The sequence below is a fragment of the Muscardinus avellanarius genome (assembly GCF_963383645.1).
Source record: "Muscardinus avellanarius genome assembly, chromosome: 9".
Lineage (NCBI taxonomy): Eukaryota > Metazoa > Chordata > Mammalia > Rodentia > Gliridae > Muscardinus > Muscardinus avellanarius.
The window spans coordinates 10993612-11116231 of record NC_137795.1 but is presented as its reverse complement, the minus strand read 5'-3'; the positions used below and the strand labels follow the sequence as shown (position 1 = coordinate 11116231).

General features: G+C 50.5%; 5 protein-coding genes across 10 annotated transcripts; 3 read left to right on the top strand and 2 right to left on the bottom strand.

Annotated features, from left to right (window-relative positions):
* Positions 1-18504: 18504 nt before the first annotated feature.
* Positions 18505-27034, top strand: POLM (DNA polymerase mu; the record flags this gene model as incomplete). Its single annotated transcript, XM_080701305.1, has 11 exons — positions 18505-18692; positions 20093-20273; positions 20817-20915; positions 21019-21189; positions 22066-22137; positions 24366-24486; positions 25906-26038; positions 26192-26294; positions 26371-26607; positions 26682-26765; positions 26948-27034. The coding sequence occupies 11 exons, from the start codon at positions 18505-18507 to the stop codon at positions 27032-27034; spliced, it is 1476 nt and encodes a 491-aa protein (XP_080557431.1).
* Positions 27035-34165: 7131 nt separating this feature from the next.
* PGAM2 (phosphoglycerate mutase 2) lies at positions 34166-36058 on the top strand (the record flags this gene model as incomplete). The annotated part of the gene is made up of 3 exons (XM_080700929.1): positions 34166-34579; positions 34674-34854; positions 35892-36058. The coding sequence occupies 3 exons, from the start codon at positions 34166-34168 to the stop codon at positions 36056-36058; spliced, it is 762 nt and encodes a 253-aa protein (XP_080557055.1).
* A 1544-nt stretch (positions 36059-37602) lies between these two features.
* Positions 37603-49358, bottom strand: DBNL (drebrin like; the record flags this gene model as incomplete). 4 transcript variants are annotated; one of them, XM_080701089.1, is made up of 13 exons in its annotated part: positions 37603-37742; positions 38207-38312; positions 38588-38700; positions 38801-38896; positions 39241-39316; positions 39574-39631; positions 39716-39867; positions 40075-40152; positions 40791-40937; positions 42545-42619; positions 43386-43498; positions 45450-45505; positions 49276-49358. In XM_080701089.1, the coding sequence occupies 13 exons, from the start codon at positions 49356-49358 to the stop codon at positions 37603-37605; spliced, it is 1293 nt and encodes a 430-aa protein (XP_080557215.1). The 4 variants fall into 4 exon arrangements, with proteins under 4 accessions (XP_080557215.1, XP_080557213.1, XP_080557214.1 ...); XM_080701087.1 differs by having other exon boundaries at positions 39241-39334; positions 39580-39631; XM_080701088.1 differs by having other exon boundaries at positions 39241-39334; positions 39580-39628.
* Positions 49359-53439: 4081 nt separating this feature from the next.
* UBE2D4 (ubiquitin conjugating enzyme E2 D4) lies at positions 53440-69650 on the bottom strand (the record flags this gene model as incomplete). 3 transcript variants are annotated; one of them, XM_080700853.1, is made up of 7 exons in its annotated part: positions 53440-53535; positions 55491-55584; positions 57384-57489; positions 60977-61054; positions 61147-61178; positions 66229-66292; positions 69627-69650. In XM_080700853.1, 7 exons carry the CDS (start codon positions 69648-69650, stop codon positions 53490-53492), a joined length of 444 nt encoding a protein of 147 aa, XP_080556979.1. In that variant the 3' UTR covers positions 53440-53489. The 3 variants fall into 3 exon arrangements, with proteins under 3 accessions (XP_080556979.1, XP_080556980.1, XP_080556978.1); XM_080700854.1 differs by lacking the exon at positions 60977-61054; XM_080700852.1 differs by lacking the exon at positions 61147-61178 and having other exon boundaries at positions 60977-61086.
* Positions 69651-69670: 20 nt separating this feature from the next.
* On the top strand, positions 69671-115994 carry URGCP (upregulator of cell proliferation; the record flags this gene model as incomplete). Its single annotated transcript, XM_080700851.1, has 6 exons — positions 69671-69747; positions 101867-101893; positions 102619-102689; positions 110633-110683; positions 110914-110952; positions 113398-115994. Exons 4-6 carry the CDS (start codon positions 110650-110652, stop codon positions 115992-115994), a joined length of 2670 nt encoding a protein of 889 aa, XP_080556977.1. The 5' UTR covers positions 69671-69747; positions 101867-101893; positions 102619-102689; positions 110633-110649.
* Positions 115995-122620: the final 6626 nt, after the last annotated feature.

Genomic DNA, 122620 nt, shown 5'->3' with positions numbered 1-122620 from the left:
AGGACTCTGGGACAGCAGGACAGAGCACGCCCCTCAACCACCTGACCCAGCCTGAGCCCCCTTGGCTTCGGCCCAGTGGCCCCGGCAACTCCACCCAGCCCTCATACGGTCCCTGTCTGCGGTTCCTTGGTTCACACAGCAGAATCTAGACCTGGCACCTGGGAGTGAACAATCCTCTGAAGAGCTGTGGCTGGAGGGGGCTGGGGGCACAGGGAGCCCCCAACTGGAACCGCAGGGCCAAGTGCACAGGTGAGGGCCCCGAACTCCTCAGGGGGAGGGGGGCGGTGGTACACTCAGGACCCCAGGGCACGGCAGGCAGCACGGTGGCTGTCGAATGAATGTTTGCAGTGTGTGCTCCCCGCTTCTGGGTGAGGGAACTGAGGCCAGGAGGAAGTGGGAGCAATGGAGAAGGTTGGAGCGGAGCCCTCTGGGGCCCGACCTGACACTCCTTCTGCGTGGCTCTGCTCCATCTAGCTAGAGGCCGCGGCCAAGACAGACCCATGGTGAGATCCAGCCTCCCTCCCCAGGGCCTGAGGCAGCTCCTGAGAGCCTTGTGAGCCTTGCTCAGGGCTCAGCCTGGTGGGGTCTGGAGATGGACATCTACCTGCAGGCAGGCCCCGGAGGGCCTGAGTTCTGCATCGAGGATCAGGGGACACAGGGACAGGAGGCTGCCAGGGTGCCAGGACCTGGGGCTCAGGGGCAGGTCCTCCCAACCTAGGGGCTCTGGGTGTGCAGATCCTCCTAATCTGGGGGTGGAGGGGCAGGTCCTCCCAACCTGGGGACCCTGGATGAGCAGACCTTGCCAACCTGGGGTTTGGGAGAGCGGGGGGTAGGTCCTCTCAACCTGGGTCTGAAGTCTCCAGACCCCTCTGGCAATAGTGCAGAAGGGAAATAAACCTAGGAAGAGTGAAGCCATGTATATGAGGGCCCAGTGCACCCTTTCTGCAGGAACTTTCTCCACCGCCCACCACCAGCATGTACGTCTGTGTGGGGATGAGATACACAGAGAGTGTGGGAAGCCTGCCATTGGCCGGCAGAACACCGTGACCCCGGGCACCGTCCCCCCTGGAGCTGGATCTGTGGGGTGGAGGGTCTTGTTCCTCCCGAGGGAAGGCTCCTAGAGATGCTCCCTTCTCCATGGCCCAGGAGGCTGGATGTCCCAGCAGGGCCAGCTGCTCCAGCCCACGAGAAGCTGTGGCTCCCCGAGTTCCAAGGACCTGGGGTCTTCCAGACAGTGTCTAGCCATGTTCATGACTGGCAGAACAATTTCCTTGGTTTCCAACAACTTGAAAACCACATGTGATTTTCCACAGGCCAGGCTCCTCAGCCCGACTGCTGAGCGAGCAGAGTTCAAATTGAATTCCTTCCATCACCGCAGGGCAGTCAGCGGGGCCAGCTGTGGGGAGACTTGCTGGGATGGGGGTCACCGCAGCGAGGCGGGCAGGTTTCCAATGCCGATGAGTAATTCTGCAGTCCCTAGATCTGGGAAGAGGGCACATGACACTAGTGTAACAAACGGCCCCATGTTGAGTTAGAGAGGAGGAGATCCTGCAAGATGGAGTCCAGTGGCAAAAGTACTGTTTGACCCCCAACCCCTTCTCATCTTCAATACGAACTCCAAACAGACAGGAGGTAAAGGTTAGAAAAGAAACCATGAACCTATTAAAAGAAAATATTCATTTGTGTTTATGTTCCTGGTGGGGAAGTCTTCCAAGGAAGGATGGAGAACTTTGGTTACATAAAAGTTTCTGCCTTCTGGATAATAAAATATATAGAAGATGAAATCAGAAAGCACACAAAACCCTGGGAAAGAAGCTACAGGAAACCAGCATTAGAAATCCGCTCTGGCCTCAGACCAACCTGCTGCGACGCCCGCTCATCACTCAATACACTCTCTCTCTGAGCCTCAGTTCCTTCCTCTGCAATGATGACACTATTACATCTCATAAAAACAATGCAAAAAAGCCGGGCGTGGTGGCGCACGCTTGTAATCCCAGGACTTGGGAGGCTGAGACAAGAGAATCGTATGTTCGCGGCCAGCCTCAACTACTTAGTGAGACCCTTCACAACTTAGTGAGACCCTATTTCAAAATAAAAAATAAAATTTAGGGCTAGGGTGTGCCTCGAAGGTAGAATACCCCTAGGTTCAATCCTTAGTACCGCAAAAGGAAAAAAGAAAAAAAAAGATTCAAGGATTCATAGAGATAAATCCAGACACTTATTCCTGAAAATAGTAAATTTTTGCTAAATAAACACATTTTAAACCTAATCTGACTGTTATTTATTTATTGGCACTTGGGATTGAACCCAGGGGCATTCTATCTTCAAACTACATCCCAAATACTTTCCTTCCTTTCTTTCTTTCTTTCTTTCTTTCTTTCTTTCTTTCTTCCTTTTTCTCTCTTTTTTGTGGTGTACTAAGGATTGAATCCAGGGGCATTCTACCTCTGAGCTTCATCCCCAGCCCGATTTTTCATTATTTTGAGACAGGATCTCACTAAGTTGCAGAGAGCCTCACTAAGTAGCTGGGGCTGGCTGCAAACCTGGGATCCTCCTGTCTCAGCCTCCTGAGTATTGGGATCACAAGAATGCGCTACTACACCCGGCTCCAAATGCTGCTCTTTCTATATGAAATTATTCAAATTTTTAAAAGCCCTACAGTGTAGGCAGTACTGGGAGACTGCTGTGTCCCAGTAAGCCTTCCTGCTGTGAGTTATAAAAACTCCAGTGTAGTAAGGATTGAAATAAGATAAAAAGCCAGGCGTGGTGGCACACGCTTGTCATCCCAGCACTTGGGAGGCTGAGACAGGAGGATCACAATTCGTGGACAGCTTCGGCTACTTAGTGAGGCCATTTGCAACTCAGTGAGACCTTGTTTCAAAATAAAAAATAAAAACAAGGCTGGGAGTGTAGCTTGGAGGTAGGATGACCCTGGGTTCCATTCCTAGTGCCACAAAAATAAATAAATAAATAAATAAATAAATAGATAGATAGATAGATAAAAATAGGGCAGGGGGTGTAACTCAGAGGTAAATGCCTCTGAGTTCAATCTCTAGTACTTAAAAAAATAATAATAATAATAAACCATAGCTGGGAAGGGATGTAGCTCAGAGGTAGAAGCCCCTGGTGTAATCTTCAGTAACCCTCCCCCCAAAATAAACACTTTTTAGAATTTTGCACAAAGCTTCATGTTAATTCGTTTGGTTTGACCTCAATTCAATCACAGGCCATGCCTAGCTACAAAGGAAACTGGCAAGTGTGGTCTTTTTCTGAAGTCCTGGTAGGCTAAATGCCAGGTGTTCCATTCTAAAGGAGATAATAGATACTAAGTAATAATTAACAGTCTTTGCTACACCTAGTATTCTTTTTGTTTTGGTGTCTGGTGAGATCACTAAAACCTCAGGAAGGTGTTAAAAAAAGAAAGAAGAGAAAGTCAATAACTGAAAAGGAAGATGTAAACGCCAAAATCCCAGGACAGCGTAAGAAGTCCCAGGAGGCATGAGCATCTTGGTAGACAGCTTCTGGGCAAGGCCTCCTCCTTGCCCCTGTTTGCAGACTCAGCCAGAGCTCAGCCAAGGAAAGCAGGAAGCAGGCAGCCTGCTGCAGGAAGGGAGGGGATCCCGGCGGCACCCGGCTCCACAGCTCCCGCAGCAAGCTAGGGGCCAGAGTGCCTGAGGCCCTGGGGCCCTGTGTCCGTGGTGCTAGATCCCGTGGCTGCCTGGTCAGCATCTCTGGCCTCCTCTAATGGCCATGCTTCCCCTGATCACTGGGAAGGGTCCACTTCTTAGCCACAGGCAGTTGTTCTTGCCCCGGGCACTAGGACCAGGATGCAGGACCACCCAGGCCACAGGCCTGGCCAGCCACTGCAGGCTCCCTTCAAACAGGTTAGGGCTGAGGCTTCCCGTACTTCTTTCTCCCTTCCAAGGTGGGGTTTGAGGGTTCCATCAGCCCCTCTGAGCCCTCACCTCTTTTTTTCTGCGAGCCTGATATACTCCTGCTGCGGAGAGCTGCACCTACCCACCACTTTATTTATTGATTGATTGATTGATTGATTGCAGTACTGGGGATGGAACCCAGGAGCATTCTACCTCCAAGCGACACCCCCAGCCCTATTTATTTATTTATTTATTTATTTATTTATTTATTTATTTTTTGCGGGTTTGGGGATGAAACTCAGGGGCATTCGACCTCAGAGCTACACCCTCTGCCCTATTTTTTTATTCTTTATTTTTGAAACAGGGTCTCACTAAGTTGCAGAGGGCCTCACTAAGTAGCTGAGGCTGTCCGCGAACCGCGATTCTCCGGTCTCAGCCTCCCGAATGCTGGGATTACAAGCGTGCGTCACCACGCCCGGCATCCTATTTATTTTCTTTAATATTTTTTATTTTGAAATAGGGTCTTACTGAGTTGCAAAGGGCCTCACTAAGTAGCTGAGGCTGTCCACAAACGGTGATCCTCCTGTCTCAGCCTCCCAAATGCTGGGATTACAGGCATGTGCCACCTCGCCCAGCTGCCCACACTCTTGAGTCTTCATCCAGCCTGGACCACTTCCTGACTCACCAGATTCTTCTGCTCTCTATCAGGAAGCATCGAGAAGCCTGGGCCACAGTCCCCAGATCCACGGCCTCCGCCACGAGCTTTAGTGTGTTTCCTGCAAAACTCAGCATGGCTGACCCCCATGCTTGATCCAGGCCTGTCCTCACACCCCCTACTTGCCACCCACAGACCATTGCAGAGGCCTAGGGTCTCCTGTGTCCCTTGAGAAGGAGTCCCCATCTCGGTTTGGCCCCTAGAACTGTACCTCATCTGATCTTCCTCCTCTCAGACCCTGGAATGAATCTGGAACTCCGAGGAGCAGGTGCCTCGTTCCCATCACTCCCAGGCCTGTACGCCCTCCAGGCTGTCACAGCAGGCCCTCACCCCTGGCAGGCCTGGCCCCTCGCCCCCTTGGCCCCCTTTTAAACACCTCCTCACAGTCCTGCAGGTGAACACCTTCCCAAGGGCAAGGAAATCAGGCTTGTTCACTCTGTGGCCACTAGCTTGGCGCTCACACTTGAGGGCCGAAAAAGAACTGGAATTTTGGGAGGTCACCATTGGCTCAAGGTGTGGGGTGCCGGTGGGACGGGCGTCTCTCAGGAGGAAGGGGTTCATGCGTGAGCATCAGTCAGAAAACCTAGGCTCAGTCAGAAACAGGTTATAGCTGAGCTTGGTGGTACGTGCTTGTAATCCCAGTACTTGGGAGGCCGAGACAAAAGGATTACAGGCTCAAGGCCAGCCTCAGCTACTTTAGTGAAGCGTTCAAAACTTAGTGAGACCCTGCTTCAAAATAAAATAGGGTTGGGAGTGTAGCTTGGAGGTAGAATGCCCCTGGGCTCAATCCCAGGTACACACACACCAAAAAAAAAAAAAAAAAAAGGAGAGAAAGAAAGAAATAAAACATAAGTATGCAAGCATGGTGGGGCATGCCTATAATCCCAGTACTGGGGAGTCTGAGCCAGAGGGATTGCAGGTTTGAGGTCAATCTGAGCAATTTAGCAAGGCCTTAAGTAATTTAGTAAGGCACTATTTCAAACTAAACAAAAAATAAAATAAAATAGAGCTGAGGTGTAGCTCAGAGGCATAATGCCCCTGGGTTCAATCCCCAGTGCCACCAATAAAATAAAATATAATCCAAAGGTTGAGTGTATGTAGCCAGACACCAAGCCCACAAAGGGCCTGCCCTGCAGCGTCCTCTGTAGTAGACATGCTGGGTGAGAAATGGCTGGAGACTGGCACGGGCTTCCAGGAGGAAGGGTGAGGGGGTGAACCAGGCGCCCCCTGGAGCCCTGGATGCCTTCACCAAGGCCCAGGCCAGGTGGGAGGAACCTGCTGTGGGGCGAAGGAGCTGCTGGGGTGGCCAGAGCACAGTGGAAGACCAAAGCCACTGTGCTGGGTGGAGCCAAGGAACAAGCAGGGACAGGAAGGTGGAGAAGGGCGGAAGGGAGCTGTGCTGAGCCAGGGAAGAACAGGCAGCTGGTGGTGGAGGAGGACCACAAGCCCACCCCAGCCAGACGTGGCAGAAGAACTGAATGGCAGGCCGCTTCATTCATGAATGAGCGCGTGGTATGGGGCTGCAGGGTGACAGGCATGCACACCCGTGGGCTGGACGCTGAGCCTCTGCTGGCCTCCCTGCCGGGACTGGACTCCCGCTAGCTGTGCCCCATCAGAGAGAAGCTCTGGCAGCCGGGTGTGGTGGTGCGTGCCTCTAAACCCAATACTTGGGAGGCTAACTGGAGGATTGAAGGTTTGAGGCCAGCCTCAGGCATTTAGCGAGCCCCCAGCAACTTAGTGAGGCCCCTGTTCCAAAGTAAAAAATAAAATAGGGCTGAGAGTATTTAGCTCAGAGATAGAACGCCCCTGGGTTCAAGCCCCAGTACTACAAATAAATATATATTAATTTATTTGTGGCCAGTGCCTTTTCCCACTCCAGCTAGCAGACCAGGCAGTCTCCACACATTCTGCCAGTTCCTTGCTCAGCTGCCGCCTTTAGCCAGCAGGAGCCGGGGCTCAGCGCCCCGCAGCAGAGCCAGTCCCCTCCGGTGCTGCTCACACTGGCTAGGGCTCTGTGACTAATCTGCTTCCTTTTAAAAAGTCTTATATTAGCCAGGCGTGGTGATGCATGCTTGTAATCCCAGCATTCGGGAGGCTGAGACAGGAGGATCATGGTTCACAGACAGCCTCAGCTACTTAGTGAGGCCCTTTGCAACTCAGTGAGACCCTGTTTTAAAATAAAGAATAAAAAGTAGGGCTGGGGGTGTAGCTCGGAGGTAGAATGCCCCTGGGTTCCATCCCCAGTACTGCAAAATAAATAAATAAATAGTAAGTAAGTAAGTAAATAAATAAATAAACAAATAAATAAATAGGGCTGGGGTGTAGCTCCAAGGTAGAATGCCCCTGTTTTCCACCCCCAGTACCACAAAAAAATTCCTTTATTATGCAAGCATCATGTGCCTTGTTGCAGAAAAAATTCAAAAAGACAAAAGGCCAAATAACGAAATCATCATGAGTTTTATTAAGTTCCAGACCATCCCGCCTCCCAGAGAGAACAACTATCTATCGGTTTGTTACATCATCTTCCAGAGGCTTTTGGAAGAGTGGAGACCTGGAGGAGCCCCAGGGAGCCCGGCAGCCAGGTTCACACCCCAACGCTGCTGGCCACCAGCTGTGCAGGCCGACTCCTCCCAGCAAGATGGGGACCCGGAAGTCACCCCGCAGCGTTCTGGGCGCTAAGGTGTTGCCACGCGTCCCGCGTTACAGCAGTCTGGCACCCGGCGCTGGGCAAGGCTTGGCCTTGCACACGCTTAGAAACCTTCTATTGTGGAAAGTTTCGGTCATCTGATGGACTGAGAGCCCGACCTGGCGCCGGCTCCTGCGCTGCAGCTCACCGCCCTGTCCTTTCATCCGGGTCCTCATCCGGGTCCACCCTCTCCTCCACCCTGACTGACACTGTATGATTTCACCAAAAAATACTCTGCTCTGCTTTTTTCCTTTTTTTTCAGGCCTAAGGCCTCATACATGCTTGGCAAACACTCTACCACTCAACTATACCCCGGCTCTTCTTATTTTACTTTATTGATTGATTGATTGATTGATTGTTATTGGGGATGGAACCCAATAGCAATCAATCAGGGGAGTTCTACTTCTGAGCTCCACTCCCAACCCTATTTTTATTCTTTCTTTCTTTCTTTCTTTCTTTCTTTCTTTCTTTCTTTCTTTCTGTACTGGGGATAGAACCCAGGGGCATTCTACCTCCAAGCTACACCCCCAGCCCGAATTTTTATTCTTCATTTTGAAACAGGGTCTCAGCCGGGCGTGGTGGCGCACGCTTGTAATCCCCGTACTTGGGAGGCAGAGACAGGAGGATTGCGCAGGTTCGAAGCCAGCCTTAAGAGACCCTGTTTCCACTAATAAAATAGGTCTGGGAGTGTAGCCCGGAGGTAGAAGGGCTTCCAGGAACCCCAGTACAACCAAATAAATAAGTAAATAAATAAATAAATAAATAATAAAATAAATGAAACAGGGTCTCACCGAGTTGTGAAGGGCCTCACTAAGTAGTAGCTGAGGCTGTCCTCGAACTTGGATCCTCCTGTCTCAGCTTCCCAAATGCTGGGATTACAAGAGTGCGCCAACCACACCCGGCTTATTCTGTGTGTGTGTGTGTGTGTGTGTGTGTGTGTGTGTGTGTGTGCGCGCGCTACTGGGGATGAAACCCAGGGCCTTCTATCTCCAGGCTACACTCCCAGACCTATTTTATATTTTTTATTTGGAAACAGGGTCTCTTAAACTAGCTGAGGCTGGCTTCGAACTTGCGTGATCCTCCTGTCTCCGCCTCCCAAGCACGGGGATTACAAGCGTGCGCCACCACGCCCTGCTGATCTGTATGTATCCCCAGCCCCAAAAAGTCAGTGTCAAATAATAGTTCTGAAGCTGAGTGTGGTGGTGCACACTTGTAACCCCAGCATTTGGGAGACTGAGACAGGAGGATCACAGTTCAAGGACAGCCAAAGCTACTTAGTGAGGCCCTCTGCAACTCAGTGAGACCCTGTTTCAAAATAAAGAATAAAAAATAGGGCTGGGGGTGCAGCTCAGAGGTAGAATGCCCCTGGGTTTCTCCCCCAGGACCCCTCCCACAAAATAATAATAATAATAATAATAATAATAATAATAAAAAATAAAATAGTTCTGCCTCTTACTCTTACAAATCTGGTAAGCTTGGAAACATTAGTTTAGCTCTAAACCTCAGTTTTCTTGCCTATAAGAAGGGGACTAAGCCAGGCGTGGTGGCGCACACTTGTAATCCCAGCATTTGGGAGGCTGAGAAAGGAGGATCGCAGTTCAAGGACAGCCAAAGCTACTTAGTGAGGCCCTCTGCAACTCAGTGAGACCCTGTTTCAAGATAAAAAATAAAAAAAAAAAATAGGACTAGGGGTGTAGCTTGGAGATAGAATGCCCCTGGGTTTCATTCCCAGTATGGGGGGACTAAGACAGCACTGACGACCCTCAGCTTGGTTTGTCTTACAATTTTTCAGCCATGTTATGGTGTGAAAACTGTGTGCATCGGTAGGAACCGTACTTTGAATCTTGCATTTGCATCTTTCCTGGGCTGGTGATCTGTGTTGCTTATCACAGCAGCAGCGGATCACAGTCACTCTGAGCTGGGGCAGAGGGCACAACAGAGTCTAGGTGTGCGGCTGCTCAGCTACAGTTGCTAGGACAGAGGTAGCCAATGAATTTCCCACTCACTATTTCCAATGTACCATGGATTTATTGGGCTGTAACCCCACCTTAAGTCGAAGAGCCTCTTTAGTGACAATTCCATATATTCAGAATAAAAATGTAACCAGTGGCCAGGTATGGTGACACATACCTGCAATTCCAGTACTTGGAAGCCTACATAGGGGACTGCAGGTTCAAGGCCAGCCTCAAAAACTTATGGAAACTCTCAGCAACCTAGCTAAGACTCTCTGTTTCAAAACAAAAAAAATTAACAGGGCTTGGGATATAACTCAGAGGTAGGACTCCCTGGGTTCAATCCCCAGTACCAAAAATGCATATATACAGCCAGGCATGGTAGCGCACGCTTGTAATCCCAGCATTTGGGAGGCTGAGATAGGAGGATCGCAGTTCGCAGAAAGCTTCAGCTACTTAGTGAGGCCCTCTGTGACTCAGTGAGACCCTGTTTCAAAATAAAGAATAAAAACTAGGGCTGGGGGCATAGCTTGGAGGTAGAATGCCCCTGTACCAAGAAAACAAGGAAAGTACCAAGAAAAAACAAGCATATATACATTGTGTGTGTGTGTGTGTGTGTGTGTGTGTGTGTGTGTGTGTGTGTAGTGATTAGCACCGTACCTGGCCTCTCTACATGCAGTAGCTATTACCTCCCACCCCTTTATTCCTTTTTTTCGGGTCACACAGCCTGACACAGGCTCTGCCCTGACAGACTTAGCATCCCTCCACAGGTCACCTCCGGGTTGCAGCCTCACCTTCTGTCCCTGTAACCTTGGTGCTGACCTGGACTTGCTCCTGTGCAGGAATGGCCCATTGCTTCTCTGTTCAGCCTCTCAGGACCCAGCACCCCACGGACCAGTATCTGGGGACTCTAAAGCTTTGCAGCCCCATGTCGATAAATGGAAACTCCCCATGCTTGTGTCTGTGTTTTTCTTTCAGGGAATAACAGGAGTCATGGAAACTAAATAAACCACTTCGGGTCTGTTTACTTGAGAAGATAATGCGATATGCTGCCCTGATATGAATGAGATAATTTGTGCTGAAAACGGAAGATGATTTTGTACCTTGCAATGGAGTTAGGGTCAGCAAGCACCCCTCTTCTCATGAGGCTCTGACCCTGAAGTCCTCCCCTTGGCCAGTCATGCTTCAAGGGCCAGCTGAACCTGAACTGGTTGGCCCCAAAGAGTCATTTATTTATTTATTTTTATTTTTATTTTTTGCGGTACTAAGGATGGAACCCAGGGATGTTCTACCTCCAAGTTATACCCCCAGCCCTATTTTTTATTCTTTTTTTTTTTTTTTTTTGGTGATACTGGGGTTCCTGGAAGCCCTTGTACCTCGGGCTACACTCCAGCATGGCTGGCTTCGAACCTGCGCGATCCTCCTGTCTCTGCCTCCCAAGCGTGGGGATTACAAGCGTGCGCCACCACGCCTGGCCTTTATTCTTTATTTTTGAAACAGGGTCTATCTGAGTTGCAAAGGGCCTCACTAAATAGTAGCTGAGGCTATCTGCGAACTGCAGTCCTCCTGTTTCAGCTTCCCAAATGCTGGGATTACAAGCCTGCGTCACCACACCCGACTATTTATTTAATTAATTAATTTATTTATTTATTTTTGGTGATGGGGCTGGAACCCAGAGCCTTGAGTTTGCTAGGCAACCGCTGTACTGCTGAGCTACAGCCCCAACTGCAAAGAGCTTTCATTTTAAGATCCCACCCTTCCTCCACAACTCTCTGCCAAATCTGCTGGTAAAAAGGAGTCGGGTTCGTTGCCCTCCAGCCCAATCCTCCTGCTTAGATCCCAGCTTGGGCCTCTGGCTCCCTCCCTATTCTTATATGGAGGCTGTCCAGGAGCAGAGAGACTCATGCCTGTCTGCCTTAAAAGGCAGTAACAGTTTCTCAAAAATAGAGCATCTACATTTGTGACATAGCTGGCCAGTCCTTAGGCAAGCCACAGCCCCGACACTAGCACATCTACAGGCCAAGATCCGAATCCTGGGGCTCCGATGGGTCTCTACACAGGTCAGGGAAAGCCGGGCAAATCTAGACCCAGAACAGCAGGTTGAAAAATGTTCCCCAAATTTGTGTCCAGTCTGACCCTCAGCATGTGATCTTACTTGGAATGAGGATATATATATATATATCCTCATTCCAATATATATATATATATATATATATATATATATATTATATATATATTATATATATATATCCTCATTCCAATATATATATATTATATATATATTACTAAGATAAGAATCTTGAGATAAGATCATTCTAAATTAGAGTGACCTAAATCCAATGACGTGTGTGTGTGTGTGTGTGTGTGTGTGTGTGTGTGTAATATACTGGGGATTGAACCCAAGTAGAACACATTCTACCTCTGAGCTACACCCCCTATTTCACTTTTTGATTTTGAAACAGGGTCTCGCTAAGTTGCTGAGCCTAGCCTTGAACCTGTGATCTTCAACCTCTGTGAACCTCAGCCGGCTCAGCCTCCTAAGTACTAGGATTATAGGTGTGCACCACCGTGCATAGAAACAAGCATCTTTATAAGAAAAGGGAGGACCACAGACAGAGGAGACAACTGCACGAGGAAGGCACAATCCTTCCCTGGAGGCTGCAAGGAGCCGGGCCCAGCTGACACCTGGATTTCTTATTTCTGGTCATGGGACCTGGGAGAGAATAAATTTCTGATGTTTTGAGCTATCAGTTTGTGGCAATTTGTTACAACAGTCATGGGACAGGAACATACCAGGTTACCCTACCCAAGGCAATGTGTGGAATAGCTCAGAGGAGGTCCGGGCCAACAGCCCTCAGTCCGGCCCATGCTTTCCAAGAGCTGCTGGCCGGCAGCCTGTAGGCAGGAGGCGACCCAGGCGGGAGGGCAGGTCCTGGCCCCTCAGGCCTCTTCATGGGCCGAGCACTGACCCACACAGCATAAAGTGAGCCCAGGGGACAGTGCACGAGGGGCTTTACAAAGGCTGGGAGTACCCCGGAGTCTCCCCCAGGGACCTCTCCGAGCTGATAGAACAGGAAATAGCCGGATGAGATTCGTCTTGGAAAAACACAAACTACTACATCTGGGCAGACATAATCCAAAGCATAAGTAGGGGGCGGCAGGAGAGCTGTGACCTGGGAGCAGAGCCAGCTGCACAGGCTCTGGCGCTGGGGCAGGGGCGGGCAGTCCAGGGAGGGGCAGGAGGCTGGGCTCACACAGAAACCAGAGCCACTTTTATGGGGATAGAGGCTGAGACCTCTATTCCCCAGGAGTCCTGACTGCAACTTGGGGGTCCCAAGAAGAGAGGAGAGGAGACCCTGCTACCCATTCATACCGTGGTCTTACCTACTGCCTGCCCAGGGGCCATCTCCCCTTCTTGTGAAAGCTCCCTGGGCCTGTGTTCCGGGGGGCCATTTGCAGGTGGAGGGGGCATCCAGGCCTCAGTCCAGGAGGCTCCTCATTCATAGAGTGAAGATGGAAACTCACTGCCTCTCTTCCCTCCCTTCCTTCCAGGTTCTGCATGCCCTTCATAGTTACGTGAGAAAAGCAGACAAAACCAAAGGCTTTTAGGTCACTCACAATCCCAGTGACCTCTGCAAGCACTATATTTCCCATGCATGTCACACATATAGAAACGTGCTTCTAGAGCTGGGCGTGGTGGCGCACGCTTGTAATCCCAGCATTTGGGAGGCTGAGACCAGAGGATCGCGGTTTGCGGACAGCCTCAGCTACTTAGTGAGGCTTTCTGCAATTTAGTGAGACCCCGTTTCAAAATAAAGAATAAAAAATTGGGCAGGGGGTGTAGCTCAGAGGTCAAATGTCTCTGGGTTCCATCCCCAGACCCACAAACAAAACAAAACAAAACAAAAACAAAAACAAGAAATGCGTTTCTAAACTGAGTGTGGTGGTGCATACTTGTAATCCCAGTACTTGGGAGACTGAGACAGGAGGATCGCAGGTTCGTGGCCAGCCTCAGCTACTTAGTGAAGCCCTCCTCAACTTAGTGAGACTCTGTTTCAACATAAAGAATAAGCTGAGCATGGTGGCACACGCTTGCAATCCCAGCAGTTGGGAGGCTGAGACAGGAGGATCACAGTTCATGGCCATCCCCAGATACTTAGTGAGGACCTTTGCAACTCAGTGAGACCCTATTTCAAAGTAAAGAATAAAAAAAAAAATAGGGCTGGGGGTGTAGCTCAGAGGTAGAATGCCCCTGGATTCCATCCCCAGTACCACAAAAAGAAAAAGAAAGAAAGAAAGAAAGAAAGAAAGAAAGAAAGAAAGAAAGAGAATAAAACAGGGCTGGGGGTGGAGCTCAGAGGTAGAACGCCTCCAGGTTCCATCCTCAGTACCACAAAAAAAAAAAAGGTTTCTTTTTCAGTGCTGGGGATTGAACCCAGAGGCATTCCACCTCTAAGAATATATATATATATATATATATATATATATATATATATATCCTAAATATATAAAATATTGATAGTATATATATACATATATATACAAATATATGTATATGTATATATTGTGTGTGTGGTGCTGGGGATTGAACCCAGGGATGTTCTACCTCCGAGATATACCCCAAGCCCTATTTTATATTTTACTTGGAAACAGGATCTCACTAAAATGCTGAGAGCCTTGCTAAGTTGCTGGGGCTCCCTTTGAACCTGTGATTTTCCTGTCTCAGTTTCCCAAGTACTGAGATTACAGGCATAGGCCACCGTGTCTTACTCTGTTGTTGACGGTCTCGCTAAGTTGCTGACGCCAGCCCCAAACCTGTGATCCTCTCGTCTCAGCCCCCCAAGTACTAGTATCACAGGCGTGTGTACCATACCCAGCTTGGTCACGTATATAGGAACACATTTCTACAAGCATAGCCCTGCAGTGAGTACCTGCTCTCTGTCATCAACAGGAACGGCTTCTGGCTGCATCTTGCGGGGAGCGCTACCTGCCAGGGAATAGTGCTGCCCGGCACCAGGTCCGCTGAGGACAGATGTCGCGCAGGGAAAACTCACCCCTTTTAGCAAATCATCAAGAGTTTGACAATACAGACCTGGACAGCCCCCGCCCCCAGCACTCCCAGATTCCCTCCTAACCCTCTGTGGACGATTCTGCTCCCACCCCCAAGCCCTGGCGGCCTTTGGTCTGTCCCATAGTTTTGCCTTTTCCAAATTGATTTTCGGAGGGATCAGAGCCTGCTGTAGGTGGCTTTTCCCACTTAGCACAAGGCACTCGAGCCTCACACAAGCTGCGGGCTGCACTCCTTCCAACTCAGACTGCCCAGTGCTCCACGGGAGTCAGACACTGCCCCCAGTCAGAACACTCGGAGGGTTTCCAGTGCAGTTCCTGGGAATTATGAGTAAAAATACACAGAATATTTTCTAATGGCTGTGTACTATTCTGTGGTGTAGACATAGCATCATTTATTCCACAAGTCCTTGTTTACTGGACATTTAAGTGGTTTTCCTGTGTGTGTGTGTGTGTGTGTGTGTGTGTGTGTGTGTGTGTGTGTACTGGGGATTGAACTCAGGGACATTCTACCCCTGAGCTACACCTCCAGCCATATTTAAAAATTTTTTTGTGTGTGGTGGTACTGGGGTTCCTGGAAACCCTTTTACCTCGGGGCTATACTCCAGACACCTATTTTTTTATATTTTTATTTGGAAACAGGGTCTCTTAAACCAGCAAGGCTGGCTTTGAACCTGCACAATCCTCCTATCTCTTTCTCCCCAGCCCGGGGATTACAAGCGTGTGCCACCACGCCCAGAGTTGCTGAAGGTCTTCACTGGCCTCGATCCTCCTGTCTCAGCCTCCCAAGTGCTAGGATTACAGGCGTGCGCCACCACGCCAAGCCCATATTTAATTTTTATTTTGAAATAGCCAGGTGTGGTGACACATGCTTGTAACAGTAGTGGGGAGGCTAGAACAGGAGGATGGGGGTTCGCAGCCAGCCTCAGCTTAGTGAGATGCTCTACAATTTAGTGAGACCGTTTCAAAATAAATAATAAAATATAGGCCTGGAGGTGTAGCTTGGAGATAGAATGCTCCTGTGTTCAATCCCCAGCACCACAAAAAAGAAAGAAAGAAAGAAAGAAAGAAAGAGAGAAAGAAAGAAAGAGGAAAAGGAAAAGAAACAGCATCTCACTAAGTTGCAAAAGGCCTCACTCAGTAGCTGAGGCTGGCTGGGAACCTGTGATCCTCCTGTCCCAGCCTCCCAAGTACTGGGATTAAAAGTGTGCACCACCACACCTGGCTCATCATTTACTTTTATACATATAAACTAGTTGTCAGTGTCTCCTTCTCCCCAAAGGGTCCTATGTTCATCAGCGTTCTGTTGTTGTAACAGAACTCTGGAGACAATCAACTTATAAAGAAAAAAGGGTTATTTTGGCTCACAGTTCCAGAGGTTTCAGTCCATGGTCATTTGGCCCCAATGCCTTTGGGTTTGTGGTGAGCAGCACATCACGGTGGAGCCCACAGAGGAGCAAGCAACCAGGAATAACAGAGCAGAAGAGACCCACGCCCCACAGTCAAGGGGACACCTGTGACCTACGACCCCTCACTGGGTCCCCAAAGGTGCCAAGCTAGAACCAAGCCTAGAATACATGGGCCTTTGAGGTGCTCCAGATCTAACTGTAGCACCCCTCCCTCCAGACAGGGGGCCTCAACTTGGCCACACATCAGAGTCAAGGGAGCTTTTAAAACACTGACCCCAGTGGGGCCTAGTGGTGCATGCCTGTAGTCCCAGTACACACTCTGTTTCCTGGCCTGCACCACCTCCTGCTCCTAATCCTGCTGCAAAAGCCACCTCCAAGCCGGGAGTGGTAACATGGCGCACACTTGCAATCCCAGTATTCAGGAGGCTGAGACCAGAGGATCGTGGTTCGTGGACAGCCTCAGCTACTTAGTAAGGCCCTCTGCAACTTAGTGAGACTCTGTTTCAAAAAAAATAAAGACGCCAGGCGTGGTGGCGCACGCTTGTAATCCCGGTGCTTGGGAGGCTGAGACAGGAGGATTGCATGGGTTTGAAGCCAGCCTCAGCTACTTAGTGAGGCTCTCAGCAACTTAGTGAGACCCTGTTTCCAAATAAAATATACAAAAGGTCTGGGAGTAGAGCCCGGAGGGAGAACGCCTCTGGGTTCCATCCCCAGTACCACCAAAAAAAAAAAAAAAAAAAAGAATAAAAAATAGGGCAGGGGGTTTGGCTCAGTTGAATACCCCTGGATTTCATCCCCAGATTTAAAAAAAAAAAAAAAAGCCACCTCCAAAGCCGGGTGTGGTAACGCACGCTTGTCATCCCAGTACTTGGGAGGCTGAGACAAGAGGATCACAGATTCGCAGCCAGCCTCAGTTACTTAGTGAGGCTCTCTGTAGCTTCATGAGACCGTGTTTCAAAATAGGGCTGGGGGTATAGCTCAGAGGTAGAATGCCCCTGGGTTTCATCCCCAGTACCAAAAAAAAAAAAAAAAAAAAAAAAGCAGCCAATCGGGGTCTCGAGTCTGGTATGTTCTCAGCTAGAGCATAGTTTTGTGCTTGTGCCAGACTGCCAGCCCTCCAGAGAAGACACCCTCCTCTCCCCAAGGAGAGCTGCAGACCAGCTCTTATTATGTATTTTAGTGGTACTAGGATTGAACACAGAGGTGTTCTACCTTTGGGAGCTACACTCCCAGCCCCTTTTAATTATTTATGTACTGGAGATTGGACCTAGGAGCATTCTACTTCCAAGCTATATCCCTTGCCCCTTTTATTTATTTATTTATTTGTTTGTTTGTTTGTTTGTTTTAATTTTGAAACAGGGTCTCGTCAAGTTGCTGAGGGTGTCACTAAGTTGCAGAGGCTGACCTGAAACCTGCAATACTGCCAGGCGGTGGCACACACTTGAAATCCCAGTGCTTGGGAGTCTGAGACAGGGGGATTGCAGGTTCAAGGCCATCCCCAGCAACTTCGTGAGACTGGAGCGTTGCAGATTTAAGACCACTCTCAGCAACTTAGCAAGCCTCTAAGTAACTTGGTGAAATACTGTCTCAAAACAAAAAAGTGAAAAGGGCCAGGGGTATAACTCAGAGGTAGAATGTCCCTTGTCCCTGGGTTAGTCCCCAGTACAAAACAAGAAAAAGGGGGAAAAAGAGGAAAAGAAAAAGAAAACAAAATGTGCACTTCTCTACTATCTACATAGGTTTGGAGATCTGGCCATGAGTGTATCTACTAGGACATCTGATAATAGCCCAGTCCTGTTTGGTAGCCAATTCTATTAGATCATTGTCTTTTTCTTATTAATCTGTGGAAAATTGTATTACTTTTCCCTTTTTGTTTTATTCTTTTTTTATTTTTCAATTTTTGAATTTTTGTGTGTTTTTGAGAGAGAGACAGACAGACAGACAGACTGACTTAGGATTAAACCCAGGGACATTCTACTACTGAGCTACAGCCTCTGCCCTGTTTTGAACCCCAACAGTGTCTTGTTAAGTTACAGTGAGCTAGCCTTGAACCTGCGATCCTCCTGTTTCAGCCTCCTAAGTGCTGGGATTACAGGCATGTAACACCGCATTTGGCTAGCAACCTGCTGGAATTAGTCTTAATTTCAAAATATGTCACACTTTCCCCCATTGTCTTTTTTAAACATATTTTAAATTTGTACCTGTCCAGTTTATGATTCATTTGCTTTAGTGTTTCCAAGTTTTATGATACTTAGATCATAAAAACATTAATCGATTTTGTTCCAGTAAGGTTTTGGTTTCTTTTTCAGATTTAAGTGTTCAATCCATCTGGAATGTATTTGGTGTTAAGCAGTGAGGGAGGGTGCCAATTTATATTTTTCCAAGTGGTTGGCCAGTTATTCCAACGCCATTTGGCTGGAAAACCTGCTGGCCTTAGAATCCGCGGCCTGAGGAGCCCAAGCGGACCCCTCGTAACCGGAGAGGACGAAGCCACGCCCCCAGGGGAGAGGCCCCGCCTTGATGGAGGACGAAGCCACGCCCCATATCCCTTGGAGTCCTTGTGGTTCGGGGATCGATCGAGTCAGGGCTTTCCGGAAGGCTAATTTAAATATGAGGCGTGCCTTAGGGGCTTGTTTGCATAGGGGCGGGGCCTCCGGAGCGAAGCCTGGGAGGTGAGTCCGAGGGAAGGGCTCATTTGCATAGGGCGGGGCCTCCTTCTTTAGGCGGCGCTTCTTTCCTCCCGGCTTCCGCCCGCCTCTCCGCCCCACTTCCTTCCGCGATCGCTTGTATTCGTGCCTAGATGCTTCCCAAACGGCGGCGATCGCGGGTGGGGCACCCCGACGGCGCTGCCGCCGGCTCCGCTCAGCCCCCGGCGCGCTTCCCCGACGTAGCTGTCTACCTGGCCGAGCCACGCATGGGCCGCAGCCGCCGGGCCTTCCTCACCCGCCTGGCGCTGTCCAAGGGCTTCCGCGTCCTTGACACCTACAGGTGTGCGACCCCGAGGGCGCGGCGAGGGCCGATGTGGGGTGCCGGCTCCCCGGGGGCTGTGCGTGGGCCCGCGTGTCCGTACCCCGGAGGCGCAGATCGCGAAAGGCGCGCAGCTGTGGGCGGCTGCACCTGCAGGCTTGGGTCCCAAGTTAGGTCGGGCACTTGGCGGTTGAGTGACCTTTCTCTCGCCCCGACTTTCTCTTCTGTAGAGGGTGCTATTAATTTAGGGACCGGAGTGTCCTACAGGATCATCAGTCAAGCCAGTGTTTTCAAAGAGCCATTCGGGCTAAGCCGGGCTGGTGGCGCACGTTTGTAATCCCAGCCCTTGGGAGGCTGAGACAGGAGGATCATGGTTTGCGGACAGCCTCAGCTACGTAGTGAGGCCCTCTGCAATTTAGGGAGACCCTGTTTCAAAATAAAGAATAAAAGATAGGGCTGGGGGTGTCAATCACCAGTACAGAAAAAAAAAAAAAGCCATTCAGGTCAGGGGTAATTACTACGGAATAGTATTTGCCTGTGCCCTCCTGCCCTGCGAGCCTCACTGAACCACCAGAGCCCCCGAACCTGAGAAGTAATTGACTGGCTCTGGGAACCAACACAACGCCCAGCAAGTAGTTGTTTTTTTTTTTTTTTTTTTTTTTTGGTGGTACTGGGGTTCCTGGAAGCCCTTCTACCTCCGGGCTACACTCCCAGACCTATTTTTACATTTTTATTTGGAAACAGGGTCTCCTAAGCCAGCGCGCGCGGCTGGCTTTGAACCTGCGCGATCCTCCTGTCTCTGCCTCCCAAGCGCGGGGATTACAGGCCTGCGCCACCACGCCCGGCATCATCAAGTAGCTTTGATTGAGGAGATCAGAGGCCACTGGATCAGAGGCCAGCACTCCCTGCAGCCTATATTTACTTCTTAAACTTAAATGCGCTCAAGGGGCGGTAGCGCACCCAGCCCACACAGGAGAGGATGGAGATAGCATCTTAGCATGCACAGGGCACTATTTTTGCAACATCCCTACACAGTAGAGATATATTATCTCTGCTTTAAGGAGGAGGAAGTAGAGACAGTTGCGCCCAAGGGCACACGGCAAGAGTAAAGACAAAAGCAGGCAGGCTCCAGCGTCTTTGTGGAAACCGCACCTGGCAGCCCTAAGGAGCGCCTTCCTCTGAGGTGGTGGGAGTTGGACCAGTCAGCACAGTCAGGCTGGCTCATGAGCGTAGCTGGTTCTGATCATGGTGGAGGTTTTCATCTACCAGGAGGCGGAGTTGGAAAGGCTTTCTGGGAGAGGAGACTCTTGGAGAATGAAGGGGTAGTCACCATGCGGAGGGCACGGCAAGAAGAGAGGCCTGGAGCCATGGGGCCAAACAGCAAGGCAATGGGCCTCACCTCCTCCTCTGCCTCCGCCCAGCTCCGCAGTGACGCACGTGGTGATGGAGAAGACCTCAGCAGAGGAGGCCGTCTGCTGGCAGGGGCGCGTGGCCGCTGCTGACCCCTGCCGCCCCTGCCCAGTACTGCTGGACATCAGCTGGTTCACAGAGAGCATGGCCGCTGGGCAGCCGGTCCCCGTGGAGCGCCGCCACCAACTGGGGGTAAGCCAGCGCGGGCAGTTCAACTGCAGCGCACCCCGAGCCTTTGTGGAGCCAGGGAAAGGGCCACGTAGGGCTGGGGGCCAGGTCCTCCCGCTCTGCCGTCCCGGCTGGACACTTAGCATCTTCAGACCTTTCTCACGGAGTGAGTAATGGGCCACCCATAGGCTGCAGGAGCCCATCCTCGGGATGCTGGGGCGCCAGGCTTCCTGCGTTCAAATCCTGGCTCTGCCTCTGAACCGTGGGGTGGGAGGCAAGCTTCCTAACCTCTGAAACCTCAGGGTCCCCTGAACCTTGACTGTGAGGATTCCGGGAGGTGGAGCAAGTGACAGGAGTCCAAGAGGGGTGGCAGACATCGCTCCTGCTCCTCTGGCCTGAAGGGCCCTGTCCTCAGCTCCTCCGTCTGCCCGTTCTCCTAGAGTTCACTGCCCCTGCTTGTGAGCCCCACAGGGCCAGGGCAAGTGCTCAGGAGAGTCGGCATGCCCATGCCGCCTGGCTCCTGCCCGCTCAGCAGCCTCCTGGTGACCTGAACATTTCCCTCTGCAGATGGCTGAGCCCAGGAGTGGGTCCCCAAGTCCAGCGCGGGTGCCCATCTATGCCTGCCAGCGCCCCACACCCCTGATGCACCATAACACCATCCTGTCGGTGAGCCCTGGAGGGTGGGGGACATGGGGACAGCTGGATGGCAGCTGGAGGGTTGGGGCAAGATGACCCCCCCCGCCCCTCAGCCAAGGGCTCCTCCCTGCAGGAGGCTCTGGAGACCCTGGCAGAGGCAGCAGGCTTTGAAGGCAGCGAGGGCCGCCTCCTCTCCTTCCGCAGAGCGGCATCTGTGCTCAGGGCCCTTCCCGGCCCCGTCATGGCCCTGAGCCAGCTGCAGGGGCTGCCCCACTTTGGAGAACACTCCCGTAGGGTTGTCCAGGTAGGCACCTGCCAGGCAGGGTGAGGTAAGTGGGAAGGGTGGGGAGGCCTGGGGCCTGGCGAGACCACAGGGGTCTTAGTGGGTCAGAGTCCAGCGTGGAGGACAGTCAGGCCTGCGGCGGATGCTGCCTCAAGGCCACAGCAAGCCACCCTGGGCACAAAGCCCTCAGGAGCCCCTCGCCCATCTCAGGAGGCTGAAAGGACTCAGCGAAGGGGCTTCTGGGCCTGGGGTCATTGTCATGGGGGGTGGCAGGAGACCAGCCAAGCCTGGACCTAGCGCATCGCCGGCCTTCTGCACACTTTCACTGCGAGAACCCATAGCGACAAAGGATGCTTTACATAAAGCCACTTTTTTTTTTTTTTTTTTTTTTTTTGCAGTACTGGAGATAGAACCCAGGGGCATTCTACCTCTGAGTTACACTCCGGCCCTATTTTATTCTTTATTTGGAAACAGTATCACACTGAGTTGCAAAGGCCTCACTAAGTAGCTGAGGCTGTCCTGAAACCTAGATCCTCCCGATTCTGGGGAATTCTGGGATTACAAGCATGCGCCACCATGCCTGGCTAAGCCACACATGTTTTGGAAAGCAAATGTTTATGTATCCTGGGACTTGTTACTTATCGGAGAGATGACCCATGCTATCTGGGACCTCAGCAGGAGGAGCTTTGGGGGCAGACCACCTCCCAGCTGTACAGCAACAGCTTTGGTTGTCCGCATGGGCACAGTCTCCATTGCCGAGCCCCACTGGATCCTGACACAGAACCCTCTCTGTGGGATGTGGAGGGGACCACTCCATCCTTGGTCCCCAGCCCTGCCCCTGACCACGTGTTCTTTTTCTGCCTGGTCCCCAGAGCTTTGCTGTGTCTCCCTTCACAGGAGCTGCTGCAGCACGGAACTTGTGAGGAGGTGGAGCGTGTGAGGCACTCAGAGAGGTACCGGACCATGCAGGTGCGCCGGTGGGAGGGACCCTGGCCAGGGTGCACAGCGCTGTCCACAGCATGTACAGGGAGGCCAGCAGGGGCGGCCAGCCCAGCCCCGGGGTCAGAGAAGGTCCCCCCTAGGAAATGGCAGCTAAGTGGGCCCTGACATATTTCTAGATCACTCAGCACGATCTGTTTTTATGGAACTGTTTTTGACCGACTGTCCTCAAGCATATTAAACAGTGCACTGGATGGAATGTTAGCTTTCTCAAAAGCACACTTGTAATCCCAGTATTTGGGAACTTGGGAGGCTGAGACAGGAGGATCTCAGGTTCACAGTCAGCCTCAGCTACTTGGTAAAGCCCTCTGCAACTTATTGAGAGCCTGTTTTGAAATAAAGAATAAAAAGCCAGGCGTGGTGGCGCACACTTGTAATCTCAGTACTTGGGAGGCTGAGACAGGAGGATCAGTCAGGTTCAAAGCCAGCCTCAGCTACTTAGTGAGGCCCTCTGCAATTTAGTGAGACCATGTTTCCAAATAAAATAAAAAATAGGTCTGGGAGTGTAGCTCAGAGGTAGAAAGCCACTGGGTTCCATCTCCAGTACCATAAAGAGAAAGAAAGAAAGAAGGAAAGAAAGAAAGAGAAAGAAAGAGAGAAAGAAAGAAAGAAAGAAAGAAAGAAAGAAAGAAAGAAGCCGGGCGTGGTGGCACACGCTTGTAATCCCCGCGCTTGGGAGGCAGAGACAGGAGGATCACGCAGGTTCGAAGCCAGCCTCAGCTACTTAGTAAGGCCCTCAGCAACTTAATGAGACCCTGTTTCCAAATAAAAAATATAAAATGGGTCTGGGAGTATAGCCCAGAGGTAGAAAGCCTCTGGGTTCCACCCCCAGTACTAAAAAAAAAAAAAAAAAGAAAGAAAGAAAGAAAGAAAGAGAGAGAGAGAAAAGGAAAGGAAAGAAAGATAGGTAGATAGGGATGGGGGTGTAGCTCAGAGGTAGAATGCTCCTGGGTTCAAACCACACACACAGAGCCTCCCAAATACTGGGATTACAAGCATATGCCACCACACCCGGCTTTTTATTCTTTATTTTCAAAATCTCACTAAGTTGTGGAGGGCCTCACTAAATAACTGAGGGTGGCCTCGAACCCAGATCCTCCTGTCTCAGCCTGTCTCAGCTTCCCAAGTACTGGGATCCCAAGCATGCGCCACCATACCCGGTGATCTCAGCATTTTATTTTTGTTTGTTTTTTTGGTGGTACTGGGGTTCCTGGAAGCCCTTCTCCCTCCGGGCTACACTCCCAGACCTATTTTTACATTCTTATTTGGAAACAGGGTCTCCTAAGCCAGCGCACGTGGCTGGCTTCGAACCTGTGCGATCCTCCTGTCTCAGCCTCCCAAGCGCGGGGATTACAAGCGTGCGCCACCACGCCCAGCGATCTCAGCATTTTTTAAGTCAAGTTCTATTGGTTGCGGTGACGGCAGGCTGCATCATGCTGTGGGCTCAGAGGATTGGGGAAAAGATGGCCCAGCGAAACCTAGAGAGGGCAGGGCTGTGGCCACTGTTCTATCCTCTCTCTGCATGGCAGCAGCTCCATCCCCTCTGGACACAGTAGCAGCCTCCTCTGCCAGGAGACGCAGCCACAGAGGGCCCAAGCCGTGTGCAGCCTCACCAGCGTGCAGCTGCCCTTGAGTCTTGGTCCAGGATTCCTGGGGAGGGCCTCTGAGTGTCTGGCCCAGGGTCTCCCTGGACTGCTCTGTACTCAGGCCTTCCCTCTCCCCATAGGGGGACTCAGTGGGAGCATCCCCCTGCCTCTGCTCTGCTGGGGCCTTGAGTAGGTCCAGCCAGCCCACCAGTGCTTCCGCTGAAGCCACCTTCTTATTTTTCGACTTCTTAATGTTTTTGCTATTTGTTGAGAAAAACTAAACAGGCTTCCTAGCGAACTAAAATCCCATTTAGCTGACACGTGAGGGCAACTCCCCATTTTTCTGATGGAAGCACAGTCTAGAGCCGGCTGTTTGGAGAAGGGAGAAGGTAGCTCGCCCTGGTCTCTCAGCAGTCAGGTGGAAGCGCACCCAGCATCTGCCCCTCCTGGGGCTGCTGCCAGGGTGTGTGGGTTCACCCCCTGGGAGAGTGGGCTGGGGGGCCAGGTTGCAGGTTTCAGTATTCTGCCTGTGGCCTGGCATGAGGCAACACCCTTAGGTGCACCCTCGGTAGGAGCTTTGCTCCAAACCCAACTGTTACTTCCTCTACACAGCTCTTCACCCAGGTCTTTGGGATTGGGGTCAAGACTGCAAACCGCTGGTACCAGGAAGGGCTGCGGACCCTGGATGAACTCCAAGAGCAACCCCAGAGGCTGACCCAGCAGCAGAAGGCAGGTGAGCCCCCGGAGCAGCTGGGCCCCCAAAGCCAGCTGATCTGGAAGCTTCCGCACACAAAAGCCCTCAGCACCAGCACAGGATATGCCGATTGCCTGAATCGCAGGGGTGGGTGGTGCAAAGGGGTCTTAGCAGCAGGCGGGTGGGTGTCGGGGTCTCCCGCCTGTAGCCCTCTCAGCGAGTCATATGGTCATAGCACTGCCTGGGGCTTCTGGGCAGTCATGGGCCCGGGCGAGGGCAGCCTGGGTCTCTGCCCACCCAGTGTGTGCCTGGTGCACTGGGCCTGCCGAGGCCTGGGCTCGCGTCCTCTCCACGGTTTCCCACATTGGTGACCTCGGCCCCAAGGCTGGCCTGCGTGCGAGTTCCCTTCCCTACAAGATGGGGGAAGGCGCTGGGGTTCCCTTGGCTTTTCTGTGAGCCAGCACGCTGCAGATGTTGAGCAGACACTCCACACGGGGCCCAGCTGGTCCTGCACTGCGCTATCTGGACACATTCTGACTCATGATGGCGCCAGAGACAGCAGCATGGCCAGCGCAGCCCCTCGCTGCACAGCTCCCTGGGGATGGACAGGCAGGGAGACCTGGGGTCCTTTACCCCCAGAACAAGGGTAGAAAGAAAGGCCAGAGCGTTTGCAAAGTCTCGCCTCGCCTGCATGCAGGAGGCTGTGATGCACCTCGACAGGGAGGCCCGAAACAGGCTAAAGGGACCCTAGTGGCAGACCCATCTTTCTCACATCTTTTTACCACCTCTGGGTCACATTTTATGAAAGGGAAATTGGAAACCTTAAAGGGGGATCTGCCAGCAGGGTGTGGTGGGCACGCTTGTAACCCCAGCATTCAGGAGGCTGAGACCGGAGGATCGTGGTTCACGGACAGCCTCAGCTACTTAGTGAGGCCCTTTGCAACTCAGTGAGACCCTGTTTCAAAATAAAGAATAAAAATAGGGATGGGGGTGTACCTTGGAGGTAGAATGCCCCTGGGTTTCATCCCTAGTACCACACACAAAAAATAAACAAGGATGTAGGAATGGGTAGGGGGTTATAGCTCAGAAGTAGAACGTGCCTTGGTTCCATCCCCAGTACCACAAAAAAGGGGGGATCTGCCTCTTGCCTGTGGAAACATTGGTACCCTTCTATTTGTGGTTTTGCAAGATGTTACCTTTGGGAGAGCTGGGTGGAGAGCACAGTAGATCTCTTTCAACTGCACATGAGTCTACAATTATCCCACAATAACGTTTCATATTTCAAAGGGGATAATGCCATGCCTGTGCAGGGACCCCCCACCGGCCCCCAACTTCGCTTCTCCCTCCCTGGAGGCCCCTTCCCATCCCGCAGCCCCAGCTGGTGACTGTCTTGTGCTGGAGGAGGGTGCTCGCTGGGGACGGCAGGCTGAGCACTTGGCGGGACCGTGCTGCCTACAGGGCTCCAGCATTTTCAGGACCTGAGCACCCCGGTTGGGCGGCCTGATGCTGAGGCTCTGCAGCGCCTGGTGGAGGAAGCTGTGGGCCAGGCCCTGCCTGGGGCCACCGTCACGCTGGCTGGAGGCTTCCGGAGGTAAAGGCCAGCTGCCCTCTGGCTCGGCTCCAGGCCCCTCCCAAGTCGTGGACACTGAGGCGGCCTTCCTGCTCACTGAAGGGGTCATGGCCCGGGGCTGGAATGGGAGCCATCTCTTGCTGTGGGGCCATAAGGTAAACTGGTTCCTCGCAGGGGCAAACTTCAGGGCCACGACGTGGACTTGCTCATCAGCCACCCCGAGGAGGGCCAGGAGGCGGGGCTGCTGCCCAGGGTGGTGCTCCACCTGCAGAACCAGGTAAGGGCCTTGTGCCCGCTGCCCGGCCTGCCCTCCCCAAGCCCTGGCGGCACCTGGACGCCCGCTCTTCCTGCAGGGCCTCGTCCTGTACCACCAGCACCAGTCTAGCCGCCTGGGGTCCCCCGCCCACCTGGCCCGGCAGAGCTGCACCATGGATGCCTTTGAGAGGAGTTTCTGCATCTTCCGTCTGCCACAACCTCCGCGAGCTGCTGCGGAGGGCCCCCCGAAGCCCTGGAGAGCCGTGAGGGTGGACCTGGTGGTGGTCCCCTGGAGCCAGTTCCCTTTTGCACTGCTCGGCTGGACTGGCTCCCAGGTAGGTTGGGTGCCCTTGGGGCTGCCCGGGCGGAGTGGGCCAGCCCTGCTGAGGACGGTCACCCCCACACACAGCTTTTTGAGCGGGAGCTGCGCCGCTTCAGTCGGAAGGAGAAGGGGCTGTGTCTGAACAGTCATGGGCTGTTTGACCCCGAGCAGGTATGTCTCAGGGAACTGGGACAAACCCACAGCGCCCAGCTCCGGGTCTGAACTCCCAGCTCCTGGCTCCCCCAAAGAGTTCCTGCCTCGGTGCTGGGCTCTGCCTCCTGGTCCACCCATCTCCAGGGGAGCACCCTGGCTGGATGCACCCCCCAGCTGCTGAAGCCTCTGCTCTGTTGCAGAAGATGGTTTTCCACGTGGCTTCTGAGGAAGACATCTTCAAACACCTGGGCCTTGAGTATCTTCCCCCAGAGCAGAGGAATGCCTGACTGTCCACCTGCCCCACTCCTGCTCAGGAAACCAGACACTGCGGCCCACTGGACCACTGAATATCTGCAGAATGTGCCTCTCCGGGTGCAGGAGTCCGCATCTATGGGGCTGCCCAGCCTCCTGGCTGCTGACCCTGGGTTGGCCAGCATCACCTCCCAGGCCTCAGGGTCCTGCCTTGGCCAGGGTCTCTGAGCAGAGCCCGCGCTGTGGCATCATGGCAGGGCCTGCAGCCCCGGGAGCTCGGGTCTGGCAGGATGCAGCTGCTGCGCATCCTTAGGGCACCCTGCTCAGAAGGGCCAGGAGAGCACCACGTGTCCCTGTCCTGCATGTGAGCCCTGAGGTGAGGCTGGAGGGCTCCCTGCGAGGAGTCCTCTGTGGGGTGCTGCTGCAGGCCCAGAGAGGGAGAGGTCAAAACCTGCCCGAGCTGGGGAATCAGCGCTGCAACCCCCAGCCAGGCTTCCTGCTTTCAAGGCCTGTGGGCATAATACTTAATATCACATTCCTTGCTGCTTCTTTATGCCCTGTGGCAGTTCCAAGATCACAGCCCTCTCTCAGAACTCTAGCATTTCTACACCATGACAGCCCCATCCCTACTCCCTCCAAACCTACCCCCATGCGTCCTCTGCGATGCTCATGCCCAGGCACGTGCTGGTTACAGGGCCTGAGCTGAGGCACATCTGCCCCTCCCCAGGTCAAGAAGTGCTTTTTATTCATTTATTTTTGGCGGACCTGGGGGTTGAACCTAGGGGCATTCTACCTCTGAGCTACACCCCCAGCCGTATTTTATTTTTTATTTGGAAACGGGATCTCACTAATTTTCTGGGAGCCTTGCCAAGTTGCTGAGGCTGGCTTCAAACTTGCAGTCCTGTCTCAGCCTCCCAAACACTCCCAATCACTAGAATCTCAGCCACTTTGGAGGCGGAGGCAGGAGGATTCCAAGTTGGAGGCCAGGTAGGCAACTTAGTAAGATTCTGCCTCTAAATAAAAAATAAAAAGGGATAGGGGTATAGCTGAGTGGTAGAATCCCGCTGGGATCAATCCCCAGTGCCAGAAAAGAGACTGGTTCCAGGGTTGAATGATTCTGAATAAAGTTGCTGTAGCCATGTGTGTACACATGTTTTGTAAAACATATGTTTTCATTTCTCTTGAGTATGTACCAAGGCATAGGATTACTGAGTATTGGATAAGAAAACCTGAGCTGGGTGTAGTGGCGCACACTTGTAATCCTAGCATTCAGGAGGCTGAGGCCGGAGGATCGCGGTTCGCAGCCAGCCTCAGCTATTCAGCGAGGCCTCTGCAACTTAGTGAAACCCTGTTTCAAATTAAAGAATAAAAAATTGGACTGGGGGTGTAGTTCGGAGGTAGAATGCCCCTGGGTTCCATCCCCAGTACCTCAAAAACAAAACAAAACAAAACACTTGGCCTGGTGGCACATGCCTGTCATTCCAGTACTTGGGAGGCTGAGACAGGAAGATCACAGGTTGGAGTCTAGCTATAGCAACCACAGCAACTTAGCAAGACTTTCAGTAACTTCTTGAGATTACTGTTTCAAAATAAAAAATAAAAAGCCAGATGTGGTGGCACACACTTGTAATCCAGCATTTGGGAGGCTGAGACTGGAGGATCGTGGTTCGCAGACAGCCTCAGCTACTTAGTGAGACCTGGTTTCAAAAATAAAGAATAAAAGATAGGGCTGGGGGTGTAGCTTGGAGGTAGAGTGCCCCTAGGTTCCATCCACAGCACCATCATACACACACACACAGACACACACACACACACAGTTATTAAAAGTAGTACCACATATAAGAAACTATTAGCCAAGTGTGGTAGTGCACATCTGTAATCCTAGTACTAGGGAGGCTGAAACAGGAGGATCGCAGGTTAAAGGACAGCCTCAGCCCCAGTAGAAGACCCTCAGTAACTTAGTGAGACCCTGTCTCAAAATAAAAAATAGAATAGGGCGCCGCGTGGTGGCACACACTTGTAATCCCCATGCTTGGGAGGCAGAGACAGGAGGATCGCGCAGGTTCGAAGCCAGCTGTGCTGGCTTGGGAGACCCTGTTTCCAAATAAAAATAAAAAAACAAATAGGTCTGGGAGCGTAACCCAGAGGTAGAAGGGCTTCCAGGTACCCTAGTACCACCAAAAATAAAATAAAATAAAAAGAATAGGGCTGTGTTGTAGCTCAGTCATGAAGTCTTCCTCCTGTTTTCTTCTAAGAGTTTTATAGTTTTTACCCTCACATTTAGGTTACTGGTCCATTTTGAATTCATATGTAGCGGTACGCAGCAGGGTTCAAATTGGCTGTTTTGCACGTGGACGTCAGCTCCCTGGCGCCACTGTAGGGAGATGATTCCTCTCCCCTTGTCGAGAATCACGGCCCGTGGAGGGTTTTCCACGCCCAGTTCTCCTCCCCTGATGTCTCCGTGTGTGTGATGGCGACCGCACTGTCTCGATTACTGTAGTCTGTACAAAACTTGAGAAAGTGGGAAGTGTGCGCCCTCCAGCTCCCTTCTTTTAAAATCTTTTGGCTATTCCCAAGTTTAGCTTGTCAATTTATGCAAAGAAGCCACCTGGTACTTCGGTAGGGACTGCATTGAGTCTGTGGATTGATTTGGAGAGTATTCGCAATTTTTTTTCTTACAATATTATTTTAAATTAATAAACAATAACAAAAACTAAAGCCCAGACACTTTATAATAAAACTCCTGAAAACTAAAGACCGAAAAAATTAGCCCAAGAAAAACGATGCATTTTCTGTATCAGAACGCGCGCGTGTGTGTGTGTGTGTGTGTGTGTGTGTGTGTTACTGGTGATTGAACCCAGAGGCATTCTGCTATTGTGATACACTCCCTTCCCTGTTTTATTTTTCATTTTGAACCAGGATCTCACTAAGTTACAGAAGGCCTTGCTAAGTTGCTGAGGTTGGCTACAAACCTGAAATCCTCCTGTCTCAGCCTCCCAAGTATTAAAATTAGAAGTGTGAGCCACCACATCTGGTTGAAACAACTTTTTTTTTTTTGGTGGTACTGGGGTTCCTGGAAACCCTTCTACCTTCGGGCTACACTCCCAGACCTATTTTATATTTTTATTTGGAAACAGGGTCTCTTAAGCCAGCGCGGCTGGCTTCAAACCTGTGCGATCCTCCTGTTTCTACCTCCCAAGCACGGAGATTACAAGCATGCGCCACCATGCACGGCTGGAACAACTCTTTAAAAGACCATAAAAAGCCAGGCATGGTGGCTCACGCTTGTAATCCCAGTACTTTGGAGGCGGAGACGGGAGGATTGAAGGTTCTTGGCCAGTCTCAGCTACTTAGTGAGACCCTCTGCAATTTAGTGAGACCCTGTTTCAAAATAAAACATAAAAAATAGCTGGGCATGGTGGTGCATGCTTGTAATCTCAGCATTTAGGAGGCTGAGACTGGAGGATCGCAGTTCATGGATAGCCTCAGCTACTTAGGCCCTCCACAATTTAGTGAGACCCTGTTTCAAAATAAAGAATAAATAGAGCAAGGGGTATAGCTCAGAGGTCAAATGCCCCTGGGTCCCATCCTCAGACCTGCAAAAAAACAAACAAACAAAAAGAATAAAAAATAAGGCGGAGGTGTAGCTCAGAGGTAGAATGCCTCTGGGTTCAATCTCCAGTACCGCATAAAAATAAATTTTAAAAGACCAGGCGTGGTGGTGCACACTTGTAATCCCAGTACTTGGAAGGATGAGACAGAATTATCACAGGCTTGAGGACAGCCTCAGCAACTTAGCTAGGCTCTCAGCAATTTGGTGAGACCCTGTTTCAAAATGAAAAATAAAATAGGGCTAGGGGTGTAGCTGAGCAGAGGTAGAATGCCCCTGGGTTCAATTCCCAATACTACAAACAAAACCAAAGACCAGAGTTTTCACCATGAACCACGAAAGCCAGAAAGAAGCAGAAAAGTTTTGTTGTTCCTCCTCCTCCTCCTCTTCCTTTTGGTAGAGGATTGAACCCAGAGGTATTTTACCTCCAAACTACACCCCTAACCCCTTTTACTTTTTATCTTGAAACAAGGTCTTGTTAAGTTTCTGAGGCTGGCCTTGAACCTGCAATCCTTTTATCTCAGCCTTCCAAGTACTGGGATACCTGGCTCATCCCCAGTTTTTTTTGTGTGTGTGTGTGGTACTGGGCTTTCTACCTCCAGGCTATACTCCCAGACCTATTTTATATTTTATTTGGAAACAGGGTCTCACTAAGTTGCTGAGAGCCTCACTAAGTATCTGAGGCTGGCTTTGAACCTGTGCAATCCTCCTGACTCAGCCTCCCAAGTACTGGTATTACAAGTGTCCACTACCAGCCCAACTCCACAGCAATTTTTATCTTTTGAGAGAGGGTCTTGCTAAGTTTCCTAGGCTAGCCTTGAATTTGCAATCCTCATATCTCAGCCTCCAGGGTCACTGGGATCACAGGTGTGAACCACCATGCCGAGCCTATGAAAGCAGTGTTTAACTTACTCATATTTTAATTTGTATTGTCCCTTGTCCCATCCCGGCCTGATGACAGCCTCAGGAGCTTGGCTAGGCTCTCCTTCAATGCTACGGTGAGGGAACTGCAGGACTGGAGCAGCCTGAGGGTCCCAGGCAAGGCCCGCACCTGCCCCAGGGAAGCATGCTGTGGGGGAGAAGCAGCTCTGCACCCTGGGCTCACTGGTGCATGGGGCAGCCTAGGGCAGAGGGAGGTCGGTGCGATGGAGTGGGCTTCTGCTCTCAGAAGAGGGGCAGAAGCTAACACAGTCCCGCCAAAGAGAGGGGGAGACTGGACACTGTCCCAGTGAGCACAAGAGTCCTGGGCCTCTCTGTGCAGTCTGGACAGGGGACAGGACCAAGAACGTCCGTTGGGACACCAGAGTGAGCAGCTTGGCTTGGGGAGATGGTGCCTTCAGAGCAGCAGGGCTTCTGGAAAGGATGGGCAGAGGTGGGTTTGCATGTTGACCTCCTGGTGAGCTGCCTGTCCAGGCGGGCTCCTCCACCACTGAGAACACCTTGCTTGAACACTGGTCAGAGGGATGAAGTCATCCCACGCTGCCCTCTCTGTCTCAGCTGCCTGCTGATCCTGCAGGGCCAGTGGCTGCCGCTCAGACAGCTGCAAATTCTCAGGAGAGACCTTGTGTCAGGACAAGAAAGCACCTCTGCCACCATCCTTACTGGTTGTCCCCGTTCACTCTGGCTCCGCAGCCTGGAGAGCCACCCCTTAGGGCTCACCGCAGCTGAGTCCTCTGCCATCTGCCAGTTCACCCAAATGTCCCCTCGGAGGGACTATCTCCTCCTTGCACCCGCCCCTCCCTCCCTCCCCATCCTACCAAGCCCTTCCTTCACAGCAGCTGGTGCTGTCTGCAGCCAGCTTGTCAGGCTGGTCGCCGCTGGTGTCCTGTGGGCCAGTGAGTGAGTCAACTCCTAGTGTGGTCAAGGGAAAAAGTAAGGCCGTGACGGAGGGAGGCTCGTCCAGAGAGATACAGAGAGCCGGGCGTGGTGGCACACGCTTGTAATCCCAACATTCGGAGGCTGCGACAGGAGGATCGCGGTTCAAGGACAGCCTCAGCTACTACTTAGTGAGGCCCTTTGCAACTCAGTGAGACCCTGTTTCAGAAAAAATAATAATCAGGCTGGGGGTATAGCTCAGAGGTAGAATGCCCCTGGGTTCCCTCCCCAGTACTGGGGGGAAAAAAAGGTACAGAGCAACAAGGCTGCCCGTAGTACTGCTGGGAACGGTGCTGCTAGTCTTAGGGGTGTCCCCAGCCCGTGGGACGTTCTCCCAACTCTGCTGTTAGGGCTCCTGGGCCAGCCTTGGGGCGCTGAGCCCCCCGCAGGATGGAGGGAGGTGCATGGAGGGCTTCCCAGGTCACCAGAAGCATGTCAGGGTGAGGGCAGGGCCACTGCTGCCCCCACCTGTGGCCCGTGGCCCCCAAACCTGAATGCAGAAGTCCTGGGCCTGGACTCAACCTTCTGCTGTCTTTGCTGCCTCTGCCTAGCCCAGGGGCTCCTGCTATGCCGAGCAAGGACCCCGTAGCGGGTACTGGTGCCGGGGTCCTATCCCAAGAAGGTGGGGGCCCCTGGGTGGTGGGAATTCCACTTTCTTTCCCAGGGTGGTTTCAGCTTGGGGAAAGGTTAAATGAGTACAAGGCCTCAGAAAGGGACCCAGAGAAGAGGCCCCTTACTCTTCTGGTGCCTCTGGAAACCAGACTGGCCGGGGCCTCGGCCCCCACTGCTGCCTGGTGCCATTTCCCACAAGGCCAGACATTTTCCCAATGCTATGTCCTGTACCCGCTCCCTGGCTCCACTCTCTGTCCACTGAGAGTCCCCCCACCCCAGTCACAGGCAGGGGAGGGCTCAGGACACCTGAGGAAGGCGGCCACTGTATGTAACTTCACTGGATTGAGCAGAGCAAAGCCACTGGGTGGGGTCCTTTTGGCAACAGATACATATGCATACATACACATGTGTGTACACACCCCACGTGTACACTAGGGACATGTGCACATAGCAGACATATGTGCTGCAGACAACACAGGTACTTAACACAGGCCTACACGCGTGGACACACACACCCTTGGCTCCCCTTGACACTGGGCCAAATTTTCCCTGAGAAGGGTCTTGCCTATGTTCAGAGTGACCAGGAAGGGGTCTGGGGCAGTGGTAGAGTGCTTGCCCAGCACACACAGGCCCTGGGGCCCATCCCAGCACAAGTGACCGGAAGGGATGGGACATGTCTGTGCCTCTCCTTGAGCAGGGAAGGGCTGGCTCCAGAGAGGCTCCCCCCAGGAGGCCCCTTGTCCTGCCAGCCTTCGCCTCCCCAGGCCTGATGTCTGCCCTTCACCCCAGCTCTGCTCAGCAGCCCCAGCCGGCCAGGAGCCCCGGGTGGTTATAGACCTGTCACCTGAGCCAGGCAGGGGCTGGGGGTTGTGCCAGGCTATTTTTAAATCCAGCAACTCGGCCCACACTCCCACCCCCAGCAGCTCTGCCACTACTGGCCACCTGCTGCCGCCCGTCCCGCTTGGAATGCTGACTGGCAGTTGGCTGGTGTGGGGGCTGGGGACAGACCGTTATAAAGGGGTGCAGAGAGGCGCTGTCCCTGCCCAGAGCCCCCGCGTCTCTTGCCACCATGCCCACCCACCGCCTTGTGATGGTCCGCCATGGCGAGAGCACATGGAACCAGGAGAACCGTTTCTGTGGCTGGTTTGACGCAGAGCTCAGTGAGAAGGGGGCTGAGGAGGCCAAGCGGGGGGCCAGCGCCATCAAGGACGCCAAGATGGAGTTCGACATCTGCTACACGTCGGTGCTGAAGCGGGCCATCCGCACGCTCTGGACCATCCTGGACGGCACGGACCAGATGTGGCTGCCCGTGGTCCGTACCTGGCGCCTCAATGAGCGGCACTACGGGGGCCTCACGGGCCTCAACAAGGCGGAGACGGCCGCCAAGCACGGGGAGGAGCAGGTGAAGATCTGGAGGCGTTCCTTCGACATCCCGCCACCCCCCATGGATGAGAAGCACCCCTACTACACCTCCATCAGCAAGGTGGGCTGCTCGGAGGGCCCGGGAGGCCAGGGCCGGGGCTTGGGCCGGGGCGTCCGTCTAGGGAGGGAGCAGCAGTGTCCCCGTGTCCCGACAGGAACGCCGGTACGCAGGCCTGAAGCAAGGAGAACTGCCCACCTGTGAGAGCCTCAAGGACACCATCGCCCGGGCCCTGCCCTTCTGGAATGATGAGATCGCGCCCCAGATCAAGGCTGGCAAGAGAGTGCTCATTGCGGCCCATGGGAACAGCCTCCGGGGCATCGTGAAGCACCTGGAAGGTGAGGCCCGGGCTCAGCGGGAGGGAGGGCTGCGGGCTGAGGTGGGCGCGCAGGAGCCCTGCCTCTCCTTCCATAGTCCCCACAGCCGGACTCAGCAGCTCAGCAGATGTGGGGGGTTCAAACGTGAACTGAGGGCTGAGGAACCCCCAACCAGCCCTGAAGCTGGGGTTTCACTGCGGTGTGCTCCAAGCCATGTGAAGTGTGCTTCCGGCCGGAGGCTGCAGCAGGCCCAGAGGGTGGGGCCTTCCCCAGGAGACCAACCTTTCTGGGGAGCCCGGAGGGTAGTGTCTTGCCCAAAGAACTCTAGCGAGGAAAAGGAAGGGCCAGGACTCAGCTCCAAATCCTGGTCTGCTGCCATTGCTGGGGTCCTTCTGCATACTGCCCGGAGCTCAGCCATGCAGGGCGCTGCTCTTAGATCCCTCTTCCCACAGCTCTCAGCCAAAGGGTGGTGCAGAGGTGAGGAGTGGCTGAGGCCCTGGGCTTGTAGAAGGCTGACAAATGGGGCTTAGGAGCCACAGGGACAAGGGGAGGCCTCCAACTCTCCATTTGGTCTTTGACATTAGGATTAAATTAGCCTCTGACTGACCTTTAAGCCTGCTGGGGCCAGAGTGGGGAGGGCACATCTGCCCCTTCCTTCTGGGGCTCCACACAGCCCCAGACCTGCTATGGGAGAAGCACCCCAGCAGGGGCAAGGCAGTAGTGGGCGAGGGGGTGCCCCCACTCCCCAGGGAATGTTCTCAGGTCCTCCCAATACCAGCGGTTCAACTGCTATTCCTGGTGGGGGCTGTAGAAGCAGGCAGGGTCGGGTTTCCACCAGTTCCTCTACTCAGAGGCCCAGCCCTTCTAGAACAACCTTCAACTTCAACTTCAATTCGGCTGGTTCACACTGGGCCGAGGCGGCTGCAGGCAACACTGCGCCACAAGGCAGCTTTTGTCTTCCCAAGGGGAGGATGAGCGCTGAGCGACTGAGCCAAGGTCTGCCCCTGCTGGGTGATGGGCTGAGGACTGAGGCTAAAGATGCTGTTCTTCCGGTCCAGGGATGTCAGACCAGGCCATCATGGAGCTGAACCTGCCCACGGGGATCCCCATCGTGTATGAGCTGGACCAGGCGCTGAAGCCCACCAAGCCCATGAGGTTCCTGGGAGACGAGGAGACGGTGCGGAAGGCCATGGAAGCCGTGGCTGCCCAGGGCAAGGCTAAATGAGGGTGGTGTGGGCAATAAAGCCACCTATGCACACGGCCTGGAGTTCACCGTGGCAGGCACGCCAGGGTCAGCTGTGGGAACCCCAGGGACTGGGGTGAGGGGCAGCTGTCCCCAAAGCCCACATAACCAGGTCCAGGCCTGGCACTCGGGCTGAGCAAGGGCCGTCTCCATTCCAGGAACCTGCACTCCAAACGCCTGTGCAGCGACTCTCCAGCTTTCAGAAAGAGCCAAGGTGACAGCCCTCCCAGCCCATGGGAAGCAAGGTCTGCAGCCAGGGCAATGCTTCCAGCAGGTTTCCTTTGGAGAAAAGTAGTTAGTCCTCTGCCGCCCCGAGCCTCACCTCGGAGGGAGGACAGATAAGCACACAGGCCTCGCAGCCTCCAACAGCCCAGCAGGGTAGGCCTAAGCAGAACAGGGGTTCTGAGTGTGGGCTCTGGCCACTTCCTTGTGCAGCCTTCACCCTGGGCCACCAGTGGGTTGAGGATATCCACCTGGCACTGCCCAGGCACAGGAGGACCCAGTTCCCAGACACCATAGGTGCTAGGTGCTTCTCTCCAGGTGTGCGGCGCCACAGGGAGAGGCTCCTGGGGCAGGAAGCCGCAGAGCCTGGGCCTTTCCCTGTGGAAACAAAGTAGGCAGCTCTGGCTTAGTCACTGCCTATTTATGCCTCTTCTAGTGGCTAACGGGCCACAGGGGTCTGAGGTGGGTGTGCACGTGTATGCACGCGCACATGTGGGTGCACACAGGCACGAAGCAGCTGCAGACCCCTTGGGGGGGCTCGCGTGGGAGGGGCAGGCAGCAGGGCAGAGCGGTGCTGGGACCCTGTGGACCCAACTGCGGTTCTCGGATTGTTTTTCAAATACACAGATGGGCTGGGACAGAAACAGAGACAGCAGGCGTAGTCACCGTGTTCCTTTCCCCAAAGCCAACATGGGGGCGCAGACAGTGAGCCACACAGCAGGCAGGACACGTCGCGTCTTTGATTTTTCACATATCCAGAGATGGGAGCGAGGGCATCCTATTCCCATGTTCCACAGCCCGGACACGGGAACGGGGCTGGAGGGGCTGGGCAGGCCCAGTAAGACACGCCCTGCCGAGGCCTGCTGTGGTCCACTGTGACTGTGGGCAAGAAGTCTGCTAAAGGCGATTCTCTACGTTCACTGACCCCAGGGCCATTCTAGATAGCTGTAGCCACCACCCCTAGAAGCCAGAAAGGAAGAAGGCAAATGCAGAAGGGGGTTTCCAGGGCTGCTCAGAGACCCCCTCGGCAGTGGCCGCTCTCGTGGGGGCTTGGCTCAGCGTCCCACTGGGGCGAGGGCCGGGCTGGTGGGCCTGATAGGTGGAAGGAGAAGCGTGTTCGGGGATCACTGGGTTATTGCTGCACCGGGGTGACGTGCTGAGCCACCCAGGCCAAAGGGAGCCCTGACGTCCCGTCCTCACAAGGAGTCTGCCTTGGAGAGTACCACACACTGACTGTGGGCCTCCTCTTCCAGCAATCAAGAGGCCACATCTGGGCAGGAGGGAAAGACAGGCCTCCGCCTGCCTCACTCAATGAGCTCCACGTAGTTGGCCGGGAACATGCCAAAGTGGCCGTCGGGCCCGTAGCCACGCCACCAGCCTTCGTCGATCACCTCGATGCCCGTAATGAGGTTCTCGGGGTCAAAGGAGATCTCCGTGTCATCGGCTGCAGGAGGCAAGCCCAGGTGCTGTGTCAGAGGCCTGCCCGCAGCCCCTCCGGCACGAGCGCCCAGGGCAGTCCTGCACCCCTTGGAAGCCCCACTGCCACGCAGCCGGCAGGGGCAGTACCACCCCAGTGCCAAACTTCTCACAGAGCACTCCTGCAAAGGCCCCTCCCCAGGCCTCCCCTCAGGGTGCCTGGGGAGCCAGGGTCTAGGCCTGGCCTGCCTCTCTGGTCAGGCATGGTGGCTCTACAAGGGTGGCAAGTGGGTTCCGGCCAGTGGGTGGTGAGCAGCTAACTCCCAGGACATTAGAGAAGATATCCACAGCAAACTCCAGGGAGGCTCCCCTCCAAACTCACCCCCCTTCCTAAGGGCACCTGGTGCCATCCCCAGAGCCCAGGTGCTCATGCACCCCTGTCGACTGTGGGGCCTGTGGGAGGCCTGGGGCAGCCCGTGGCAGGGCACCTACCTGCCTGGTAGTCGTACAGGGCACGGGCACATAGCCCTTGCCCACTGAGGCCCTGGCCCTGCATGTAGTGGTCACTGTGCTCGGGGCCAGCGCCTGGCTGCTGCACCTGCCAGGCAGAAGAAAGGACGTCACCTGCTCAGGCTCACCAGGCGGAGGGCAAGCAGCTTGGGCTAGGGCCGCCGCCATCCTTACAGAGCCGTCTCCCAGGACACAGAAGGCGGGGGACCATGTGCAAAGCCCGCCACCCCTGGACTGCACAGTGCCGTCCTCCCCAGCATTCAACCCCAGGCCACTGGCCACACAACCCACAGTGCATGGCTGCTCCCAGCTGATGAGCCCACAGAGCTTCAGCTTCAAAGGCCCCTGCTGCAGGGGACTCACCAGGAGGGGGTCGTCGTAGAGCGTCTCCTGCTCCGGGGGCACTTCGTATAAGGCTTCCTCTTCTGTCTGCACCAGGCTCGGAGGCGTGCTGGGAGCTGGCTCCTCACACATATCTGCAAAGGACAGAGCAGATTTCGACCCCTCTCCTTCCCACAGCCCCACTCCTCCACCATCCTCCCCTCCCGGGGAACCACGGGGTGACAAGAGCCTTGCCTGCCCTTGGCCTTGAGATGGAGGGAGCTGGCTCTCTGCCAAAGGAGGTCTCTGGTTGGGTGAGCTGTTTCTGCAGGAAGGGGCTCCTCAGCTTGCCTGCAAACCCCAGCAAATCCCACTCAATACTTGAGAAATACCACCTGGTGTCTAGACACCTGCCCTGGTGTGCCTGGGGCAGGCCCAGGGCTGGCCAAGTAGCGCAGGCGCACAGACCCCAGGGTGCACTGTGTGACAGGCTGTGGGGCAGCACAGTCCTGCTGGCCTCTGGGGGCCAGAGTGGTGAGCAGCCCAGTGAGCTCAGGAGCAGGAGGGGCACCTGGGCCCCAGGCCAGCCTCTGGACTCCCTGGTCCCTAGTCGCCCCTCACCACTCACCACTAGCCTTGAAGGCCTCCCTGCCCACCTTGCCGTGCTGGGGGCCAGACGCAGAGGGAGGTCCCACCTGGCTGAGGGCTGGAGACAGAGGTGGTAGACATGGCCCGCTCCTTCTGCTTGAACACCTCGCGCGAGTGTGCAGCCCACTGACCCGCAGACGCCTGGGGACACATGTTGACCCAGTAAGTAAGAAAGAGAAGCTGCTCGCCTGGCTGTGCCCCGCCCCAAGGGGTGGCCCTCAGGCTCTGGGGTGTGGAGCCAGGGGACGAGGGCCTCTCCCAGGACTAGGCAGCTGTCCAACCAGGAGCTTTTGCCCCAGCTTTCCTCCCGCCGGCACCCCTGCTGCGCCCCAGGTCAGGGGCTGTGACATGCGATGGCCCTGCGAGAGCAAAGGCCGCACGCTCACCAGCTCCTCTCTGTGCCTCGAAGCCCCTTCCTGCTGCTCTTCATGGGTCCTGCTGGGAAGGGCCGAAGCGGGGGAGAGCTGAGCCTTCCTGCCTCCCAGGGGCTGAGAGCACCCGCACCTCACACAGGCGGCTCACCTCGCAGGGCCAGCCTCGTTGTGCTGCTCCTGGTAGCGCTGCTCCCGGCGGGCCGCCTCCTGCAGCTCCCGCTCCCGGCGCTCCTGCTCCAGCCGCCGCTGCTCCTCCTCTGCCCGCCTCTTCTCCTCCAGCCGGCGGTTCTCCTCCTCCTTCTGCAAGGGGGCTTCCCACTCAGCCCAGGCTGCCCCGTGGCCCCCACACCCAGGACGGGTGCTGCAGGACGTGACGCCCCTGCTCACTGCCTTCCATCTCATCTTGGTTGACCATCTACAGCGGTCAGATAAATGCTCAGGACATGCCCGTCAGCATCTGTGATGCCCGTGAGGATGGTTGTGTGTGCGCCCACCCCTGGCACCTACCTCGGCTTTGGCCCAGAAGCTGTCTTTCCCAACCCTCTTGATCTCAGATATGGCATTAGTCTTCTGGTACACAGAGCCCTATGGAGAACAGAGCTCATGCTAGAGACCTGGCCCCAGCACAGAGGCAAGGACAGGGAGGGCGCTGAGGCTCGCCAGAGCAGGGGAGTGCTACCGGGACTGGACGTGCAGGCACAGCGGAGCCTGGCCCACCAGCCTCGAGGGGATGATACCCGGCTCCAGAAAGGGGCCCAAGAAGCTGCCAGCAGGGAAGCCAATCCCAAGAACACCGGAGGTGCCTCTGACGCCACCTGGCCCCGGTGGATGGGGCCCCAGGTAGGCAGCCTGTGTGCAGACTCCTGGGGGTTAGGTGGGGCAGAGGCATTGTGCAGCCAGGGCCAGCCCTCAGTCACTGACTGGCACCACAGAACCCACAGGAACTCCCGGAGCCCGCAGGTGTCTCCCCCTGACCTGTGGTGGGCACCCGAGTGTCCTCCACAGCAACCCCTGCAGGGCCACTGAGGTCATTCTGCACTGCGGCCCTGGGGCTGTGCCTTCCTAAGAGCCTCCACCCCCTCACACAGAGCTGGCCCCACACAGAGGCGCTAGAATGGCTGGTCCAACTACCAGGGAGGGTTACTGTCCACACATGCCAGGAGGGCCCAGCCACCTAAAGGCCAGGACGCACGTGACCCTGGCGGCGGGCAGGCGGCACTCACCACGGGGGCCTGTGGGCCTGTGTCCTGGAAGCGGCTGCTCTCCCGGTGGAAGCTGTAGTTGGCCCCAGAGGCCTTGGCCACCTTCTGCATGATGCACTCCGGCTCCACGTCCTCCTCCGCCCGGGCGTTGATGGTCACGTGCGCCCCCTGTGCAGGAACAACACTTAGAAGACAAGCTCTGCCAAACTCCTGTCTGTCTCTGTAGCCGAGGCCACCACTGCACACGGGACGAGTGTCAGGAGACAGTGTGGCGCCTGTCTGGATTTGGAAACTGAGGCACTACCTCCCTGTGCGGTACAGTCTGTGCTCAGCTCAGGAGACACCCAGGCATACGCTGCGTGAAACGACTTCCTTCTAGTCAATGAAAACTAACCTAAAGGCCACCCAGAAACAAGCACATTTTCTACAAAAAGTGAGCCACTGATTTCTTCCTGATAAGCAGACCCACAACCTCATCCATAACCATAAAGCAAATACTCCTAAAGCCTCTTTCAGCCACTTGGAGGAACATGGAGGCACATCAGAAGATGTGTCTGCAGAACCAGAAATCAAGGCTCAGGGCTAGGAGCAAAGACACAGTCACCTCACAAGGGAATGACAAAGGTTCTCAGTATACAATGCTTTTGCGCCGGTGTGGTGGCGCATACTGTAATCCCAGTAGTCGAGAGACTGAGACAGGAGGATCACAGGTTTGAGGACAGCCTCAGCAAGTAATAAGACACTCAGCAACTCAGTGAGACCCAGGTTTCAAAATACAAAATCAAGGCCGGGCGTGGTGGCGCACGCTTGTAATCCCTGCTCTTGGGAGGCTGAGACAGGAGGATCACATGGGTTCGAAGCCAGCCTCAGCTACTTAGTGAGGCTCTCAGCAACTTAGTGAGACCCTGTTTCCAAATAAAATAGAAAATAGGTCTGGGAGTATAGCCCGGAGGTAGGAGGCCTCTGGGTTCCACCCCAGTACCACCAAAAAAAAAAAAAAAAAAAAAAAAAAAACAAAAAAAACAAAAAAACAAAATCAAATCGGGCTGGGGGTGTAGCTCAGTGGTACAATGCCCCTGGGTTCAATCCACAGTACCACAAAAAAAAAAAAAAAAGAATGAATAAAAAAAATAAATGCTTTTGAAACTGAAAAAAGGTTCCACCATGGGACAACTAACATGAATACTTGCAGAAATGAACTGGAAAGTATATATCAAAAGGATTCTTGTCAGGGTGATGGGCACAAACAAAACCTTTTCCTAAGCTGGGCGTGGTGGCGCACGCTTGTAATCCCCGCGCTTGGGAGGCTGAGACAGGAGGATCGCGCAGGTTTAAAGCCAGCCTCAGCTGGTTAGTGAGGCTCTCAGCAACTTAGTGAGACCCTGTTTCAAAAATAAAATATAAAATAGGGCTGGGAGTGTAGCCCGGAGGTAGAAAGCCTCTGGGTTCCACCCCCAGTTCCACACACACAAAAAAATTTTCCTCCCTCCAGACCCTGCTGCTGCTCAGTAGCTTAAAGTGACTGTAAATAAAACAGAACCAAGGGCCCAGTTGGCTCCAGCATGGACCTCATCCTGCCCTGTGGAGACCACATCCCTGCCTCCTGCACACCTGCTGGTCCAGAGAGGGGCAGCCTCTGCTCACACCCTTGGCAGAGCATCAGCCATGGGCACGCTCCTGACTCCAGCTCCAAGCCTGGCTGACCTATTCCCAGGAACCTGGGCTGTTCGAGCCTGGGAGACCCTTAAGAGGTAGCAGGACTGGCTGAGCCTCACCTTCAGGAAGTTGGCCATGGTGCTAACATGGTTGGCGCAGGCTCCTTTCCGCACATCATTCACGCCCTCGCCCGTCTGCAACACAAGCACACTCAGCATGACCCAGGCCTCCTCCAAAGCCATCCCCCTATGTGCCCCAGGGACAGCGGCTTCCCTGCCTTTCCAAAGAGACCCCGTGCCCCAAAGCAGATGCCAACCTCCCAACTGCGCGTCACACAGATGGCGCTGGCCTCACACCTCCAAGGAGCTCAGGGGCACTGTCTGGGAAGGACGGCTGCCGGCTCCCGTGGTGAGGGCGTGTCCTGAGCTTGCTTGGTCTCACTGACAGGTTCTGCTCTGCTGAGCCTGTCCCTGAGCGCCCAGGCTCGAGTCACCCCTGGCTTTCCGATCAGTGACCACCCAGCGGGGATGGGGCAGGAACGCCTACGATAGCTGTTTTTACTCCACTTTTCAGCAATAATTCTGGGCTGTAAGAATTCTGTATATCAAGGCAAGTTATTCTTTTTTTGGGGGGGCAGTACTGGAGATTGAACCCAAAGCCTCACATATATTAGGCAAGAAAGAACTCTACCACTGAGCTATATTCCCAGCTCCTTTTAATTTTTATTTTGAGACAGGCTTTTACTAAGTTACCAAGGCTGGCCTTAAACTTAAGATCCTCCCGACAAGGCCAGTTATTCTTTGGGCCACAATCAATCCTCTACTACTCAGCTACCTTACCAGTTCTGAGTTCTGTTGATCTAAGTCATACCAGTAAAACACTGTCCCCAAAACAGTCCAACAACGCAGGAAAGAAGACAAGGGCTCTCCCCAGTCACACCAGACCACCGAGTGCACGTACCCAATTGATGAGGACAAACTTGGGCAGGCCAGAGTTGGGGTCCTTCACCCTGCAGAAGGCGTACATCACTTTCCCGCTGTTGAGCTCCTCCACCAGCTCCTCCAGGCCACCCTCTGCAGTCACAGGGAGGGTCAGAGATGGCCAGACCCCAGGCCATCCTAGTGCCTGGTCCACCAGGAAAAGCACCCACGCCACTCTACACCAAGGCTTCTCACCCGCTTGCCTCAGGATCATACTAGGAGCCCTGCTTAAAATTAGACTTGTGGGCCCTACCCCCAAAAGATGATTTAGCAGAGCTAAATTAGGCCTGGAGTCTGCACTTCTCAAAGTATCTCAGGTGGCCTTTTTACACATACGTGTGTGTGTGTGTGTGTGTGTGTGTGCGCGCGCGCACGCGTGTGTGGTCCTAGGGAATGAACCCAGGGGCATTCTACCTCTGAGCTACATCCCCAGCCCTATTTTATTTTTTTTGCAGTAACGGAGATGGAACCCAGGGGTGTTCTACCTCCGAGCTACACCCCCAGCCCTATTTTATTTTTTTGCAGTAACGGAGATGGAACCCAGGGGTGTTCTACCTCCGAGCTACACCCCCAGCCCTACTTTTTATTCTTTATTTTGAAACAGGGTCTCACTGAGTTGCAAAGGACTTCACTAAGTAGCTGAGGCTGGCTGTGAACTATGTCTCAGCTTCCCAAATGCTGAGATTACAAGAGTGTGCCACCACGCCTGGCTCCTATTTTATTTTTTATTTTGAAACAGGGTCTTGTTGAGTTGTTGAGGCCCTCACTAAGTTGCTGAGGCTGAACCTACAATCCTGTCTCAGCCTCCCAAGTTCTGGGATTATAGGCATGCGCCACCATACCCAGCAACACATATTAGTTTAAATACCACTCTTCTAAACCCAAAAGTAACTCTGGAAATAAAAATGTTATTTCCACTAGAGACCAACAACCAGATTTCCAAATGATCGCTACCTCAATTGTACTATTGCTTGAGCCCACTCACGGCCCCAGGAGGGCGGGGCTCCCTGCTGTGAGCCATGGCCACTCAGGCTCCAGGGCTGGCGTCACCTGAGGCAGGGGAGGATGGGCCACACGTCAGGCCCCAAACACTCCAGGCCAGGAGGAGGAGGAGCCGGATCAGGCCCTCGAGCCTCAGGCGCCACAGAACCTGGGGCATCGACAAGCTGCGCTCATCGCAGAGTCAGCAGCGCGATCAGACTGCTGATGCGGAGCCTCCTGCCACATGAGACCCCTATTCAGCGGCGATCCTTCTGGAAGGAGGCCGCATCAGGGAGAACAGTGTAGGAGGAAGGGCTTTCTACCAACAACAGGCACTAACACTGCTCTTGTTTGACAGAACAAAGCACATGTTCCAGGCACTCACTGCGTGACAAAGGACTGGGAACCGGGGGAGGCCAGGGCGCCAGCTGGGGGCCCGTGGTGAGCACCTACCTACCACCCGGCTCAGCCTACTTGCCAGCCTCTGCCCACAGGTGGCCCGGAGCCAGCTCTTCCTGCAGACCCCTCAGCCCCCCACTGTCATCTGGGGCAACACTGCCTCTCCCTAGTGAGGGTGGGGCCCGGGTGCACCTGCCCACAGCCCGGGTGGGGCGGAGGAAGAGGTCTGTTGTGCTCTCCACCCACAGCAGCTCTAGACTGGCATCTGCCCATGGACACAGGCTGCCCATGAACTGGAGAAGCCTGGCTATTTCCCCAGAGAGGGGGCACTGCACTGTGCCCAGGCGGAGAAAGCTGAGGAGGAATGCTTTTAGTCACAAACGTCGAAGACCCAAAGCCTGCCAGAGCGGCCCAGTTCTGCTTCCCAGGGAGTCCAGGTCCCCATCAGGGGGTCAAGGAACCCCTCAATGGAGCTGTGTGGGGAGGTCTGCAGGAGGCAGGGTCACTGCAGTTGAGCAGGAGACACCTGTGCGCCCAAGTCCCCTTCTTCCTGCTGCAATGGCTGAAATGGCAGCCAAGATGGAGCAGGATCTAAACCCTCTCCTCTGTACACCTGAGCCCCTACCTCTGGGTGGTGTGGAGGCCCAGCGAGGCTCTTACTCACCTCCTGTGCCAGCCACGCGAATATCATTGCTGTTGCCCTCATAGGTAAAGAGTGCCCTGAAAGGAAACACAAGCAGGCTCAGCGGCCAGCAGCTGGGCAAGGCCTGCCCTGACCACACCTACCACGGCGCAGGCCCCGCCCCACCCGCCCTGACCTGCCGGGCAGGTTCTCGCCTGGGGACTGGGGATGAAGGGCACGCATCCACTCAGAGGAAAGCCTTGGCGGTGGTGTTGTATGACTTTCTACACGTGTGTAAGAAACCCGGCTACCAGGTACATGGATTTAAAGAGACAGAAGGTACCTACATAGTCCCGAACCCAAAACACTTCGAAGGAGAAGCAGGAAGAAGGATGTACCAGACACCTTCTGACTCTCCTAGCAAGCAGGACCATCAATGGAATGTGTGCAGGGCATCAGAAACCACAGGGCAACACACGACACGGAGTCACAAAGAGACCGCCAACCCGCTAAGCCTCTCAGAGACGGGCACCGCAGGCAAGCCTCCATCTAGAGGAGTCTCAGCGCCACGCCTGACCCTGGGCTACGCCTTTCTTCTTTGCTAAGGCCAATTATTCATAAGACTGGAAAGGAGAGAGGCTGATAAACGTGTGCCCCGACTTTATGAACTTGGCGTATAAACATATGGTGAGGAAGCAGAGCAAATTTTAGTCAATCTGAGCCCTGACCAGGACAAAGATGACACAGGTGGTCTCTGACTGGCAGCTCTGCACAAGGTTGCCCATCGCGCGCGTGGAGCGCAGCCGCTGGCACCGACCAAGCAACGGCTTCCCTCTCCTGCCAGTGCAGGCGGGCGCAGCCTGGAGGTCCCGAGCTCTGTGAGAGCAAGCCAAGGCGAGGCCCGCCAGCTCCTCCCCAGCTCGAGGCAGGCTAGATGGAGGCACCAGGGGAAGGGCCTTGCCAATAGCACCAGGCAGAAGAAATCAGAATACCGAAGGAAGCGCTCAGAAACAAGAAGGAAGATTTGGGAGCTGGTGGAGCTCTCTGTGAAGGAAAGCCATCCCTCTTAATGACTACAAGCCCCAGCTGCTGGGGGCAGGGAGGGCAGTCTGGCTTTTCCAACAAGGGATCTGGCAGCTGATAAGGCCAAGCTCGGTGCCTGCCACCTACCCTCCAACTTCATCCTCCTCTCCCCTGGGCTCCAATTTATGCTTTTATTGTTGTGATACTGGCAATTGAACTCAGGGGCACTATACCTCTGAGCTGCATCTTTTTATTTTATTTGAAGCAGGGTCTCAGTTGCTGAGGCCTGCCTTGAACCTATGATCCTCCTGCCTCAGCCTTCCAAGTACTGGGATTACAGGTGCTTGCCACCATGCCCGGCAACCCTGGGCTCCATTTTAAACCACCGTCAAAAATTTTCCCAGTTGGAAGGCTCATTCCCACTTTTAATGGAGTTTCACCCTTTTTTTCAGATCAACAAGAAAATGCATGGTGCACTGGCCTGCGTAAAGCAAGGACGTGTTGGGTGTCAAGGATTTTATTATTTCATCATTCTTTTGAAATAACATGCACTGGAAACACACTGCTTCCAGATGATAGGAGTGCAGCTGCGAACGGTCCCTAAAAGGCTCTGCCCATGCAATCTACCTTCTAACAGGAGAAAAAGACACATACCTAATGCTACTATACTGCCAGGGAGTGACGTAGGTACAAGAAGCGACCTGTGAGCCAGACAGCCAGATGAGAGAAGTCACGTCAAGATGGGGCGTGGAGAGATGAAGCTGTGGCTCTGGCCTTGAGGCTTGGTGCAATGCCACCTGCTGGACCTACCAAGCCAGACCATGTCTTCTTCTTCCTCGAGTACTCCCTATCACTCTATCCTTCATCTGAGCATCTAGCACACAACTCTGCACCAGGCACCGGGAACAGAGGCAGGCCCATCCTATCCTGCAGGTGAAGAGACAAAGGTGACAGGCAGGCCCATGAGGCCTTCTGGAGTCTGAAGAAAGTAAAACTGGGGAGCTGGATGTGGCGACACATGCTTGTGATCCCAGTACTTGGGAGGCTGAGACAGGAGGATCACAGGTTCAAAGCCAGCTTCAGAAACTTACCAAGGCCCTTCGCAAATTAGTGAGACTCTGTCTCCAAATAAATAAAATTGGACTGGGGGTATAGCTCAGAGGTTGAATGCCTCTGGGTTCAATCTTTAGTGCCACCAAAAAGAGAGAGAGAAAGAGAAGAAGGAGAAGAAGAAGAAGTCGTTGTCGTCGATGACGACGATGGCTGGGGAAGAGGAAAAGGTGACTGTAGCCAGGGTGCTAGGAATCCAGGACGGCCTCTCTGAGAAGGCAACTTCAGAAGGGTCGTGAAGGCTTGGGAGCCACCTAGGGTGGTACGGAAGTCATGTGCTCCAGACCAAGGAAACAGCCATAGCAAGGGCTCTGAAGAGGAACCAGTTTGCGAGTTACAGGAAGAGAAAGGCAGGGCAGAGCAGCAAGGAGCAGGTGTGGTCACAGTGCGGTGAGCAAGAGGGCCAGCAGAAGCAAGGGCATGCAGGGGAAGCTGTCTGGGCAAGAGGCTGGGTTTACTCACGGTGCAACCCAAAGCCCCCGAAGAGTTAGCGCAGAGAAGTAAGGTGGTCCGGATTATTTTTTCAGCTAGTGAGCGGGGACCTGCCTCAGTCTCTGTTGAGTAACTGCCTAAATGGCTGTGACAAGCAGAGTGAAGGCCAGGGGCCAGGCAGCTGACTGGCCCAACCTGCAGTGCTGCAGGAACTTGGGTGTGGCTGAGTGGCACCAGCACGGCTGTCTGGGCGGAGGAGAGGGTGAGACGGAACAGGAGGCTCAGCATCTTTAGAAGGGACGGGGGTACATGGGGCAGGTCAGCACCAGGACAGCTCTGGTAAGAAGCCCAAGGAAGAGCCAGAGACACGGAGGCCTGTTCTGCCAGCTGTACGGCTGTAAGGCACCACTGCCAAACCAGAGATGGTTCCTTAGAAGACTGGGGCACCACGGAAGTACAGAAAAGTAAGATGAGGTGGCTGGTCACAGCAGCAGAGCCTCGCTCAGGCAAGGGAAACAGACCCCTTGAGGACCCAACACAAGGGACAGACTCGGTGTAAGGGCCTCTCAGTGCTGAGCACAGGTGGGGTGGTCCAACAGGGCTCCACCCCAAGGTCCAATTTCTAGTCCCTAAGGTTGGTTATTCTACCATACTTAGCATATTTCTGTGGCCGGCGAAACCAGTTTAAGTAAATGGGAAAGTGAAAGAAAATTACATACAGCTATGCATACTACAGACAGCTGCCCAGGGCTCCCCAGAAACTGCAGATCTAGCCTCCCAGAACTGAAAAACTCTACTAACTGAATGAAGGAACCTATACACGGCCAGCCTCCCAGAGAATGTTCTGGAGCACTGGAAGGAAGACTTTTTTTTTTTCAAATAGATGGCCAGCATCCTGAATTTCATTCTTCATCGCAAGACTTGGGCATAGGAAAGAAACGGAAGCCCTGAAATGCACGTTCACCGAGCACCAGGGACCCAAAGCCCTGACGCGCGCTCCCGGCCGGCTGTCCGACCGCTCTCAATGCCCACCCTGAGCTCGGCCTGGAAGAACCCGGGCTTCCGCTCCGAGGGGGCAGCGCGGGCGGACCCTTCCTGCAAGGAGGTCCCAGGGCTGCAGAGAACCTGGCGCCACCAGGCCGAGCCCTAAGCCGGGGGGCGAGCTGGACTCGCCGGCACCCCGGAACTGGGCTGCACCCCGCTCGCGCGCGGGGCGGGGGCGCCTCCCGGGAAGGAGGCAGGTGAGCCCCGCGCCACCCGCGGCGCTCCCCCGCCCCCGGCCCCGGCTAGCCACGCTGCCCACCAGTCTGTCGGGGACTTCTCGTTGACCACCAGCCCGTAGGCCTCCTGCAGCGCTGGCCCGTTCCGGCTCAGGTTCGCCGCCATGGTCCGCCCCGCCGTCCCCAGCCGCCGCCGCCGCAGCTTTCGGCCCGGCCTCCCCGCCTGCCGGAAGCCCCGCCCCACGACTGGCAGCCTCGCCCCGAGGCCGGAAGCGGAAGTGGCGGCTCCCCGCCTCCGGCGGTGGGAACCCGAGGAACTGCGAGGTCTGGGCTGTACGGGCACGCACCGAGGCTCGCAGCGTGCTCTGGCCCAGGCCAGCCGGCTAGGGGCTCTGGAAGCGACGAGCTCGTTCAGCTCCAGCTCTTGTCTCAGTTGATGCGCTTCTTGAGTTATTAGAATCGCGAGCCTCCCTCCAAACGTATTCCTTCATCAAAAGTTTGATCTATGTACAAAATAATGAATAGGCAGCCGGGCGTGGTGGCGCGCGCTTATAATCCCAGCATTTGGGAGGCTGAGACAGGAGGTTCGGGTTCGAGGACAGCTTCAGCTTCTTAGTGAGGCCCTTTGCAACTCAGACCCTGTTTCGAAATAATAAAAAATAGAGCTAGGGGTGTAGCTTGGAGGTAAAATGCCCCTGGTTCCAAACGTGGTGCTAAAGTTCCTCATACCTTTACTCCCCAAACCAGTTCACTTTCCCAGGCCTGTCTCTCCCAGATTCTGGGGAAATCTGTAAATCCTAACAAAAAACAAAAAAACACCTTGTGCAGTGTGTACTATTAACAAGAAAAGATGATATCTTGACAAACCTATAATTTAGGATAACTTCCAGCTTATTTATTGTTCAGTTAATGGATGACATGATCAGCCTGAGGATCTGAAGATGACCAGACCACCCCAAACCTCGTGATCACAGGACTGGGGTCGTCCCCCATACCTTCCCAAACTCACCCTTCACCCAGTTGCCTTTAAGAGTCATAGCTGAGTGTGGTAGTGCATACCTGTACTCCCAGTGCTTGGGAGGCTGAGACAGGAGGATTGCAGGTAAATTAAGGCCAGCCTCAGCAACTGGGAGAAACGGAGAAACTTAGAAGACCCTGTTTCAAAAATTTTTAGAAAGTAAAATAAAAAGGGTTGGGGGGAGCTGGGCGTGGTGGTGCACACTTGTAATCCCAATACTTGGGAGGCTGAGACAGAACAATCATGGTTCACAGGCAGCCTTAGCTACTTAGTGAGGCCCTTTGCAGCTCAGTGAGACCCCGTTTCAACAAGAAAAAGACTAAAAAATAGGGCTGAGTGTATAGCTCGAAGGTAGTAAAAAAAAAAAAAAAAAAAGGCTTGGGAGTGTAGCTCAGAAGTAGAATACCCCTGGGTCATCCCCAGTGCCACCAAAAAAAAAAAAAAAAAAAAAAAGAGAGAGAGAGAGCGAGCAGGGGGTGGTAGCTCACAAGTAGAATGCCCATGGTTTTAAAATAAAAAAATAAACAATAAAAAACCCCACCAGCCAGGTGTGGTGGTGGCTTACGCTTGCAATCCCAGCACTTGAGAGGCTGAGACAGGAGGATCTCACAGGTTCGAAGCCAGCCTTGGCTACTTGTTCTCAGCAACTCGGTGAGCCCCTGTTTCCAAATAAAGTATAAAATAGGTCTGGGAGTATAGCCTGGAGGTAGAATGCCCCTGGGTTCCACCTGCAGTACCACCAAAAAAAAAAAAAAAAAAAAAAAAAAAGCCGGGTGTGGTGGTACACACTTGTAATCCCAGCATTCAGGAGGCTGAAACCAGAGGATCACGGTGTGTGAGGGTTTAGCAGGTACAAAGCCCTCTGCAGGCTTGCAGAGAGTGAGTAAAGACACACACACACACACACACACACACACACACACACACACACATACACACAGAGTGATTTACTTTCTCTACTATCCAGCTTCAGCAGACGGAGCAGGCTTAGGGAAATTTTGACTAGACCCAGAAAAATCATGTTTTTTTGGGAGTTGTAAGCTATTATTATGACATTACTATTATTATTAGTGGTTTTAGGGAGTGAAATGAGGGACATTCCATCACTCAGCTACACCCCAACCTTTAAATAATTTTTTTTTCAATTTTGAAACAGGGTCTTGCTAAGTTACCACGCATTGGCCTCAAATCTGCAATCCTCCTGCCTCAGCCTCCCAAGTACAGGATTACAAGTGTGTGCCACAGCGTGCTTCTGAGCTTTTATGCTGGAAAGACCAAAATATGGATACTTACAGTCCTAACACCAATTTGCATCTGGATTTTCCCCTCTGATCTGCCTCTAACATGTGAAGCAGTCCCCCTTTCCCCAACTACCTGAGTAATTATTTGCACAATGTGTTTTGTGATGAAACACACAATTTCACCGTACCCCATGACACTGCTCTTAGCAGAGTCTGCACTAACAGCCTTACCAAAGAACACTTCGGCAAAGGCATCCTCCCCCCATCTATTAAGATTTCCTCTTCAAGCCAGGTGTGGTGGCGCACGCTTGTAATCCCCGCGCTTGGGAGGCTGAAACAGGAGGATCTCACAGGTTCGAAGTCAGCCTCAGCTACTGAGTGAGGCTCTCAGCAACTTAGTGAGATCCTGTTTCCAAATAAAATATATAATAAGTCTGGGAGTGTAGCCTGGAGTTATAAAGCCCCTGGGTTCTATCCCCAGTATCACACACACACACACACACACACACACACACACACACACAAGATTTCCTCTTCTTCTGATGGGCATGGTGACACATACTTGTAATCCCAGCATGTAGAAGGCTGAGACAGGAGGATTGAGGCTTTCGAACAGCCTCAGATACTTCGTGAGGCCCTTTGCAACTCAGTGAGACTGTGTTTCAAAATAAAGAATAAAAAATAGGCAAGGTGGCGCACACTTATAATCCCAGCCCTTGGGAGACTGAGGCAGAAGGATCATACCAGTTCGAAGCCAGCCTCAGCTACTTAGTGAGGCTCTCAGCAACTTAGTGAGACCGTTTCCAAATAAAATATAAAATAAGTCCGGGAGTATAGCCCAGAGGTAGGAAGCCTCTGGGTTCCACCCCCAGTACCACACACACACACACACACACACACACACACACCAAAAAAAAAAAAAAAATAGGGCTAGGGATGTAGCTCAGAGGTAGAATGCCTCTGGATTCTAGCCCCACCCAGTACTGCAAAACAAACAAAAACCAAAACCCTTTTGTGCCTTTTTCCTGGTTAAACTAATCTTAAAGCTCTTCAGCTCTAAGGGAAAATCTTGATTGTGCTCCATCAGGAAGCCAAGTGAGGAAGCTGGGCACCCAACCAGCTGTTCTAATTAAGGTCTGAAGAACCTGTTAGTTTCCGTAGCTTCTGTTCTGGCTGAAAGACAAATGGAGACTTAAATGTCAACTGTCAATTACAGTTATGAGGGAATTGCATTTTTATTTACATTTAATAGTCTCTATCCCTCCCTGTGTTCTAGTGTGCAAATGGCTACGGTTGGACTTGGAGTAGGCTCCTAGTGGTAGGCGGTGGGGGCGGGGACCTCATCACACAGAAAAGCATAACCCAAATCTCACTAGGTTTCATAATTTTGCTCTGGCTTCTACGAAAGACAGTCATCTCTCACGGGGTGTTATGTGCTTCAGACCCTGACATTTCCTACTTGCTGCTTCTTGGTGTGCGGAGAGAAACGCAGCCTGTGGCACCGCAGAGGAAGACGGCAGAAGACAGCCAGCGGTGCAGGACCAGGCGTCCACTTGCTGGCGGCACTGTCCCGACTCCCGGCGCCTCCGGGGTGCACTCAGACTCCTTGGGATGTGGCTCTGTGGCAGGCAGGTGCGAGGAAGTCCGCTCTGCCCTGGGCACCCAGGACAGCACTCGGTTCTAAAGGCAAAGTGCACGGCGAGGGCCACGTGCTGGGCCCCGCGGAGCACGTGGGCAGCAGCACCATTTGAGGCCGGCGGGGAGGCGTGCAGGGCCGGCCTGCCTGAGACAGCAGACGGGGTGGGGCGGACAGACCCATTCCAGCGTACCAGGAAGGCTGCAGATCCCAGCCATAGGCTGACTTGGCATCAAAGGTGCGGCACGGTCAAGCCACACGGCGAGAGTGGCACCACGTGCTGCAGCCGGAGCCCAGTGTGTGCGAGAAGAGCATCTGCGCCGCTGGCTCGGAGCTTCGCGGGAAGACCCCTCTGCCTGGGCAGCGTCTCTCAGACAGTCTCCCGCGGAACCTCCGAGGCACTTACATTGCATATTTCTGTGTCCACTCTCTTGCTAGTCTGTTGTACCTGGAGGAAAAAAGCAGAGGGAGTGACGCTCCGCTGGAAAAGGTCAGGCCCTCGCGTGTGGGGCAGAGCGTGAGTGCCATGGGCGCTGCTGCTCCCGACGCCCATGCTGAGGGCTGAGTGGTGGCAGGACTGCCCTTGGCGCTCCAGCTGTGCAGGACTCAAACTCCAGAACCTGGCCGCTGGCAAGTGGCTCAGCAAAACCCTGAGCTGCCGCCTCCTGTGCCCTGGCCTCTGTGGCTGATCCCGTGGGGACACTGCCTCGCGTGGCTGTGGGAGGACTGGACAAGCCCACATGCACAGCGTGGGGCAGGCCTGCACCAGGGAGGGTTAGCCAGTGTGTGCATTTATCCTCATGACTCTAAGGAGACTTGATACCAAAAGGCTGTAAACTAGAGAGAGATGTATAGTCAGAGAACACTGAAAAAAACACTGATGTCTAGCTGGGCGTGGTGGCGCACGCTTGTAACCCAGCATCCAGGAGGCTGAGACCAGAGGATCCCGGTTCACGGACAGCCTCAGCTACTCAGTGAGGCCCTCTGCAACTTAGTGAGACCCTGTTTCAAAATAGAGAATAAAAAACAGGGCAGGGGGGATAGCTCAGAGGTTGAATGCCCCTGGGTTCCATCCCCAGACCTGGGAAAAAAAAAACTTATGTCTAAAATAGATCACAATTATTCCCCCATGCTGAGGATAGAACCCAGTACCTTACAAATGCTAGGCACTCTGCCACAGAGCTACATCAGTGGGCTCATAATAAATGGCAAATAAAAACAATTTAAACCGGGTATGGTGGCTCACGCTTGTAATCCCAGCATTCAGGAGGCTGAGACGGGAGATCGTGGTTCATGGACAGCCTCAGCTATTCACTGAGGCCCTCTGCAACTCAGTGAGACCCTGTTTCAAAACAAAGAATAAAAAATAGGGCTGATGTGTAGCATGTATCATGGAGGTAGAATGCCCCTGGGTTCCATCCCCAGTACCCCCCCACACACAAATCAAAAGGGCTAGAGGTGTATCTTGGAAGTAGAATGCCCCTGGGTTAAATCTCCAGTATAGAGGGAAAAAAAAGAAGAGCCAGCAGTACTCTGCCCAGCACCACTCACAGGGCCAGTGCTCCTGGCTCGGCCATATCTGGCCCCTTCACATGTGCGGTCAATGCTGGGAGAATAACTTGTACTGGCGCTACCAGTGACCGCGCACTAGCCAGAGGGCTCTGGCTCAGTGTGTGAGGCCGGGCCAGGCCTGGCCAGTGAGGCAGGATGCTACAGTACCAGATCTGGAATGAATGAAAAAAAATATATACATATATATATATTTATATATTGGTGGTACTAGGGTTCCTGGAAACCCTTCTACCTTGGGGCTACACTCCCAGACCTATTTTTAAACATTTTTAAAATTTAGAGACAGGGTCTCTTAAGCCAGTGCGGCTGGCTTTGAACCTGCGCTATCCTCCTGTCCCCGCCTCCCAAGCGCGGGGATTACAAGCGTGCACCACCAAGCCTGGCATGAATGAATATTTAAACAGAGGGCTGGTGGGCAGGGTCTGCTGGCAAGGCAGCCACACACAGCTGACTTCTGACCTCACCAGCCACCAGCCACAGGAGCCCACCTTGCCCGACTACAGCCTCACTCTGGGTGTGTCCAGGCAGATAAACCCTCATGTTATGCCATAAATTTAGAGTCTAGTCCAGAATTCTCCTGTAATATTCTTCTGAGTCCACTTGTGGCTGACTACTTGCTTGGCTGGCCTCAGGACGGGGCTTGGCAGCCATATTTCAGGGCTCAGTAGCCAGGAGGGTGGATGACTTTTATCCCCCTTCCCTCCTCAGAGTCAAAGGACGTGCTAGTGAGCGCCAGGAGGCCGAGCCACGCACGGCCTCGACTCGGGCAGGAAGACATCCACGGGAACCCGGGCGGCCACTGCACAAAGGCAGCCCCAAGAGGACGCGTACTTCTCTCTGTCAGCCTTGTAGGTGTGGGCTATTTCTGGCACCAGAGGGTCATCAGGGTTGGGGTCGCAGAGCAGGGAGCAGATGGACAAGAGAACTAGGAAGAAGAGAAAGGGTCAGTTAGCTGCAGCCACGAGGCTGCGGGCCACCCTTGGGTCTAGTGAACCTTCTTGAACCAGCACTTTCTGCTGACCAAATGGTTCTTTCCCCCAACACTCCAATCTAATGATTCTGCTCACACCATAAAAGTACTGGCTTTGCGTATACTGCAGCTGGAGGGAGGTCTCCCTGGACTTTCATGGTGCTCGGGGATACTCCCCTCCCTCCCCTGCCTGGCCTTGGCCCTCACTGAGGTCCCTGTGCTCAGGGCCTCTGACATCGCCCAGTCCCAAGGTGTGTGCCCACACCATGCATCTCTGGTGTTTGGTCCCAGGAAACTTATTTACTGGCAAGAAAACAGGAGTTCAGCTGGACGTGGTGGCGCACACTTGTAATCCCCGCACTTGGGAGGCAGAGACAGGGGGATCGTGCTGGTTCAAAGCCATCCTCCCTGGCTTAAGAGACCCTGTTTCCAAATAAAAATATAAAATAGGTCTGGGAGTGTAGCCCGGAGGTAGAAGGGTTTCCAGGAACCCCAGTACCGAAAAAGGAAAAAGAAAATAGGAGTTCAGAACATTCAAGTAACTTTCAAGGACACAAGCTTGGAACACGCAAGAATGGGGTAAAAACTGAACCAGAGTTGGGCGCAGTGTCTGTAATCCCAGTAATTGGGAGGCTGAGATAGGAGGATCACAGTTCATGGCCAGCCTCTGCCACCTTGTGAGGCCCTCTTCAACTTAGTGAGAACTGTTTCAAAATAAAAAATAAAATAGGGCTGGGGGTGTAGTGCAGAGGTAGAATGCCTCTGGATTCAACCCCCAGTGGCAACACAAAACAAAAACAACCCAAAACAACCACCAAACCTCTGAGCCAGGTCAGTGCCTGCAAAGCCCACATGCACCATGTTCCCTTGCTCTGTCTGGGATGTGCACCCTACGGTGCTCAGAGGCCTTGAACAAGGGAATCGCCCGCCAGGGATTGGTGATCTGCAGAAGCAGCTAGGAAGACTGTGCTCCTGATTTGCCTGGGCCCAGCAGACTAAGCAAGCTGCCTTCTGTGAGCCCCTCCGAGGCCAGCCAGCTCCCCACAGCTGAGCTAGCAGCACGCAGGCACGCTTTCTCACTGCCCAGCTGCTGAGTGGAGAGGCTGCACCAAGGGCTGTGGGCTCTCCCAAGCCACTCAGGCCTGCCCTTCCTTCCCTGCCACTCTCTCCTCGGCCTGACCTCCAGCCTAAGGCCACAGCAGCCCTGGGTCTGACGGCTCAGCCTCAGGCAGACCTGGAGGCGAGCAGAAAGCCAGGGCTGCCCCTTCTGCATCTCTCCTGGGGCTTGGATAGCGGATAAGGCTATCTATCTATCCCTTGAGGTTCAGCTCAGAGGGGAGCTCTCTCAGCAGGATGCTGGGCCTCCTCCTGGCCATGCCAGCCCAGTGGAGCCCGCGCTGCCCAGCAGGGTGTGCAGCATACGACGGAGTGGTGCTCTGTCCTCCGGATTCACTGTGCCCACTGCTGTGGGCCTTCTCCACCTTCAAAGCCTATCCTGTCGCTGCCCAGGCAACTGCACCCTCAGGGGCGGCCTCAGGATCCGCTCTCTGCCTATTTTGGTGATTTTTTTCATAATCCCTGGCAGGCATGAAGGCCATAGTGGTGCACACATATAATCCCAGTACTTGGGAGCAAGACAGGAGAATCGCAGGTTCAAGACCAGCCTCAACTTTTTTTTTTTTTTTGTACTACTGGGGATTCAACCCAGTTAAACACACGTGAGCAGGACTGGGAAACATGTGATCCTTCCCTACCTTTGGACACGGTCAGTGCCGGAGACCACTGGGACCGCAGGATGTCCAGGCAGATGCTGCCATTGCTGTTGATATTGGGGTGATAGATTTTGGTCGTGAAAGCGACCTGCAGAAGTCAGAAATCTCAAGTCAGACAAGCCACAAAGATGCCTGGAAAATAAACTAAGGCAAACCAAAGTAGGGACTACCGGGATGTGCCCTGTACCCGGCCCTACACAGTCCTGGGGGAGGTAGGTGCCCCCCCAGGAGAAGTCTCCTGACCCATTTCCTGCTGGATTCCCATTCTGAACACAAGAGGGGGGATCGACACCATCTTCCCCAAAGTAGTGCACTATAAGGAGTAGCAGGGAGGGAGGCAGGAAGAGCTCCGAAACCCAGAGGACTGTGAAAAAATAGGGATTCCAATTATGGATAGAAGGAAAGGAAGCTACACAGGAAACAGCCGACCAAATCTTCTTCTCACCCTTTGCTTCACTACTTATTTTGGTCTAGCTGGCTTGGGCAAAACTTGCAATTTCAGCCACCAGTGGTTCTGGCTAGAAACGGGCACAGGTGTGCTGCTGACGCATGACACGGCACTGAGAAGCCCAGGCTGCCAACTCTCTCCCTTGCTTTGTTTGTGGGTCTGGGGATTGAACCCAGGGCTTCCTGCACGCTACACAAGCTCTATCACTGAGCCACACCCAGCCCTCCTCCGCCACTTTTATTTCACCTGGTCTAAGATCCCCCTTCTCAGAATTTAGCCTTCAAAATGCCCTTGCACCTTTCAAATATGCAGACGCACTGCTTTAGCAACGGATAACGAAAACACCCAGATGTTTCCCAAAAGATCACTGGGGAAAGTAGGGTTACATATATAGGATTGTTCTCATTTTATTTTATTTTAGGTACTGGGGATTGAACCCAGGGGCATTCTATTTCCGAGTTATATCCCAGCCCTATTTTTTCTCTCTTTCTCTCTCTCTTTTTCTTTTTCTTTCTTTCTTTCCTTCTTTCTTTTTATTTTATTTTATTTTATTTTATTTTATTTTATTTTATTTTATTGTGGTACTAGGGAAGGAATCCAGGAGCTTTCTACCTCCAGGCCATGCTCCCAGACCTATTTTATATTTTATTTGGAAACAGGGTTTCATTAAGTTGCCGAGAGCCTCACTAAGTAGCTGAGGCTGGCTTCGAATCTACGAGATCCTCCTGTCTCAGCCTCCCAAGTACTGGGATTCTAAGTGTGCTCTACCACACCAAGCTCAGCCTTAATAATTTAGAGAGAGCCCCAGCAATTTAGTAAGGTCCTGTCTCAGAGTAAAAAATAAAATAGGGCTGGGGGGTGTGGACTGGAGGCAGAACACCCCTGGATTCAATCCCCAGTACCAAAAAGAAAGAAATGATGTATAGCTTTGGTTTAAAAAGATCAAACAGAGCTGGACATGGTGGTGCACATTTGTAATACCAACATTTGGGAGGCTGAGACAGGAGGATCCGGGTTCGCGGACAGCCTCAGCTACTTAGTGAGGCCCTTTTGCAACTCAGTGAGACCCTGTTTCAAAATAAGGAATAAAAAATAGGGTTGGGTGTAGCTCAGAGGTAGAATGCTCCTGGGTTCTATCCTAGTACTGCCAAAATAATAATAGTAATAATAATAGGTCTGGAGTTGCAGTTCTGAGGTAAGATGTCCCTAGGTTCAATCCCCAGTAACACGCACACGCACGCACGCGCGCACACACACACACACAAAATAAATAAATAAATAAATAAAAACAGAATAAAAAATAGGGCTGCAGGTGTAGTTTGGATGTAGAATGTCCTGGGTTCAATCCACAGTACTACCAAAAAAAATGTTGAGGCTGGTCTTGAACGATTCTCCTGTCTTGCTCCCAAGTACTGGGATTATCTATGTGCTCCACTATGCCCACCTAGAAAATTTTAGCCAAAACATATCAGGTTTATGTAGGTCCCCTGTGGGAGAATTTTTTTTAAAATTGAGGACTGAACCCAGGGGCATTCTTCCTCTGAGCTACAACTCAGCCCTACTTTATTTTTTATTTGGAAACAGTGTCTTACTAAGTTGTAGAAGGCCTTGCTAAGTTGCTGAGGCCCTCAGTGAACCTGAAATCCTCTCAGCCTCCCAATTAACTGGATTACACCACATCTTTCTTCCTGTGGAAGATTTTTTTTTTTTTTTTTTTTTTTTTTTTTTTTTTTTTTTTGCTAGCACTGGGGATTGAACCTAGGGGCATTCTGCCTCCAATCCACATTTTTTAATTTTTATTTTGAAACAAGGTCTCACTAGGGTGATGAGACTCTCAGTAGCTGCTGAGGCAATTCTTGAATCTTGCAATCCTCCTATTTTAGCCTCCCAAGTACCGGGATTACCAGCGTGCACCACCATGCCCAACTGTGGAAGATTTTATTTATTTATTTATTATTTATTTATTTATTTATTTAATTTGCAGTACCGGAGATGGAACCCAGGGGCATTCTACCTCCGAGTGGCACCTCCAGCTCTATTTTTAATTCTTTGTTTCGAAACAGGGTCTCACTGAGTTGCAAAGGGCCTCACTAAGTAGCTGAGACTGTCCACGAATCCAGATCCTCCTGTCTCAGCCTCCCGAGTGCTGGGATTACAAGCGTGCGCCACCACGCCTGGCTGTGTGGAAGATTTTAAAAGATGGGAAATACTCTTTCCCTGAGTATCACTCTCACCTCTCAGTTCACATCTTTTCTAGTTAATTTCAACTCAGCTGGGTGTGGTGGTACATGCCTGTGATGATCCCAGGATCCCAGGATTTGGGAGGCTGAGACAGGAGGATCACAGGCTTGAAGCCACTGCTCAGCAACTTAGTGAGAAAACCGGCTTGGGAGTGCAGACTGCAGGCCATGGATTCATTCCCTAGTACCACAAAAAAAGAAAAGTAACTCACAGTGCTTACTTCTCAGTCTCTTAATAATAGCTGCTGCTTCTACTCTGTCCCTAGGCAAATAGGGAGAGAGTAAAAATACCCAACAGACATACAGGACTACCTCCTCATCTGTTTGTTTACTTTCTAGTATGGGGGCCTGAATCTGGCATCCGCTACAGTCCTCTTACACCAGACTTTCCTGGAACAAGAACATTCTAAACCACGTATGGTGGCACCTGCTTGTAACCCCAGCATTCGGGAGGCTGAGTCAGAAGGATCGTGGTTTGCAGCCAGCCTCAGATACTTAGCAAGGCCCTCCGCAACTCAGTGAGACCCTGTTTCAAAATAAAGAATAAAAAATAGGGCCGGGGGTATAGCTCAGAGGTAGAATGCCCCTGGGTTCCATCCCCAGTACCAAAAAAAAAAAAAAAAAAAAAAAAAAAAAGAACATCCTTAAAAAGAACATCCTTAAAACTGTAACTGCAGCCAAAAGCCTGTTTAGCACACTGCCCCTTTCTTAAGTGGGGATTGATCCCGAAGGCCCTGAGTTCAAAGTCATGGGGGCTGTAACCATGGAGTTGGAATGACAGGCCTGCAGAGAAGCCCACACACAGCTTTCTTTACTGTGACTTGAAAAGGGCCCTTCATCACAAGTTGTCCTCTGCCCACACATCAGGGGGTTGGAGGGAGCCTCACCTTTGGGGGCTTAAAAGGGTAATCCGTGGGGAAGTGGATGGTCAGGAAGAAGACGCCTCCTTGGTAAGGACTGTCACTCTGGAAGGATGAGACACAGGAAGAAGTCGGTACTGGTGCTAACATAAAGTACAAGAAGCAGAACTGAAGCTGAGTCTCAGGAGGCTACTTACCGGGCCCATGATAGTGGCCTGCCAGTGGAACACTGCAAGACAGAGAGAGACGGGTAAGAGACCCCAGTATGCATGCCTGCTTCACTGGGGAGGTGTCGCTGACTTCAGAGCACTGTCTCTACGAGATCCCTCTTTTTTTTTTTTTTTTTTTTGCGGTACTAGGGATTGAACCCAGGGGCATTCTACCTCTGACCTACACCCCCAGCCCAATTTTTTAATTCTTTATTTTGAAACACAGTCTCACTAAGTTGCAGAGGGCCTCACTAAGGAGCTGAGGCTGGTTATGGATCTGGATCTTCCTGTCTGTCTCAGCCTCCCAAGTACTGGGATTACAAGCATGAGCCACCATGCCTGGATTGATTGATTTATTTATTTTTTGGTGGTACTGGGGGTAGAACCCAGAGGCTTTCTACCTCCAGGCTATACTCCCAGACCTATTTTATATTTTATTTGGAAATAGGGTCTCACTAAGTTGCTGAGAGCCTCGCTAAGTAGCTGAGGCTGGCTTCAAACCTGTGCGACCCTCCTGTCTCAGCTTCCCAAGGGTGAGGATCACAAGCGTGCGCCACCACACCCGGCGTGCCTGGAATTTTTTTTTTTTTATGATACTAGAGGTTGAGCCCAGGGGCAACTATCTCTGAGCTATGAGCCCATCCCCCACCATATTTTTTTTTTCAAAACAGGGTCTCGCTAGGTTGCTGAGAGCCTCAGTACATTGCTGAGTCTGCTCCTGATCTCAGCCTCTCGAGCACTGGGACCTCAGGCCCACCACACCCAGCTACACTGCCTCACCTCTGACACCAACTGCACCTTTGGGATTTCCAAAGCCATTCTCAGGTTTATTTCACCAGCGCTCCCGAGCACTGAGAGCTCTGCTCCTGGTTGCAGTTTATCACAGGGGAGTTAAGCAGACTGACATCAGGAAGGGTCTGCATGAGGGCTTCTGCTGTTCTCAGCTCATGAGGCAGGGTGTGTTACTCTCTCGGCACTGATGTGAGATAGTGGGTGTGGTGGGCACGCTTGTAATCCCAGTGCTTGGGAGGCTGAGACAGGAGGATCCGGATTCACAGCCAGCCTCTGCAACTTAGTGAGACCCGGTTCCAAAATAAAGCATAAAAAAATGGAGCCAGGAGAATACTTAGTGAGGCCCTTTGCAACTCAATGAGACCCTATTTCAAAATAAAGAATAAAAAATAGGGCTGGGCATAGCTCGGAGGCAGAATGCCCCTGGGTTTAATCCCCAGTACTGCAAAAAAAAAAAAAAAAAAAAAAAACGGGGCTGGGGGGGATAGCTCAGAGGGCCCTAGCACCATCGCGTGCGCGCGCGCGCACACACACACACACCACATACACAGATAATGCCAATCAGCGATGCCCACCTAAGCTACAGTTCTCAGAGTTTTTGTTTGTTTTTGGTTCAATTTTTGATTGAACCGAGGGGCATTCTACCTCTGAGCTACACTCCCAGCCCTATTTTTTATTCTTTATTTTGAAACAGGGTCTTACTGAGTTGCAAAGGGCCTCACTAAGTAGCTGAGGCTGTCAGCCTCACAAATGCTGGGATTACAAGTGTGTGCCACCATACCCAGCTATTCATTTTTATTTTTATTTTGAAACAGGGTCTCGTTAGATTGGTGAGTCTCCCTACTTACTGAGGCTGTCCTCAAACCTGCGGTCCTCCCATTTCCCAAGTACTGGGATTCCAGGTGTACACCACCATGCCCGGAGTTTAATTTGGGACTCTAAGCTGGGTGTGGTGACGCACACTTGTAATCTCCGCTCTTGGGAGGTTGAGACAGGAAGATTGCGCAGGTTTGAAGCCAGCCTTAGCTACTTAGTGAGACCCTGTTTCCATATAAAAAACATAAAATAGGTCGAGGAGTGTAGCCCAGAGGTAGAAGGCCCCTGAGGTTCATCCCTAGTACCACAAAAAATAAATATAAAATAAAATAAATGAACATGTGATTGATTAAATGAATGCCATAGAGATGAGCTCAGTCTCCAGCCTCCAGCCCCTCCAAGCATGGGCCAAAGCCCCCACTTTAACCACACGATGGGTCTACCTGGCATGGCCAGTCCTCATCCTAAAACACATTGTTAGTGTGGGTCAAGTCTCCTGGTAAACAAGACACTCCTTTTACTTATTTTTATATTATTAATAATAATAATAATAATTATTATTATTATTATTATTATTTACGGGTCTGGGGCTGGAACCCAGAGGCATTTGACCTCTAAGCTACAACCCCTGCCCAATTTTTTATTCTTTATTTTGAAACCGGGTCTCACTGAGTTGCAGAGGGCCTCACTAAGTAGCTGAGGCTGCCTGCGAACCGCGATCCTCCAGTCTCAGCCTCCCGAATGCTGGGATTACAAACGTGTGCCACCACGCCCGGCCCAAGACACTCCTTTTAGAAGTGACATCTTAAGAGATCCCCTCCCAGAGGCTGAGGATGGAGGCCAGACATTCTAGGGGAAAGACATTCTGTACTTGGGAGGCTGAGGTAGGAGGCCTCCAGGTTTAAGGCCAACTTCAGCAACAGTGAGACCTGTATCAAAATAAAAAAAATAAAAAGGGATGGGAGTGTAGCTTGGAGGTAGAATGCCCCTGGGTTGAATCATAATCCCAAAAACAAAGAAAGAAAGAAAGAAAGAAAGAAAGAAAGAAAGAAAGAAAGAAAGAAAGAAAGAAAGAAAGAAAAGCAGCTGTCTCTAGACCGCCAGTGCTGAATTCCAACCGGCTCAGCCTTCCCGTGACCCTGATTTATCATACCATCTTCAGTGACGGGGTGTGGGGGGTACACTCTGGAGAGCTGGGGTGTATGCAAGGGCAACACTGGCTGGCAGAGCTGACGGGAGCCAGGGAAGAGCAGGTGCCGGGAGGCCCCGGAGCTGCTGCCCAGGTCTCGTGCTCACACACAATTGAGCCACTCCCGCTTGGCTTCAAAAATGTGACTTACACCCCTACAGAAAGCCTTCAGCCTCCACCTTCAGTAGCTCCTCCCAGAGCATGCAGGCACACATGAGACCCCATGCCTCAGAGTTTTCCTTTATTAAATGATCATGACCTAGGCATGATGGTGTGCGCTTGTAATCCCAGTGCTTGGGAGGCTGAGACAGGAGGATCGCAGGTTTGCAGACAGCCTCAGCTACTTAGTGAGATCCTCTGTAACTTAGTGAGACCCCATTTCAAAATAAATAATAAAAGATAGGGCTGGAGTGTAACTTGGAGATAGAATGCCTCTGAGTTCCATCACCAATACCAAAAATAAATAAATAAATAAATAAACAAACAAACATAGCTAGGCATGGTGGCACTCTCTTGTAATTCCAGCACTTGGCAGGCTGATATAAGAGGAATGCAGGTTCATGGCCAGCCTCAGCAACTTAGTGAGGCTCTCAACAACTTAGTGAAACCCTGTTTCCAAATAAAATATAAAATAGGGCTCGGGACATAGCTTTGAGGTAAAAGGTCCCTAGGTCCAATCCCCAGTAGCATAAAAATCATAAAATAACATAAAATATGACACATATAAATGTTGTGTATGTATGTGGTACTGAGGATTGAATCCAGGGGCATTCTACCTCTGAACTATACCCACAGCTCTATTTTCAATTTTTTTTTTGTACTAGGGGTTGAACCCAGGGGCATTCAACCTCCAAGTATACCCCCAGCCCTATTTTTTATTCTTTATTTTGAAACAAGGTCTCACTAAGTTACGGAGGGCATCACTAAGTAGCTGAGGCTGGCCGTGAACTGTGATCCTCCCATCTCAGCCTCCTAAGTACTGGGATTACAAGCATGTGCCACTACACCCCACTTATTTTCTAATTTGTTCTGAAACAGGGTCTCACTAGGTTTCTGAGAGTCTAACAACTTACTGCGGCTGTCCTTGAATCTACGATCCTCCTGTCTCAGCCTCCCAAGTACTGGATTACAGGCCTGTGCCATCATGTCTGGCTCTCCACTTATACAATTTTAAGTGTACAACCTAGTGGCAACCTATAAATTCGCAATGCTGGACAACCATCACTCCTATCCTTTTCCATTTTTAATATTCTGTGCTACTAGGGACCAAACCTGGGCACTTCTAAAGCTTTCCCATCACCCCAAACAGAAATTGTGTGGTTGGGAAACAATCGCTCCACAGACCCTCATCCCCTCAGCCTCTGGTAACCCCTCATCTACTTTCTGCCTGAGAATCTGCCTTGTCTAGATATTAGTGCAAGCAGTACTCTCTGAGAAGTGCCATTTTCTTTCTGGCTTGTTTCGCTTCGCATGTTTGCAAGCTCACCCATGTTGGGATGTGTGTCAAGACCATGTTCTGTGAACCCCGCCTGCTGCAGGTGGACACCTGCTCGTGGCCACCTTCTGACTACTGACAATGGCGGTGAACACACACGTCTTGAGTCCACAGAACTCCGCGCTCCCTCCACAGGACCTTCCCCAGCCGCAGCTCACCACAGAGGGCCCTCCCGGAAGAAGAGGCGGGCCTCTCAGCCGGCTGGCTGCAAGGGGCAGCAGAGGGCTGCCAGGCTGCTGCTTCCTCCAGCCCATCTCCCCAGCAGCTGCCCTTGGGGACTGCGGAGCGGAGACAAGCAGAGGCCCTGCCCTCCCCTCGGCCCCAGCAGGCCCTTCTGCTCCCAGGCACAGTCCTCCTCCACAGGTGTGTAGCAGCGTTTGCCCAAGGTGGGCTCACAGAGGCTCGCCAGAAGCCAATGTGACGACAAGCTGGCTTTCTCGTGACTCACGGAGGGAGGAGGGACCCTGGCGGCACAGGTTCCCTTCTGGGTGAGACCCAGTGGTCTCGCTGAGGTGAAGGCACCACCTCCAGTGAAGCAGCCATTGCTGAGCAAACCAGAGGAGAGCGACTGCTGCTCAGCTCCTGGCGTGAGTCAGTTTGACACTGCACTTTGAAACAGTTGCTGTTTCACTAAGTTGCTGAGGCTGGTCTTGAACCTACGATCCTCCTGTCTCAAGTCTCCCAAGTACTGGGATTACGGGTATGTGACATCATACCCAGTAAATATGGAGGGTTTAATGCAAGGCTCCTGCAATCTGGAGCCCTAGAAACTACTTACAGTCATCACCCACAGGTCCTGCAGAGCACTGGGCAGGAGGGTCCCTCTGCAAATCGGTCAGTTCCTAGAACAGAAGACAGTGGGTTGGGCTGGCGTACGCCTGGAAGTCTCTTCTCGTCCCAGTCCTCCTGGCCACAGCGGGCTCTCCTGGTGGGGGCCTCAGGAGGGGTGGGGACGAGGCCTGCCCAGGTCTATTCTCAGCTGCGAAGATGCCAGAGAAGTAGAGAGTATCATTTCCATTCTATAAATCCACGACCCAGTGTAAAGAGGTGATGTTATCTAACTGCGGTCACAAACTGGACAAGGGGAGGACAAGGGGTCAGTCAGTGTAGACACAAGTCACCGGCAGGTCTAGCCCCCACCAGCTTAGGTACAGGACACCCTCTCCTAGGAATTTAGAATGAAAGGAGGCACAAGAGCCGGGCGGGGCCGTGCACGCTTGTCATCCCACTACTTGGAGGCTGAGACAGGAGGATCGCAGGTTCCTGGCCAGCCTCAGCTACTGAGTGAGGCCCTCCACAACTCAGTGAGACCCTACTTCAAAATAAAGATAAAAACATAGGGCCAGGAATATAGTCTAGAGGTAGAATGCCCCTGGGTTCAATCCCCAGTACTGAAAAAAAACAAAGAGCCCTAAGAAGCCAGGTGTGGTGGTGCATGTTGGAAAGCCCAGCTGTTTGGGAGGCTGAGGCAGGAGGATTGCAAGTCCCAGGCCAGCCTGGGCAACTTAGTGAGTCGCTACCACAAAATAAAAGGGGCTGGGGAGCCAGGTGTGGTGGGCACGCTTCTGATCCCAACACTCGGGATGCTGGGACTGGAGGATCACGGTTTGTGGACAGCCTCAGCTACTTAGTGAGGTCTTCTGCAACTCAGTGAGACCCTGTTTCAAAACAAAGAATAAAAAATAAGGCTGGGGATGGGCGTGGTGGCACACGCTTATAATCCTAGCATTTGGGAGGCTGGGACAGGAGGATCTGGGTTCGCGGCCAGTGTCAGGTACTTAGTGAGGCCATTTGCAACTCAGGAAGAACCTGTTTCAAATTAAAGAATAAAAAGCTGGGCATGGTGGCACACACTTGTAATCCCAGCATTCAGTAGGCTGAGACCGGAGGATCGTGGTTCACAGACAGCCTCAGCTAACTTAGGCCCTCTGCAACTTAATGAGACCCTGTTTCAAAATAAAGAATAAAAAATACGGCAGGGGTATAGCTCAGAGGTCAAATGCCCCCAGGTTCCATCCCCAGTACTGCAAAAAAAAAAAAAAAAAAAAAAGAAAAGAAAAAAAGAAAAAAGAAAAGAGAGAGAATAAAAAATAGGGCTAGGGGTGTAGCTCGGAGGTAAAATGTCCCTGGGTTCCATCCCCAGTACTGTAAACAACAACAAAAAAAGAGAACCCCTGGAGAAAGGGTTGGGGCCGGGTGCTAGCTCTCAGCTAATGGACTAATATATGGAAACACTGGCCCATTGGAAGTGCGCAGTTAAGGCCAGGGCTGTGGCATTTCAGTCTCTGCTCTGTCCCCGTCCCATCCCGTCCCAAAGGCTTTCCCACCACCCGTGTTTGGCCAGTGCCAGGACCCCAAACGTGGAGCGTGTGGGCATGCCAGCCAAAATCTATTCCTGGCACCTGACGCAACAGTGGGGTGAGGAATGTCACGGCAACCAGACTCCCTCCTGGGGTGCCGCCTCGGCCCGAATCCCTGTAAATGGCCCTGGTCCAGCGCGAGCTGCAAGGCCCAGGCTGTGGGCAGTGACTCTCATACTTCAGTTCCCAAGTGTGAGAGTATTTCCTAACACTCCTCTCAGCTCCAGGTTTCTGATTCCAGAGAACTTGGGGTTCTACAGAGACGCCAAAAGTGAGACGGGAGGTACAGTGATGGAGCAGCTTGTTGCAGGTAAGCTCAAGGCCCACGTCTGCCCGACGACCCTCGTTCCTGCCCTAACACTGTCTCAGCCACAAACACCCTCCTGCACCGCTGGCTGGCATGCTTTGTCATTCTAGCCACACCCCCACCCTGACCTCACTGCACTTGAATCATGATCATATGTGTGTGTGTGTGTGTGTGTGTGTGTGTGTGTGTGGTACTGGGGATGAACCCTCCAGGCTATACTCCCAGATCTATTTTTTTTTGAAGATTTAAAGAAGTTTATTAGAAAGATAGAAATACAGAAAATAGAAATACAGCTCCATACCAGACTGGCATGGAGGGGTGACTAGAATGAACACACCCCTCCCAGATCTATTTAATACTTTATTTGGAAACAAGGTCTCACTAAATTGCTGAGAGCCTCACTCAGTGGCTGAGGCTGGCTTTGAACCTGTGTGATCCTCCTGTCTCAGCTTCCCAAGCGCTGGGATTATAAGTATGCGCCACCATGCCCAGCTAATTATTATATTTTATAACATTGGGAATTGAACTCAGGGGTTCTACCTCTGATCGACACGCCAGCCCTATTTTATTTTATCCTACTGTGGTACGGGGTATTGGATCCAGAGGCATTCTATCTCTGAGCTATATCCCCAGTCCTTTTATTAGTTTTGTTTTGAAATGGGGTCTCCCTAGGTTGCACATGCTTGTAATTCCAGCATTTGGGAGGCTGAGTCAGGAGGAGGATCTTGGTTCAAGGATAGCTTCAGCTATTTAGTGAGGCCCTTTGCAATTTAGTGAGACCCTGTTTCAAAAGAAATAAAAAAAATAGGGTTGGGGATGTAGCTTAGAGGTAGAATGCCCCTGGGTCCCATCCCCAGTACCTCAAAACAAAACAAAACAAAACAAAAATTATGGTTATGAATACTATTCCACAATAAGGAAAAACGCTTACATTTTATGCTCTGTGCAAACATGGGAGCAAATAGTGTGTGTGTGTGTGTGTGTGTGTGTGTGTGTGTGTGTTCTTAATGTATAAGGAAAAGACAAAAACTATTAACAAATGGTAAAGGGACAGAACTGGAAATACTTTTTCTCCTCTGTGCATTTTCCAAATTCTGGTGTAATGCACTCAAGTCCTTCCTCCTAGGTAAAATCCCGTTATTCCAGTAGCCCCACGCCCCGCCCAGAGCCTGGGGAAAGCACTTTCCCTTTTCTCCACTTCAGGGTTCCTCCTCCTCCTCCTCCTCCCTAAAATCCGTCCTCCGGGAACCAGCTTTGCTCCCTCGCAATCCCAGCGCCTCGGCCCAGGGGGCGGGGCGAGCAGTGGCCCCGCCCACCGGCCGGCCCCGCCCCGCGCACGCGCCCGTCCCTTTTAAGGCTGCGGCGGCGGCGGTTCCGCCTCCCTCCTGGACAGGTGTCTGCGCGCCCCGCTGCGCCCGGGTTTCGGGTCTCCTCGCAGCCGCGGCGTCCCACCCCTGCCCCGACGCGCCATTCTCCCTAGGCGAAGGGTGGGGCGGAAGGGCCCCTTACCTTCTGGATTCGCTTCAGCGCCATCTCCCCCGCGGCTGGACCCGGCGGCCCGGCGGGGCTGCCTGAGGCGGCCCGCTGCCGGCTCGGCCGCCGCGCTGCACGCCGGGAGCCGGGTGGGCGCGTGCGTGCCGCGGGGCACTGTGGGCGGCCGGCGCGCGCGGCCGCGGGTCCCCGTCGCCCGCCACTTGCGGCGGTGCGGCCTCGGCGGCTCCGGCCGCGTCGGCGAGGGCCTGGGTACTCCCGCTCCCTCCTGCCCAGGTGTCATTAGCTCCCTGCACCCCGTGAGTATGCGTTCGCGTTTATACGTTGTGGTCCGAGGGCTTGCAGCCGCGTCCGCGTGCAGGAGCGTACCAAGCACAGCACCACCCTGAGCAGGCCCGGAGAGGGGCGTCTTCAGCAGCACACTTGGTCGTCGTGATGCACTGCCGGGTTGAGAACCACGGCTGGACTTATGTATTCCAGACTTAGTTCTCTGTGTCCTCCCCCTTTTCCCAAGACCCGGGAGGTGTCTAAGGCCAAAGACTTAAATCGTGGTCAGGAATTCATTAAATGTGTCAGAAAATCAGCTTAATGAATTGCAACCGATATTAGGAGAAACGAACTAAAATACAACAAAATACACACTCTGTGTATCTCAAGTACTAAAGGCAAGGATTATGAAAGTTCTGTTGATGTGTGACTGTGTGTTTGTGTAGATTTTTTTTCTCCAGATGGAGACTACGCTTCTGAGTATGCATAAGGATGCTAATGACAATTACTAGAGGATCAAAGATGTGATCTGGGATGGTCTCTAGCCAGCCCAGACGGATGGTCGGTCATCTGTGTGCACGTTCTCAGTCGGGATTCAAAACATTGCAAGCTGGGCTGGTGGCACACGCTTGTAATCCAAGCATTTGGGAGGCTGAGACAGGAGGATTGTGGTTCGAGGACAGCCTCGCTACTTAGTGAGACCCTTTGCAACTCAGTGAGACACTGTTTCAGAAATAAACCGGGCATGCCGGGCGTGGTGGCGCATGCTTGTAATCCCCGCTCTTGGGAGGCTGAGACAGGAGGATCGCTGCAGACCCTGTTTCCAAATAAAATATAAAATAGGTCTGGGAGTGTAGCCCAGAGGTAGAGGGCCCCTGGGTTTCATCCCCAGTACCACCAAAAAAAAAAAAAAAAAAAAAAAAAAGAAGCCGGGCATGGTGGCACACGCTTGTAATCCCAGCATTTGGGAGGCTGAGACCGGAGGATCGCAGTTCGGGACAGCCTCAGCTACTTAGGCTCTTCGGAACTCAGTGAGACCCCGTTTCAAAATAAAAAATTGAGCAGGGGGGTGTAGCTTGGAGGTCAAATGTCTCTGGGTTCCATCACCAGACCTGCTAAATAAAAAACAAAAAAATCAGACTGGGGGTGTAGCTTGGAGGTAGAATGCCCTAGTACTGGAAAAAAAAAAAAAAAAAAAGAAAGAAAGAAGGAAAGAAAGAATTAGAAAGAATTGCACAGCTGGGTGTGGTGGCACACACTTGTAATGCCAGCAATTCAGGAGGCTGGGACCGTTAGTGATAGCCTCAGCTACTTAGTGGGGTCCTCCACAACTTAGTGAGACCCTGTTTCAAAATAAAGAATAAAAAACAGGACAGGAGGTGTAGCTTGGAGATTAAATGCCCCTGGGTTCCATCCCCAGACCTGCAAAAAAAAAAAAAAAAAAAAAAAAAAAAAGAATTGCAGACTTTTTCTTTTCTTTTTTTCAGAACTGGGCTTGAACTCAGGGGCATTCTACCTCCGAGCTGCACCCTCAGCCTTATTTTCTATTTTTTGTTTTGAAACAGGGTCTCACTAAGTTGTGGAGGGCCTTACTGACTGAAGCTGGCTGTGAACCTGCAATCCTCCTGTCTCAGCCTCCCAGGTACTGGAATTACAAGAGTGTGCCATCACAACAAGAATTGCAGACATTTTGATGGTTTCCCAGCCAGGTCCTTGGCTTCTATCCTTTTATTTCCTCCAAACTCTGTTCTGCACAACTCCAGGAACCATTCTCTAACATGCAAATTTTGTTAAAGCACATCCTTTTCTAGATCCATCTCTCTCTCTCTCTCTCTCTCTCTCTCTCTCTCTCTCTCTCTCTCTCTCTCTCGGTGGTACTGGAGGTGGAACCCAGGGGCTTTTCTACCTCCAGGCTATACTCCCAGACCTATTTTATACTTTATTTGGAAACAGGGCCTCACTAAGTTGCTGAGAGCCTCACTAAGTAGCTGAGGCTGGCCTCAAACCTGTGTGATCCTCCTGTCTCAGCCTCCCAAGCGCAGGGATTACAGGTTATCCAGTGCCCTTTAGAATCTGGTATCAGAGTTGGGCTTGGTGGCACACGCAGACGGGAGGATCACACAAATTCAAAGCCAGCCTCAGCTACTTAGCGAGGCTCTCAGCAACTTAGTGAGACCCTGTTTCCAAATAAAGTATAAAATAGGTCTGGGAGTATAGCCTGGAGGTAGAAAAAGAAAAAGTCCCTGGGTTCTACCCCAGTACCATAAAAAACAAACAAACAAACAAACAAACACCTTCCTGAGCCAGGCATGATAGCCAGCATTTGGAAGGCTGAGACAGGAGGATTAAGGTTTGCAGATAGCCTCAGCTACTTAGGCCCTTTGCAATTCAGTGAGAGTCTGTTTCAAAATAAAGACTAAAAAATAGGGTTGAGGGTGTAACTTGGAGGTAGAATGGCCCTGAGTTCTATCTCCAGGACTGCAAAACAAAACAAAAAAACTTTCTTGGCTGCCAAGAAGCTTGTAATCCCCTTGTAGGCTGAGACAGGAGGATTTCCGTTTTGCCACCAGCCTCAGCAATTTAGGCCTTCTGCAAGTTAGCAAAACTCTGTTTTGCCCTGTTTCAAATTAAAGGAAGCGGGGTATGGTAGCACATGCCTGTAATCCCAGTACTTAGGAGACTGAGCCAGGAAGAGGATTGCAGGTTTGAGGGCAGCCTCAGCAATGTAGGGATTACTTGCCACAACTTACTGAGACCCTTTCAAAAATGAAAAGTGCTGGGGATGTGGCTCTGAGATAGAACACCTCTGGGTCAAATCCCCAGTACCACAACAAATAAATAAATAAATAAATAAATAAATAAATAAATAAATAAAGAAAGAAAGAAAGTAAGTAAGTTAGTTGTATCTTAGAGGTAGAATGCCCCTGGATTCAATTCCCAGTACCCTCCCCCCAAAAAAAGGGTAAAGGACCTTTCAAGGCCTGCTTAAACATTATACTCTGACTGTCCCAGGAAAAGTATCTTTCCTTGGTGTCCCATTTTGTGTGTGTGTGTGTGTGTGTGTGTGTGTGTGTGTGTGTGTAATTGAGGATTAAACCCAGGGGCATTTTTCTACCTCCCAACTATACCCCGAAGCCCTGAGGACCTCACTAAGTTACTGAGGCTGGCTTTGAACCTGTGATGCTCCTGTCTCAGCCTCCCAAGTACTGGGATTATAGGAAGGCACCACTCTGCCTGGCTAAGTTAACTTTTTTGTGTGTGTGGTCCTGGGGATGGAACCCAGGGGCATTCTACCTCCCAGCTACACCCCCAGCCCTATTTTTTATTCTTTATTTTGAAACAGGATCTCACTGAGTTACAGAGGCCTCACTGAGTAGCTGAGGCTGTCCACAAACTGAGTCTCCTGTCTCAGCCTCCCATATGCTGGGATTACAAGCGTGCGCCACCACACCCGACTCTAAATTTACTATTTTTAAGTCCTTTATTGTAGCTGGGAGTAGTGGCCCACATTTGTCATCCCAGTACTTCTGCCTATAATCCCAGTATTTCCAAAACTGAGGAAGATTGTAGGTTCCAGAACAGCCAGGAGGCTTACCAAACCTTACGTGACACTTGTCAGTAACCACCCATGTGTTGATAACATTAAGTCCATCAGACTCAGGAAGAACTTTATGATCCAAGGGTTGGTTATCAACTGCAACAGCATACGGCTGTTCTGAATCATATGCTGGCATGTCCCAACAAGTTGCTTGTGAGATTTTGAAATTGTTTTATGTCCCATGCTCTATATACTAAGGATCGAGCCCAGGGGCATTCTACCTCTGAGCTATATCCCCAGTCCTTTTTATTTTGAAACAGGATATTACTTAAATTTTCTTATGCTGGCCTTGAACCTGTGATTTTCCTACCTCAGCCTCCCAGTTACTGGGATGACTGGTATGGGACACTGTGCTGGGCTCAATTTCCCCTTTTATAAGCATACGATTTGGGGTCAAGGTAACTCCATGGTAAAACACCTGCCTCATATGCAAAAAACCTGGGATTATCCCCAGTGCAAGCAAACAAAAGTATATAGTCATATTGAGTTAGGGCCCATGACTAACTAACCTAATGACTGCATATTAACTGACCATCTCTAGAAAGACTTGGTTTCCAAGTAAGGTCATATTTATAGATACTGGGAATTAATCAACACCTTTTTTGGGGATACAGTTCAACACCTAACAATGGAAAAGGGTCAAGGAGTGTAGTTCAGTTGTAGAGGGCTTGCCTAGCATACCCAAGGCTCTGGGTTTGATCCTCAGCATCAAAACAAACCCCCCCCCCCCAAATTCAAACAAAACCTAAAAAAAAAAACCCTCACAACAAAGCAATTATGAATCTTGAAAACACTAGACTAAGCCTCACCAATTCTTTTGCTCACAACATTTATTTTTCTTTTTCTCTTTTTCTTTTTTTGCAGTACCGGAGACGGAACCCAGGGGCATTTTACCTCCAAGCTATACCTCCAGCCCTATTTTTATTCTTTTTTTTTTTTTTTTTTTTTTGGTGGTACTGGGGTTCCTGGAAGCCCTTCTACCTCCGGGCTACACTCCCAGACCTATTTTTTACATTTTCATTTTGGAAACAGGGTCTCCTAAGCCAGCGCGCGCGGCTGGCTTTGAACCTGCGCGATCCTCCTGTCTCTGCCTCCCAAGCGCGGGGATTACAAGCGTGCGCCACCACGCCCGGCTTATTCTTTATTTTGAAACAGGGTCTCACTGAGTTGCAAAGGGCCTACGTAGCTGAGGCTGTCCATGAAACATGATCTCCTGTCTCAGCCTCCCAAATGCTGAGATTACAAGCATGTGCCACCATGCCCGGCTTTGCTCACAACATTTTTAACACCAAATATGAATTTCTTTCTTTATGTCAACCAAATTCCTGTGTGTGTGTGTGTGTGTGTGTGTGAATTTCTTTCTTTATGTCAACCAAATTCCTTTGTGTGTGTGTGTGTGTGTGTGTGTGTGTGTGTGTGGTACTGGGGATTGAAACAGAGACATTCTACATCTCTGTACTACATCCCCAAACCAGTTCTATTTTTTATTTTGAAACAGGGCCTTACCAAGTTACTGAGGCTGGCCTTGAACCTGTGATCCTCCTGTCTCAGCCTCCTGTGTGGATTACAAACATGTTCCACCATGTGTGGCACAACCAATTCTCTAGCATACCTCTTTAGACACCAATTGAGTTCTGGCAGTAACCGTATGGGTGTAACACAAGCAGACTCCACAGGTTAAGGGGGTAGTCCCATTAGACTGACCACACTTCAGGTGCCAGTCACAAGTCTCAGGGTGCCCTACCGAACCCCATGTATACATGGGGATAATTGATTAAGTCATTGGTTTTGATTAAACCAATTTCTAGTCCTCTCTACTTGGAGGTTCCGGGATAGGTCTTAAAGTTGCATCCTTCTGTTCACAGGGTTACCTCTTCTGGCATCCTGCCCCCATCCTGAAACCACCAAGATCACCTCACCTGCATACATACCTCAGGTATGGCTGAAAGGGGGCTGTTAATGAATAAAAAATGGTAGTCCTGTCACCTCTACCATGCAGGAAATTCCAAGGGTCCTGAAAGCTTTATGTCTGGGCCAGAGTGACTGAGCGAGCTAGCTTGCTTGCTTTGTATATTTATTTTTTGTGGTCCTGGGAATTGAACCCAAGGGCCTTCTACCTCTGAGCTATACCCCCAGCCCTATTTTATCTTTACTTTTGAAACAGGGACTCATTACTGTGTGGAGAGCCTCACTAAGTTGCTGAGGGTGGCTACGAACCTGTCATCCTCCCGTCTCAGCCCCCAAGTACTGGGATTACAAGCGTGCGCCACCACGCCCAGCTTAGATACTATTTTTTAATGTGTGTGTGTGGTACTGAGAATTGAACCTAGGGGCCTCCTATCTCACAGCTATACTCTCAGACTGCTTTTCAAATTTTTCATTTGGAAACAGGATCTCGCTAAGTTGCTGAGAGCCTCACTAAATTGCTGAGGCTGGCTTTGAACCTGTGATGCTCCTGTTTCAGCCTCCTAAGTACTGGCATCAAGGACATGTGCAGCTCTGTGTGTGTGTGTGTGTGTGTGTGTGTGTGTGTGTGTATGGATGGAACCCAGGGGCATTCTATCTTAGAGCTACATCTGCAGCCCTATTTTATTTTATTTTATTTTATTTTATTTTTTGGTGGTACTGGGGTTCCTGGAAACCCTTCTACCTCCGGGCTACACTCCCAGACCTATTTTATATTTTGATTTGGAAACAGGGTCTCTTAAGCCAGCGCGGCTGGCTTCGAACCTGTGCGATCCTCCTGTCTCCGCCTCCCAAGCACCAGGAAGCGCAGGGATTACAAGCGTGCGCCACCACGCCCGGGCCTTATTCTTTTTATTTCGAAACGGTCTCACTAAGTTACGGAGGCTGGCCATGAACCAGTAATTCTTCTGTTTCACTCTCCCAAATACTGAGATTCCAGATATATGCCACCAGATCAGGCCAGAATTATTAACTGGGGTTACTGTGTTGTACAATAGGTCTCTTGAACGGTTTCATCCTATCTAATTGATATCTTGTATCCTTCGACCAACATTTTCCTCACCCCATGCCCTAGTCTCTGCCCTCTACTCTCCACCTCTATGAGTTCCAACATTTTTAGACTCTTGCTGTATTTTTTTGTGCCTAATAGTGTCCTCCAGATTTATCTGTATCATCCCACTAACAAGATTCTCCCCACCTGTTTTTTTGTGGGTTTTTTTCAGTACTGGGGATGGAACCCAGGGGCATTCTATCTCTGAGCTATACCCTCAGCCCTATTTTTTATTCTTTATTTTGGAACAGGGTCTCACTGAGTTGCAAAGGGCCTCACTAAGTAGCTGAGGCTGGCCTCACACTGCAATCCTCCTGTCTCAGCCTCCCAAATGCTAGATTACAAGTGTGTGCCACAACACCCAGTAGTAGTTCTATTTTTAATTAAAAATTTTTTTGTGTGTGTTTATGGTACTTCAAATTGAACCCAGGGGCATTCTACCACTGAGCTACACCCCTAGCCCTATTTTATTTTTTATTTGGAAACAGGGCCTCACTACGTAGCTAAGGCTGGCCGCGAACCTGCGATCCTCCTATCCCAGCCTCCCAAATGCTGGGATTACAAGCCTTCGCCATGCAAGGCTTTCCTTTATTGTTCCTTGTAGGAAGGTAGTATACAAAGGTCTGCTCTGCTTCCTCTCATTTGAGGGGTAAAGAGGGGAGAAGGGAAATCAGCTTCAACCTGTTGAAGACCACGTGCACCACCATACCCGGGAGGGTGGTAGAAGAGCGATCTGTCGAGTAAAAGTGCCACAGGGTATTCTTGCCCTTTGAAAGATAGCCTGTTCTGTTTGTCTGTCTGTCTACTTATTTACTGGTACTGGGGATTGAACTCAAAAGACTTTCTGCCACTGAGCTACACCCCAGCCGTATTTGATTTCATTTTGAAATAGATCTCAGAAAGTTGCCGAGGCTGCCTACAAACTTAGGATCCTCCTGTCTCACCCTCCCAAGTACTGGGATTACAAGCTTGGCCCACTAGGCCCTGCTCAAAGGATAGCTCATTCTTGAGTATTTGTTTGTGCTAAACCTTTGACTTTTTCCAGAGCTTCTACAAAATTGATATGGAAATTTTCTAGTTTCTCCATGTTTCTATCAGGAATTCAAATTGGCCGTGATATTTCTGTAATAGCTATAATTTATTGAGGCTTCTTTCTTTTTTTTCTTTCTCTGTTTTGGCAGTGATTTTTATTTATTTTTTCGTACTAGAGGTCAAAGCCAGGGGCATTCTACCTCTGAGCTACACCTCCCCCAGCCCTATTTTTTTTATCCTTTATTTCAAAACAGGGTCTCACTGAGTTGCAGAGGGCCCACTAAGTAGCTAAGGCTGGCTGCAAAACTGTGATCCTCCCATCTCAGCCTCCCAAATGCTGAGATTACATGCATGAGTCACCACGCCCAGCCTGGCAGTGATTTTTTAAAAAATTATCAAATTTTAAATCCAGGCATAGCCAGGCGTGGTGATGCACGTTTGTAATCCCTGTGTTTGGGAACTGGAGGCAGGAGGATTGCGCAGATTCAAAGTAGCCTCGCTGGTTTAAGAGACCCTGTTTTCACATTAAAAAAAAAAGAAAAAAAATATAAATATAATAGGTCAGGAAGTGTAGCCTGGAGGTAGAAGGGTTCCATCCCCAGTACCAGAAAAAAAAAAAAAAAAATCCAGGTATGGTGGCACATGCTTCTAATCCCAGTACTTCGGAGGCTGAGACAAGAGGATCGCAGGTTCAAGGCCAGTCTTACCAACTTAGTGAGGCTTTCCTCAACTTAGTGAGACTTTTAAAAATAAATAATAATAAAAAATGGGGCTGAGAGGTTAGCTTGGAGGTATAATGTCTCTGGATTCAATCCCTAATACTCCCCCCCCGAAAAAAAAACACCTGTCAATATATAGAGAGCATTTTGGGAAATTGGCACTATCATTTAGTGTTGGTGGTTGTACCCAGAGGATAGTGTGTGTGTGTGCTCGTGCTCATCTTATATGTAAATATGTATTTATATATGTGGGTGTACATATATGTGAAATTGTACAAATGTGTATATGTTTATCTCTAGTATCACCAACATGAATAAATAAATAAATTTTAACTTATTTTTGTGGTACTGGGAATTGAACCCAGGGGTTTTCTACCTCTGGCCACAACCCCAGCCCTTTTCTCCTCCTCCTCCTCCTCCTCCTCGTCCTCCTCTTCCTCCTCTTCCTCCCCCTCCTTCCCCTCCTCCTCCCCTTCCTCCTTCTCTCCCCCCTCCTCCTCCTCTCCTTCCCCTCTCCTCCTTCCCTTCTCCTCTCCTCCTCCCCTTCCTCCTCCTCCTCCTCTCCCTCCTTCCCCTCCTTCCCCTCCTCCTTCTCCTCCTCCTCCCTCTCCTTCCCCTCCTCCTTCTCGTGTATGTGTGGTACTGGGAGTTGAACCCAGGGGTGTTCTAGCTCTGAGCAACACCCCCAGCCTAAGTTGCCGAAAGCCTCACTAGTTGCCGAGGCTGCCTTAAACTTGTGCTCCTCCCGCCTCGGCCTTCCAAGTGCTAGGATTACAGGCGTGCGCCACCAGGCCCAGCTTTCCGGAGCCTGCTTTATATTGGGCACTTTACCGAGGGGAGGTCATCTGTTTCTGAAAACTCATGTTGCAGACACAGGAACTGTGCACCAAAACGTACCTGCCAAGTGCGCAGAGCTCCGGGGCGATGCTGTGAGCCCGGCGGGAGTCCCAGGCCCATTATCTTTGCTGCATACTACAGTATAAAGAATGAGGTGCTTTAGAGCTTCACGGTGGGAGTAACGTTTCCGAAGGGGTTACCGGCGCAGAGGCCAGCAGTTCGTCCAAGACAGCCTTGCAAGTGAGAAATCAGAAAGTTATTGTTTTGCTTAACAACGACCGCGAGGCCCGGCCGGCCGGAGGCGCGCCGTCCCCGCCCTCGGCCGCCTGCCCTCCCCCGGCCGCGGGGCCCGAGCAGCGGGCGGCGCGCGCGAGGCCCCTCCCCGGCCGGCGGCGCAGCGGCGGAGGCGGCGGAGCGGAGGCCGCGCTCATGGCGTCGCCGGGGTGAGTGGGCTCCGGGCCGCGCGGGGGGCGGGGGGCGCGGGCCGGGCCGGGCCGCCGAGCTTGCCCGCGCCGGCCTTGACCGCCCGCCCCGAGGCCCCGGCCCCCGCCGACCTTGGCGGCCGCGCGGCGGCGGCGGAACGGGCGGGCCGGGCCGGGCCGGGCCGGGGCCTGGCGGCGTTGGGGGCAGTGAAAACCGGGCGCGGGGCCTCGCGGAGGCCGGGGAGGCTCGCCCGGCGCGGAGGCCGCCCTGGCCGGGCCGAGCGCTGAGGTCCGGCTCGGTGCTGCGGGCTGAGGACTGTGCGGTCCAGGGTCGGCGGCCCGCAGCCCGACCCCTGCGGACAGCCCGCCCGCCCCGGCCCTGGCCCGCCCAGGGCGGTGCGCGCATTTCGGCATTACCTCCCTCTACTTTTGGGGTTTAAAGTGCTCTTTCTTGAGGAATGATGGTGACATAATATAGTTTGTATCCCTCCCACCCCACGCACTTGGAAAAATAAAACCTCAGCAATTCATTATTACTTTTTGATTTGATAATTTTACTGGTCATGAAATCAGAGACCGACAGGTGAAAAATTAGCCTCAAGGTCGTCGTTTAGTTGGTGAAATTCTCCTTGACTGTCGGCCATTATTCGGAGGGTCAGAGACTCAGTGGCAGCAGTAACATTGGGAGCGGTACATCTTGACGGCCGTAGGCCGGCTCCCTGGCCGCCAGGACCTTTGGGGTGCACAGGACCTGTGGGTGGAGATGTGCGTTTGCCTCTTACAAAGCAGGCTCTGAGCCTGTTTAGCCCGGTACGGTGGTCTAACGCCAGCCTGGAGCCTCCAGCCTGGGCGGGGTTAGGCTTGGGGCAGCAGTGACTTCTGGGGCTAGGCCTTCCAGTGCCCCTCAGCACGAGTACTTTGAGCTCATAAATGGAGTAAGCAGTGGCCCATCCCTGGGACGCCAGGCCAGGCCAGCCGGCTGGGGTTCAAGGTCCCCCTGCCTGCACTTCTGCTGCACTTGGCCAGGAAGCCAAGGAGCCGGCTAGAGGTGGGCTGCCCCAGGGTTAAACAGCATTGTGCATGTGGTGGCAGAACACATATGTTGTAGAACACGGGTCAGAGGAGGACGTGATGTTGGGCTGGCAGTTCTGTGAGCCAGGAGGGCCTAAACCACATCCTTGGGATAGGTAGCATTTCTTATCTCCATTTCCAGCTGTTTGTGACAGACCCTGTGAATATGTAGTGTATAGTCATTTGTAATTTTCTGAGAGGTAGTCATTGCAAACCTGGGGTCACAGAACCCATGATAGACTTGATTTTATGCAGAAGGTATGTGCTTATCATCACACGTACAAATGTAGGGACCGAGTGCCCAGCCAGGGAGACAGTGCTCAGTCAGCTGAGGGCCATCCTTGAACACACCACAGTCGGTGCTGTGAGGAGCAAGGCCGGAGACAGGGCCAGGGTGGGAGGGGAGCGGTGATTCTGACCTGGGCATTTCCATTCTGATGTGCTGTGCTAAATGACAGTCTCCATGGGAGAGTTAAGACAGAGAGAAGGAATCTTGACCATATTTGAGGACCCTGTGCATGTGCCAGGCATTGTGCTAAAGGAAATGGCCCACAGCTCCGAGTGTTGAGAGCTAAGAGGGACAAGTGGGGAGGTGGCTGGGCCAGCCTGTGGGCTCCGTGTCCACTGCCTGCAGGGCCCTTCCAGGGGCCTTGCCACGGTGGAGCTCTGGGAGAAGTCGCCTGCAGCAGCCTGCATGTTCAGAGGGCGGAGAGGCCGGAGACGGACCCTGTGCATCCTTTCTCCCCACTGCCCAGAGCTTCCCGCCCTGCCTGGCTGGGCTTTCTCTGCCTGCTATTTCATGGTTGGGGTTTCCTTGGGTTCTGTAGCCCCCTTTGTGGTATTGAAGATCAACGCAGGGGTGCTCTGCTATGAGCTGCATCCCAGCCCTTTTTATTTTGAGGCAGGGTCTCAAGGAGTTGCTGAGGCTGGCCTTGAAATGGGCGCCACTGCACCCAGCTCCCTGCTCGGCGCTGCTCACCCCAGCATATGTTCTCTGCGTGTCACATCTATTTCATCTGTTTTAGCTGTTGGTTTGTGATTCATAGGTGGGCATCTGGGGAGGGGTCCTTGTGTTCCTGGAAGTTGTATGCAGTGTTAGGGATGGTGTATATTTTCCTGAAACAAAATCTTTAGTTTTCATTAGATTCTCAAAGGTGTGTTTACCTTTAACAGTGTTACAGCCATTCATCCAGAATTCTCAAATCTATTTTTAACTGTACAGTAGATATAGCTCAAGTTTCTTTAATAAATATAGTTTACTTATGCAAAATGTATATATATATATTTATATATATATTTCAGGTTATATGGGTAAATCATTTGAATAGCACACAATAATCCAGGTGTTTGTTTGTTTGTTTGTTTTGGTGATAATGGGGATTAAACCCAGGGTTATTCTACTTCTGAGCTATATTCCCAGCCTTATTTTATTCTTTATTTTGAAGCAGGGCCTCACAAAGTTGTGAAGGGCTTATGTTCCTGAGGCTGGTCTTGAACCTGCTATCCTCCTTTCTCAGTCACCTAAGTACTGGGATTTCAAGTGTATGCCACCATGCCTGGCTGTAATCCAGGTTTTTATAGACTACCACCCTTAAAATACTGGTGTGTAGAGCCAGGTGTGGTGGTGTACACGTGTAATCCCAGTACTTGGGAAGCTGAGACAGGAGTCTCCAGGTTCGTGGTCAGCCTCAGCTACTTAGTGAGGCCACCTGCAACTTAATGAGACCCTGTTTCAAAATAAAGAATAAAAAATAGAGCTGGGGGTATAGCTCAGAGGTAGAATGCCCCCCCCCCAGCACTACACACACAAAAAAATACTGGTGTGTCGTAGTCCCCCTTATCTTTGGAGGATTTGTTGCAGGACCCCCAGTGAATGCCTGGAATTGTGGCTAATATCAGATCCTAAATGTATTGTTTCTTTTCTTATATATACCTATGATAAGCCGGGCGTGGTGGCGCATGCTTGTAATCCCCTGTGCTTGGGAGGTGGAGACAGGAGGATTGTGCTGGTTTGGAGCCAGCCGCGCTGGCTTAAGAGACCCTGTTTCCAGATAAAAAAAAATATAAAATAGGTCTGGGAGTGTAGCCCGGAGGTAGAAGGGCTTCCAGGAACCCCAGTACCACCAAAAATAATAATAATAAAATAAAAAAATATATAGACCTATGATAAAGCTTATTTGTAAATTAGGCACAAGAAATTAACAGCAATAATAGAACATTTATGACAATATACTATACTAAAAGTTTACAATTTGGCTGTATTATTAAATAAGGGTTATTGAACACAGCTGTGTCACTGAGATAGCGGATCTGATAACCAAGAGGATTACTGAGGGACTGGGTAGTGCATGCGTCACAGATAGACTGGAAAAGGGATGATTCACGTCCTGGGTGTGACAGGCTGGACAGCATGAGGCTTCACCATGCTGCTCAGAGCAGCACAAAATACAAAGCTTGGGAATTATTTATTTCTGGAGTTTTTCATCTGCACTAGATTTTTAAGTTCTCTGTTACTCCTAGAGAGAGCCTTACAGAAACAAGGATGGTCCTTCCCTATTCTCCATCTAGGTTGGGTGAGTCCCCTAACAGACTTTCCTTTGCATTTACAAATGTGTGTGTGTGTGTGTGTGTGTGTGTGTGTGTGTGTTGCGGTACTGGGGATTGAACCCAGACCTCTGAGCTACACTCCAAGCTCTATTTTTTATCCTTTTTTTTTTTTTTTTGGTGGTACTGGGGTTCTACTACCGGGTTACACTCCCAGACCTATTTTTATACTTTTTTATTTGGAAACGGTCTCTTAAACCAGCCTGGCCTAGCCGGGCGTGGTAGTGCATGCTTGTAATCCCTGCGCTTGGGAGGCTGAGACAGGAGGATCGCACGGGTTCGAAGCCAGCCTCAGCCACTTAGTGAGGCTTTCAGCAACTTGGTGAGACCCTGTTTCCAAATAAAATATAAAAAAGGTCTGGGAGTATAGCCCGGAGGTAGAAAGCCTCTGGGTTCCACCCCCAGTACCACCAAAATAAATAAATAAATAAATAAATAACCAGCGTGGCTGGCTTTGAACCTGCGTGATACTCCTGTCTCCGCCTCCCAAGCGCAGGGATTACAAGGTGTGCCACCATGCCTGGCACTATCCTTTATTTTGAAACAGGGTCTCCCTAAATTGAAGAGGGCCTAAGTACCTGAGGCTAGCTGCGAACCTCCCATCTCAGTCTCCCAAGTACTGGTCTTACAAGTGTGGGCTACCACACCCAGCTGGTGTTTGCATATTATATTTGTACTTTTCTGTTTTACACAAGTGCTATCTACTGTTCTGCTTTACTCGCTTTACTTTGCTTTACTCGCTCAACAGTAAGTCTTGAAGTTCCTTGCGTGTCAGAACAAGAAAACAGATCTACCTAAATTTTGATAGTTATTTAATATTCTGTGGCATGGTTATATTACTTAGTTGAGAATGTTTACGGTTTTGTCTACTGTTTCCTAGACATCTACAGTAGTTACAAAGAATTAGACTTTTGCTGTCAGAGATCTTGGCTGTACTGGGATTACAAGCATGGGCCAACCATGCCCAGTCTGTTTTTAAATTCATACTATCAAATCAAATTATCCTTATAAATGATTTTACCACCTTCCCCCCCACCACCAAATTTTAAGGGTTCTCTATACCTGCACATGATGTCATCAGCCCAAAAAAGTAGGAAACTGTTGGCCTCTTCATTCACCTATTCTCTAGAATCCTCTTCCAGACCACTGGGTTTGATTTGATTGGTAACATCAAGTTTTAACCACCCACATTCCACCAGTAACATTTAATCCTATAAGTGAGCTCATCCTCCTCAGCTTTGCCCTGCAGAAAATGTGGTCATGAAGCCGGGAGTGATGGCGCAAGCTTGTAATCCCAGCATTTGGGAGGCTGAGACAGGAAGATTGCTTTTGCAGCCAGCCTTAGCTACTTAGGCCCTTTGCAACTCAGTGAGACACTGTTTCAAAATAAGAATAAAAAATAGGGCTGGGAGTGTAGCTCAGAGGTAAAATGCCCCTGGGTTTCATCCCCTATATGCCCCCCCCCAAAAAAAAAAAAAGAAAAGAAAAAGAAAATATGGCCTTGGTGGCACTGAAATGGCCCCCAGGAGGGTGGGGAGGGAGCTCAGCCAAGGAAGGCCGGAAGGACCTGGGAGAGCCAGAGAGGAGCACTTAGGCCGGCCTGAGGATAGCAGCCTGGAGGGAGGGCCTTTCCTTTTTCTCCCCTGTCCTCCTTTTCCTGTCCTCCTCCTCCCTTGCTGGGTCATCTCTTCAGAGCCTGTCTTCACTTGTTTGATGACCTTGTGTGGACTTCTTGCCTGCTCCTCTCAGGCGTGTCCCACCCTGAGAATCTCCAGGACTTACCTACCTCTCCACTAAGAGCACTCCTGTTAGCTAAGCAGCAAAGGCTCTGCAAATCAGTGAGACCCAGTTTCACACACAAATAAACTTGGGAGGCGGAGACAGGAGGATTGCAGGTTTGAGGACAGCCTCAGAAACATAGCAAGATTCTCAGGAACCTAGCATGACCCTGCTTCAAAATAAAACTAAAATAGGGCTGGGGATCTGGGCATAATCCCAGTACTTGGGAGGCTGAGACTGGAGGATGGCAGCCTCCTGGCCAGCCTCAGCTACTTAGGCCCTCTGCAACTTAGACCCTGTTTCAAAATAAAAGATAAAAAAAATATAGGACTAGGGGTATAGCTTGGAGGTAGATTGCCCCTAGTACTGCCCCCCCCCCAAAAAAAAAATAGGACTGGGCAGTAACTCAGCAGCAGAATGCTGCTGGGTTCAATCAGTCAATTCTCTTCTCTCTCTCTCTCTCTCTCTCTCTCACACACACACACACACACACACACACACACACACACACACTAGCTAAGGTGTCATTTTTTGGTTATGCTGGGGTTTGAACCCCATTATTATTACTATTATTTTGAAACAGGGTCTCACTAAGTTGCTGAGGCTGGCCTTAACACTGTGATCCTCCTGTCTCAGCCTCTCCCAAGTACTGGAATTACAGGCATGTGCCACCACACCTTGCTCATAATTTTGTTGTTGTTATAGATAAAATGCCAATTCATTCATTCCTTCCCTCCCTTTCTTCTTTCTTTCCTTTTGTAGTACTGGAGTTGAACCCAGGGCCATTCTACCTCTGGACTATACTCCAGTCCCTTTTTCTTTTTTCTTTTTTTTTTTTTTTTTTTTGCAGTACTGGGGATTGGACCCAGGGACCTCTGAGGTAAACCCCCAGCCCTGTTTTTTATTCTTTGAAACAGGGTCTCACTAAGTTGCAGAGGGCCTCACTAAGGCTGGCATCAAACCTGTTATCTTCCTGTCTCAGTCTCCCAAGTAATTGATTATAAGCATGCATCACCACACCCAGTTTATCTTTTTTTGTTTAATTATATTTATTTTGCTGTGCTGGAGATTGATCCCAGGGGCATTCTATCTCTGAGCTACGTCCCTAACCCTGTCTTGTCTTCTTTCTTTCTTTCTTTCTTTCTTTCTTTCTTTCTTTCTTTCTTTGGATCTGGGGATGGAACCCAGGGGCATTCGACCTCCAAGCTACACTCCTGCCCTATTTTTTTTTATTTTTTATTTTGAAACAGGTTCTCACTAAGTTGTGGAGTGCCTCACTAAGTAGGTGAGGCTGTCCGCGAACCTCAATCCTATGGTCTCAGCCTCCTAAATGCTGGGATTACAAGCGTGTGCCACCATGCCTGGCTTTATTCTTTATTTTGAAACAGGGTCTCACTAAGTGTGCAGTGCCTCACTAAGTAGGTGAGGCTGTCCGCGAACCTCAATCCTATGGTCTCAGCCTCCTAAATGCTGGGATTACAAGCGTGTGCCACCATGCCTGGCTTTATTCTTTATTTTGAAACAGGGTCTCACTAAGTGTGCAGTGCCTCACTAAATAGGTGAGGCCAGGAGCCTGATATCCTCCTGTCTCAGCCTCCCAATTCCTGGGATTACAAGTGTCCACCACCACACCCAGATCGATTTCTTCCTTCCTTCCTTCCTTCCTTCCTTCCTTCCTTCCTTCCTTCCTTCCTTCCTTCCTTTCTTTTGGTGGTACTGTGGTTCCTGGAAGTCCTTCTACCTCCGGGCTACACTACCAGATCTATTTTATATTTTTATTTGGAAACAGGGTCTCTTAAGCCAGCATGGCTGGCTTCGAACCTGCGCGATCCTCCTGTCTCCGCCTCCCAAGCACAGGGATTACAAGCATTACAAGCGTGTGCCACCACGCCCGGCTTTTTTTTATTTCTATTTTGAAACAGGGTCTTGCTAGGTTGGTGAGAGTCTCAGTACTTGCTGAGGTTGTCCTCAAACTCACTCTCCTCCTGTCTCAGCCTCTGGAGTACTAGGACTTTGGGCATGTATTCCTTCCTGCCACTGCACGTTCCCTGTCCTGTCTGCTGTGTTCTTTCTTCACAGACCCGTTGCGAGCCTAGCCATGTATGTCGTCACCTCCAGTGCTGCTGGCCAGGTCTGAGCCTTCAGCCAGTGACGCAGACAGGGCCTGGCTCAGGGCTTGATGGCTCTCCTGTCCTCCACAATAAAAGCCAAGCAGTCTCCCTGAGACTTCTGACCTGGGGCCTCTGCTGGGCTGTGCCGGCACCACCTTCCCCAGGGGCTGCGTGGCCTGGGTGTCACCTCCCAGACCTGTGCTCACAGAGTCAGCGTCTGTCCCAACCCCAACCCCAAGTACCTATCCATGCACCCTAGCCTGCTTTCTTTTTTTTCATCAACTTAATGTCTTCTAGCTCATCCTGCATTAAAACAACAACAACTGCCTTGTTGAGCTAAAGAAAGAGCCAGGCACCGGTGTTCTTCACCTTGTGTCCAAACTCCTAGAAAGATTCTCAGCATAAGTCCATGTGTGGGGACACCCAAGAGAACACGGGCTTGCTCGATGGCTGTAGATCTCTTTGGAGCCTCGGAGCAGCCTCCTGAGTTGTTCAGGCCAGGGTCAGTCCTGCCTCCCTCAGGTTAGCCTATGCCTTCTGTCGTGTTTGTGTAACAAGCCTTTCCGGCCTCTCCGGCCTCTCCAGCCAAGTGTAGCGTAGACCCTTGGAGAATGCGGGCTGCTTTTGAAAGCCCTTTTGGCTCCATTGGCGAGCCTCACAGTGCAGCTGAATGGAGACTGGTGGTGAGCTGGGCGTGTTGGCGCACGCTTGTAATTCCAGCACTTGGGAGGCTGAGACAGGAGGGTTGCAGGTTTATGGCCAGCCTCAGCTACTTAGTGAGGCCCTCCACAACTTAGACTTGTTTCAAAATAAAAAATAAAAAATAGAGCTGGGGGTGTAACTTGGAGTTAGAGTGCTCCTGGGTTCAATTCCCAGTACCACCAAAAAAAAAAAAAAAAAGGTAGCTTGTTGTACCTGCTCTCTAGAAGGCTGCAGGGTGGTATTGGGTGGTTATCCGCTCAGGGTCCAGGTGGCTGCTGTGTGACTCGACAGGCCTTGTGTGTACCTGTCTCAGCTGTCCCCATGCCGCACAGTGAACGCCGAGCTTTCTGGGTTGTGGCTGCTTCTAGAGGTGGGATGCTCCCGCCCAGATGCCCAGATTTGGCTTGGATGTTCTTGTGTGTTGAGTTGGATCCCTGAAGAGAGGTGTTGAAGTCCTAGCCCCCAGTTCCCAAGGTGCCACCTTTTTGGAGTTAGGGTCTTGTTAGTTGTGATTAAAGGTCATACTGGATCAGGGTGGTTTCTTGGATAACCGCCATGAGAGGTGTCCTCATAGCAGGAGGGGTGCACAGGGACAGAACCACAGGAAGGCAGCTGGGTGGAAGGTGAGGCCACTGTTGAGCCGTGCACACACCGAGTTACTTTCCTGTGGCTGCTGTCACAAGGTGCCACAGACCAGGTGACTTAAACAAGAAAGGGCTGCACGCTTATAATCCCAGTACTTAGGAGGCGGAGACAGGAGGATTGCAGGTTCACGGCCAGCCTCTGCTACTTAGTGAGGCCCTCTACAACTCAGTGAGACCCTGTTTCAAAATAAAGAATAATAATAATAAAAAAAAATTGGGCAGGGGTTGTGTTGCTCCGTCAAATGTCTCTAGGTTCCATCCCCAGACCCGCAAAAAAAAAAAAAAAAAAAAAAAAGAAAAGAAAAGAAAAGAAAAGAAAAGAAAGAAAGAATAAAAATTAGGGCTGGGGGTGCATCTCAGAGGTAGAATGCCTCTGCCTCTGGGTTCCATCCCCTGTACCACCAAAAAAAAAAAAAAAAAAAAAAAAAGAAAGAGAAAGAACTCACTCTGAAGTTTATTCTCTCACAGTTCTGGAATCTAGAAGTCCTTCACTGAGCTGTCAGCAGGGCCCAGGCCCTCTCTGGCTCTGGTGGCTGTCAACAGTTCTTGGCAGTCCTGGGGTTACACATGTGTCACTCCTGTCTGTTCGGTGTCACATTTCTGTGTATTCAGATTTCCCTCTTTTTGTGTGTATGTATATGTGTGGTCCTGGGAAGAGAACTGAGGGGCCTTCCTCCTCTAGAATATACCCTCTGGCCCTATTTTATTTTTAATTTGGAAACAGGGTCTCACTAATGATGGGGAATGTGCTGGTATTAGAAAGTTGCTTTGGTATTAATTTTAAAATGTAAGAAGTAGGCAGGGCCTGCATGCTGCGCAGGCACCAAAAGTGATTACCAAGTACACAAAAGAGTTGTAGCCAAGGCCTTCATATTTTAAAGACAAGCTTACATTATAAATAACTTCTAGTAGATACAGATTTTTTTTTTTTTTTTTTTTTTTGGTGGTACTGGGGGTGGAACCCAGAGGCTTTCTACCTCCGGGCTATACTCCCAGACCTTTTATATATTTTATTTGGAAACAGGGTCTCACTAAGTTGCTGAAAGCCTCACTAAGTAGCTGAGGCTGGCTTCGAACCCCGTGCGATCTTCCTGTCTCAGCCTCCTAAGCGCGGGGATTACAAGTGTGCGCCACCACACCCGGCTTAGTAGATACAGATTTTTAAAAAGAGGCTAAAACTCCATAAGGGTATGGGAGGATGGTACAGACCTTCCTCAAAGAAGGCATATACCATGTGACCCCTGACTGTGTTAACCAAGTAACACATTTTGATTGTAATGGGCCCACATCGACATCAGGAGCAGATAGAAAGACTATCTTTTGGTCAAGCAGGATGGGAGATGGCAAATCCTCATACTCGTACCAAAAGGCTTACACCAGAGATAGTGAGCAGGCCCACACCTGCATCAGTAGCAAATAGAAAGACTATTGGTTAAGCAGGATGAGAAGTAATGAATCTTTATAAAAACTGTTCTGTGTTCAAAACCTCAGTGTCTTACTTTCAAGGCACTCCACTGCATCCCTCTGATGCAGTGCTTTATTCTGCCCCTTCTTTCTACCTTTGTGGTAATAAAATTTGCAGCAATATAATTCTGGCTGTTTTTTCTAAAGTAGCTAAGAACAGGAACCCCTGCTGCCATCTCAAACCATCACAACCAAGTTGCTGAGGCTGGCTGTGAACCTGTGCTTCTCCTGTTGCAACCTCCCAAGTACTGGGATTCCAGGAGTGCCACCATGCCTGATTCAGATTTCCCTTTTTTTCTTTTCTTTTTTTTTTTTTGGCAAAATGAGATTGAAGCCAGGGGCATTCTACTTCTGAGCTGCATCTCCAGCCTTACTTTTTATTCTTTCTTTTGAAACAGGGTCTCACTAAATTGCAGCAGGCCTTGCTTGGTAGCTAAGGTTATCTGCGAACCTGCGATCCTCCTGTCTCAGCCTCCCAAGTACTGGGTTTACAAATGTGCATAGGTTTCTCGTTTTTTGAAAGGACAATAGTCTTTGCATTGGGAGCCCCACCCTTCACCCGTGACCTCATCATAACTGACACCTGTGAGGACCTGTCTCTGAGTAGTGTCACTCCCCAGTCCCGGGGTTAGGACTTGGATGTACCTTTCTGGGCTACACAGTTTAACGCATGATGGACACCACAGGTTTAAAAAGGATGTGTTGCGTACAGAGAGGGTCATTTGAGTTGGAGCAGCTGTCTTGGGTCTTGCTTTTGTTCAGGGAGGTGACTTGAGTGAGGGTCCCCAGCCAGCAGGCTTTTTGACCCTTATTAGGAAAAGGGCAGGAAGCTGGGCGTGGTGGTGCAAGCTTGTAATCCCAGTACTTGGGAAGCTGAGACAGGAGGATCACAGGTTCAAAGCCAGCCCCAGCAGCTCAGTGAGGCTCTCAGCAACTTAGTGAGACCCTGTTTCCAGATAAAATATAAAAATAGTCTAGGGGTATAGCCCGGAGGTAGAAGGCCCCTGGGTTTCACCTCCAGTACCAAACAATAAGTAAAAAATAAAAATAAAACTTGGAAAAAGGGCAGGAAGTCGGGTGTGGTGGTGTATGCTTGTAATCCCAGCATTTGGGAGGCTGAGACAGGAAGATCGCAGTTCATGGACAGCCTCAGCTACTACTTAGGCCCTTTGCAACTCAGTGAGACCCTCAAAATAAAGAATAAAAAATAGGGCTGAGGTGTTGCTCAGAGGTAGAATGCCCCTGGTTTCCATCCCCAGTACTGAAGAAAAAAAAAAAAAAAGACGGCAGGAAGTAAAGGGCACTTAAAAGCTGAGGCCTCTAGCCTCAGAAGTGGAGTGGCACCTTGTCCTCCAAGCTGTTTATGGCCATTGCTGATTGCACTTTGGGGAGTGTTTGTGCTCCCCCAGCCCTCTGTTCAGTTGTCCTTCTTGTTTATTTATTTTTTTTTTGTGGTACTGGGGGTTGAACCCAGAGCTACACACCCCAGCCCTGTTTTTTATTCTGTATTTCGAGGCGGGGTCTCACTAAGTTGCAGAGGATCTCAGCCAGTAGCTGAGGCTGTCTGCAAACCACGATCCTCCTGTCTCAGCCTGGCTTACAGGTGAGCTTCTGCTGTCTTTTGACACCGCCCAGCAAAGGAGCTGTGGTTGTGAGAATCAGTGACTAATGCTAAACCAGACCTGGGCTGCACAGTTTTGTCCTTTGCTGGTGTGGGGAATTGGTGGTCAGTGTCCATTCTTAGATAGGTTGGTAGAAGAACAAGGGTGTGACTTACCCGGGGGATAATTTCTTATACACTGAACACTTAGGCCTACCCAATCATAATCTCCAAGTATGAGTACCACAAATCCTCAGGCAGTCCTGTTGGGCAGTTAGGGGAGGGAAAAAAAAAGAAAAAAGAAAAGAGAAACACAGTAGCCTGCTCAACCTCTGTGGAGAGGTGGAAGTGGGCCATCGCAGACCTGCAGGAGTAGAGAGAAGACACCCTCTGCATTCTCCTGGGTCCCAGGCATCGCCTGTGTCCTGGCCATGGGCAGGGTCTCACTGCAGCCAGACCAGAACAAGCCAGCAGGAACACCAGGGCTCCAGGCCAGTGGCCTGCCCTGGGCTGTCTGCAGTGAAGAGCTGCCCGCGGGGCTTTGGCCGTCTTGTGGTGTGTGTGTGTTTGTACATATGTATGTTTGTATCTTGGAGCTGGATCTTGCTGTGTGACACAGGCTGGTCTCAAACTGGTGGGCTCCAGGGATTCTCCTGCCCCAGCCTCTCATAGCTGGGACTACAGGTGTGTACCCCCATGCCCAGCTGTTTTGTTGCATGTATGTATGTATGTATGTATGTATGTATGTATTGCGGGTCTGGGGATGGAACTCAGGGGCATTCGACCTGTGAGCTACACCCCCTGCCCTATTTTTATTCTTTATTTTGAAACAGGGTCTCGCTGAGTTGCAGAGGGCATCACTAAGTAGCTGAGGCTGTCCATGAACCGCGATCCTCTGGTCTCAGCCTCATGAATGCTGGGATTACAAGCCTGTGCCACCACGCCCGGCTTTTTTTCTGCAATTTATTAAGCCTTTGAGACAAGTTTAGGTCGCTTTTGCAAACAGTGGAACTCATTTGCAAACCTTATAGGTTCTTAGTTTCACTTCTAGAGCATGACTTAGTTTCCATATTTTGGGATCACTTTAATATATATTTTGAATACCTGCAAGAGAATATTTGCCCTTAAAAATTACTTCCAATGTTAAAAGAATGTTCAGAGTTGTTAAGGTTATGGGAAAGTATTCATGATCACTTAAGTGCATAGGAAGTGGAATGTGTAGAGTAAACTGCCAGCCACGCAGGGAGCCCAGGACCCTGAAGCAGACAGCGCGAGGCCGGGATCCGCTGGCAGGCAGGACGCAGCAGCCAGTTTGTCGAGGAGCTAGTGTGTGAGTTGGTTAAAAGGGAAGAGGGTAGATTCATACAGGGCATAGTTTTTGAAAGTATGACAGGAAAAAGAGCAAAAGTATGATACTTTTCACTATTTTCCATTTGTCTTACTTTGGAATCAGATGAAAAAATTAGTGATATTTTAATTTGCAGGCACTGCTCTGGAGAAAGTGCCTTTCCTGTGTGTAGGGCCAGCGGAAGTGCTCTTGGTGTAGACAGCCGGTACTTACAAGACTGCAAGGCCCTCTGCTCCACGTGGGGCTAGAGTTCCAGTTGGCAGATTGGCTGTTTTGTAATTGTTTAAATGACTAGCTGTAATTAGGAGTTGCCGCAAACCTTCCTGAACCTTAAAGATAATGAGCTAGGACTGGGTATGTAACTCAGCGGTAGGGCACTTGTCTAGCATGCAACAGGCCTTGGGTTCAATCCCCAACACTGCAAAAAACAAAACCAAGACAAAACCAGAGGTCTTTGTTAAGGCCTGGCTGTGCTCTGTGGGGCAAAGTGGGCCACACCTCTTAAAGACCACTTTGTAGGGTGGATTGTAGCTATTGTCAGTCTGTTTGACCTGTCCCAAAAGATTACCAGAGGCTGGTGGTTTAAAAACACAGTGTACTTCCTCATAGTTCTGGAGACTGGAGTCCTGGCTGAGGCCTGCAGAGGGCTTCTGATGGTGGGCTTTCTTCTGTGCCGCACCCGCTCTAGGACACCAGTCTACCACCAAGGGCACTGCCCTTGCGAGCCCCATCCCCAAGTGCATCACGTTGGGGTAAGGGCTTCAACATGGAGCCAGGTGTGGAGGCACACGCCTGCAATCCCAGCATTTGGGAGGCTGAAACAGGAGACCACAGGTTTAAGGCCAGCCTCAGCAATTTATTTATTTATTTTTTGGTACTATGAATTGAACCCAGGAGATTCTACATCCAAGCGACATCCCCAGCCTTATTTTTTCTTTAATTTTTATTTTTGAAATGGGGTCTCACTAAGTTGATGAGAGTCTCCCTACTCGCTGAGGCTGTCCTTGAACCTATTGTCCTCTTGTCTCACCCTCCCAAGTACCAGTATGACAGGGCAGCCTCAGAAATTGAGCGAGATTGGACTGGGGTGTAGCTTGTAGGTAGAATGTCCCTGAATTCAATCTCTAGCATCACAAACAAAATTTGGGGGACACAATTGAGTCCAATTCAAGGATGCCGTGTGCAGTAGAGTTGTAAGTTAGAATGCGCTGGGCAGACGGGAGCTCGTCGCTGCCTCCATGGCGCCAGTGTGTTGGGAGCAGAGCTGGACCACAGGTCATGTTTTGTGCAGCTCAGGCACGATGTGTCACAGGTAGTTGGTGACAAGAATAAAGTACAGAGTTTGCACCTTGGACACTTACAAATCAACACAGCCTGAGGTCGCCCTGGGATGGTGCCACTTGCCTGCTGCTTTCTTGTGTGGAATGCAAGGGTGGAGCTAAACAGAGAAGTTTATATATTTATCTTCTGGATAGAACCAGGGCACTTCCTGGAAGGCATGTCCTAGGGACAAGTGTTCAGTGTTCTGGCCTCTGACCTCTTCAAACCTGGGGTTCTCTTGCGGTGTCCTTGGGCATCTGGGCCAGGCCCGCAGCTTCCCCTCTGGGAAACTATTTTTAACCAGTCATGCTTTTTATTTTGGTGGTAGTAGTACTGGAGATTGAATCCAGAGGCATTCTACCTCTGAGCTATAACCTACCCATCCCTACATCTGTTTGTTTGTTTGTTTTGTGTGTGTGGTACTGAGGATGGAACCCAGGATCATTCTACTTCCAAGCTACACCCCCAGCCCAATTTTTTAATTATTTTGAAACAGGGTCTCACTGAGTCGCAAAGGGCCTCACTAAATAGCTGAGGCTGTCCTTGAACTGTGATCCTCCTATCTCAGTCTGATTAAATGCTGAGATTACAAGCTTGCTCCCCATGCCGGCTTTGTTTTTTTTTTATTTTGAAACAGGGTCTCACTAAATTGCCAAGATTGGCCTTGAACCTGTGATCCTACTGACTCAGCCTCCTAAGTACTAGGATTACCGGAGGGTACCATCATGCCCAGCATGCTTTCTTTTTTTAAAGTTGCTTTTATTATTATTATTATTATTATTTTTTTTTTTTGTGTGTGTGTGTGTGTGTGTGTGTGTGGTACTGGGGTTCCTGGAAGCCCTTCTATCTCCGGGCTACACTCCCAGACCCATTTTTACATTTTTATTTGGAAACAGGGTCTCCTAAGCCAGCGCGCGCGGCTAGCTTCGAACCTGAGCGATCCTCCTGTCTCTGCCTCCCAAGCGCGGGGATTACAAGCGTGTGCCACCACGCCTGGCAAGTTGCTTTTATTATTATTAATTATTATTATTATTTCTTTATGATTAAAGAAACAATATGTAGTATGTTCTTTTTAGGAAAGTGAAAAGAAAGCAATGAAAAGTTTCCATTTTTATCAGCAGGAAGGCCAAATGAAGTCAGAACGGTATTTAGTGTCCTCTTTATAGTGACTAATGTACCAGTATTGGGAACGGCCTAGGAAGATTTGAGAAAGCTATGATTATTAATATTTCAAAAATTGGGTGAGGGGCAAATCTGTGCAAGGACTTGGTTTCTGCCTAAAAGCAGGTAACTATTCCAATGTAAACCTAGCTAAAAGTAATTAACAAGTCAATAGGAGAGGAGAACTAGGCCTTTCTCTATCTAAAGACAGATCTTAGGAGAGGAGAACTAGGCTTTCTCTATCTAAAGACAGATCTACATAAGCCAGCTAAGATGGTAGGAGACCTTCATGAAAGGGGACACCTTGCCATACCTTGCTGGGGGAGGTACCTTACAGGGTTAAGGGGAGGTACCTTACAGGGGCGTTCACTACTCAAAATTACGTAAACAAGATGGAGGTCATGGGTATAAAATTTCCAGTCCATGTGCTGTATCTTGGGAGTGGTGAGTTGGCCCGGGCCACCCTTCCCCCTCATGCCATTTTGGCATGGGGCTGTAACTATTTCCTGTATTTCTATTTTCTGTTTTTCTATCTTTTTAATAAATTTCTTTAAATCTTCAGCAACTGTCCAAGCTATGCATATTTATTCTTAGTTTAGGACAGGAACCGCAGTTTTTCTGTTTTTGGTCATTTTGGGTTTTGTTATGGGTTAGAGGAAAGCGTGTCCCAGGACCCTCACAGAGGTTCCCGGGGAACAGTTTCCCCACAACCAAATTCTCTCAATCCGTAACATATTTGGCGCCCATGCGGGGCTGACTTTGTTTGGGGTCATCACACTATGTCACTCTGGGGTCATCACACTATGTCACTCTGGGTCTTCACACTATGTCACTCTGGGTCTTCACACTATGTCACTCTGGGTCTTCACACTATGTCACTCTGGGGTCATCATACTATGTCACTCTGGGTCTTCACACTGTGTCACTCTGGGGTCATCACACTATGTCACTCTGGGGTCATCACACTATGTCACTCTGGGTCTTCACACTGTCACTCTGGGTCTTCACACTATGTCACTCTGGGTCATCACACTATGTCACTCTGAGGTCATCACACGATGTCACTCTGGGGTCATCACACTGTCACTCTGGGGTCATCACACTGTGTCACTCTGGGGTCATCACACTGTCACTCTGGGGTCATTACACTATGTCACTGGGGTCATCACACGATGTCACTCTGGGGTCATCACATGATGTCACTCTGTGGCGTGGTGCTTTACTCTAAGCTCTATCTTTCCCTCTTTCTAAGGGCGCCAATCCGTAACATTTTAGACAGACATTCCAGTGGCATAGTTATCCTGTGGTTCTTGGGACTTATGACAGCCATAGGCACTCTAGAACTGGAACTGCCCTAAGAGCGGGCAGGAGAGGACACCCCAAGAAACATGCTGGAATGAAGCCGAAAGGTCCTAAAATTTCCTCTGAAAGAGTAGATTTGATTAACACAAAACGTTTGTCTTGAGCCAGGCATGATGGTACAAACCTAATCCCAGGATTTGGAAGGCTAGACAGGAGGATCCAGGTTTGCAGCCAGCCTCAGCAACTTAGTGAGACTTTGTTTGGAAGGCTAGACAGGAGGATCCAGGTTTGCGGCCAGCCTCAGCAACTTAGTGAGACTTTGTTTCCAAGTTAAAACAGAGCTGAGGACAGAGCCTCTGGGATCAATCCCCAATACTACAAAAAACAAAAAGAAACAAAACCTTTGGCCTTGCTGAGCAATTCATGGGGTTGAACGTGGCACCTCGTACCCTCTCAACAGATCTGAGCCCTGACCTCTGGACCACAATTGGTGTGTACAACACACTTTTGGAAGAACACTGGTTGAAGGGCACCAGGATATGATGTCCACTTGGGGCAAAAATTTATCTCATCTACCTGACCCAACCTCACACCAGCATTTTCATAGCTCTATCAGTTTTATTAAATTAATTCATGCGTCAGCTAGGCATAGTAACACACACTTGTAATCCCAGTACTTGGGAGGCTGACACAGGAGGATCCAGGTTTGTGGCCAGCCTCAGCTACTTAGTGAGGCCCTCCATAACTTAGTGAAACCCTGTTTCAAAATAAAGGATAAAAAATCTGGCTGGGGGTATAGCTTGGAGGTAGAATGCCTCTGGATTCAATCCCCCAGTGCCGCAAAAAAATAAAAATAAAAAAATTAATTCATGCGTCTATTAAAAAATTCAAAGACGGCTAAAACTGACATCCTATTACCTAAACATAACTAACCACTATTAACTTTTTGCTATTTTTATTTGGAAATAATCTACTTAGAGATGAAATTTAAAACTAAAAGGGCTCCTTCTAGATTCTCCTGTTTTGTTTGTTGATGTGTATATACAGAGAGGGATATTGGGGAGAAAAAACTCAGGGTTCTTGGAAATGCCAGGCAATTGCTATGCACTCAACTACAAACTCAGCCAGATTCGCCTATTCTTAACATTTTACCTTGTTTTCCCACCTCCAAGTACCAGCCCACTGGGGTTAAGCTGTGCACATTTGGTCCATAGCAAAGATCAAATGGCTGTATCATCATGACTCCCCTAGGCCCCCCTATGAGTTTCCTAACAGTAGAGATCCTTTCTATATAACCACAGTGCAGTTAACATTGATTGCACCCGTATTTTGTTTTTGTCATTAGACCCCCACAGTTCCTCTTCTAATTCAGGCTGGAGTCTAGGGTCAGGTACTGTGTTTGCTTCTGTCTCCTTAACACCCTTTGATCTGGAAGAGCCTTTCACAACAGGCATACTCCGGAGTAACACTGTTCTCCTCTTGCATAAAGTCCCTCATTTTGTCTTTGTTCTTATGATCAGGGCTTTACCCCTTGGCCAGAGTGCGCAGAGGTATTGCACCTTCCCTGGGGTGCCGGGGTGGGGCCAGGGTGGCTCCCTGCTCTCCTTATCAGGACTTGGCCTGCAAGCTCTTCATTGTGTAGTTTCTGTTTTTTTGTTTGTTTGTTTGTTTTTTCTTTCTGGCACCTAAGAAACAGTCTTAACATGGGATATATATATTTTTTAATTTGGTACTAAAGTTTGAATCAAGGGGCATTTTACCTCTGACCTCTACCCCCAGCCCTTTTTTTTTTTTTTTTTAAACAGGATCTCACTACACTGTTGAGAGTCTTGCTAAGTTGCCCAGGCTGGTCTCAAACCTATGATCCTGGGCTATCGGGGTGTAGCCCGGGCCAAGTGCCTTCAGTTGCAAGCTGCTTTCTCCCAAAGTCCACGTGATCTGCCAGAAAGGAAGTGCAGGTCACCCCCAGAGGCCCTGGTCGGCCTTGATGTCCAGCAGAGGCCTTCAGGTCACTACCCGAGTATACCCAGGCCAAGTGCCTTCAATTGCACTCCACCTTCTCTCAAAGCTAACGCAACCTGCGAGAAAGAGAGAGAGAGAGAGAAAGAGAGAGACAGACAGACAGACAGACAGACAGACAGAGAGAGAGAAAGAGAAAGAGAAAGAAAGAGAAGCTTCCCAACGGGGAAGGGTTCCCAGAGTGGGTAACCGTCCTGGTGACTGCGCTAGGGGTTTATATATGTCTGCATGTCCTCTGTTGCTTGGAGTTTGGGAAGCAGCGCTCAAAATTTGCATAGGGTATTTGCATGTCCTTTGAAGGGTCTCCTTTCAGTAGGAGTGTCAGACTTGCTCCAGTGATGTCTCCTGGGTTTGTTGATTAGTAAACTGATGGTTTTGTGAAGCTTTGGTCGGTTCTTATCTCTGAACCTTGGAAGAGCTGATCTCTTTTTGGAGCCTTGGAAGTTAATTAGTATTCCTAGCTCCTCAGGAAATTAAGTTTCCCTATCTGCCTACTTCCTTCTACCTCAATGGGGATTGAACCCAGGGGCCTTCTACCTCTGGGCTTACACTCTCAGACCTATTTTATATTTTATTTGGAAACAGGGTCTCACTAAGTTGCTGAAAGCCTCACTTGAGTCAGCTTGAGGCTGGTTTTGAACCTGTGCCATCCTTTTGTTTCAGCCTCCCAAGCGCAGGGGTATTACAAGCGTGCACTACCACGCCCAGCTTTAAAAGGAGATATTTTAAGACTGGACAAGCAGCTTGCTCCTCACCAACCTTCTCCTCCTGGAGTTAGTGTTTACTAATGTTTGCTCATGCTTGGGCCAGTCTCAGTATAATTTGCAAAATGATACTATTCTGATTGTAGCACATTTATTTGTTTATTTATTTATTTATTTATTTATTTATTTATTTATTTATGTGTGGTATTTTTGGGGATTAAACCCAAGAGCATTCTTCCTTGAAGCTACATCCCCAGCCCTATATTTTAATTTCTAATATTTTAAATTTTTTATATTTTTGCAGTACTGGGGATAGACCCCAAGGGCATTCTACCTCCGAGTTACACCCCCAGCCCTGTTTTATATTCTTTTTCTGAAACAAGATCTTACTAAACTGCTGAGGGCCTCACTAAATAGCTGAGGCTAGCTGGGAACCTGTGTCCTCCTGTCTTAGCCTCCCGAATGCTGGGATTACAAGCACGCTTTAAATTAATTTCTGGATTCACTTTTGTTCATGAGCACATCCCAGATTTGTCTGTGCCCTGTAGCATGTCCCTGAACTATCAGAGCACTTGCTTGCTCTCTGAATTAGGATGTCTGGTTCTTTGCCTGTCCCAGCCCTGGCACCAGCCAGGGTCTCCCAGGAGTCCTGTGGAATGGCTTGAGGTGTGAGATGCGCGCATTGCCACCAGTCTCTACTCCTTGGCCCTTTCGGTGGACATGTATGTTCACACATTTATACTCAAGGAAATGGTTTGCATGCACACATCTGAGCACCTAGAAGCTACCCTCACCAGAGCCTCCAGCTCCAGTATGCTTCTGCTGGTTTTTATAATTTCTGTCCGTATTTGCAAAATCAGTACATTTACTCATTTGCTTATTTCTCTGATATACCTAAAATAGGTTATTCCTAATGGAATTATGTTCTCAAACCTACTTACAAAAGTTCAGGGTGTCGCTTGGTGGTAGAGTGCTTGCCTAGTACACAGCAGGTTTTGATTGCTAGCGCCACAAAAGAGTTCAGGATTACCCCTCCTTCCCCACACTACTATTAGCTTTTTTAGTGTGTGTGTGTGTCTGTGTAGAGGAGAGGGTACTGGGTATTGAACCCAGAGGCATTCTACTCCTGAGCTATACCCTCAGCCCTTTCTAATTATTTATATTTTGCAGTACTGGGAATTGAACCAACCTACACCCCCGGCCCTGTTTTTTATTCTTTATTTTCATTTAATTTATTATTATTATTATTATTATTATTATTATTATTATTATTATTATTATTATTTGGTGGTACTGGGATGGAACCCAGAGGCTTTCTACCTCCGGGCTAAACTCCCAGACCTATTTATTTATTTATTTATTTATTTATTATTTTTTTGGTGGTACTGGGGTGGAACCCAGAGGCTTTCTACTCCCAGACCTATTTTATACTTTATTTGGAAACAGGGTCTCACTAAGTTGCTGAGAGCCTCACTAAGTAGCTGAGGCTGGCTTTGAACCTGTCTGATCCTCCTGTCTCAGCCTCCCAAGCTCGGGGATTACAAGCGTGCGCCACCACGCCCGGCTTCCCAGACCTATTTTATATTTTATTTGGAAACAGGGTCTGATTAAGTTGCTGAGAGCCTCACTTAGTAGCTGAGGCTGGCTTTGAACTGGTACAATCCTCCTGTCTCAGTCTCCTAAGTACTGGGATTACAAGTGTGCACCACCACGCCCTGCTTATTCTTTATTTTTAAACAGGTTCTCAGTTGCAGAGGGCTTCACTGAGTAGCTCAGGCTGGCCTCAAACTTGGTGATCCTTGTCTTGTATCTCAGCCTCCCAAGTACTGGGATTATAAGCGCGTGTGCCACCACGCCCAGCTCATATTTATTTATTTATTTAGAAGCAAGGTCTCACAGTGGGGTGTGGTGGTATACACTTGTAGTCCTAGTACTTGGGAGGCTAAGACAGGAAAATCACAGATTTGTGGCCAGCCTCAGCTATTTCCTGAGATCATCTGCAATATAGTGATATTCTGTTTCAAAATAAAGAATAAAAAAATAGGGCTGGGAGTGTAGTTTGAAGATGGAATGCCACTGCCTTCAATCCCCTTTACTGCAAACAAATGAACACAATAACACACAACAGTGTCTTGCTAGGCTGCTGAGAATCTCACGAGGTTGCTGAGACTGGCTTTGAGCCTGCAGTCCTCCTGTCTCAGCCTCCCAAGTACTGGAATTTCAGGCATAAGACATTTTTCTGGATTTCTCTGTATGTATGTATAGATAAATATACAAATTTTGTTAAGCTGTAATCATAACTGTATACAGTGTTTTCTAACCTGATGTCTCACCTTTAATTAGCGTATCATTAACATCTTTCCCTAATATTTCAGGTAAAAGTGTTTTGCCCACAAAAAGAAATATATAGAGTATTTTATAAGGGCAGCAGAATAATTCCGTTATTGAACTTTGATTTTAAAAGGCATCCAACTTTTTGCTATTATATATAAAGCTGGCATCAACACCTTTATAACTAAATCTTAATTATTTCCTTAGGGTAGAAGTGGAATTACTGGTCAAAGGGTATGTATATTTTTATGTCTTTCTGAATGGCTGTATTTGTGCTCTGGTTAGCACTTTATGAGTGCTGGGCATTTCCCGTCTGGTGGTCTCGACTGGGCTGCTCATAGAGTCATAGAGGGCCTTTCTAAAATCAGAGATGCCCAGGACTGTCTCCCAGACGTTCTGGCCTCATGGACCTGGGGCATAACCCAGAATTTCTAGTGTTTAAACAGCCCCCAAGCCGGGCGTGGTGGCGCACTGCTTGTAATCCCTGCGCTTGGGAGGCGGGAGACAGGAGGATCATGATCGTGGAATGGCTTAAGAGATCCTGTTTCGCCGGGTGTGGTGGCGCACGCATGTAATCCCAGCATTCGGGAGGCTGAGACCAGAGGATCACGGTTTGTGGACAGCCTCAGCTACTTAGTGAGGCCCTCTGCAACTTAGCAAGACCCTGTTTCAAAATAAATATAAAATAGGGCAGGGGGTATAGCTCAGAGGTCAAATGCCTCTGGATTCCATCTCCAGACCCGGGAAAAAAAAAAAAAAAAAAAAAAAAGATCCTGTTTCCAATAAAAAAATATAAAATAGGTCTGGGAGTGTAGCCCGGAGAAAGGTTTCCAGGAACCCCATTACCACACACACACACACACACACAATCCCCCAAGAGATTTTCATATGCAGCAGTTGTATAGGTGAAAGTGGTAGTTCATCTTTTTAATTATAATTTTCTTCTGAAATTGTTGCAGGCACTCGGATTTGGGAGAAGTAGCCCCAGAAATAAAAGCGTCAGAAAGACGAACAGAGGTGGCGATTGCAGGTAAAGTTGGCCTTGGGCCCACCTGAAGCCGAGTGCTTTCTTCTGCTGCGTTGGAATTCTGGGTTCTGGTGCACCCTGGTAATTCCTGTACTTGAGAGGCCAAGGCAGGAGGATGGAGAAAGTTCAAGGCCACCCTCAGCTACTTAAAATAAAGAATAAAAAATAGGGTTGGGGGTGGGCCTGGAGGTAGAATGCCCCTGGGTTCAATCCCCAGTACGCCAAAAAAAAAAAAAAAAAAAAAAAGCTTAAGGCCTTTATTTTTTTTCTTTTACAAGGAGAGTCTGTCTCGGGGTCTTCTAGTCAAGTCTTTTCCTCACTTTTTTTTTTCTTTTTCGGTACTGGAGATGGAACCGAGGGGCACTGTACCTCCGAGCTACATCTCCAGCCCTATTTTTTAGTTTTTTTTTTTTTTACTTTTGAAACAGGGTCTCACTGAGTAGCGAAGGGCCTTGCTAAGTAGCTGAGGCTGTCTGCAAACCGTAATCCTCTGGTCTCAAACTGACGAATGCTGCGATTACAAGTGTGTACCACTCTGCCCCAGCTTGCTCAGTTTTTAGTGGGAATGTTGTCTTTTTCTATTATAAAATTGTATTAAGAGTTCTTTAGCCGGGCATGGTTGTGCATACTTGTAATCCCAGCATTTGGGAGTGGGAGGCAGACACAGGAGGATCGTAGCTTGTGGCCAGCCTCAGCTACTTAGTGAGGCCCTCTGCAACTCAGTGAGACCCTGTGCCAAAATAAAGAATGAAAAATAAAATACCCCTGGGTTCTATCCCTAGTACCGCAGGGGGAAAAGTTTCCTTAATTCTGTTACTGAAACTGATATGTAATTATATAAGTTGCACATATTTTCCCTTTTTCCCTTCCCCTTCCCCTTTCTCTCTCCTTCTCTTCTTTCTTCCATTCCTTCCTTTTCTCCTTCCTTTCTTTTTTTCTTTCCTTCATTTCTTTTTCTTTTTGTAATGTCAAGAATTGAACCCAGGAGCATTATACCTCTGAGCCATTATACCCCAGCCCAATTCTTTCTTTCTTTCTTTCTTTCTTTCTTTCTTTCTTTCTTTCTTTCTTTCTTTCTTTCTTTCTTTCTTTCTATTTTGTGGTCCTGGGATGGAACCCAGGGGTATTCTACCTATGAGCTATACCCCCTGTCCTACTTTTTATTCTTTTTGTGTATGTGTGTGGTCCTGGGATGGAACCCAGGAGCCTCTACCTCTGGGCTATACCTCCGACCTATTTTATATTTTATTTTGAAACAGGGTCTCAGTAACTGAGGCTGGCTTCGAACCTGTGTGAGCCTCTTGTCTCGGCTTCCCAAGTACTGGGATTACAAGCATGCGCCACCACGCCCAGCTTCCTACTTTTTTTTTTTTTTTTTTTTTTTTTAGTGGTACTGGGGTTCCTGGAAGCCCTTCTATTTCTGGGCTACACTCCCAGACCTATATTATACTTTTTTATTTTTGGAAACAGGGTCTCTTAAGCCAGAGTGTCTGGCTTCGAACCTGCGCGATCCTCCTGTCTCCACCTTCCAAGAGCGGGGAATTATAAGTGTGCGCCACCACGCCCAGCCAGCTTCCTACTTTTTATTCTTTATTTTGAAACAGGGTCTCACTGAGTTGTAAAGGGCCTCAGTAAGTAGCTGAGGCTGTCCATGAACCGTGATCCTCTGGTCTCAGCCTCCCAAAGGCTGGAATTTACAAGCATGGGCCACCATTCCTGGCTCTTTTATTCTTTATTTTGAAACAGATCTCACTTAAATTGCAGACAGCCTCAGTAAGTAGCTGAGGCTAGCTGCAAACCTGCGATTCTCCTGTCTCAGCCTCCCAAGTACTGGGAACATTTAGATTGTTAATCCATTTTATTTTTTATTTTATTTTACTTTATTTTTTGTGGTATTGGGGATTGAACCCAGGGGCATTCTACCTCCGAGCTATACTTGTCAGCCCTATTTTTTATTCTTTATGTTGAAACAGGGTCACTAAGTTGCAGAGGGCCTCATTAAGTAGCTGAGGCTGTCTGGAAACCTGTGATCCTCCTATTTTAGCCTCCCAAGTCCTGAGATTACAAGCCTTCTGCCACCACGCCCAGCTCTTTTGATCTATTTTTTTATTTTTTATTTTTTATATTTTGGTGGTACTGGGTTTCCTGAAAACCCATCTATCTCCGGGGTACACTCCCAGACCTATTTTTAAAATATTTTTATTTGGAAACAGGGTCTCTTAAGCCAGCAAGGCTGGCTTCGATCCTGCATGATCCTCCTGTCTCCTGTCCCAAGCGCGGGGATTATAAGCATGCGCCACCATGCCCGGCGTTTGATCTATTTTAAATTACTTTTTTGTATGTGGTGTGAGGTAGGGGTCCAACTTATGCTTATGCATGTAGACATACATACTTCTTTTTTTGTGTGTGTGATACTGGGGATTGAACCCCCACGGACATTCTACCTTTGAGCTACACCCTCAGCCTATCTTCCTTCCTTCCTTCCTTCCTTCCTTCCTTCCTTCCTTCCTTCCTTCCTTCCTTATTTTTTGGTGGTACTGGGGTTCCTGGAAACCCTTCTATCTCTGGGGTACACTCCCAGACCTATTTTTAAAATATTTTTATTTGGAAACAGGGTCTCTTAAAGCTTCAAACCTGGGCGATCCTCCTGTCTCCACCTCCCAAGTGCAGGGATTACCAGCGTACGCCACCACGACCAGCTTTATTCTTTATTTTGAAACAGGGTCTCACTAAATTGCAGAGGGCCTTACAAAGTAGCTGAGGCTAGTGGGCAAACCGCGATCTTCCTGTCTCAGCCTCCCAAGTACTGGGATTACAAGCATGTGTGCCACTACGCCCAGCTTTACCTCATTTTTTTCTTGTGTGTATGTGGTGCTAGGGATTGAACCCAAACTAATTTTTTATTTGGAAACAGGGTCTCACTAAGTTGCTGAGATCCTTGCTAAGTTGCTGAGGCTGGCTTTAAACCTATAATCCTCCTCTTTCAGCCCCCTAAGTACTAGGTTTATAGGCATGCATTGCCACGCCTGGCACTTAACAGCCCCCAAGGTGCAAAAGGATGCCTGATAAGTATTCCAAAATTTGGTGGGAAATGCTAGATGGCGTGTGTTGAGTGCTAGAATAATTGGGGGTGGGATAGAGATGGTTCAGTGTGAGTGGGGTGGCTTGAAGTTTGCCTCTTTGAAGTCCTGTGTGGGCTTACAGGAGTTCTTACTGGAGTACTGTCAGTGACAGGGCACGGTCCGCCCTCTGCCCTTGAGCCCCTCTGAGCCTGATGATCTTGTGGGGAGGGAGGCCAGGTTTATCTTCTCCTTGGCCAGCTCTGCCCAGCGGGGATTCTGGTAGAGGCCAGGCCTGTGGCCTCCCTGCATTCACTGTCTGTGTGGAGGCTGTCCCCATCCCCTTACTTTCTGATGCTGCTTCTGTGTTCTCCTTGACATCCTGGCACCTGGTCTCTTCCAGGATCGAAGCCAGAGCTAGTTCTCATCCCTAACCAAGCAAGGACTTCTCTGGGGCTGCATAGCTTCCTGATTTGAGTTCAGACAACTCTCGCAGGTCCCAGCCTTTGGCTCCTTGGTCTTTGTCGTTCTCTCTCTCGCCATTTTCTCTCCTCGTCCGGCATTTTGAATCCCTTGGGAACGAGCCCCTTGTACCCTTTCTTCACTTTAGTGGCACGGGCTTTGAACTGCGGGTATTGTGGTTCGAAGCGTCCTTTCTTCTTTCATATCTTTGTACTCCCAGAAGCCTAGTCCCTTTTCTCTCTCCAACCTCTTTCATATCTGTTTCCCAGAGATGTCATGAAAGAAGAAGATTTGAAGCCGGGCATGGTACACGCACTAATCCCAGTACTTGGGAAGCTGAGACAGGAGGATCAGAGGTTCAAGGTTGGCCTCAGAATTAGTGAGATTTTGTTTCCAATAACAATTAACATTGGGCTAGGGTGTCGCTTGGAGGTAGATGGCCCCTGGGTTCCATCCCAAGTAGCACACACACACACACACACACACACACACACACACACACACACACACAGATAAAAAATAAAATTGGGCTGACATGTAGCTCAGAGGTAGAATGCCCCTGAGTTTGATCCCTAGGCTCACAAAAAAAAGGAAAGAAAAAAAAGACTGTTTGAAATGTTAGGATTATCTACTACTTATATGGAAATTATGAGAGGACTGATAATCTGAAAATAGCAGAATCTTTTCTTAATCTGTAAGCTCTTAAAATTGTAAATTTTGAGCCAGGCCTAGGGCACATGCCTGTAATCCTGGTATTTTGGAGGTAAAGACAGGAGGACTACAGATCCAAGATCAGCTCAACAATTTAGCGACTCTCAGCAACCTCATGAAACCCTGTTTAAAAAAACAGAAAAAGCAGGGTCGGGAGCATAGCTCCAAGGTTCATCCCCACAACTGTAACAACAACAACAAACTGAGTAAATTTTGAGGGTGGGGATGTAGGTCAGGGGTAGAGCACCCACTGTGCATGAGGTCCTGGGTTCATTTAAGGACTTTTTCCCCAATGTAAATATATGAAGATCACTAAGTACATTCTGTAATTAAAATGTTACTGTTGGTAGACATAACACAATGTTAGAGACTTTAGACAAATAGTTAACCTTTTTGGGGCAGAAGAGTACTGAGGATTGAACTTAGGAGACTTCTACCTTTGAGCTACATTCCTAGCCCTACTTAATTTTAATTTTTTAATTTTTAATTTTTTTACTTTTTATTTTTTTGGTGGTACTAGGAGGGGACCCCAGAGGCTTTCTACCTCCGGGCTATACTCCCAGACCTATTTTATATTTTATTTAAAAACATGGTCTCAAAGTTGCTGAGAGCCTCACTAAGTAGCTGAGGCTGGCTTCAAACCTGTGCAATCCTCCTGTCTCAGCCTCCCAAGCACGGGGATTACAAGTGTGCGCCACCATGCCCGGCTTATTTTTTATTTTGAAACAGGGTCTCACTAAATTGCAGAGGGCCTTGCTAAATTGCGAAGGCTGGCCTTTTTTTTTTTTTCCCCTTTTTTTCTTTTTGTGGTGCTGGGGATGGAACCCAAGGCCATTCTACCTCCAAGCTATATCCCCAGCCCTATTTTTTATTCTTTATTTTGAAACAGTATTTCACTGAGTTGCAGAGGGCCTCACTAAATAGCAGAGGCTGTTCAGAAATCTCAATTTTCCTGCCTCAGCCTCCCAAATGAAGGGATTACAAGCATGTGCCACCATGCCCAGCAGCTGGCCTTGAACCTGCAATCCTCCTGTCTGAGCCTCCCAAATATTAGGATTACAGGCATGTGTCATCAAGCCCTGCTCAAAATTCATGTTTTATTTGTGCCACCACAGAGTTGACTTTTTGTTTTTGTTTGTTTGTTTGTTTGTTTGGTGGTACTGGGGTTCCTGGAAACCCTTCTACTTCTGGGCTACACTCCCAGACACCTATTTTTTAATATTTTTTTTATTTGGAAACAGGGTCTCTTAAGCCAGTGAGGCTGGCTTCGAACCTGCGCAATCCTCCTGTCTCTTCCTCCCAAGCACGGGGATTATGAGAGTGCGCCACCACGCCTGGCAAGAGTTGACTTTTAAGTCACAACTTTTAACACTCCTTCCCTACTACCTAGGAATTTGTGCTCTAATGTAAATATCACTGTAATTAATTACAGAGCTCCATATCATTTAATAAAAATAATGTTGATAGTTGGTATTGTATCTTGAAGTCAATGAATTTGTATTGACTCATATTTTAGTTTTTAAAAGCCAAGGTTAATCTATATAAGTTTCATGAAATTACTGACATTTTATTCTCACAAAATTTTTTTTTTTTTTCGGTACTGGGGATAGAACTCGGGCATTTTACCTCTGAGCTACACCCGCAGCCTTATTTTTCATTTTGAAACAGGGTCTCATTATGTTGCAGAGGGCCTCACAAAGTAGCTGAGGCTGGCTGCGAACTCAGATCCTCCTGTCACAGCCTCCCAAGTACTTGGGATTACAAATGTGTGCCATCACGCCCAGCTATTCTCATAAAATTTCACAAATTTTATAGAGCAAAATCTATTTTGTGTGTAGCTATTACTGTTTTATGACATATTTTATCTTGGAAAAATGAAATTTGCATAGAAAAGACTGAAGCCAATAATACGGCTTGAGCATCCCTAATCTGAAAACCTAAAGACTGAAGTGGCGCTTAGTGGCGCACGCTTATAATCCCGGAATTCGGGAGGCTGAGGCAGGAGGACTGAGGTTCTCAGCCAGCCTCAGCTACTTACTGAGGCCCTTTGCAACTCAATGAGATCCAGTTTCAAAGAAAGAATAAAAAGGAGGGCTGGAGGTATAGCTCGAAGGATGAATGCTCCTGGGCTCCATCCCCAGTAGTGCAGAAACAAAACAAAACAAATCTAAACTAAAATGCCCCAAATCCAAAACATTTTGAGCACCAACATTGCCACAGTGGGGAATCTCATATCTAACTCAAATGGCAGGTCACACTCCAAATGCTGCCGCACCAAAAATCTGTGAAGCCGGGCGTGGGTGCGCTTGTCATCCCGCGCCCGGGAGGCTGAGACAGGAGGGTCCCATGGGTTCGAAGCCAGCCTCAGCTACTCAGTGAGGCTCTCAGCAACTCAGTGAGACCCTGTTTCCAAATAAAAGGTAAAAATAGGTCTGGGAGTATAGCCCGGTGGTAGAAAGCCCCTGGGTTCCACCCCAGTACCACACACACACAAAAAAAATCTGTATAAGTGGTGTATTCATTTCAAGTCACCCCCCATGCCATTTTGGCATGGGGCTATATTTCTATTTTCTGTATTTCTATCTTTCTAATAAACTTCTTTAAATCTTCAAAAAAAAAAAACCTGTGTAAAATTGCCTTCACACTCTGTATACATGAAACTTAAAAAAAAATTACCTGTTTAGACTTGGCTCATATTCTCATATTGCAAACTCTGAAGAAATCTGGCTGGGCCTGATGGGGTGTGTTCATAATCCTAATACTTGGGAGGCTGAGACAGAGAAATTGTAAGTTCGAGGCCAGCCTCAGAAACTAGTGAGACTGTCTCAAAAAATGAAAAGGGCTGCTAGGCGCACGCTTGTAATCCCAGCCCTTGGGAGGCTGAGACAGAAGGATTGCGTAGGTTCAAAGCCAGCCTCAGCTACTTAGTGAGGCTCTCAGCAACTTAGACCCTGTTTCCAAATAAAATGTGAAATAGATCTGAGGGTGTAGCCTGAAGGCAGAAAGCCCCTGGGTTCCATCCCCAGTACCACAAAATAAATAAAAAGGGCTGGGGTGTAGCGCAGTAGTAGAATGCCCCTGGGGTCATAAGAAAAAAGAAAAACTCAAAACCTCTTGAGCATGACAGTCAAGGGATACTTAGCCTGTGATACAGTAAATGTTGGCTACAGTATCCTCACGTAAACATTTATTTCATTTATTTACTTATTATTGGTACTAGGGATTGAACTCGGGGGCATCCTACCTCTGAGCTTACCTCTGAACTACACTCCCAGCTCTTATTTTTTTATTTTGAGACAGGTTCTCACTAAGTTGCAGAGGTCTCACCATGTTGCTGAGGCTGGCTACCCACCTGCAATCCAATCCTCCTGTTTCAACCTCCTGAGTACAGGGATTATAAACATATGCCACCGTACCAGGCTCCATTTGAACTTTTTTTTTTTGTTTTGGTAGTACTAAGGATTGAACTAAGGGGCATTCTATCTCTGAGCTACATGTGCAGCCCTATTTTTTATTATTTATTTTGAAACAGGGTCTCACTAAATTGTGGAGAGCCTCACTGAGTTGCTGAGGCTGGCCTTGAACCTGCAGTCCTCCTGTCTCAGCCTCCCAAGTACTGGAATTACAAGTGTGCACTACCATGGGCCCCATTTGAACTTTTTGAAAGCCTCTAACTTGCTGATGGAACTAAATATGTGTATTTTTTCTTTTTAGATTTGGAATGGAGAGAAATGGAAGGAGATGACTGCGGGTTCCATTACGGAGGTAGGAGCTATGAGATTGAGTTCAGATTGAGTTGGGGAAGGAGAGAGAAAAGGGAAAACTAACCAGGATTGTATGTTTTTAACCACTGAGAGAAGTTGCTGTCTTGTTAAGAAAGGAAGGCTCTGGGTTTAGCTTCAATCACATTGCGTCAGACAGAGCAACATTATTTGATGGACACTTCATCTTATTCATGTTTTTGTTTTGACATCATCATTTTGCTTTCCTCCTAGATGGGACAAACGAGGCTCAGGACAATGACTTCCCAACAGGTATGCGTTTCCCCGGCCCTTGCTTCCTAGTGTGTTTTGGAGAGGGCCATCATTTAGGCTGGTGGTCACACCAGCATCATCACACCTACTCTAGCCCTTTGGGGACGGACCGTTAATGATGCTGCTAAAACCAGATCTCCAGGGAGCTCACCGACCATAGCGAGTAACCAGTAGCCTTCTCCCCTAGTGCACGCAGCACCATAGTGGGTTAGCAGCTTTGGAAGAGAAGTTCAGGAATCTATTTTTGTGGTACTGAAAATTGTGCCCAGGGATTTCACACAGACACCTATGCCCCCCCCCCTTTTTTTTGCAGTACTGGGGATGGAATCCAGGGTCACCAGGAGCATTCTACCTCCAAGCTATGTACCCCACCCCAGCCTTATGTTTTTATTCTTTATTTTTATTTTGAAACAGAGTCTCACTGAGTTGCAAAGGGCCTCACTAAGTAGCTGAGGCTGTCTGCGAACCACTTATCCTCCTGTCTCCTAAATGCTGGGATTATAAGCATGCGCCACCATGCCCCCGGCCCCAGCTCTTTTAAAGATTTCTGTTGTTGTTGTTGTTGTTTTTGTACTGGGTTTGGAATCCAGGGACATTCTACCTTCAAGTTATACCCCCAGCCCTATTTTTCATTCTTTATTTTGAAACAAGGTCTCACTAAGTTGCAGAGAGCCTTACTAAGTAGCTGAGGCTGTCTGCAATCATCCTGTCTTTGCCTCCCAAGAATTGGGATTACAAGCGTGTACCACCACGTCGGGCCGGCTTTTGCATTAACATTTAAGTGAACTCATTATGTGCAGTATGAAAATTGGTGAGAAGAAATGCCAAGGCCTGGGGTGGAGGGTGGAACCATAGAGGTAGCTGTTCAAAGCATCTGACTTGTAAGATTTTATATTGTATAGGGTGATATTTGACTAGTCTGCACAAATTAATGTGCACTTTAATAATACTGTACCAGATATTTTACTGTAGCTAATGACTGCATCATTGGTCTCAAATCTGCAAAAGGGAGCTGAGCTATGTTTTTTTTTTTTTTTTTTTTGACACTGGGGATTAAACCCAGAGGCATTCTACCTTTAAGCTAAGCTCCCAGCCCAATTTTATTTCTTTATTTGGAAACAGGGTCTCACTAGGGTTCTGAGAGTCTTGCTAAGTTTCCATGGCTGGCTTTGAACCTGTGATCCAGCTCTAGTCTGTCTCCCAAGTACAGGTGTGTGCCACCGCACCTGGCTCGATTGCTGATTCTTTATGCTTAGTGATATTTTCCTTTATTTTCCAATTAACTAGAAACCAGAGGGCGAATAGTGATTGCGTCCTGTGGAAGCTTCATGGTGACGTCAGCTGGACTAGAATGTGGAGCCAGAAGCACTGGCATAACCTTATGGGTGGTTGTAGTCTGGGCGGTGGGACCTGCACTCAGCCCTTGGGGGCATGCTCTGCTCACTTCAACCAGACAATCTTTTTCTTCTTTTTGGTACTACGGGTTGTACCCAGGGGCATTTTATTTCTGAGCGAAATCCCTAGCCCATTTTAAAAAATTATTTGGGGGGGGGGTAGTGGGGATGGAACCCAGGGGCATTCTACATCCGAGGTGTAGCTTGGAGGTAGAATGCTCCAGGGTTCCATTATCCCCACTACCCCGCAAAACTGGCTATAGCTCTTTTTTTGTGTGTGTGGTACTGGGGATGGAACCCAGGGGCCTTCTACCTCCGGGCTACACTCCCAGACCTATTTTATATTTTATTTGGAAACAGGGTCTCTTAAGCCAGCTGAAGCTGGCTTTGAACCTTTGCGATCCTCCTGTCTCTGCCTCCCAAGCGCGGGGGTTACAAGCGTGCACCACTATGCCCGGCATATTTTTATTTTTTATTTTTGAAACAGGGTCTCGTTAGGTTGCAGAAGGCTTTACTAAGTAGCTGAGGCTGGCTGTGAACCTTGATCCTCCTCATGTCTGTCTCCCAAGTATTTGGATTACAAGCAGCATGCACCACCACAGCCAGCTCCCTAGCTTTTTTGAGACAGGATCTCACTAAGTTGCTGAGGCTAGCCTTGGACCTGAGATCCTCCTATCAGCCTCTCAAGTACTGGGATTACAGATATGCATCACCATGCTTGACTCTAACCAATTAATTTTGAACTCAGTGCTAGAACTTGCAGATTTCTGGAGAAAGCAGAAATCAGTGCTTCTGTATGAACTGTCCCAATTCTTAGATGTGGCTCTTTTTTATCTTTCTGCCTTTTAATGTCCCACACACCTGTTAGATGGTAATATTTACCTTGACATAGGGTTCCACCCCAGCCTTGCCCTCAGGTTCACCTGGGTATGCCCTGACCCTCCTTTTCCTGCACCCCTTTTCTGCCGAGCGAGCTCTCCCTCTCCAGCTCTGTGCTGGCCCTGACTCAAGAGTGCAGGATGAACGCTCACATGTCCATTTCTTCCCACAGTGGAGAGAAGCAGGCTTCAGGAAATGCTGTCCCTCTTGGGCCTGGAGCCATACCAGGAGCAGAAGCTCAGCCTCCAGGACGCCCTGCAGATCAGTTTTGACAGTATGAAGAACTGGGCCCCGCAGGCTCCCAAGGACCTGCCTTGGCATTTTCTCAGGAAGCTGCAGGCCCTCAATGCTGAAGCCAGGAACACCACCATGGTGCTGGACGTTCCTCCGGAGGCCCGGCCTGCAGAGAAGGAGAGCCAGATGGAGGAGGAGATGATCTACTGGGACCCAGCCGAGGACATCGCCGCCGATGACATCTATTCTTTCTCTGAGCTGCCAACGCCCGACACCCCGGTGAACCCTCTGGACCTTCTGTGTGCCCTGCTGCTGTCCTCAGACAGCTTTCTGCAGCAGGAGGTGGTGCTGAAGATGTCCCTCTGCCAGTTTGCACTCCCGCTTGTGTTGCCCGACTCGGAAAACCACTACCACACCTTCCTGCTGTGGGCTCTTCGGGCCGTTGTGCGGACGTGGTGGGCCCAGCCACCGCGGGGCTTGGGCAGCTTCCGAGAGGACAGTGTGGTCCAGTTCCGGGCGCCCACGTTTGCCTTTGTGCGCATGGACGTCAGCAGCAACTCCAAGTCGCAGCTGCTCAACGCCATCCTCAGCCCAGGCCGCCGGCAGGGCGACTGCTTCTGGCACCGGGATCTCAACCTGGGCACCAATCCCCGGGAGATTGCTGACGGCCTGGTAGAAATTTCCTGGTTTTTCCCCAGTGGCAGGGATGACCTGGACGTCTTCCCAGAGCCTATGGCCTTTCTCAACCTGCGAGGCGATATCGGGTCTCACTGGCTGCAGTTTAAGCTCTTGACAGAAATCTCCTCTGCTGTGTTCATTCTGACTGACAACATCAGTAAGAAGGAATACAAATTGCTGTACTCCATGAAGGAGTCGACCACGAAGTACTACTTCATCCTGAGCCCCTACCGGGGGAAGCGGAACACAAACCTGCGGTTCCTCAACAAGCTGACCCCTGTGCTGAAGATGGACCACTCGCATGTGCTGGTGAAGGTGAGCAGTACCGACAGCGAGGGCTTCGTGAGGAGGGTCCGCGCCATCGTGGGCAGCGTGGCGCGGTCCCCCTGCCGCAGGGTGTCCGTGGAGGACATGGCACATGCAGCCCGGAAGTTGGGCCTTCGGGTGGACGAGGACTGCGAGGACTGTCAGAAGGCGAAGGACCGGATGGAGAAGATCACCAGGAAGATCAAGGACGTGGAGGCCTACAAGAGGGATGAGCTGCGGCTGCAGGGCGACCCCGGGAGGAAGGCAGCCCAGGTGGAGAGGGAGCTCTGCCAGCTCCAGTGGGCCCCGGACCCACCGGAGAAGCACCGGGCTGAGCTGAGGCGGCGGTTCCTGGAACTCCGAGTGCAGCAGAACAGCCAGGAGCCCACCTCAGGGGTGCAGGAGTTCATCACGGGGATCAGCAGCCCCTCCTTGGCTGAGAGGCAGTACTTCCTGCGGTGGATGGAGTGGGCTCTGGCTCGGGTGGGCCAGCCACGGGTGAGACAGCCTCCCGAGACCCTCCTTACCCTGAGACCAAGGCTTGGTGGGGCCGCAGACCTCACTGAGCCACTCTGGCCTGAGCCCTTGGGCGTGGAGCACTTCCTGCGGGAGATGGGGCAGTTCTATGAAGCGGAGAGCTGCCTGGTGGAGGCAGGGAGGCTGCCGGCTGGCCAGAGGCGCTTTGCCCACTTCCCGGGCCTGGCTGTGGAGCTGCTGCTGACGGGGCTGCCCCTGGAGCTGGTCAGCGGGGGAACCCTGAGCATCCCCATCCGCTGGGTCACCGGTCTTCTCAAGGAGCTGCATGTCCGCCTGGACAGGAGGTCTCGGCTGGTGGTTCTGTCTGCCCTCGGGGTGCCGGGCACAGGGAAGTCCACGCTGCTCAACACCATGTTCGGGCTGCGCTTTGCCACGAGGAAGGTCTGCAGCCCCCGGGGCGCCTTCATGCAGCTCGTCACGGTGGCCGAGGGCTTCAGCCAGGACCTGGGTTGTGACCACATCCTGGCAATAGACTCTGGGGGGCTGCTGGCCGGGGCTTTGCCTTCGGCTGGGGACAGGTTTGAGCTGGAGGTTTCCTTAGCCACTCTGCTTGTGGGCCTCAGTAACGTCACTGTGGTCAGTTTAGCTGAAACACGGGATGTTCCACCTGCTGTTCTGCATGCATTTCTGAGGTTGGAAAAAACAGGACACATGCCCAACTATCAGTTTGTGTACCAGAACCTTCAAGACATGCCTGCCTCCAACCCCAAGCCGAGAGACAGAAGGCAGCTCTCGGACCCGCCCAGCGAACTGAGCAGAGCTGCTGCCCAGATGGAGAAGCAGGGTGGTGGCTTCCGGACGCTGGCAGGCCTGGCCTTCTGTGACCCCGAGAGACAGCATGTCTGGCACATCCCAGGACTGTGGCATGGAGCACCACCCATGGCCGCCGTGAGCCTGGGGTACAGCGAGGCCATTTTTGAGTTGAAGAGATGCCTGCTAGAAAACATCAGGAATGGCCTGTCCAACCAAAACAAAAACATCCAGCAGCTCATTGAGCTGGTGCGGCGGCTGTGAGTGTCCAGGCGCGGGGGCCTCTGCCGTGGCCTGTGCTGACAGTGTCCGGCGGGCATGCCCCGCACCCGAGAGGCAGCTTGTGTCTGCTGCATCTGAGAAGGAAGGAGGTCTAGGGGTCCCCAACAGTGTTAAGAAATAGCATCACAGACCAGCTCAGAGGGTCATCGGACGTCAGTGGCCCTGGGTGGGGTGGTGTAGCCGCAGTTTGATCTGTCCCTGAGTCCTGTCAGGGCTCCTGCGGGTGGTCCCTCCAGACAGCGGCCCCTGGAGGGGAGCGTCTCCCTCTCAGGCTCTACAGGCCCCTGAAGTCAGGGTGCCAGCATAGGTGGGGTTGGTGGAGTAAGCCAAGGGCCCGTGTGAACCAGCGTTGGTTTGGTGCCCTGTCTGTGGACTGATGTGTGAAGCCCCAGCCCGGGAAGCCTCCGCCGGCCGCCTGTTGCGCCCCAGCACTTTGTCATACCTCTGCCTCAGACTCTGGCGTGTTGTCACGCGTGTGTTTACCGTCTGCCCCCAGACTGTGAGCTCCTTGAGGGCAGGGACTGACCATCATCCGGCCCCATGTCCCCAGGGCCTGCGCACTGTAGGCGCTTAATAAATGTTTGTCGAATGAATGAACGGTCCCATGATAGTGGCGCTAAGGTTCTGCCTCTCTGTGTCTTCGCTGGCCGGTGTGCAGAGCACAGCAGCATCTGCCTGAGGAAGGTTCTGGAGACAGATGTGCTTCCCTCCTCTAACCCAAGAGCCATCTTCAGCTGTTCCTGGGAAATGGATCTGAATGCCGTCACTGTAACACAGGCGCTTTCATAGCCCATTTCGTAGGTGACAGGAAGCCCAGATAACTTACCTCATGCAGGGCATGAGGAGGAGCCCTTCCACTGGCCCACTTGCTCCATGCCCCTTCATCCTAACCTCCACAGCCTCTAGGCGCCCCAGCCTCCAGGACAGCGCCTCTTCCCAAGTTCCCTTCCCAGCCCACCAGCCACCGCTTGAGCTGGACACTTGGCCAGGCACTTGGGCTCGTGCTCTGTCGGTCCTCCAGCTGGAAGCCTAGCTTGCGCTGGCCATCCCTAAGGGCAGGCCTTGAGCCCGCCCGAGCCTCATCACCAGCCTTAGGAGCTTCTGCTTGATCTTGGAGCCTTGCTCCTTAGGCTTTTGACTCTCCTCCTGTCTGTGTTTCTTGACTTCAGAAGAAAGTAGGTCCTCACCCAAGGCTTCCCAGTCACCAGACTCAGCAAAGGTGTCCTCAACCCTGGGCACTCGCCTGCCCTCTGGGCTGGGCCCTCCTTTGAATGAAGGCTCCCTGGTTCCTCTTCCTGCCTGGCTTCCTGGGGTTCCAGGGGCTCCTCCTGCTTCTCCCTTGACCTTCCAAGTGTTGCCCCTATAGTCTGGGTGTGAATCACGGGTGTTGGGTGGAAACAGCCTCAGAACTCTGCAAACCTGATCCAGAGTTTCCCTTCTGAAACTTGAAAAGAATCCCGAATCCTCAGGCTCTAGAAATTTTCTTCTCTCCCTAGGTCTCTAAAATAATAGAGACTTAGCCGGGCATGGTGGCGCACACTTGTAATCCCTGAGCTTGGGAGGCTGAGACAGGAGGATCACACAGGTTCTAGCCAGCCTCAGCTACTTAGTGAAGCTCTCGGCAACTTAGCGAGACCCTGTTTCCAAACAAAATATAAAATTGGCTGGGAATATAGCTCGGAGGTAGAAAGCCTCTGGGTTCCACCCCCAGTACCACACACACAGAAAATAAAAAAAAAAAAAATAAAATAACAGAAACTCTAAGATGCTGGTTCAAGCTGAGCCTGGTGGCACATGCCTGTAACCCCAGCTAGTTGGGAGGCAGAGGCAGGAGGTTTGCAAGTTTGAGGCCAGCTGAGCAACTTATTGAGACTCTCCCTCAACATAAAACATAAAAAGGGCTGGGGTGTGAGGTTCAGGGCTAGAACATCATGAGGAAGGCCTTGGCTCTGTTGGAAATGCCAAAGTCTTAATTTATTTATACATCTATTGATTTTTTCCTTACCAAAGCCACAAAGTGCCCAGGGTCCTCTCCAGCACTGCAGGGAATTCATGCAGTACATTCGTGGGCCCCAAGTTCAAGCACTAGAAACTTTTAGAAACTTCTGAATATCAGCCAGTTCTCTTAAAAGATGGATGGAGCCAGGTATGGTAGCTCAAGCCTGTAATCCCAGCTACCTAAAAGGCTGAGGTAGAAGGAGCTCAAATTTAAGGCTGGCCTGGGCAATTCAGTGAGACCCTATCTTAACAACAACAAAAAAAAGGCATGCCTGTAATCCCAGTACTTGGGTGTTTGGGAGGCTAATACAGAAGAATCACAGGTTCATAGCCAGCCCCAGCAACTTAGGCTCTCAGGAACTTAGTGAGACTCTGTTCCCAAATAAAAAATAAAATAGGGCTGGGGTTATATCTTAGAGGTAGAACACCATTGGGTTCAATCCCCAGTACCAAAAAGAGAAAAAAAAAAAAAAAAAAAAAAGGCTGGTGACGTAGCTCAGTGGTAGAGTGCTTCCCTAGCACGAGCAAGCCCCTCGCTTCAGTCCTCCGCACTACCTCCCCAAAGTTTATTTTTCTATTTGATTCAAACTATTCCTAAAATCTGAGACAGGGAAGCCAACCCTAGTGGTTCCTTATAAATCAAGGATCCTTTAAATGGGTTCTAGCTCTTGTCCAAAGATAAAGTTGTCTGAATTCCTGAGACTTGGGTATATGCAATTTTTTTTAAGGTGGGGGTGCATGATTTCATCAGTATTTCAAAGGGCTACAGGAATTTTTTTTGAAGTGCTAGGGATTGAACTCCAGAGCATACTACCTTGTGCTACATCTCTATCCCTATTTTATTTCTTATTTGGAAATAGGGTCTCCCTAAGTTGCTGAGCACCTCGCTAGGTTGCTGAGACTGGCTTTGAACCTGTGATGCTCCTGTCTCAGCCTCCCATGTACTGCGATTATAGGTGTGCGCCAGCACACCAGGCTTGGGGTGCAGGGTGTACAAGAGATTAGTAGCAGTCATGTTTACTGAAATAGAGTATCTGGCAAGGCAAGCATTGGGCAGGCTGTCTCAATGTAAACATGGCCGATGCTGTTCCATCTCCTCTAATGTGAATTAGCCCAAGAAAGAATCTTCTTGTTTTTGAGTCAGTAACAAAATTACTGTCCTCATATCAATCTATCTGATTTCTCCTAAGACTGGCACCATTACATCAGAGTGCAGCTTTAGAGACACTGATGGCTCAGAGCCAAGCTGGTCCTGATCCTGCTTCTCACCTTGGGTGATGACCTGTTCTTAGCCCACAGTGGCCCGCTCTGGGACCTGACTCGGGCCACGCTGTGCTCGCCTGGCCAGGCCTGGCTTGCGGAGCAGGCTCTTTGCACTGGAGCCTCTGAGGCCAGCCCCTGGCTCACTGCTCGAGAGGTCAGGGACTGGGCCCCTCTCTTGATCCTGTCTTTTCCCATCCAAGCTCGTTTTGTGTCCAGATTGAGCGCAGCTCTGAGAGCCCGGGGAGGAGGGCTCCGTGGCAGTGTGCTTGTCCATTCCCCCATCTCTTTTTCTTTCTCCTTCTTTTGCAGTTGGGTGCTTGGCATTGAACAGGGCATTGTGCATGCTAGGCAAGTGCCCTACCACTGCGCTTCGTCCTCAGCCCCAGAGGCTCTCTGTTTCGGCTCCTGGTCAGAGAGAAAGCAGTTTTCCATCCCGTGTGCACGGGCCCTACATGGGTGTCAGACTCGCTCCTGCGTGTGGTGGCTCCGTGGCCAGCCAGTCCCTGGGTCTTTGCCAAGGCAGAGAGACCCTGCTGTGTCCCCCTCCTAACATGTCTCTGAGTCCTTACCCCACCCAGTGATGTAGTGGGACTCAGATGAGGGAAAGAACACAGCTTCTGCAGCAAAGCCCTGCGCCCTGTGGCTAATTCTGAAAACTCAGGTGCGTTCAGGCTCCATCCTCTGGTCTGTAAAGCTTGGAAATGCCTCCTGAGCAGGACGGATGGGAGAGGCTGACTGCATCAAGATACCAACAGGCTGAAATGATAAAAAAAATGTCACCATGAAAATGGTTCCACTTGCCCGGTGCGGTGGCACGGGCTGGTAATCTCAGCGTTGGGGACGCTGAGTCAGGAGGATCCAGGTTCCCGGCCAGCCTCAGTTATTTAGGCCCTCCACAACTTAGCGAGACCCTGTTTCAAAATAAAGAATGAAAAATAGGGCTGGGGGTGTGGCTTGGAGGTAGAATGCCCCTGGATTCCATCCCCAGACCCGCAAAAAAAAAGAAAAAAAAAAAAGTTTCCACTTGCTGGGCGTGGAAATTGTGCAGAACCTCACTAAGTAGCTGAGGCTGGCCTCGAACCTGGGCGATTCTCTTGTCTCAGCCTCCCAAGTACAAGTGTGCACCACTATGCCCGGCCTCATTTATCAAATTATTAAAGTTTATGAAAATGTTAAAAGGAAAAAGTACTGTTGGTTTGAAAGGATTCTTTAGGCAACACTGGAAGTTCTTACATTTGACACAGTTTGAAAAATTAAGAATTAAACATTCCTAGGAAGATGGGGACGAAAGATGCTGTTTATTGGTTGTTGTTTTTTTCAACCCAGAGGCAAGTGGCTAGATTTTGCTCATGGATATGCACTGGACTAAAGCCAAGAGACTCCCGTCTTGCTGCTTCTGCCCCAGGTGACTGTCCTCCTGGGCTTCCATTTCTCTCCTCAAGCTGGAAGGACAGAGCTACATAAAAAACGCAAGTCCACACTGCGTCTTTCTGTTTATTTGCTTAAAGAAGGCAGACTTCCAGGGGTCCCTAAGCAATGTGTTCTTAAAAGGGGGCAACTGCTGCCAGGCATGGAGGCGCACGCTTGTAATCCCCGCGCTTGGGAGGCGGAGACAGGAGGATCGTGCAGGTTCGAAGCCAGCCGCGTTGGTGTAAGAGACCCTGTTTCAAAAATATAAAATAGGTCTGGGAGTGTAGCCCGGAGGTAGAAGGGCTTCCAGGAACCCTAGTATCACCAAAAAAAAAAAGGGGGGGGTGGGGCAACTGCTAAATATTTTGGGAATCTCTGAGCCACAACGGGGCACAAGAACCATTAAGGTAAACGATGTTTTAAACCTAACCTCTCTTCTCTCCTCCTGTTCCCTCTTCTCCCCTCCACTCTTCTCTCCTTTCCTCTCCTTTTTTCTGTGTGTGACTCAGGGGCTTGAACACAGGCATTCTGCCTCAGATATACCCCCTTCCCTATTTTATTTTATTTTTATTTTGAAACAGGGTTTATAGCCCGGTTTATGGGAGTATAGCCCGGTTGCAGAGGTCCTTGCTAAGTAAGCTGAGGCTGGCCGTGAACCTGGATCGTCCTGTCTCAGCCTCCATACCTTGCTAGAGATTTCTTGATCCTGATAGCTCTATGAAGTATTATTATGAGCTCACAGCCTCCTACAAGCTGGGGAAGAGCTCTAGCTGCACTACTTGCCTAGTACTATTATTAGAGCCAGTTTTAAAGATAATGGAACTGAGGTTCAACTGTACCAAAGTCTGTTATACAAGAGGCCACGTGTTTTCCATTTCTGTGGCGAGTTCTAAAATAAGATACCCAGTGTTGCTATTTTCCTGCTGACATTAACAATTACCGGGCACCAATTACATTGGCGTGGCTCTGATGAGCATTAGAGGCCCTGCGTATCCCCTGTGCGTTCCCTCGCTTCTTAAGACTGTTCCCAGCTGGGCTTGGTGGCGCACGCCTGTAATCCCAGCGCTTGGGAGGCCGAGACAGGAGGATCACACGGGTTCCAAGCCAGCCTCAGCTACTTAGTAAAGCTCTCAGCAATTTAGTGAGACCCTGTTTCCAAATAAAATATAAAAAAGGTCTGGGAGTATAGCCCGGAGGTAGAAAGTACCACCCCCAGTACCACCAAAAAAAAAAAAAAAAGGACTGTTCCCTGCCAGGGCCAACCACTGGACTACGGTCTCGTGTGGCGAACCCCACCTGCATAACCCATCCTTTAAGAGTTGGGTAGTTTTAAGGAAACACGTTTATTTGTGGATAAACATTTTTTCTTTGTTTTCTTGTGGTGCCCGAGATGAAACATGTGTTCTGCTCCCTGAGCTACACCCCTCCAGCGTGTGCGTGTGTGTGTGTGTGTGTGTGTGTGTGTGTGTGTGTAGGGGTTACCAGAGATTGAACCCAGATCGTTCTACCTGGGACACTTACAAGCCCGATTTTATTTTATTTTTGTTTTTGAACCGGTCTCACTTGCTGAATCTGGTCACACCCTGGGGCCTATTTTTTATTTTGAAACAGTCTTGCTAAATTGCAGACGGTTTCGCTAAATTTCTGAGTCTGGTTTCAAATTTATCCTCCAGTCTCAGCCTCCCAAGAATTGGGAATAGAAGTAATATCTTACTAACTGGGAATAGAAGTAATACCTTACTTGGCCCAAATAATCTTTTTTTTTTCTTTTTCAGGTTGTGTATGGAACCTGGGGCATTGGAACTTCTAGCTACACCCCCTGCCCTATTTTTATTCTTTATTTTGAAACAGTGTCTCACTAAATTGCGGAACACCTCACTAAGTAGCTGAGGCTGTCCACTAGCCCCAATCCTCTAGTCTCAGCCTCCCAAATGCTG